Genomic DNA, 144,179 nt, shown 5'->3' on the forward strand with positions numbered 1-144,179 from the left:
CTTATAACATCTGAAGACGTATCCCTTGTAAGGGTTATCACTTTTCCCTTGGAGTGACACCAGTACCATAATACATTAGCTGGCGTGTCAGCCCACACCTTTTCTGCAAAGCATTCAGAAGCAACAATCCACCCACCCACAGTACAAATCCCATCCTGGTCGCCGGGTGAGTTGCTGAGGACTCGCGTCTCAAAGTATCTCATTTCGAAGATCGGTGCTGTGGTAACCGCCATTGGTCCCTGTCAGCCCACCAACACCTTTTCTCAGCACAGCCTCATCACTGCAGTCCACCCGCCCACAGTGTGAATCCCACCCTCGTCGCCAAACGCGTTGCTGCGGACTCTCATCTTGAAGCATCTCGGCTTGTAGATTTGCACTGTGGTCAAATGTGAACCCTCAACGTTGGGGAACGTTGGGCTCAGAGGCGGTCATCTTTCTGAACTGGAATTCTAATGCTCGACTACTGGGAGCGTTTCTTTCTTGAAGGACGTTCACATACCTTCTTGTATTGCTTCATTTTCTGAAACGTTTGGATTTCTCAAATCTGCTGTTTAAGGTTGACACAGTAAACCAGAAAACATTCAATAACCAGCTGAGACAAAGATCTCTGAGGGCTATCTGAAGCACCGAAACCTTCTGTACGTGACTGCATCAGTCTAATTAAATGCCCACTAAACGCTGTGCCCTGCTCCATGTTAGCCCAAATGGTGATTCTTAATGGGCCTGTTTTGTGCTTGTTGTCCCCTTGTGGTCAGTTCTGGTAGGACAGGCTGAGCTGACCGGTGTCTATCAGATTTAGCACATTTCAGAATGTGTGTATAACACCAATCTGCTTTCAGATACTATAAGGACGAGCTTTCTAGCCAAGACAGGCAATGACGAGGTGGCTGAATAATTCAGATAAGTGAGGCTTTCTCTCCGAGTACAGAGAAGCAATCCAGCTACCCTCTAGAGAATAAGTGGAAATGAAACTGAGCAATAAAAAAGCACAGAACTGGCATGAGGATGGCACACAAAGACTTCATTTTTAGAAACTGTCACCCTCGGCGGGCCAGCACTATCACCGGTCCCTTAAACTTCTGTCTGTTCATCCATCCATCATGCTGCTGTTAAAGGCTCATCATGAGGTGGGTTGGTTTTGGATGCCAACTGTTTGCGGGTGAGACATGCCAGTTTAGAGTTTACAGTCATAATAATAATTCTTTACATTTAAATAGGACTTTTCTCCATACTGAAAGTGCTATACGTAGCGAGTTGGGAGCCATTTGGGCCCCCGCTAATGTGTAGCACCCACTTGTATGATGTGACGGCAGCCATTATTGTGCCAGTATGCTCCCCACACATGAGGTGGTGAAGGGAGAAGGACAGCTAGCTAATTAGAGGCAGGTGATAATTAGGGCTCCAGAATGACTATGCCGTGGTGGGCAATTCAACCAGGACATTGGCATACACCCTACTCTTTTTGAAAGATGCCCAGGGATCTTTAATGACCACAACCCTGGTTTTATGTCACATCCGACGGATGACGCAATTTTCACATCGCAGTGCACTGGGGGCATTGAGATCCACTTTCAGACCCCCTGCTGGCCTTACCAACACCCAAGCTTCTCCTACATGGCCTCCCATCCAAGCTGTGGCCAGGCCGACCATAATTAGCTTCAGGTGGATGACCTGCTCTGAAGTTCAGGCGGCATCCTAAAATCTTTTTTTTTGAGAAAACCATAGAGCGAGGTGCCAACTGCTTACAGCTGGCATGAGGGCAGCGTCTCTAACCCCTCTGACACGATTCCAGCCTCCCTTAAAAAGCTGCCAGGCACTAGTATTATATAGCGCCTTTCATGGTAGGTATTACTTCACTAGAGCCCGCGTTCTCATCTCTGACGAGTGACAGTTTTTACTTATTTCATGTTGCGTGTGCGTCGCTGAAATAAATAAATGAAGACATATTGAAATATGAAAAAGCCACAAAATAATATTTAAAAAACATAAAAGTATTTCAGGTTGTTATTCCTTACTTAACTGCGGTGGCCTGGCGCCCTGCCCGGGGTTTGTTTCCTGCCTTGCGCCCTGTGTTGGCTGGGATTGGCTCCAGCAGACCCCCGTGACCCTGTAGTTAGGATATAGGGGTTAGAAAATGGATGAATGGATGGATTCCTTACTTATTATCACATTTCACAGTATTATTATTTGTTTGCATGTTTCTTTAATTTTATCCCTCATTTGGTCTCGGGGCTGGATTAAGACCTTTACAGACCCTAGCACTTAAAAGAGTTTGGTGCCCCCATTTGCGATTCGAATTTTGTTGTATTCCCAAGATTAATATAAATCATTAACCGCTATTATTAGTCTTATTTTTATTTTTACTCTAGTATTTTTTTTCCCATTTACTGTGGTAGCCCCTTTTTGTGGACCCTAGTTCAGCTGCATCATTGGCAGTTTTGCACCAAATGATCCATAGTAAATCCGGCAATGGAAAATGTCTGAGGTGCCCCCCTTCCCTTGATGCCCTAAGCACGTGCTTACTTTGCTTAATGGTTAGTCCATCCCTGATTGGTCTAAACTTTGCTGAAATTTAAAAAAACAACTTTGTGCCCCGTAAACCCCCCACCCCTTCCCCTCTCGCTTGCTTTCCGCGGCTCTCCGTGCTGTCCTCCTCTCCTCAGGTTATTTCCGAGGCGAAGCATTTCAAATTCACACGAACAGAACAACACGCCCCTTTCACCCGACCCCCCCTTCCACTCCCGCTCCACCAACCAACTCCACCCCCCACTAACTCCCACCACCTTCCCGAGCCCAGCCCCCGGAGTTCGAGTCCCCTCCCTGCCGCTGGAGTGTCAGCTCCGAGCCCTCGCCACCGCTCGAGCGCCCGGGACAGCGATCTGAAAAGCTCGCGCGCGATCCGGCGCGGTCGAAGCCTTGTGATTCCGGAGTCAGCTCGAGTGCCGCCCGCGGCAGAGCCAGCAGCAGCAGCAGCAGCATGGTGAACCTGACACAAGAAGACAAGCAGAACATCAGGACGATCTGGGCAGTGGTGTTCCAGGAGCCAGAAGAAAACGGCAAAGCTGTCGTGATCAGGTCGGGCTGTGCGCGTGTGTTTCTGAATGGGTCGCGCGTGACAATCGCTGCTGATCGCCTTCACATCTTCGCCCTCTTGGCATGGCATGCGTGCTAGGGGGCGCGGTGCTGCCCGCCCGCCGCGTATTTGCTTCTTTTTGCTCGAATATTCAGACGTGTATTTCTTCACTTTTAATTGGGTTCTGGGGATTTAAAAAAATATATATATGTGTGTTTTTCCTTATTAATTTTCAGTAAGGCAATGCTTTCTGTTTTCTTTGCCCTCGCCGCGATTGCAAGCCCCAAGGGGTCTTGCTCTCCCTACGCGATGCCACCCCCCTAATGTTTGCCGGTGACGCTTCCAGTGCAGGATCGCAAGGGGTTACTGAAGCTGGAAGAGCTGGAAAATCCGTTCAAGGAGAAACGGCTTTCCGTGACTTTGTGATGAGCCATCTGCGCCTGACAGGCGTTATTCAGCTCGGAGCCGCTTCTCTGCCTTCAAGTGCCTACATTGTAAAGCCCGGGGAAGAAGGCGGCGCTCGAATTCACCTCATTAATGAACGAATCCGGCCTTTAGGTGAAGATGCCGATCACACGCCGAGACACCGAAAGGAGTTTAACCCTCCGGTGCCACCTCGAGTGGACTTTATCGGCAAACGAACAGCTAAACCTTGGCACGCAATCCCGTGACACCCACACCCGTCCTTAATTGTGGTGCGCCGGGAAGTTACGGGGTACTGGGGGGGGTGGTGGTGGGGGTCCATTGTTTATAGACCCCAAACTTTTAAATATCCATCCGTTTTCAGACCTCTGTGTTTAACTGAACATTGCGGTATGCCGAACTTTATACCAGCACCGTCTAAAACAGGAGTAAAACTCGGCCGGGATGCCAGTCAGTCGCAGGTCACACTTCGTACTCACCTCCACTCGATCACTCACGGGGAGTGTCGCAAATTAATCAAAGAAAGAAGGCGCGGACTTCACGGAGACAGCGGAGTCTCCTGTAGCTGTGATGGATTGAGCCGTTACGTATATAGCGCCTTTCATAAGGAGTAGTGTCAGAGCGAATATAGTAATTTATAATTATATATATTTGGAAAGCAGCCATGAAAGTTGGCGACTTGTGATCAGCACACCATAATCCGCGGATATCTACAGAGCTTTTTTATAATAAACGCCATAGGCATCCGTTTAATTCCATTTATTATTCGTTCGTCCTTTTAAATTCCTCGCTATTGATTGTTCTTACGTGTAGGAGAATATTAATAATGCTACCACTAACCAAATGTTATCTATCTATCTATCTATCTATCTATCTATCTATCTATCTATCTATCTATCTATCTATTACATAGCACCTTCCACAAATCTATCCATCTATCTTTTATATAGTGCCTTTCATTTCTATCTATCTATCTATCTATCACGTTTATATTTCTTTCTTATATAGCCCCTTTCACATCCACCTATCTTTTTATTTAGTGTTTTTCTCATTTGCCACTCGGTCTTGTTTCGCCAGTATAAGGAGTTTGTGGACCCCTTCGAATTTTCCCTATTTGGCATTTTTTAAACTGAAATGTCAGCACGTATCAGAAATTCAAACTCAACACGAAACACATAAGACGTTTAACGTTTCAGGTCTTTCTTGACCATACTGGTCCAACATTGGCTCTTATTGTCAAGATCTTCAGGATCAGATGGTTTTGTGAGCCGGGCAGTCCGAGTCAGAGGGTCTGTGCTTTATTTTCTAATATCCTCTTTCTATCGCGTATCCAGCTAAGGGTATCAGAGTCGCCTATCATGTGGCAGCACCTGTTTTTTGCTGGGCTTCTGTGCCAGGTGGAGTCCTAGTCCGTTGCTGGGTACGCTCCCACCCACACCCATGTTTACTGGGCCACTTTATAATGTAAGAAACATTAATGGCCCAGTGGTTGATGTCTGCTCAGATGACACTCCCATAATTGCTAGTCATTTCTGGTTCCTGGTCCTTGGGCGGCACCTTTGGACATTTCTTTATCTGGGTGACATGGTGGCAGTTATATAATATTACTTTATTATGAACAGCATTGCATTTCACGCAGATGACGTTGTTATGGCAATCAAGTATTTTTAGTTGAACTGTATGCTCATTGGCGTAGACTGACAGCACAAACTCACCAATCAATCCGTGCCAGTGTTATATAGCGCCCTAAACAGACCGCACCATTTCAAGGCACGTTACAATGCAAACCTGAGCACCAGTCTAAGTGCCACCATTAAAGCTAAAGGGCAGCGTGGCACAGTTAAGCCACTTGTTAAAAGTTCGTGCCTTGTGTCGTCACGTTAAGTTTTCGCTTGTTTATTCCCCACCAAGCCGCGGGTCTGCGTCTCCACTCGTGGCATCCGCGTGACGAGGTAAGTCAGTGCCGCAGACTCGCTCCTCTCCCAACCCTTCTTCTTTCGGCGCGGCTGACACGGAGAGGGCGGCGTGTTGCAGCTGTGAATCCCGCTTATCTTAGAAATGCGTGCGAGTTGTCAGAATCAGCCGCCATCCTCAGTAGTTGTAGCGACGGATGAAAAACAGCCGCCCGCCCATTCGTTTGTACGTTTGACCCCTTTTTGATTTCGCTGCTGCTGAAGCCCGACGCCTCCCTCCTCTTCGCCGGATTTCATTCAGTTTGTCCGCTTGTGGGATGCAAACGATATAATTGGCATGGTGGTTAGGGGGTCTTTCACAGCTCAAAGATACGCAGGCTGGCTGAGCCGGTGACTCTAAATTGTGTGTGTGTGTTCACCCTGCAATGCACTGGAGCCTGTAGAGGGTTTCTTCCTGCCTTGAGCCTGAAGGCTGCTGGGATAGGCGCCAGCTACCTCCTGACCTTGTCTATAAAAGAATGTTGTTATTTAACAATTGCAATTATTATAATGAGAAACGTGCATTTCCTGTAATGATCCTTTTTAAAGCATGTAGTGATTCTTTCTGGAAGCATTAGTGAACTCTGACATGGCGCTATATTATTGCCTTTCATCTACACAAGTACCTTCTACTAATGATGGTATTCTTTCTTTCTTTCTTTCTTTCTTGTTCTGTTTAGTTTTTGTGCTTGCTTTAGTTTACACTCTCACATCCCTGCTTCCCATCCAGCCATCTTGATGTAACCCAAACACAAACACACGTTCAGTCCACGCACGTCAGGTTTGTGTATGGAGAGTGTGGGCCTCTGAGCGAGGGGCTGCTGCTTTACTTCACAAGTCGCTTTGGTGCGTTTGTCAAGACCAGTTGTTAAGAATTTAAGGACTGCATTGTAATAGAATTGAATAGAACTAAATAGTAAAGTACCTTGATTGTGTATAATATTTCACATCTATCTATCTATTATATAGTGCCTTTCACATGTCACGTCTGTCTGTTTGATATATAGTGTCTGTTTTATCGTTTTATCTTATATCATATATTGTACTTCTGTGTATCCTTCTCACATAGTGTCTTTCATATCTATCTATCTATCTATTATATAGTGTCTTTCATATATCTATCTATCTATCTATCTATCTATCTATCTATAATATAGTGCCTTTCATATCTATCTATCTATCTATCTATATATCTATCTATCTATTATATAGTGCCTTTCATATCTATCTATCTATCTATCTATCTATTATATAGTGCCTTTCATATCTATCTATCTATCTATCTATAATATAGTGCCTTTCATATCTATCTATCTATCTATCTATCTATCTATCTATTATTTAGCACCTTTCACATTATCTATCTATCTATCTATCTATCTTATAGTTCTGCGTATATGTAGCACAGTATATAGTGCCTTTCACGTGATCTGTATTTTGTGTCTATCTTATATGCCTAACTCTGAATCTGTTTTATAGTGTCTTTCGTATCCCTCTTTTTACCTTTTCATTTATTTGTTTTCTTTCACAGGCTGTTCCAAGACCACCCTGAAACCAAAAAATATTTCAACAACTTCCAAGACATCAACACCAAGGAGGAGATGGAGCAAAATGTGCGCATCAGGCTTCATGGAAAGCGAGTGATGGGGGCCCTCAATCAGGTCATTGAAAGCCTGGACAACTGGGAGGCTGTGCCAGGGATCCTCACCCCACTGGCAACAAGGCACAAAAATGTTCACCAAGTAGGGGTCCACAATTTTAAGGTATGTTGGTAGAGAGGCCGTCTCTCTGGTGCCTTCGTGGGGCTTACAGGGTGTTTTTATTTTTAAGGATAGGAAAAAAAGAAAGAATTTAAGAAAGAAAAATAAACATGTCAGGGCAGAAATGGAGAACCAGAATACCTGCAAGTCTCTGCCCAGCCTGCCATGCCTCAAACCTGGAAAGAGAGCCAAGGCAGACTTGCCAACAGTCACCTCAAGGCTGCCAGCCTTCGTCTTTTGTAGCTCCTTTAATGGAAAACGCCCACTTTAAAGTTTTTTCCCCCTCATTTTTGCCCTCGAGCCCTGGCACTTGATGTTTCCAGTTATTTTTCCGGTCCATGTGGTGTCCAAGTCAGGTCCTGAAGTCGAGCACCATGGCATCAGGGTCCTCATGTAGCTTGTCAGGGAGGCAAACCTGGGGTGCCATCGCCACTTAGGGGGTCATGCTGTACAAATTCTGCTATGAATGACAGTTGAGTTTACAGAGGATCGAGAAAGTCTCCGGACCCCTTCACTGTCTGCACACTTGGTTGTGCTGTTGGTTTAATTTGAAATGGATAAACTGGCCATTTTTCCACATTTCCTACAAGTATTCGGCACTTTGCGGATGCCCCATTTTGGCAGCTTTAAGTCTTCTTCGTGAGTCTCTACAAGCTTTGCGCCCCTGGATTTGGGCGGCTCCTCTCGAGCTCCCTTGGATTGGATTTTACTCGGTGCGCCCGGTTACACTACGGTTAAGGTGAGGGTGGCAGAAGGGTTATGTGAACTCAGATAACGATGAACTGCTGAATAAAACATCCATCCATCCATCATCCACCCTGCTATACCCTAACTACAGGGTCATGGGGGGTCTGCTGGAGCCAATCCCAGCCAACACAGGGCGCAAGGCAGGAGACAAACCCCGGACAGGGCGCCAACCCACCGCAGGGCTTGAATACACCAAGTGACACAAACGTGCAAAAGTATTACTAATCACCGACCTTGAGAGAGTTGAAATCGGAATTGTGGAGCTCTGGAGGTCTACAGCTGGACCCTTGTCCCTGACTCCCTGGGACGAGAAGACCCCACTTCTGATATACTGTCGGGCTCGTCTTGATGTCCAGTTATGCATGACAGGGAGCTTTTTCAGGCTCATTCTTATTTTCTAACCCCCCCCCACCAATACGTTTGTGCAGGAAATGACACCCTTATGATAAAGTGTAATGCAACAGGGGTCTTCAGAAATAAAGGGTGTAAGAACTGGAGACCAGAGGCGTGGAAAGGTTTGGGGCAGCCACCCGTTTAATGCGGTTTCCCGGCTGCAAAAGTCTTTGAGGCATTTTCAAACAGTTGTTTACACAACAGAGTCCAAAACAGAACTGCCTGCCTAAGCAAAGGCAGTGAGCTTTATAGCTCAGAGGGCGGAAATGATGTCGTCCTCTGGGCCGGAACTGGAAGTGACATCACCCTTGGGGCCGGAACCGGAAGTGACCTCATTCTTGGGGCGGAACCGGAGGTGGTGTGTCCGTCCTGGAAATGGCGGCTCCTGGTGGGATTTCCCGGGTAAGACCTGCAGAGAACTCAGAAACAGCGTCAGCGTACCCCGCCCCCCCCTGGGCAGATGTATAAACAGTATTGTCTAAGCCCTTCAGCTGCTTCCCATGCACACGTGTGTGACAAGACTCCCCCCTCAGCCCAGACCCGTCGGGTCGGGCGACCTGCACCGAGAGGTCGTGGGCCGGGAGAGGGCATCGGCGTTGGCATGAAGGGACCCCTGTCGATGAACGAGCGTATATTTGTACTGCTGCAGGTCAAGAAACCACCTCGTGACCCGCGGATTCGACTCCCTGTGAAGGGCCATCCACTTTAAAGGCGCATGATCCGTCACCAGAGTGAACACGCGACCCAAGAGGTAGTACCGCAGCTGCGTCACCGCCCATTTGATCGCCAGAGCCTCCTTCTCCACCGCCGCGTACCTGGTCTCCCGGTCCAACAGTTTCCGGCTCAGGTACATAACGGGGTGTTCAACACCGTCGACGCTTTGGCTCAACACGGCTCCCAAGCCTGTGTCCGAAGCGTCCGTCTGGAGGACAAAAGGGAGAGAAGTTAGGGGAGATTAAGATAGGTGCTGAAGTCAGAGCCCTTTTTAAGTCACTGAATGCAGCCCCCGCTTTATCAGACCATACCACCGTATTAGGAGCTCTTTTCTTTGTCAAGTCGGTCAAGGGCGCCTCTCTCGGAGAAGCGAGGCACAAACCGGCGGTAGTACCCGCCAAACCGAGAAAGGATTGGACTTGCCGCTTGGTTTTGGACGGGCCAGGCCATTATGGCTTGCAACTTGGAACACTGTGGCCTCACAGTACCCGCCCACTAGGTAGCCCAAATATTTGGCTTCTCTCAACCCAAGTAACATTTCTTGGGGTTGATGCGGAGCCCGGCCTCTCCCAATGTCCGTAATACTGCTGTGACCTGCTGTATGTGCTCCTTCCAGGTGCTGGAATAGATGACAACGTCATCCAGATAGGCAGCACAGAACGAGTTATGGGGCGGAGCACTTTGTCCACCAGACGCTGAAAAGTCGCAGGCCCGTGTAACCCGAATGGAAGGACACGATACTGCCAGTGTCCGCTAGGAGTGCTAAACGCGGTTTTTTCCTTCGCGGACTCCGTTAAAGGAACCTGCCAGTACCCCTTTGTCATGTCAAGTGTAGTCAAGAATTTGGCTGGTCCCAGTCTCGAGGAGGTCGTCCACGCGAGGCATGGGATAAGCATCAAATCGGAAACTTGGTTGAGCCGACGGAAGTCATTGCAAAACCTCCAACTGCCGTCAGGCTTAGCAATCAAGACGATGGGGCTGGACCAGGGACTACTACTTTCCTCGATCACTCCTAGTGCCAGCATTCGCTTGATTTCCAGTTCCACTTCTACTTTCTTTGCCTCCGGGAGTCTGTAGGGTCGCTCACGGACGATCACCCCCGGGTCAGTCACTATATCTCGCGCAATCAGAGAGGTCCGACCTGGTTGTTCACTTACCACCTCTGGGACCGAGCGGATAGCTGCTTGAGCTCCTGTCTCTGTCTGGGAGATAGCTGTTCGCGAAATTAAGGGCACTTACTTCCGAGAGAGAGCAGGGCTGTCCGGAGGAGGGATCGGGATCCCTCTCCTTCCACGGTTTCAGCAGGTTTACATGATATATTCGCTCAGCTGGTCGGCGATTGGGCTGTTTCACCAAATAGTCGACCAATCCCTTCCTCTCCTTAATTTCGTAGGGGCCTAGCCAATGTGCGAGCAGTTTAGAGTGTGAAGTAGGAACCAATACCATGACGCGATCCCCCGGTTGGAACTCCGGAGAGTCGTGCCACGGTCATACAGGCGGGCCTGTGCTGATTGTGCCTCCTCGATATGACTTTTAGTATAGGTCTTATTACATCAAATCTATCGCGCAATTGGGCGATATACTCCAAAATGTTAGTGGAGGGCTGTGCCTCCCCTTCCCAGCCCTCTTTTAAAATATCTAATAAGCCCCGGGGCTGTCTTCCGTATAGTAATTCAAAGGGAGAGAACCCGTAGAGGCTTGAGGACTTCCGTAGGCAAAGAGGACAAGGGGGAGGAGTTGGTCCCAATTCCTCCCATCCTTGCTGACTACCTTACGTAGCATTTGCTTGAGAGTTTGATTGAATCTCTCCACTAGCCCATCGGTTTGAGGATGATACACGAGGTTTTTAAATGCTTTATTTTCAGTAACTTGGCAGTCTCCTTGAACGTTTCCGAGGTGAAAGGCGTTCCTTGGTCCGTCAGGACTTCTCTAGGAATGCCCACCGTGAAAAGACTCCTACTAGTTCCCGTGCAATATTTTTAGTGGTAGCCGAGCGCAATGGAACGGCTTCAGGGAATCGGGTTGCATAATCCACGAGGACGAGTATATATTTATATCCTCGGGCTGAGGGCTCCAGGGGTCCTACTATATCCACCCCAATCCTGTCAAAGGGAACGTCAATAAGGGGAAGGGGAATCAGAGGAGCACGGTCCTTCCTAGGAATTTGCCGCAGTTGACACTCCGGCAGGAAATGCAAAAGCGGCGAACCTCCTCATTAATCCCCGGCCAAAAAAAACGGAGCTTAATGCGCTCTAATGTTTTATCGGAGCCGAGATGGCCTCCAAGAAGGTGAGAGTGGGCTAACTCGCAAACCTGCCGCCGGTAGGTCCGCGGGACTAGCAACAACTTCCGGACCTTCCCTCATGTTCAGCAACCCGATACAATAATTCATTATCCATGACAAAGTGAGGTCCCTGTGGCATGGGCAAATGCGTGCGTTGGCCGTTAACGAGAACCACTGCATTCTTTATGTGCTTCAGAGAGTCGTCATTCCACTGTTCTCTCTTGAAAGAAGCCGGAGTCGCTCTAAACTGAAAGTGCAACTCAGAGAGCGGGTCGGTCTGACCTCAAGGGGCGGAGAATCCTCCTCGCTGCCGGGCGCTAGTGGATGACGTAGTAGCCCGCGACGGTCCGGGAGTATCTTCGTCACTCTCTTGGCCTACCGCCCCACTCCCTGTCGGCTGATTACACGGTGTGGAAGCAGCTTGAGATGAGTCTTTATCATCTATAACGAGGCCAAAAGCTTTTCGGGAATGCTTTCTAAACTACGCGTTACTGTCAGACCAGTCCCGCCCGAGGATTACGGGAAACGGAGGATCCGGGTGTACCGCTACGTAAGCGCCGAAGGGTTCCTCCGAGACATACGTAACACCGGGCGGTATTGTACGAGCGGATATCTCCGTGTATACATTTTAGACTGGTCTTTTTCTTAATCCATTGTTGCGGTAGAACAAAACGGCGAGCAACGACAGACACGTTACTGCCGGAATCAAACAGCGCTGTTATCATATGTCCATTAATAAGAAGCTCTCCCGTATGTTTATCCGCCAGGGATTGCTAAGGGCACACAAACAACCCGCCATTGTCCCCTACGGTCCGCCTTGTTCCCGACAGGTCGCAAGCCAGACGGCCCGGCGACTTCGAACAGGCTCTGGATTGCGTGGAAGGGACTGCTTTGTAGGACATAACTCCGGGTAGTCCACAGAGCGGCTGTTCTGCCTCCCGGTTTCACAGCCGGCCTCTGGGTTGCAAGAGCTGTAGCAGCTCGTCCATGGAATGGAATTCGCCCCAGGCCGGCTGGGCAAATTCCTGGGGTATCCGCTGTAGCAGCAAAAACAGGCCACTTGCTGCACTATTTGCAAGGGGGCAAATCAAATGGCGTAGCCACTCACCCACCTGTTGCCAGAGAGCCATAGCCTGCTCTGACAGCCCTTTGTTGGGTTAAACTCCCAGTCTATTATATTCTTCACCTGCCGGCCTGGGAACAGCCCATCGTTAACAGGGACCTTGGTCCCGATGGGCGGCTCGGCTTTCCTACCCAGAAGAGCATACTGAGCCACTCGTGTGTTTTCCCCAGAAGCCAGCCCACGCCTGTGGGTCCCCTCTACCTTCTCCACGAGATGGGTTGGTAGCCCCGGGTTATGCTCGTGGAGCAGAGCCTGCACCGCGTCCTTCCTGACCCTCCGGCGCACTCCCCGCCCCGAAACTCGGCCCGGTACTCACCCACCTGGTTCCTTGAAGTCCGTGTCCCGGGTTCTTCGGGGACACCATCCTGCCGACTACGCCACTGTAATAACTGGAGACCAGAGGCGTGAAAAGGTTTGGGGCAGCCACCCGCTTAATGCGGTTTCCCGGCTGCAAAAGTAATTGAGGCATTTTCAAACAGTTGTTCACACAACAGAGTCCAAAACAGAACTGCCTGCCTAAGCAAAGGCAGTGAGCTTTATAGCTCAGAGGGCGGAAATGATGTCGTCCTCTGGGCCGGAACTGGAAGTGACATCACCCTTGGGGCCGGAACCGGAAGTGACCTCATTCTTGGGGCCGGAACCGGAGGTGGTGTGTCCTTCCTGGAAATGGCGGCTCCTGGTGGGATTTCCCGGGTAAGACCTGTAGAGAACTCAGAAAGAGCGTCAGCGTACCCCGCCCCCCCCTGGGCAGATGTATAAACAGTATTGTCTAAGCCCTTCAGCTGCTTCCCATGCACACGTGTGTGACAAGGGTCAGAAGAGCCTGATGCTGTGCGGGTCCCAAGAACTGACCCCCTAGTGGCATTCAAGGGGTCAAAGTTACTCCTTTTGACAAAATTTTGAACCAGTGGGGGGGTCAGTAAAAGTGTCACATGGTGGGCAGCTTTATGACATTTCAAGGCTGATGATCACAAATATGGCCGTAACCGGTGGTCTGAGCCCACCCTGACCATTAAAAATAACACATTTCTGATGTAAGCATGTGGGGTATCATTTTCGACTCATTCAAGGTCAGTTATTATAAATACTTTTGATTTTCGATCCTTTACTAGCCCACCATAGACCACCGTCAGGGGGTATAAAAATGACAAATATCTTTTCCAATGGAGAATCTTTCCAGTTAAGCTCACACTTTAATATTTTTAACTCTCCAACACGACTGCCCTTCTGTATTATGCACTTGCACCTCATGAAGTAAATCTCCACATTTCTCATGAACGCTCTGAAAGATGGCGGCTCAGCCTCATTCACATTTCTGAAAAGAATGAAATGCGTACAATATGTTTTATAGCACATTTAGTGACAAACGTATTTGGACAGCGACACAATTTTCGTCATTCTGGCTCTGAGTGCCACCACAAGGGGTTTGAAACGAAGCAATCGAGATGTGACTGAAGTGTAGACCTGCAGTTTAAATTCAAGGGGTTTAACAAAAACTTTATAGGAATGACAGCCATTTTTATGCAGGGTCCCCCCATTTTCAGGGGCTCAAAAGCATTTGAGCAAACTAACCTAATTAAACTGCTCCAAAACATTGAAAACACATCAGGCCTCAATGGGGAAACAAAATCCTGCTGGCCATCTCTACTGCTATGGACTGATATGGTGATGTGCGAGGAACGAAAGGATGGAAATGAAAAGGATCAACGAACAGAGGGACACCCCGAAAATCAACGTGTGGCAGGCAGGTGAGTCCATTGGGCCAAAATGTCATTGCAGAAACTCCAAATGGTACTCAGTAGTTTGTATGCCATGCCTGACAACGTCCTAATGAGACGACGGATGGTGTCCTGGGGGATCTCCTCCCAGATCTGGACCAGGGCATCACTGAGCTCCTGGACAGGCTGAGGTGTCGGATGGACCGAAACATAATGTCCCACCCAGAGGTGTCAGGCGAGTGAGCGTCTAGTCAATGGTATCAAGTCCTTTGTCCTCTCGCCACCTGAGGCCGGGCATTGTCGGGCACCAGGAAAAACCAGCATACAGTGCATCTGGAAAGTATTCACAGCGCATCACTTTTTCCACATATTCTTATGTTACAGCCTTATTCCAAAATGGATTCAATTCATTTTTTCCTCATTGTTTCTACACACAACACCCCATAATGACAACGTGAAAAAAGTTTACTTGAGGTTTTTGGAAATTTATTAAAAATAAGAAAACTGAGAAATCCCATGTATATAAGTATTCACTGCCTTTGCTCAATACTTTGTTGATGCACCATTGGCAGCAATTCCAGCCTCAAGTCTTTTTGAATGTGATGCCACAAGCTTGGCACTCCTATCCTTGGCCAGTGTCGCCCATTCCTCTTTGCAGCACTTCTCAAGCTCCATCAGGTTGGATGGGAAGCGTCGGTGCACAGCCATTTTAAGATCTCTCCAGAGATGTTCAATCGGATTCAAGTCTGGGCCCCTCAAGGACATTCACAGAGTTGTCCTGAAGCCACTCCTTTGATATCTTGGCTGTGTGCTTAGGGTCGTTGTCCTGCTGAAAGATGAACCGTCGCCCCAGTCTGAGGTCAAGAGCGCTCTGGAGCAGGTTTTCATCCAGGATGTCTCTGTCCATTGCTGCAGTCATCTTCCCTTTATCCTGACTAGTCTCCCAGTTCCTGATGCTGCCACCACCATGCTTCACTGTAGGGATGGTATTGGCCTGGTGATGAGCGGTGCCTGGTTTCCTCCAAACGTGACGCCTGGCATTCACACCAAAGAGTTCAATCTTTGTCTCATCAGACCAGAGAATTTTGTTTCTCATGGTCTGAGAGTCCTTCAGGTGCCTTTTGACGAACTCCAGGTGGGCTGCCATGTGCCTTTTACTAAGGAGTGGCTTCCGTCTGGCCACTCTACCATACAGGCCTGATTGGTGGATTGCTGCAGAGATGGTTGTCCTTCTGGAAGGTTCTCCTCTCTCCACAGAGGACCTCTGGAGCTCTTACAGAGTGACCATCGGGTTCTTGGTCACTTCCCTGACTAAGGCCCTTCTCCCCTGATTGCTCAGTTTAGATGGCCGGCCAGCTCTAGGAAGAGTCCTGGTGGTTTCGAACTTCTTCCACTTACGGATGATGGAGGCCACTGTGCTCATTGGGACCTTCAAAGCAGCAGAAATGTTTTTGTAACCTGTCCCAGATTTGTGCCTTGAGACAATCCTGTCTCGGAGGTCCACAGACAATTCCTTTGACTTCATGCTTGGTTTGTGCTCTGATATGAACTGTCAACTGTGGGACCTTCTATAGACAGATGTGTGCCTTTCCAAATCATGTCCAGTCAACTGAATCTACCACAGGTGGCCTCCAATGAAGCTGCAGAAACATCTCAAGGATGATCAGGGGAAACAGGATGCACCGGAGCTCAATTTGGAGCTTCATGGCAAAGGCTGTGAATACTTATGGACATGTGATTTCTCAGTTCTTTCTTTTTTAATAAATTTGCAAAAACCTCAAGTAAACTTTTTTCACGTTGTCATTATGGGGTGTTGTGTGTAGAATTCTGAGGAAAAAATGAATTGAATCCATTTTGGAATAAGGCTGTAACATAACAAAATGTGGACAAAGTGATGAAGCGCTGTGAATACTTTCCGGATGCACTGTAGGGTCTGACGATGTGTCCGAGGAGTTCATCTCGATACCTAACGGCAGTCAAGGTGCCCACCGTTGTCTCGCCTGTAGAGGTCTGTGAAGTCCTTCCATGGATATGCCGTCCCAGACTGACCATCACTGACCCACCACCACACCGGTCAGGCTGAACGATCTCGCAGGCAGCATAACGTTCTCCATGGCTTCTCCAGACCCTTTCACGTCTGTCAAGTGTGCTCAGGGTGAACCTGCTCTCATCTGTGAAAAGCACAGGGCACCCACCAGTGGTAGACCTACCAATCCTGGTATTCTATGGCAAATGCCAATCGAGAGCCACAGTGCCCACTAGAGGACATTGTCGGGCCCTCAGGCCCCCCTCATGAAGTCTGTTTCTGATTGTTTGGTCAGAGACATTCACACCAGTGGCCTGCTTGCTGGAGGTCATTTTGTAGGCTCTGCCAGTGCTCATCCTGTTCCTTGTTGCCCAAAGGAGCAGATACCAGTGGGTCCTGCTGATGACTTTAATTTTTTTGAACAGTATTTAAAAATAACGATCATTTTCAATACTCGGTCAGTGACTGCCTGAAGTCTGAACTCCGAGTGATGCTTGGCCAGGCCTTTCCTTCAGTTCTTTTCAGGTGCTGCTTGTTCGTTGGACTTTCCGCCTTCAGTAATGCGTGTCCAGTTGGGTTGAGGTCACTTGAAAGACTTGGCCATTGAAGAATATTCAAAGCACTTGGTTGGCTGTCCCAGTATGTTTTGGCTCATCTCGTCTGTACTGTGAAGTGTCGTCCTATCAGTTTTGGATTAATTGTCTGAATCTGAGCAGACAGTACAGCGCCCTCTACACTTCAGAATTCATCCTGCAACTTCTGCCAGCAGTCACATCATCAGTGAACACCAGTGACCGACTTCCATTGGCAGCCACGCATGCCCAGGCCATAACACCGATGATGTGCCATTCATCTGATCATGAGCCGTTTCTTCTCTTTCTGTCACACTGACACCCATCTTAGTTTCATTTGTCCAAAGAAAACTGTCCTAAAACTGGACTGATTTTTAAAACAAATATTTTCTCGAAAAGTCTAATCTGTCCTTTCCTCTGCTTGAGGCTTACCAGTGGTGTGCACCTTGTGATTACTTTCATGAAGTCTTCTCTTGATTGTAGACTTTGTCAATGATAGGTCTTCCTCCCGGAGAGTGGTCTTGGTTTGGTTGAATGTCATGAAGGGGTTCTTCTTCACCAAAGACAGAATTCTGCGATCATCCAGCACAGTTGTCTGCTGTCCATCCATCCATTATCCAACACGCTATATCCTAACTACAGGGTCACAGGGGTCTGCTGGAGCCAATCCCAGCCAACACAGGGCGCAAGGCAGGGTGCCAGTTGTCTGCTGTGGTTTTTCCAAACCTTCTGGTGTTGCTCAGTTCACCAGTGGGTTCCTTCTCTTTAAGAATCTACCAAACGGTTGACTTGACCACTCCTGGTGTTTCTGCTGTCTCTCTAAAGCAGGGGTCTCCAACACGTCACACATGAGCAGGGCCGGATTTTCCTATAGGCTAACTAGGCTTCAGCCTAGGGCCTCAAGATCAAGAGGGGCCTACATTTAAATTGTTAGCAATTTGAACAAACTTAAAAATGGGAGGTGAAAGGGACTCATAAGTGGAATAGCCTAGAGCAGGGGTCCTCAATCCCAGTCCTGGAGAGCCGCAGTGGCTGCAGGTTTTTGTTCTGACCTGGTTGCTTAATTAGAAAGCAATTGTTGCCAATAAAGCACTAACAAGCTATGAAATTAAATTAACTCTGCTATGTCAGGTCATTCTCATATCCTAGATTTTATTTCCCTTTCTATCATGCAAATGATTTGAAGGCTAAAATGGACGAGTAATTCTCAGTCCTTCACTTTTTTCTCTTCATTTTTCTCTCTTCAAGTATTTAATTAAACCCAATAGTGCAGATAAATACACACAGGTGTAAATGTAAAGAAGCTAAATGGAGAAATGCTGCTCTGTCTTGTCATTTGCATGTTAGTGATAATAAGGAGCAATTCAAATAGCTGTTTAAGACAAAATTAAGCAATAAGGGCTCAAAATCACTAAAGTGAAGCAGAAGTGCTACTTTAGCAATTAATGCTTTTTATTAAGCAACTGGGTTGGAGCAAAAACCTGCAGCCACTGCGGCCCTCCAGGGCCGTGATTGAGGACCCCTGGCCTAGGGCCTCTTTTCATCTAAATCCGGCCCTGCTCTTGAGCTACCGGTAGCTCGCAACACCTTTCCAAGTAGCTCACCAAAGGGTTAATGAATCCTACATAAATTTGAAAACTTGATTAGTCAAATTAGAAGCGGGCGATCTTTCCAAAAAATCATATCACGATCCTTTTCACGCAAAATCACGATCCACAATCTGAATTGCTATCTCTCTTTTCAATGTGGCAGACACTTAAGAGCATATCCGGACTCAGACTCATCAAGACCTAAGTACAGTAACACTTTATTTTAAATATCAGACAAAGTTGAACTCAATTGTTCTCTCGTTCGCTTTCTAAGGGAGTTAAGGGACCCGCCCCGAAGTTGGTGAGTGAGTGAGGAAGGCCCCGCCCCTCGGCCCGTTGCGTGTTTCTTGGATTTGCGGAAATAAAACGGTACCACAAGTGAACATAGCGAAATGAGAGAAGTCGCAAAATCAACCGGGATGTTCAAGCAAATTATAGAAAAAAAAAACTATAAAAATGGCTGCCTTTCCTGTAACGGCTCATACGATATTTCTGTTTAACCCTTTGGATTAATGCTGAAAATCTACACTTGCCACCATGTGATGCAGAGAGCCAAAATGATGAAAATTGTACGACTGTCCAAATACTTCTGGACCTGACTGTACTATTTAATTTTTGTCCTAAAACATTTATCCATCAGAGTGAAGTTGTTTCATGCCGCTGTTACAGACAGACAGACGTGGCCAACGCAGTCACTGCTTTCCTCATTAAAAGCGAAGGAGTTGCTGAAGCTCGCGGGACAGAGAGAGGACCTCTAAACTCTTTTGTTTTCTTCCCAGCAGCCAGGAGCGGACTGGGTCTCCAAACCGGCCCGGGCCTCCTTCAGCGAGTGAGATGACGAGGTGACCCACTCGGCCCGTTATTCATTGTCATTTTCCTAAAATTTGTGATGAGTACGCGGCTCGCTACTCGCTATGAGCCTATGATATGAACTCTTGTCTAAACTGTTGCCAAACTTAATCTGTACACTGCTGTTTAGGCACAACTTAAAATTTGACGATATGCTTAGAAATAAAAATTAATGAAAAATAAAAATGTAGTAACACGGCTTACACGTTATTAGAGTACATGTCAAATGTCAGTCTCATGTCCAAGTGCCAGTACCCACTAGTAGCTGCTCATTTACAACGAAATAAGTTATAATGAAAACCTCACGTGACTGAAATTTTACAATAACTTAACGATAAATTATAAATGTTCCATTTTAATATGGAAAGTTCCTATCCTGTGCTTTATAACTTTATTTAATCATACTAATAATCGCGGCTGAAATCCACTAATTATGGCTCACGCCGACGACCAGAGAACAATAAAATGCATTATACATAATCCAAATTATTAGTACCGAAGAATTTAAATACTAGATATGAGATATAATAAATTGCAGTAATGTATATGCTAACTGAAATGTAGCGCTATCGAAACAGAAATCGGCCAAAGGCAGTTTTGAACAAATGTCTCGCTGACAACTAAAACCCCTTGATGACGTAATACGGTATACAGGACTATAGAAATCGCAGTAGCGGACAGATAATGTTTAGTAGTTTAGAAAATTAATTTTAATGTCAAACATACCAGTGTATAAAATCTATTTCATGAAACGGACCAGAGTCCGCGGCCCACCGGACATTGCCAAAATGCCCTAATGGCCAGTCCGTCCCTGCCAGCAGCGGTCATCCAAGCTCCTCAGAATGAACCTGCTCTGATGTCGGCCCCCTCAATCCCCCAGCCCCCCACCGATTCGGCATGCAGTCTCTGATGTGACGTTGCTCGCTAGCTGAGCCGATGCCGTCCACCTCAGGCAACCTTTTTGAGATTTCTGTCTACTTTAATTACGAATGCTCCATCTCTCTTTAATTTTAGGAGCGTCGCATTTAATCAGTTCCACTCTGAGATGAAATCGCCGCCGAGCCGCTATTTGAACAGTTATGGTGGACCCTTTAGCTGTAATTGTATTCGAAATGAGGTGCAGCCGTAACGAGGTAACGGGGCTCGTATTTTCTGTGATGTCAACGGGCAGAAGGAGATTCTCTTGTGTCTGTTTGGCCCGTGAAGTACCCTCCTGTGTGCCGGGGAAACTGGCACAGCACAGCAGGTGTGCTCGTTTCCATATTTGTCATTGGAATTGGCAGCGGCGTAGCTCGAGTTTGTGCCGCTCGGGGCGGGGCGGTGCTTCAATTTGCCGCCCTCCAACATATCTGAATATTATTAAGCTATCCATCCATTCATTATCCCGCCCGCTATATCCTACCTACAGGGTCACGGGGATCTGCTGGAGCCAATCCCAGCCAACAGAGGTCGCAAGGCAGAAAACAAACCGCGGGCAGGGCGCCAGCCCACCGCAGATATTAACCTATTTAAAGAGAAAATTAAAATGACGTATAGAGAAAAATTAAGATACATTTTGCATAGTTATTCATATATAGAGAAACAGCAATGATTTCACATATAATTATTTATAAGTATCAACTAGACAAGAATATAGTATAGACACTGCACTGATAAGCTGTGTTCTGATTATTAGTTTAATATAATTACGCTGGGCGGCACGGTGGCGCAGTGGTAGCGCTGCTGCCTCGCAGTTAGGAGACTCAGGTTCGCTTCCCGGGTCCTTCCCGTGTCTGCGTGGGTTTCCTCCCACAGTCCAAAAACATGCAGGTTAGGTGGATTGGCGATTCTAAATTGGCCCTAGTGTGTGCTTGGTGTGTTTGTGTGTGTCCTGTGGTGGGTTGGCACCCTGCCCAGGATTGGTTCCTGCCTTGTGCCCTGTGTTGGCTGGGATTGGCTCCAGCAGACCCCCGTGACCCTATTCGGATTCAGCGGGTTAGACAATGGATGGATGGATATAATTACACTGCGAAAACCAGAACCAGTATAATGTACAAGTGATAGGTGGGGATGAGCAAGAACGCATTCGGATTGATAACGATATGAAATTATAAATTGTAAATTAGTTTATCTTCCTAGAAATGCTTATTGGTGTAATGTTTTAGTTTATTTTTGTTATTTCCTCATAAATTTCAACTGCTGTGTCTGATGCCGTCACAGAAGGACAGTCTGAAAATTATTGTGGATAAAAATCAGAGACTTTGACTTTTTTCATTCATGAGTTATTTTTTTCGAACCCTGCTGCTTACACACGAATTGTATTGAGCCTTTTAGCCAATAATGCCGCCCCTAAAAAATGTGCCGCCCCCTAGCTACGCCACTGGGTATTGGGTTCATCTTACTCCGCAGGACCCTTAACCTGGAAGTCGCTTCCGGTGGCGCCGTACGATGGCTGAACCCCAAAGTTTCATTTGAAAAGAAATGTCCCCTTAATAAAGCAAATCAGATCAAATGAAATCAAAATCCCATGCGACAGAGTTTCACAGGCGCTTTCTTCTTTCCCTTTAAGAATAATGAAGGGGTGGGAGTTAGCCGGGGGTCCTTGAAGACTCAAATCATATTCATAATCCCCTGGATGGCTCATTTGATTGGACAGAATTGTAACTCTTCTGGGGGCTGCAATTTATTTGACAAGTTAATCTGCTTGTACTTGCAGTTGAAGGTGTGATCAGCCAAGCACCGCTTCCGACCCCAGAGCAGCGCCGTCACGCGCCCACCGGCATCCTCTCAGGACGCAGTTACTTATTTATAAACCTGCCCGGTGCCACAGTGCGGAAGAGTGGTGGCTCTGAGGCTGGGGGGGGGGTCTGCACCTTCAATTCGGAAAAGATGCCAGTTTCGAATCCTGTAAATGCCAGAAGTGATTCCACCTGCAATTTCTCCGTCCGGTGTCTTCCAACTGGCAGGGAGAATTGGTGGCAGGATTGGCACTCCAGCCACTGTAAAAGAAACCTCAAACTCTTCCCCTCCTGTCAGACTCCTGTGGTGCTGAGGTGTCACCCATTGCATTCGGGTCCTAATTTGGGATCCTGAGGTTTCCCTTTAAGAATAATGAAGTGGTGGGAGTTAGCCCGGGGGTCCCTGAAGACTCAAATCATTTTCATAACCCCCTGGATGGCTCCTTTGATTGGACAGAATTTACCTCTCTATTCCAATGTTGCCATGGTAACACAGTCCCTAATATTCTGTCATTTTTGGGCACCTTTTTAAACGGCTTGGACTCTCGGGCAGCTGCAATCACACTTGAGCAACCAGGGTGGGACCACTGAGAGACACAGACACAAAAATCCTAGAAAAGTATAAAAAACAAGTTGTGTGCCAACATCTCGGTCAGGTGCCAAGGGATCATCAATGAGGGGGAAGCAAAAAGGAAAGGCCGTCTACCTAGTCTGTGAGCAGCAGACCCCACAGCAGTCCTACCGCTTCTCCATGTGGTCTCCATGCAGGCCACATGCACTTCTCGTGTCGTTCCACTAATTTCTTCATTCCTTTGCTAGAAGAAGCTTTTCGGCTGCTACTGAATCCACACCTGCACCACTTCCTTAACGTCCTCATCAGACACGAACCTGCAACCACATGGAGGCCCCCCTAAGTGGGCCGAAGATGGGATAGTTTCATGGTGCTACAACAGGGCCATAAGGGGATTGTGGAAGATGAGCTGCTGCATGGGGGGGGGGCACGTTGTGACGGTCCGGGTTGGCTCCACTCTCCCTGGTCACATACGGGAGCCTCTACAACCCGGAAGTGTCGATAAGTCACAGCTGGACAAATGAGGACATATATGCGTAGCAAGGGAGTGGCGCAGATGTGATGAGTGCTTTGATTTAAAAACCAGAAGAACAAACAGTGCTCCATAAATAATCGTCAGTAAACAGTCAATAAATTAAGAATCCGATAAAACCAAGGTGAAGGTAAGGGTTAACAAAATCCCAATAAACAAAGCCAGTAAAACGAGGTCCAAAACCAGAGGCAGTTTTTCCATATAAATATAAATATGAGCCCCAATGCTTCCTTCTTCTGAAAGTGACAACTCGTTAGCTTACCCCACACGGGATCTTCCAGCAAAGGGGACGCCCAACCGATTGGCACAGTCAACCCTAAAGTCCTGGCTCAGGTCCCCATTGCCAGGCATTCTGCATCTACAGGGCACTATGCCAAGCTGCACACACATCTCCCACTGCCAGTCATGGCCGCCTTAATGAATGGGCACAATGGGCACTGCCCAGGGTTGCCCAGGAGCATAGGAGCCCATAATGTGTCTGGTATTGGGTTCATCCTACTCTGCTGGGCCCTCGAGCAAGACCCTTAACCTGAACATTGCACCATGTGGCGCCCTACAATGGCTGGCCCTTCACTTTGACCCCCAAAATTTCATGTCAAAAGACAATTTCCACTTTGGCTGGTGTTAATAAAGCATATCAAATCAAATCAAAAATCTGATGTGCCAGAGTTGACCAGTTGACCACCCTCATTTCAAAGCCACTTTCTTCTTTCCCTTTACGCATAATAAAGTGGTGGGAGTTAACCAGGGGGGTCCTTGAAGACTCAATCATTTGCATAATCCCCTGGATGGCTCATTTAATTGGACAGAACTGTAACTCTTCTGAGGGTTGCGATTTATTTCATTAGTTACTCTGCTTGTGTTTGCACGTGAGTGTTCAATCAGCCAAGCACCGCAAAGAAAACCCGGAGCAGCGCCATCATGTGCCCACCTGCACCCATTCGGAGACTGCACGCTCTCGGGACGCAAATACTTATTTAAAAACCAGCACCGTGCCACTGTGTGGCGGAATGGGGGCTCTGGGGCAGGGCGGGGCGGGGCGGGCGCATCTGCGCCTTCAATTGCAAAGTTTGCCAGTTTTGAATCCCGTTAATGCCAGAAGTGATTCCACTCAGTTGGGACCCTTGAACAAGGCCCTTAACCTGCAATTTCTCCGTCCGGGGTATGAGTGGGCCCTCCAACTGGCACGGAGAGTTGGTGGCAGGATTGGCGCTCCAGCCACGGTAAAAAAAAAAAAACCTCAAACTGTTCCACTCCTCTTGGACTTGTGTGGTGCTGAGGTGTCACCCATTGAACTCAGATGCTAATTTGGGGTCTTGAGGTGGTTCATCGTGGGGGGTGGGGGTGGTGGGCATCATGCGGCAACGCTCTGTGTGCTCCCATCCTCCCTGTCTCTCCTCTTCTGCCCTGCAGGCTCCCTGATTGGATTCAGATGAGACCCTCTGCCCACTCTAGGGTGTGATTAGGGCACCTGCTCTCATTTGCACGTGAGTGCGCGATCAACCAAAGCACCTACATGCTTTCAGGATGTGATAAATTATTTAAAAACCCGTGCAGCGCCACGGGACCACTCATCACAGATGTGACCGCATTCCTCTTCATTTGCTGTGAATTGTAGGCTTCTGTTTCTCTCCAGGCGCCACGGTGGTGCAGTGGTAGCACTGCTGCCTGGCAGTAAGGAGACCAGGGTTGGCTTCCCGGGTCATCCCTGCGTGGTGTTTGCATGTTCTCCGGGGGCTCCCACAGTCCAAAGTCATGCAGGTTAGGTGCATTGGCAATCCTAAATTGTCCCTAGTGTGTGCTTGGTGTGTATGTGGGTGCCCTGTGGTAGGGATTTGTTCCTGCCTTGTGCCCTGTGTTGGCTGGGATTGGCTCCAGCAGACCCCTGTGTTAAGATATAGCGGGCTGGATGATGGATGGATGTTTCTCTCCACTCACAGCACAGTATGTTTGACATGTCACGGATTGCCCTGAAAATGCCCCAGAATAGGATCCCCTTCATGTCCCTAGAGAACATTGTCATGGCTGTCATCTGAACTCATAACCTCATTCAAAATCATATCTATAAATATTTCTTTGGAAGTATAGGTAACTTATCAATATTCATAAGTGGGGCGGAGCCTTCATATAAAACACACAATGGCATGTAAACAAGAGCCAGAAACTGAAACGGTGCCATTGGTTGAACCAATAATAATAATAATAATAATAATACATTTTATTTATATAGCGCCTTTCCCATGCTTATGGCACTTAAGTGATAAGTGATGACAAATAAATTATCAACTGCACCGATCGACCGAATTGCCGCGATACGCCTGGTGACTTCGGTCGCATAAAGCTGCAGCAGGGCGCAGTATCTTGGTGGCAAAAAAGAAAAATGATTGCGAATAAGTGTAAGGACAAGAAAGGCGTTAGCCCCGTAAGCACTGTTTACAATGCAGCAACTGCCAATGTAGGTATGGGGGGTAATGTGGACGTCACTATGGCCTACCATAATGCAATGAGGGGCTTCAATCATGCGGGTCAGGCACTGACGTTCTACCCTCTCATATAAGAAAAGTGCGCAAAGAAAGACGCTTCCGCTACCCCGATTGTGACGTCACGCTGTGCGCTGGTGGCCGTTTCAGAACAAGTCACACGAAGGTCACTCGACAGACCTTTCCTACTCTATTTATGTTGGCGCTTTGGTGTTCACGTGTTTTTTATCGTTGGAAAAAAAAATCAAAGTTTTTGCTTAATTTTTTCCAGGGGGTAAATAAATAGTAAGAGCAGTGGCGTAGCGTGGGCTTTCGTCGCCTGGGGCCGACCGGAAATTTGCCGCCCCTCTATTTAGTTATTCTTAAAAAAATAGACAAAATAAAAAAAGCAGCATTAAATTTTTTTATTGATTAAAAATTTACTTTTCGTATTTTTTTAATAGCAAAATCTTTTATACAATTGTCAATATCAATATGTATGTCATCACTTCGTAATCAATGCGATTACAATAAATCGGTCTGAGATTGATTACTTGCTTACTGTGATCTGATTATTATTACACTATCATCAACCATCACTTGAGACATATACAATAGGGAAACACTACTCAATGAGAACACTCACCTGTTTTAGCCCGGATTCTCACTTTTAATACACTTTGAAAATTCACTTAGGTAGGTTTTATCGCCACTAGATACTGTCGTAGATTGACTCTACAATGCGCTGTAAAAACGTCTGAGAAAATTTCTATTGCACCACCTGCTTCACCTGCCACCCTTTCCGCACCCGCGCGGTCTGCTTGGCTTGAATCAGCGCGGGCGCGATTTGCAGTTTCAAATATACCTATATTTTTTTTAAACTTAAATATCATGGTGATTGCCGCCGCCCCTTTTGATACGCCGCCCGGGGCCATGGCCCCCTCGGCACCCCCCTCGCTACGCCACTGAGTAAGAGATTAAGGGCATTTCTGGAACCCGTAATCTCGAGTTATTGGAAGAAAACGCATCACAGGATCTGAGACGGAGCAGAGATCCATGTTAAGTAATGAGCCCATGCCAGTGCTTCAACCAGAGAGGAGAAGCGAGGAACACAAGGATTCAAGCTCCGTGCCCATTTTAGGGGGCACTGACTGCTGCTAGCAGGTCAAATCCGAATAATGCTCAGCGTGGCATTCTGCTGCCATCTAGTGGACAAAATGAAGTATGTGCTTCTGACAGTAAGACTGCACGTTCACCAGACATCCTCTTTTTAGGCGCCTATCCAGGTGTCCGGGCGCTTTTTACGAAACTGTCACGTTTGTCCGGGCTTTTCATATTGCGGCCCATCCTATAGAGGGGAGGAGGAGGAGGAGGAGGAAGTTGTGACCTTTTTTTTAAATTAAAATGTTTTTAAGTTTTACCTCCCGTTTAATTCTTCCCAAAAACAATCAGATGGACCCACAAAGGCGATGCCGTAGAGCAGTGGTCCTCAAAAGGTGCACAGCGGCACTAAGCACAACGCTTCGTAATAAGTAAGGACCCTCGCCCGGGCCTCACCCAACCAACACACACACACCCTTAAACAGAGAAAGTTTTTTTTTTCGCCCCCTGTCAGGCATGAAGGTACAAACGGAAAAGCCCCCCTGTGAGTGAGAGCTGGCGAGCCTACTAGCAGAACGTATGACTTGATGCCCTGCTATATAATAGATGACTTTCGCAGTGGGTAGCGCTGCTGCCTCACAGTTAGGAGACCCGTCTGGGTTCGCTTCCCGGGTCCTCCCTGCGTGGAGTTTGCATGTTCTCCCCATGTCTGAAAAGTCCAAAGACATACAGGTTAGGTGGATTGGCGATTCTAAATTGTCCCGTGTGTGTACTTGGTGTGTGGGTGTGTGTGCCCTGCAGTGGGCTGTCGCCCTGCCCAGTGTTTGTTTCCTGCCTTGCGCCCTGTGTTGGCTGGGATTGGCTCTGTTGTTAGGATATAGCGGGTTGGATAATGGATGGATGGATTGTCTAAGACAGGTTGAAATCAACATAATCAACATACACCTCATCGTTAAAGTTTTGTAGTGCACGATGCACTGGAATGTTTTATGTAATGCATTTAGTAATAAAATGTCTCTTCCATTCCAACAGGTGGCGCAGCACAAACATTCACACTGGTTTCATGAATCCCATACGAAACAGCATGGTTTGTTTCCTGCCTTGCGCCCATGTTGGCTGGGATTGGCTCCAGTAGACCCCCGTGACCCTGTAGTTAGGATATAGCGGGTTGGATAATGGATGGATGGAAATTCACTTTTTGATGATATTCTAATTTATTGAGATGCACCTCTATTTATGAGAATTTTAAAAGGTGTGCAGGACTTGTTCGCCCCGCCCACCCGATTGCCACTCCGCCCCTGAGCTGAGCTTCATCAGTGGATTCCGAAGATCCGGATTAGGTCTCCATGCTGCCTCCTCTGTTCAAGACTTGACACGTCCTTCCGTCCCGGGATGCGCTTGGTTGCTGTCCCCTGCTCATTTTGTAATTCGGTCAATTAACTTTGAAGCAGCTCTGATGTAACTCGCACTTTCTGCCTTCGCCATTATTTACTTCGTTCCTTTTTTATTTTTTTTTTCTTGTATTTTCATGTTTTAACAGCTTCTCTTTGAAGTCATCCTGAACGTCTTCCAGGAGGCCTTGGGTCCAGCCTTCACCCCTCAGGTTTGCGAGTCCTGGCGCAAAGTCTTTGAATTGATCTTCAGTTTCCTGGAAGCCTTTTACAAGAAGAACGTGGATCCATGAAGCGGTGGGGCGGGGGAGCTAGTCGAAAGGCGTCAGAGAATGACAGGATTCCATGGGCCGTGTCCCACTTGCTTCACTGGGGTTTTCTTGGATCCTGGCTTTTCCCAACACCTCTGCTGACCTTGGAGAAACAGAGTGGAATTTACAGAGTTAGTACAAGTAGTCCTTCCAGAGGAGGAGCGCACTTCAGAACCCCATAGTCCCCTCCTCATGTTGTTGTCAGTGGTCTGTGTGTTCTAGCAATGGTACGTCAAGCGCCGTCACCTAAAGATGCCCAGCTCTTGGCTGAGAGTAGCGCGGCCGAGTGTTTAGTGACCCAGTGTCGTTGACGCTGTAGTAGAATGAAAATTAAAAGGCAGTCATAGTGTGTTAGAAAACCAGAGGTACTTTGATGTCGTCAGCGTCCTAATTGTTTTGGGTGCCAACTTTAAATATTTCCAGAATAAGAAACAAAATGGCATTAATATACTGTATATACTTCTGTAGGCACGGGCGTATGTCACATAGATCTACTAGTCGTCACCAGTGTAAACCTGAATTTTGGATATAACGAGCACTTACTTTTTTGCATTTTCAAGAAAATAAACAAAAAAATAATAAACTTTGTATTTCCTCCGCTCAGATTTTACATTTTTATGTATTAAAACTTTTTTTTTTTTTTTTTACATATTTAAAGGACCTTTTTTTCTTATTTTTTTTTAATCCCATACACTTTTATTTCCTATGTCATTTGAAAGCGAATTCTGCTATACCGATTTGTTCTTGATAAAATTTTCCTTTTGAGTTTTGGTACTTTTTTTTTGTGTGTGTGTGTGTGAAGTGGCTTTGTATTTTAAATGTTGCAAGGCTCAAGGCGCCATGTGTGCAATGTCCGCGCTGGTTCCACGCTGACCTTTTTTCACGGGCTCCTCCTGGGCACCTCCAATTCTTGCTGCCGTCTTGTATGAGCCAAGTTCTTTATTAACATTTTTATGATCAGTTATTTTGAAATTATGTTCAAAGTATTTTTGTAGTTCAAGATTAGTTTATATATTAAGAACAGGGCCACATCAGTGCTTCCCAAACTCGCAGAGATGGGAAAATAATGCCGAAGCTTTGAAGCTTGTATCAGTCAACCTGTAGCGTAAGCGTGGCGAAACACCGCAGTCACGTGTCCCGTGACGTTCGAAGCTTCGAACGTCATCAGTGCTTCACAACGCGCTTTATTGGTTTGACCTCTTTGGCGCTAAATTAACAGGTAGCCAATAAAAATACATCATTCTCATTCAACAATGTTAGGTTGCGAGGAGAGAGAGAGATTTGGAAAGGTTTGGTGACAGATGGCGACTAACAGCGAAAAACGGCGCTATAAATGGACAATGAACGCAGAATAAAATAAACACAGACTTCTGATATTTTACTGGTGACATGAGGTTGAAACAGTGAGTGCTGCTTCACTTACTCACTTGAGAATTTGCCTTGACCTCAGTTAACCACCAGATGTCGCTGTTCCTACTGGGGCTGAGGCTTTAAAGCTTCGAATCTTTTTCGGCACGAATAGAAAGAAAGCCTCAAAGCTTAATGAGGCTTCATTTCCCCATCACTACAAACTCGATCCTGGTGCTAATAAATCTTTGAGGTACAATATTCCCCCAGGCTAAAGCGGTATCTTTCGAAAAGAATTTCCTCCGGGAGCAATAAAGGATCTTGCCGATCTCCGCAAAACCCGCTTTATATGAAATTCACTTCTTATAATTTGCGCACCGATATCAATTGGTCGCACATTCATGAACTGCGAACTGAATGAATTCCATGTACGGACATTGATTAAGTGTGTGAACTAATCCTTGTTTACATCATCGAGCAAACCTGCGATTTAGATGTGCTGCTGTGACAACAACATCCAGCAAGAGTTTCGAAAAACCGACAGATCCAGGATCATGCCTGATTGTCAACAATTACATCCGGCATAACGAGTAATCCACTTACGAAAAATACCCCCCAGGTGTTCTAATTGTTTCATTAATCCATTATTTACTGACGCTAAAGTAGTTGCAGCCTTTGATTATTCCGTGTTGTTTGCCTGGGTGTCTGCTCTGCTCGTTTTTAATTGTCATTAATAAGATACAACGAAGCACAGAGAAAGGGCAAAAAATAATGAAATAAAAAAAAGAGATCAGTTGTTAGATTATTATCGCCGATTGTGAAGCTGGTTGAAACAAAACCTGCAGCCACAGTGGGTCCCCAGGACCGAGTTTGGGAAGCACCGGGCCAGATAATTATTCAGTTTTAATGGGATGTTGTTACTTTAAGAAGGGGTGCAGGTAGCGGGAGTTGTGGGAACTTGGAAGTTATTGTAAGTTTGTGCGTGGATTGATAGGGCTGTGGACACACACGGCTTTCTTACTGTGTCTGTCATGAGTTTCACTTATAACTGTAGGACTATATAATTGATTTACACAACAACGGTGTGGGTTAATATGAAACACAAAGGACTGGGCATGCGTAGCTGCATGTTCTCATACCACTGACCCTAATGTTAAGCGAGAGAGACCCTAAAATTGGTGCCTGAGGGTAATTTTACACTCTCAAAACTCACTAAAAAAGAGTTTGTGGACTTTTAAAGGTTTTTGGGGGGTGGAAAACAAGGAATACCTCTCCTTAAAGCCTTGTTCACATTTTGGGATTCACCTGGGCTCTTGTCAGGCGCTATGTGATGCGTGAGATCAGTCATACACTTCCACACAGTACCACAGTTCACAAAAATTCCACTGCCAAATTTCTTCAGACTCTGCATATAAATACTTGGACACGTAGCCTGTCATACCCAAGTGCCAGAATTCTGAGATGTTGTAAAGCAGAAAGGATAAGGCCATAGAAATATAACAGAACTAGTTGTGCTCTGTGTTGAAGACGGAATGAAATCAATGTCATCAACATAGACTTCAGCCGCAATGTTTGCAGTGTACTTTCTATTGGAAGGTATTTTGTAATGCATGTAGTAAGAAAATGCATTGTATTTGTCATTCCAACAGATGGCACATCACAAATATCTATAGTAAAAAAGTAATTGTATTCATCATTCTAACAGATGGTGCATCACAAAAATCTGTCATAATAAAATTAATTTAATTCATCATTTCAACAGATGGTGCATCACAAACATCTGCTGTAATAAAATTAATTGCATTCATCATTCCAACAGATGGTGCACCACAAACATCTATAGTAATAAAATTAATTGCATTCATCATTCCAACAGATGGTGCACCACAAACATCTGTCGTAATAAAATTCATTTAATTCATCATTTCAACAGATGGTGCATCACAAACATCTGTTATAATAAAATTAATTGCATTCATCATTCCAACAGATGGTGCATCACAAACATCTGTTATAATAAAATTTATTGCATTCATCATTCCAACAGATGGCGCATCACAAGCATCTGCTGTGGTTGCTGTCATAGGCTCAGGTTTGACATACAGCATGGATACACATAGACTTTTGTTTTAACTGCAATAGACAACATGGGTTGGATGGCACCCTGGCAGGAATGGATGGTTACTTCCCTGGCCTGCAGGACCTTTTTAATAGAAGGATGCGGGTGGAAGGGCATCCCGATCTGGTTGGTTAGAACATTAGAACAATCTAGACAAGAAAATGCCGTTCAACCCAACAAAGCTCTCCTGTCCACTTAACTCCTCCTAATTAACATCAGGTTGTGCTTTGAGGGTCCCTAAAATTCTGCTGTCCACCACACTTCTTGGTTGCTCATTCCACGTCTCTGTGGTGCTCTGTGCCAAGACAAATTTCCTATTGTTTGTGTGAAATTCACCCTTCACAAGTTTCCAACTCTGTCCCTGTGTTCTTGATGAAGTCATTTTAAAGTCACCGTCTCATGATTTTAAGCTCTTCAGTCAGGTGTCCTCTTGATTTCAGGGGTCAGTGGTTCCTTTCCTGGTGGGGATGGACAGGGGGAGACTGCTTCCTCAGTACACTGGGTGGCGACATCCCTCTGACGTGCCTCCTGTTCAGACACCTGCAGTGCTGCATGGAGGTTGTAATTAAGGTGGGCAGCCCTATTAGAGTCCTCCATTGCCACTAGAGGGTACTACTGGAGGCTGACTCTCCTGTCACCTGACCCAGAAGTGCTTTCTGCAGGCAAACTGACAGCCCTGGCAGTACCCCCAGGTCCAGCATAAAGGGAGCTGCTGCACTTCGCCCAGGGAGTGGGAGTCAGGAGGAGTGTGGATGAGCCTCCGAGGAAGGAGGAGAGAAAACTGCTACTGTATTGTACAACTATGAACAAGCATCCGGACATCGCTGAAGGTGTTATAAAATAAAGATCTTGTTTTTGAACCCGTATATACAGTGGTGTGAAAAACTATTTGCCCCCTTACTGATTTCTTATTCTTTTGCATGTTTGTCACACAAAATGTTTCTGATCATCAAACACATTTAACCATTAGTCAAATATAACACAAGTAAACACAAAATGCAGTTTTTAAATGATGGTTTTTATTATTTAGGGAGAAAAAAAAATCCAAACCTACATGGCCCTGTGTGAAAAGTAATTGCCCCCTGAACCTAATAACTGGTTGGGCCACCCTTAGCCGCAATAACTGCAATCAAGCGTTTGCGATAACTTGCAATGAGTCTCTTACAGCGCTCTGGAGGAATTTCGGCCCACTCATCTTTGCAGAATTGTTGTAATTCAGCTTTATTTGAGGGTTTTCTAGCATGAAGCGCCTTTTTAAGTTCATGCCATAGCATCTCAATTGGATTCAGGTCAGGACTTTGACTAGGCCACTGCAAAGTCTTCATTTTGTTTTTCTTCAGCCATTCAGAGGTGGATTTGCTGGTGTCTTTTGGTCATTGTCCTGTTGCAGCACCCAAGATCGCTTCAGCTTGAGTTGACCAACAGATGGCCGGACATTCTCCTTCAGGATTTTTTGGTAGACAGTAGAATTCATGGTTCCATCTATCACAGCAAGCCTTCCAGGTCCTGAAGCAGCAAAACAACCCCAGACCATCACACTACCACCACCATATTTTACTGTTGGTATGATGTTCTTTTTCTGAAATGCTGTGTTCCTTTTACGCCAGATGTAACGGACATTTGCATTCCAAAAAGTTCAACTATTGTCTCATCAGTCCACAAGGTATTTTCCCAAAAGTCTTGGCAATCATTGAGATGTTTCTTAGCAAAATTGAGACGAGCCCTAATGTTCTTTTTGCTTAACAGTGGTTTGCGTCTTGGAAATCTGCCATGCAGGCCGTTTTTGCCCAGTCTCTTTCTTATGGTGGAGTCGTGAACACTGACCTTAATTGAGGCAAGTGAGGCCTGCAGTTCTTTAGACGTTGTCCTGGGGTCTTTTGTGACCTCTCGGATGAGTCGTCTCTGCGCTCTTGGGGTAATTTTGGTCGGCCGGCCACTCCTGGGAAGGTTCACCACTGTTCCATGTTTTTGCCATTTGTGGATAATGGCTCTCACTGTGGTTCGCTGGAGTCCCAAAGCTTTAGAAATGGCTTTATAACCTTTACCAGACTGATAGATCTCAATTACTTCTGTTCTCATTTGTTCCTGAATTTCTTTGGATCTTGGCATGATGTCTAGCTTTTGAGGTGCTTTTGGTCTACTTCTCTGTGTCAGGCAGCTCCTATTGAAGTGATTTCTTGATTGAAACAGGTGTGGCAGTAATCAGGAAATTGAACTCAGGTGTGATACACCACAGTTAGGTGATTTTTGAACAAGGGGGCAATTACTTTTTCACACAGGGCCATGTAGGTTTGGATTTTTTTTCTCCCTAAATAATAAAAACCATCATTTAAAAACTGCATTTTGTGTTTACTTGTGTTATATTTGACTAATGGTTAAATGTGTTTGATGATCAGAAACATTTTGTGTGACAAACATGCAAAAGAATAAGAAATCAGGAAGGGGGCAAATAGTTTTTCACACCACTGTACTTGTGTCTCGGGGGGTTTGTGGCACTCAGTGGCACCCCCTACTGGTTACAAACCATATGTTAGTTTCCTACTTTTCTCTTTTATTAATATTCATGTGAGAAAATATGCTTGAAAAGAAACAAAATCATTTATATTTTTTTATTGTGTGTGTGTGTGTGCCCTGCGGTGGACTGGCACCCTGCCCGGGGTTTGTTTCCTGTCTTGTGCCCTGTGTTGGCTGAGATTGGCACCAGCAGACCCCCGTGACCCTGTGTTAGGATAGCGGGTTGGATAATGGATGGACTATGTGGCCATTGTTACTTTGACTCTGTTGTCACTATGATGATCATCCTCTTCTTGGGTCCCAGGACGATATTGATTTTCTAATTTGGGGCCTCGGATTAAAAATTTTAAGAATCTCCCACCCTAATCCACAAGTGGCCAAAGCCTACTTTCAGTGCCTTAACACGACCCACCATAAAGTTTGGGACAAAGAGCCATTTCTCCTTGAGTTCCCCCTTCTGTGCCACAATTTAAAATCACACAATTCTGACTTTGTGATTAAAGTGCCCATGGCAGCCCATTTCAGGGGATTTGCAGACACCCCACCATTTCAGGGCACAATAATAAACTGCTCAAATAAATAAAAGGAGCACTTTGAAAACACATCAGATCTCAACGGGGAAAAAAAATCCTGCTGGCTCTCTCTACTGCTATGGACTGATATGGTGTGAGGAACGAAAGGATGGAAATGAAAAGGATCAACCAGCAGAGGGACACCCCGAAAATCAAACGGAAAAAAGGATGGGGCAGGAAGGCGAGTCCATTGGGCCGAAACGTCATTGCAGCAACTCCAAATGGTACTCAGTAGTTTGTATGCACTCCCCACCCCATGCCTGACAACGTCCTAATGAGACGACGGATGGTGTCCTGGGGGATCTCCTCCCAGATCTGGACCAGGGCATCACTGAGCTCCTGCACAGGCTGAGGCGTTGGATGGACTGAAACACAATGTCCCACCCAGAGGTGTCCTATTGGGTTGAGGTCAGGCGAGTGAGCGTGACAGTCAATGGGATCAATTCCTTCATCTTCTCGCCACCTGCGGCCGGAGATTGTCGTGCACCAGGAGGAACCAGCGTAGGGTCTGACAATGGGTCCAAGGATTTCATCCCAATACCTAATGCCAGTCAAGGTGCCCAATGTTGTCTAGCCTGTAGAGGTCTGTGTGTCCCCCCATGGATATGCCCACCCAGACTGACCATCATAGACCACCCTCCAAACCGGTCAGGCTGAACAATGTCACAGGCAGCATAACGTTCTCCACAGCTTCTCCAGACCCATTCACGTCTGTCAAGTGTGCTCAGGGTGAACCTGCTCTCATCTGTGAAAAGCACAGGGCGCCCGCCAGTAGTGGACCTCCCAATTCTGGTATTCTATGGCAAATGCCAATCAAGCTTCACGGTGCCCTCTAGAGGACATTGTCAGGCCCTCTGGCCCCCCTCATGAAGTCTGTTTCTGATTGTTTGGTCAGAGACTTTCACACCAGTGGCCTGCCTGCCTGCTGGAGGTCATTTTGTAGGCTCTGCCAGTGCTCATCCTGTCCCTGCTTGGCCAAAGGAGCAGATACCAGTGGGTCCTGCTGTTGGGTTAAGAACTTTCTACAAGGGGCCCTGTCCAGCTCTCCTAGAGGAACTGCCGGTCTGTCTCCTGGAATCTCCTCCATGCCCTTGAGACTGTGCTGGGAGACACAGCAATGCCATGTATTGATGTGCCTACCATGCTGGAGAAGTTGGACTACCTGTGCCAGCTCTGGAGGGTCCAGGTTTGGCCTCATGCTACCAGTAGTGACACTGACCGTAGTCAAATGCAAAACAAGTGACAAAACAGATGAGGAGAGAAAAATGTCAGTGGCCGCCCTCCACCTGTACAGCCATTCATTCCTGTTTTGGGGTCATCTCACTGTTGCCCCCTCTAGTGCACCAAAGCAGCTGAAACTGATGAACAAGTCCCTCTGCTGCTTCACTGACCAGATCAACAGCTCACAAGTGTCACTGACTTGATGCTCTACTCGGATTCAAAAGAGGTCCTTTACTTTTTTGGAGCAATATATTTGGCAGGTGTGTTGGTGACACCTTAGGTGGGTTTCATGGCTTCATAAGATACCAGGGCTTGCTTCTCTTTGGAGTCAACATGAAGACAAGAGCTCATTGCTGGTCTCCTCAGAACAGGTGACCATAATACATCCATCCATCCATTATCCAACCTGCTATATCCTAACTACAGGGTCACGGGGGTCAGCTGGAGCCAATCCCAGGGTGCAAGGCAGAAACAAACCCCGGGCAGGGTGCCAGTCCACCACAGGGCACACACACTAGATCGCCAATGCACCTAACCTGCATGTCTTTGGGAGGAAACCCACACAGACACGGGGAGAACATGCAAACTCCATGCAGGGAGGACGCGGGAAGTGAACCCGGGTCCCCTAACTGCAAGGCGGCAGCACTACCCACTGCGCCACCGTGCTGCCGACCATAATACAATTCCAACAAAAAGACACCAACATCAGTGCTGGGTGACCTGAAATGTCTGCAGCTCCCCTTAAAACGAAAGTCTCTCAATGTGCACTTTAATCTCAAAGTTGGAAATTGTCTGACACTGCGGAGCAGAAGGGGGTACATCAGTGGCTCTTTGTGCCAAACATTATGGAGGGCACCGTAGGTTAGCATTGAGCAGAAGGCAGGAACAGAGAAGCTGGATGGAGCAGCAGTCCATCGCTCATTGACAGCTGGACACAAATGGACAATTCTGGACTGGCCAAGCCAGTCACCTGATTTCAATCCAAGTGAGCAGGCCTTCCATATGCTGAAGAGAAAACTTAAAGGGGACGAGACCCCCGAAACAAGCAGAAGCTGAAGATGGTTGCATTAGAGGCTTGGCAGAGCATCACCAGAGAAGACTCTCAGCACCTGCTGATGTCTATGAATGGCAGAATGTGACAAAGTCCTAACTATGACCTGTGTCCCTGAAATGGGGACCGTGTAGACAAACTGTTGTGTGACCGAAATGTCTGCAAATCCCCTTACATGAAAGTCAGCAGTGTGCCCTTTAACACGACATCTCAACTGTTTGATTTGTAATTGTAGACTGTGGAGCGGAGGGGAAAATCAAAGAGAAAATGTGTCATTGTGCCAAACATTATGGGGGGGCCACTGTAACACGGTGAAGTTCTTAGAACAGGTGTCCATAATTCAATTCCAACAGAAAGACACAAACATCAGTGTTGGCAGGAACAGGGAACCTGGATGGAGCAGCAGTCCATCGCTCATTGACAGCTGGACACGAAAGGCACTATAAAACAGATAGAGGGGCACACCTTGTCATTCTGGGGTGTTGAGTTTTGGTTGATGAGGGGCAAAGTTAAAAAAAAAAAAGAATCAATTTTAGCAGAAGGCTGCAATGTCATGAAGTGAAGGGGTCCGAGTACACTTTGAAGGCGCTATATATACACGTTCATCATGCAGACCTATACCAGCACCTTTTGAAAACTTGATTTACACACACAAAGAATTGTCCTTCACTTTAATATTTATCTATATTAAGAGTGAGGTGTTTATACCAACAAGAATTCAAGGTGGTACCAAGGCATTATTGGCATCATGAGGGTCACCATTGCTGTTTGTTTATATACCCCCGAAAAAGCTAAAGTTTCATTTTAAAGTGAAGTTTCCCTTTTTTTTTTGCTTAATTACTTAAATGCCTCAAACCCCGAAGAGATGCGCTGCTACTGTAAGCCTTATACTGTAAAGAAATTTAAATCACAAGAGTTCACTTTTATTATTTTATGAATTACCACCAGCAGCAGTAGCAGCAGAAGAAGAAAACAGAACAACAGACTTAAGATTTGTGTTAAGAATAAACTTTTATTTATTACAACTCCTCTGTATAGACTGTGACACACAGGCAGTTCTGAAAATCACGGGCAGCACGTTACACAGGCGGACCTGAGACCAGGAGGCCATGAGATGGAATGAAAGTGGCGGCCCGAGGTCTTCAGCGGGCTTAATGGTACTGTCGGGTGAGGGCAGCGCAAACCACAGCCATAAACTTCTGCCAGGCGGCGTGGATCTCGGGGGTGAAGGCAGCGCCCATCTTGTTGGCCAGGACCACAATCAGAGTGTCACCCAGGAGCTGCAACAGAAGAAAAAAGAAACAGCAAATTAGAGATCAGTGGAACAGCGACCTTTTTATTTCATCCTCTTCTGTTCAGAAGTTAATTTCAAAATGGAGTAAAGTCCTTTCCTGGATTAAGTTTAAGTCGTTCTGCAGCTCCTTAGCGCAGGACGTGAATGATGCACAGATCAATAAGTAAAATATACAAAGAAATATCAACACGTACCCTGAAGTTCTCGGGGTCGACGTGGAGCTTCTCGGAGTGCAGCTCGCTCAGGGCGGTGTAGGTCTGCTTGATGCTGTCCAGGTTATCGATGGCCTTGCCGAGAGCCCCGAGCACCTTCTTGCCGTGAGCAGCCACCTTAGGGTTTCCACTGATGGCAGCCACATTGGACATGTTACCGAAGCTGCTGAAATACCTCTGGGTCCAGGGGTACACAACCAGCAACCTGTGGAAGAAGAAGAAGAAGAAAAAAAAATCATCATCATACAATAAATGAATAAACAGCAACTTTAATATCGAGTTCAAGGAGCAACCGAAGTGATTTAAAGAGCGCCGGACTCGAACACGAGCCTCGCTTAAGTCTGGGAGCTAACGCGCCGTTCTGCTCAATGGATGAGAAGGGCGAAAAGGTGGTCAAGAGATCCCACCAAAGTTCATTCTTCAGGACCGTTAACATATAAATCAACAGTCTCCATTAATAAGAGTAATTAAAAAATGACTAAGACAGCTAAACATTTGCTTAATAAATTATTTTACCAGACACTCTGAACAAAGTGTCTTTGTAAATTCTGCAATATTAACATAGAGTCCCTTTACCTGACCAGGGTTTCCGTGCCAGCGCTGTCATGGTCGACCTTGCCCCAGGTACCGGTGATAGCAGCACGCTCTTCAGGGGTCCAGTGCACCATTTTGGATTTTTTTTTGGAGGTTGGCGGTTACAACGGCAAGAGAAAGGAAGGCAGACTTCGGTATCTCTGCTGCGTTCAGACCGGGGTTATATGAGCAAGGCAGCGGCTCCACCCACTGGGAGCAGCCAATGAGAGTGAAGACGCGGGCCTCCGCGAGGGGCCACAGGGACTTGAGGACCTCAGCTTAGTTAGTCCACCCATATCCGCTGATGGCGACTTAGTTGTCACTATGACAGTGGAATTCTCATTTAATCATCATCGTCATTATCATCATCATCCTAATACTACATTCCCAATACTTGTCATGTTCAACGTCCCGGAGAATAATAATAATAATAATGGTTGTCACGTTCAGGGTCCCAGAAATGGTTGTCACGTTCAGGGTCCCAGAGAATATATAATAGAAATAATAATAATTTCCAAAACTTGTCATGTTCAACGTCCCAGAAAATAATAATAATAATAATAATAATAATAATAATAATAATAATAATAATAATAATAATGGTTGTCACGTTCAGGGTCCCAGAGAATATATAATAGCAATAATAACAATAATACATTCCTAGCACATGTCTGGTTCAAGGTTCCAGAGAATAATACTATTATTATAATTATTATTACATTTTCCAATACTTGTCAGATTCAAGGTCCCAGAGAATAATGCTAATAATAATATTAATAATGATAATACATTTTCTAACAATTGCCAGATTCAAGATCCTAGATATTATTATTATTATTAATAATTTTCCAACACATGCCTGGTTCAACGTCCCAGACAATAATACTAATTTGAATAATAATAATAATACATTTTTCAACAAGGTGCCAGAGAGTACATTATCATCATCATCATCATCATCATAATAATAATAATAATAATAATAATAATAATAATAATAATACATTTTCCAATACATGCAAGGGTCAATGTCCCAGAGAATAATAATAATAATAATAAAACAAACAATAACAATAAATTTTCAAGCACTTGTAAGGATCAACGTCCCAGAGAGTAATACTACTACTAATATTAATAATAATAATACATTTTCCGATACTTGCCAGGTTTAAGATCCAGGATAATAATAATAATAATAATAATAATAATAATAATAATAATAATAATAATACATTTTCTAACACCAGGGTCCTGGAGAATACAAAATAATAATTTTAATAATACATTTTCCAACAGTGGTCAGGTTCAGGGTCCTGGAGAATACAAGATAATGATAATAATGAATGATATTAGCAACAAAAGCAGCATTATACTGCGCACGTGTTCTTTCTAATAGCACGTTAATGATTTAATTTTCATCAAATGAAAAGCTTTAGAAGGACAATGAAGATCCATCTTTAGGCCACCTCGTGTGTTCAGCTCAGTTTCTGTTATTTTATTTTCGTTTGTTATTTCTAAATGTGTTGGCTGCCATTACCAGTTTTTAAAGGTGACTGCTGATATTCTTTTGGCTCTTGTCGATGTTTTTAGGGCACAGTTTAGTGTTATGTTGTGAAAAACAATTGTTTTACTGGGATTTGCTTTCCGAATAGAAAAGCAAAAGCGAAGTGTGAAGTTGAGCTCCATCAATCACTGGGTTGAAATGTAAAATTAACTGAACAAACAGGGAATGAAAAAAAAAACAAAGGCAAAAGAGCATCGGGGTGCACGTAGTGTGAATCGGAGAACGAGGCGTGAAAGGCGAGAAGCTGCGAGGGTCACAAAGAAGTCAGTGAACTCCCAAGTTGTTTATTGCACTTAAGTGTGCGACATTACTGCGCTATGAATGTTGTGCATTGCATCATTTTGATTGATTTTTGCCCTTTGCATACGACGTGCCCAGGTTGCGTATACTGTATGTGAAACGTAAAAGGTGCCAGAGCGGCTCTTCATTACAGCGATGCCATAGGGGAGCCATCTGAACCATGAAGGTTCCATAATGGACTTTTATTTATTTCAGTCCACAAAGGGCTCCATGAATAGATGACAGCAGATTAATGAAATCTCTAAGGGTCCCCGATTTTAAAACGCCACTGCTGCGCTCACTGACACGGGCTGTAAGTTCAGGTTTTCTTGATCTGATGTGCCCGGTATCCTTTAGTGTGTTTTGCCCTCATATTAAGAACTTCTTCGTAGCCCCGTGAAACATTTTCATATACAGAGAACCCTTTCCAGGATTAAATGTTTTCTTTGCCAAGTACTGGAACCACAGAACCCAGTAAAGTGCCATTGGGATGTTTAAGAGTGTAAGAGGAGTGGATGTGAGAAGGTGAATACTTGAACAGTACGCTTTGTTAAATAATTAAATAAAAGGGTTCAGAAAAAAGATTTTTTATGCTCCTCCTAAATCGTGACAGCCTCTGTCCCTTTACTCGAATTAATTTATTGGGGATGTGCCAATTCAATCCAGTTCAAATATTTGTGAGATAATTTCGTGTTACACAGCAGCTGGGCGGCGTCTCCTCTGCTTTGCCTGGGAGCGATAAGCGCGCCGTCCCACCTCGTGTTCCAAATATGTCGCCTCTCCGTCTTGTCACATTTCAATGCCAAACCGTGTCCCTTTAGTTCAAAGAACAAAACGCGCATCACCCCGTCCCGTTGTCTTTAATTAAGTAGTCCTTAAGTAATCTTCGTTAAACGGTCGGTTGTGGAAAGCGACCGCAATCATTTATTTAGAGCGCCAATAATTAGGGTGACTTGTGTGGTGTGGCACTTCCTACGAGTCCCGCGACCCTGTTCAGGACTTAGCGGGTGGGGAAAATAACATGACATGACACTTGTTAGGATAAATTATAAATATGATGGAGAGCCTACATTAAATATATTTGTATAAACTTACTGGGTGTCAGACATTAAGGCATGCAATGGGCACACACTAGAATAAGGAGTAGGCATATATATGGAGTAGTTATATAATGGAGATGTCCACACACACTAACACGGAGAACAACATCTCCTATACACGTGCGCTCAAAAGCAACTGACAGCACGGGTAGCACTGCTGCCCCACAGTTCCAGAATCCTGGCATTTCCTTGGGCACTGTCTGCATGGAGTCTAGTGGGTTCATTATTATACGGGCATCCTTCAGCACTTTAAAAACATGCAGGGTAGATGAACTGGTGACCATAAATGAGCTCTTTTGAATGCCAGCAGTGCACATGAGTGTCCTCTCTACAGACTGGCACTCTTTCCAGTGTTGCGTCCTGCTTTGGTGCCAGTGTTGTCAGGAGAGACACCTGCTCCCGGTGATCCTGAAAGGGATTAAACAAGTCCCATGATGAATGAATTATAAAATCAGCACAAGTTAACATTTATTCTGTAAAGTACAAAATGTGCCCTACTTCATAGCATTCATGTGGTGTATATATGAGTGCCAACATTGTGCACTAAATGCATTTTGACTGGCATGACTTCTGTTTGCTCTGGGCATGTTTCTGTGGCCATGCTGTATATTTCTATGTCTGCGCAGAGTGCCCCTTAAAGCTGGGCGAGCACACAGTATATAAATCCACAAATGACTAAAGGGTCTTATAGGACCCTGGATATGTGAGGTGGCACCACTAACCACTGTGCCATGTTGTCACCCTGAAAGCAGCCATGCAAAGTTTTTTTTTCTTTCTTTCTTTCAAAACACTAACAAAAAATGACAAAATGATTATCAACAATATATTAACTAAATGCAGTTTCTGTCTATCCATCCATTTTAAGAACTCATATTTTACCAACTGGAATCAGTCCTGACTGAGATCGAGTCAATGGCAGGGGTCAAGCGCACACAAATGCACTGTGCCAGGGGCCCTTTAACTTTAACTGTATGACCCTGGGGTGTGGAAGGAAAGCAACCAAACTATGCGAAAATAGTTTACCATCCATCCATGTTCTGAGCCCATTGTATCAGGCACAGGAGCCCATGCCAGTTACCGTCGGGCACAAGGCAGGGACAATCCCCGGACAGGACATCCTGGTAAACTCACAAACACACACATCAGGGGACAACTTAACAACACCGGTTCATGTAAGTTGAATGTCGTTGGACTTTCGGGGGAAACCCACACGGACACAAGGAGAACATTCAGACTCCACATGGGGGGCACCCCTGATGGCAGCAGTGCTAGTTAATTATTTTTCATGATCTAACACTCTCAGAATTGCTTTATCCAAATCTAATGTTTCAGGGGTGCCAGGTCCTGTTCTGGCAGCATAGGACCCAAGGCAGGATTTGGCCAGTCTATTTCAGGGCTCATATCCCATGCTGGGGGCCAGTTTTGAGCCACTAATTAAGCTGAACCACACAAACACAGAGAGAAGATGCACAATTCACGGAGACAGCAAGGGGACAAAGGATCTGAACCAAGGATGCTGGATCTGCAAGGCAGCAGCACTCATTACTGGGCTGTCCTGTCAGTTGAGTGTGCTTTAATAACAAAACAGAACACAACAGTACATGATCCAACCGGCTTAATCCAGCTCAGGGTCACAGGCAGCCAGAGCCAGTACTGGCAGCTCTGGGCACAAGGCAGGAGTCAGCACTAAATGGGGTGGCAGTCTATTTCAGGGCTCATGCACATGCTGGTGCCACTAAATAATATGAACCACACACACACAGTGAGAAGACAGTAAGATGGCACAGGATTTGAACCCAGGATGCTGGATCTGCAAGGCAACAGCTCTTATTACTTTGCTGTCCTGCCAGGTGAAGCTGAGTGTGTGTTAATAACAAAACAGAAAAGGACAAAAGAGGATCCAAACGACTTAATCCAGTTCAGGGTCACAGGCAACCAGAGCCTGTACTGGTAGCACTGGGCACAAGGCAGGAGTCAGCCTTAGATGGGGTGCCAGCCTATTTCAGGGCTCATGCCCACACTGGGAACAATTTTAAGTCACTGATTACCTTAATCAGAGGTTATTTTGCAGATGTGGGATGAAAAACACACACAAATACAAGAGAAAGAGGCAAACTCCACCTAAGCAATTAAAGAGCACAGGATTTGGACCAAGGACAGGGCATTGGATTGGTGAGACAGCAGCTCTAATCACTGAGCCACCCTTAATCTTTAATAATCTAGAGTTGCCACACCAATTCACAGGCAGGTCTTGGAGTCATGCCATACAACACCAGGCATGATGAAGGAAACCGCTGTGGATGGGGCAGCAGTCTTCAGGGTGGTCCAGATCTAATTATGCAATTTTCATTACGCTATAACTAATTAAGTTTATTACATAGAAAATCACCCGAAAAATCCAGGACTATCGAGAAGTGTGCGAACGGACGACATGAAGAATTGTCTTCACGCCGAACTGAAATCGTCCCCGCATAAATCAAAGTCATCCAGACGATCTGGATCTGCATAATTAGATTTGGACCACCCTGTATGAATGGGCCCACTCGCACCCACTTTAGAGTCACCAGTTAAGCCATTTTGTTCCTGTTTTATAGGGGTATGCCCAGACTCTAAATATACATTGTTATGGTCCAGGATGCTGGATCTGTGGGGCAGCGAGAGCTAACCAGCGTGCTATCAGGTTAACTGAGTGCTCTTTAATAACAGAATAGATCAGAACAGAACAACCGGCTTAATCCAGTTTAAGGTCACAGGCAACCAGAGCATGGACTGGTAGCACTGGGCACAAGGCAGGAGTCAGCCCAAGATGGGGTGCCAGTCTACTTCAGGGCTAATGCCCATACTGGAGCCAGTTCTGAGCCACTAATTAAGCTGGACCACACAAACAAAGAGAGACGAGGCACATTCCACGTAGACAGTAAAATGGCACAGGATTTGAGCCCAGGATGTTGGATCTGTGAGGCTGAAGCTCCAGTCACTGTGCCACCCTAATTGTTAAATCACAAGGAATTATCAAACTAACTTAATTCAATTCTAGGTGACAGGGTGCCAGAGCCTGTCCCAGTAGTGTCGAGTGCCAGGCAGGAGTCAGGCCTAGATGGGATGCCAGCCTATTTCAGAGCTCATGCCCACACTGGGGAAAATTGTGAGCCACTAATTACCTTAACCTGAGCTTATTTTGCAGATAAGCAAGCACCATCACCTTAGGAGAAGACTGAGAAGGTCTGCTAACATCTCTGGCTGTTGAAGGGGCTCTGCTTGGTCTGCTAACGTCTCTGGCTTTGATTCTGCCATGCTTCTTGAGCCAGGTTGTATTGGAGTCCTGCCATTTCCCTCTTGCCCCCAACAATAAATCCTTCATATTACTGGTTCTTTAATGGCACTTTACTGGGTTGTGTGGTTCCTTGTTGAACTGTTGCTTGACAAAGAAGCGTCTCGGGCAACAGGGCTCTTTACAGTTGGTTCTTTGCAGGGCAGGATTTACGTATAAGCTACACAAGCTATAGCTTAGGGCCCCCCAAAACAAATCATATTTGGCACTTACATAGAATATCTGGACTTATAAAGGGCCCCATGTCTCAAATAGCTTAGGGCCTTATCAAGTCTAAATCCAGCCCTGGTTCTTTGTGAAGGTCTAGCAGGCGACCTCCCAGGACACAACAGATTGGGAAGAACCTGAGCTTGGCCTGTGTGATTGTGTAGTGGGAGTCACTTTAAATTCACGATCCCCTTGGTTTTAAACAAACTTATTCAGGGTGACATAAACTCTGTTAAAGATCGAAATAAGCTAAAGATCTCTCTGGAAGTTTCATGTAGAGGGCTGTTGAAGGACCCAAAATGCTTCCTCTTACTATTAGGAAGTTCTTCTTCACACAAAGGACCAAAGACACATGGAATAAGTAGCCAAGTAGTGTGGTGGACAGCAGACTTCAGTTACCTTCAAAACTTGACTTGATGTCAATGGCATAGACTGGCGAGCTTTGTTGGGCTGAACGTTCTCGTCGTTGGCATTGCTCTGAAGGGTCCCTCTGGCACCTTCATGTTTGAGAGTGTACCTCCAGGACATGGCAGTCGCTGTAGTAGCCTTCCTTCAGTCTCTCCTGAGAGTCAGAAGAAAGATCTACTTTAAAAGTCAGAAGAAACCACCCAATCTCTTATGAAACGTCCATTACCGGCCACACAAAGGCAGATTATGTGTTCGTTTTTTCTCCCGTTTGTGCAGTTGTGAATTTCAGAATTTGCCATGGATCGTATAAAATCGCAGGGCATTGGGGTAGACAATGAGAACCCCTCCAAGTCAGCTATCTAACTGAACAGCCACTATTGACAGGTTTCTTTATTTGCGCCTGGCAGCCATTAGAGCTGCGCTAAGGGGTTTGCACTGCGGTGCCCGCTACCACTGGCATCAATAAACTCCGTGGGGGTCTACAAAGCTGGGCACACATATTTTGCTAATCGATTAGGACCACTTAAACTGGGCTCACAGGAAGTGAGAAGTCTAAACGAACACCATCGCCCGATTCCTGTCTGCCTGTCGGCCCTTATAGCTGAAGCTGCCAGCGCTAAGGGTTTGCTCTGCGGTGCCCGTTTTTATTGGCACCAAAACCTCATTCATTTAGTGATGGTCTACAAAGCAGGGCACACATGTTGTGGTGATAGATTCGTGCCCCCCAAACTGGATTCACTGGAGGTCTAATCGGACACCATCGACCGATTCCTTCCATCTTTCCTTCCATGCGCCCGTCCGTCCGGAGCGCTCGCGATTTGCTGCTGTGCTCTGCGGAGTTTCGTTCCGCTTCATATTTAATTTAATTTCATTTCATTGACTTTTGGTCTTTAATGTACAAAGCAGACCCTTAGATGTGCGCCCTCCGTGTTACATGCAGTTCAGTTTTTTTCGGGCGGGCCCCTCTCATGAATGCCACTGGCTGATAGGAGTCGCGCACCCCTCTGGACGGCCGATACCGACCCCCCGGACACGCACACAGCCCCTTAGGGCGGACAGCTGCGCCGCCCTGATCTGCAAGGACCAGAAGACATGGCCGGCTGGCCAGCCCGATAAGGAGGCACCCGCTCATGGGGGCGAATTTGCTGAATTAGAACAAGGCGACTTGCTCGGAACTTTGATTCGCCCTCCCCATGAATCTTCCATTTACAAATTTATCTAAATAACGCAGCCGATTAAACATATTGGCGTGCCAAGAGTGCCTGCTTTCGAGACTCGCCCCGCACTCTGCACTTGATTTCATTTATTAAACGAGACAGATTTCAGTTGGCACCGGGTACAGGGCGGCTAAGGGGGGCCATCCGTACTGAAGGAGGGGCGCTGGGGGAAAAGCGGCAACTGTGAGCAGTTTCAGGCTAAGGGGGCACATTTGACATCCACATGTTGTATATGTGGGTCAGTATTTAATGTGGTTATATAGCGCCTTTCAAGTTAACGGATAGGGCAAAGAATACGGGAGAAGGAAAACAGCGCATGGTGTGGCATACTGTGTATGGTGTGACAACTTTATGTCACAAGACAGGCAAGCGGTGTTTTCATGGCGCCGTTTCAAAGAGTAAGAAAGCCCCCTTGGTCACAGCGAGTGTGCCATTATTTACTTAATTAGCAGTCACAAATATCTCCTCAGTTACAGGTGGCGACACTAACAAAAATGAAAAAGGCAGGTTTGCGTTAGAATTGGCATCCTCTGTGCCCACAGACATGAAAGTGGCGCGACTTAAAAAGACTTCAGAAAAAGAGAAAGAATCGCAAAAAAAAAGCGCGTGCACGCGGCGCTCGGAGACTTGGTGTTGTTAAATGGATTTTAAGTTTTGCTGTTGCTCGTCTCTTAAATGCTCTCCATGTAATGAATGCCATTTAGTATTTAATCATGAAAAGTTTGGTTTGAAGGCCTTTTTATCGCTCTATAACATGCGATATTCAATAATATAGTGCCTTTCATATCTGCTATTCATGTCTTACATTCTATCAGCGAAATTGAATTTATCTATAAAAGATTTGGTTTTAATCCCTTTTAATTTATTTATAATTCAGCACATTTCACTAATATAGTGCCTTTCACATCTGCTGTTCGTGTCTGCAATGCTAGCCATGAAACGAATGCCATTTACTATTTAGTTATAAAAGGCTGTTTTAAAGACTTTTGGCCTATCTATAATATAGCGCCTTTCACTAATACAATGACTTTCATAAGTTTAAATTTAAATTATAAAACGTTTGGTCTTAACCCCCTTTTTATCTGCCTCCCAAACTCTCTATAATACCGTTCTTTTCAATAATATAGTGCCTTTCAAATTTGCAATTCATGATGTAAATGCTATCAGCGAAATGGATGCACTTAATTATAAAAGGATTGTTTTTAAACTCTTTTTAAAATCTATTTATAATATAGAACGTTTAGCTAATATAGTGCCTTTCATATCTTAAGCATTATCCATGAAATGGATTACATTTCATTATAAAGGCCTGGTTTTAAACCCGTTTTTGTCTAATAGAGCGCTTTTCATCAATATAGGACCCCTTAAATCTGCTATTCATGCCTTAAATGGCATCAGCAGAGATACCGTTAAATTACAAAACGTTTGGTGTTAAACCCTTTTTTATCTAACTATAGTATAGTGCTTTTCAATAATATAGTGCCTTTCAAATCTGCTATTCATGTCTTCAAAGCTACCTGCAAAATGGATGCCATTTAATTATTAAAGGCTTGGTTTAAACCCATTGAATCTATTTATAATATAGCACTTTTATATAATATAGTGCCTTTTATATTTCGTGTCCATTCATTAAATAGAGAGACAGACAGACAGACAGATAGATAGATAGATAGATAGATAGATAGATAGATAGATAGATAGATAGATAGATAGATAGATAGATCTTTATTGCTCCCCAGGAGGAAATTTGGCTTTTTGCAGAAGCTCATTAAATAAATAAATAAATAAATGCTTTTCGTAAAATGGATGCCATTTAGTATTTATTTGCAAAAGATGGGTTTTAAATCCTTCCTGTCTACCTATAATAGAGCGTTTTTCGCTAATTTACTGCTTTTCATAAGATTCCATTTAATTATGAAACGTTTGGTCTTATATCTGTTTTTATCTAACTACATATAATGTAGCGCTTTTCACTAATATAACGCCTTTCATATCTGATGTTCATGTGTTAAACGCTATCCATGAAATGGATGCCTTGGGTTTTAAACACTTTTTTTTTTTTTTACCTATTTTTAATATAGAGCTTTTTAAAATCAAATAGCGACTTTCATATCTGCTGGTCATGTCTTAAATGCTATCAGTGAAATGTTTTGCTTTAAAATCTTTGTTATCTATCTATAATACTGTATAGCGCTTTGCAGCAATATATTGTCTTTCATATATCTATCGTATAGTGAATAATAAAGTGGTTATCATATCCTTATACAGTTGTCAGCTTTACTTTGAAGTTATCAAACAATATTTCATTTCAAATTTCAAACACGTAGATGTCCCTCTTCTGATATTTTCTGTAATTGTACTTGCGCTGTAAGTAACCACCATCGGCGTTTAATTTAAATATACATTCACTTAAAAGAAGTACAAGAAAGACGAAAATAAACTCTGGAAGTGTCAGAAAGGGCCGATCTTGTGTGAAATGTTTGCCTGTTTGTTTTTTGTCCCCTCGCTTGCCGTGCACTCAGGTTTCGTGTTCGCCGACTTTCCTCGATGGGCTCCTGCCAGCTCTTCGAATGCGGCCTCGCGCTCCTTCACTTCGTATTTGCTATAAACTGGTGCGCTTTTAAAAGCGACGGTCCATAAATGGCACTTTACTGGGTTGTGTGGTTCCTCGTGGAATCCTTTCTTGACAAATAAGCATTTCATTCTGTGAGGGATTCTTTGCGTGAGAATGTGGGCTTTGAAATGTTTCCTATAATATGAGGACAAAAAACAGAAAACTTTAACGTCTAGTAGGTGAGCAGCACAAGTACAACACATCAAGAAAAGCTGCACAATTACACGGGAAGATGGTATGCAGCAAGAGCCCTTTTAAAATACAGAACCCATTTCTGTTTTAAATAAATCTGTTACCAGCTATTCATGGCTGGAGCCTGCAAATAAAGGCTCTAAGGATCATTCGTCATGGTTTATTTTGGCAACGTAAATGATTCCCTTATGGCCACTTGGGCCCTTTAACTTTTAAGAGTCTGTTTTATGCGTCTCTTTACTGTAGTTATATAATCAGCAAATGTTAAATATTTAAACAACAGACTTCTCGGATCCTTGTAATTCGTACCTGTTTATTTCGGAATAATCTTTTTAATAGTAACACAGTGTGTGAATAACGGCGCATGACGAGGCGCACGGGGTCGTACTCCTGCACACGTGCATAGCTGATGCCGCGGGTGGCTCTCCTCTGTTTTTGAACAAGCGGGCTCTCAAATGGAATAGACGGTTATCCATCCATACATACACTCGTCCGTCCAGCCGTCCATTTATCTATCCATTTACCTATCCGTCCGTCCGTCCTCCTCTCCAACCCAATGTCTCGTCGCCGGTGCCTACAGTACCAGCCCGCGATTAAACCGCAAACGCGTCCCGTGCAGGGTTTGTTCCAGCCTTAATACCTGTGCCGCTACCTGAATTTTCCGCTCCCCTCTACTCTATAAGAAAGGCTTATGATATACTTTGACTGATCTTGATCGATCCACTTTTAACCCCAGCTCAGCGTGGCGGGCATCCAGTGCCCTTCTTGGTAGCATTGGGTACTAAAACTGGACTGGCACTCATAACTAAGTCCACACTTAAACCCAACGGTCAAGTTTACGTTTTTTTTCAGTTATTAAGCTTTCAAAGATTTCATTTTGTGTATGTGTATCGTCTTTTAAGTGTCGAAAACGATTAACAGTGGGTTTTAATCTCTCCCGGCGACCCGTCCAGGGTTTATTTCTGCCTCATAACGTCCGACATAGGAGAAGGGCTCACTCCACATCATTCACCTTAATAAACGGACAAACATCTGTGACTCTGTGTATCTGTGTGTCCGTCCTGTTGCTCGTTTGTGTCATTGCAACAGGTGGCGCATCACAAACATTTGTGGTAGTGGATTTTATTTTATGATGGTGCAGTGGGTAGTGCTGCTGCCTCGCAGTTAGGAGACCCGGGTTTGCTTCCCGGGTCCTCCCTGTGTGGGGTTGGCATGTTCTCCCCGTGTCTGCTTTGGTTTCCTCCCAGTCCAAAGACATGCAGGTCAGGTGCATTTCTAAATTGTGCTTGGTGTATGTGTGCCCTGTGGTGGGCTGGCACCCTGCCCAGGGTTTTTTTCCTGCCTTGCGCCCTGTGTTGGCTGGGATTGGCTCCAGCAGACCCTTGTGACCCTGTAATTAGGATATAGCGGGTTGGATAATGGATGGAAAGATGGATTTTATTGTTACTTGCGCTGCAAACTTTCATGCCGAGGTCTATGTTGGTTTCTTAGATTTCGACCCGTCTTAGACATGGCCCAGCATTTAGATTGACGGGCAAATCCAGGAGGTCTTGGTTTGAATTAGCAAATGTGAAACATTAAAGCGGCTGATTTCTCAAAGCCACCCATATCTATATCTGTTATGTACCTCGTTTTAATCTTTGAAGTAACAGTCTTATGGTAACGAGGCCCGTGATTAATTGTGAAAGCGTCCCGTACAAGGTTTGTTCCGGGCTTAAGACCAGGGGTGTCTTTAAAGTTCAGGGTCTTACAGCCCTCGCGCACAGTCTTTCCCGAGTTACTCTGCTAAAAAAATCAAACTTCTCCATTGAATTTTGACGATCGTCTACGTAAAGTCAAACGTGTGGGTGTGTTTCGGGGATTTGGGAATGGAGGTGTCTTTGTCACCTTTTGCACAATGATCAGCTGCTGAATAAAACAGGATAGACATAAAGATGAAAGACGTAACCATATCAGTCTTGTACATCACTGACAAAAAGACCAGGGGCTGGGCGCAATATTTTAGGGGGCTACAGCCTCTGATGTCCCCCATAATGCCACTGCTGAAAACTAATGCTGCAGGGTAAACTTCCCACTTCCTTCCATTGCATATGAAGAGCTCACAAAATAAATTAACAAGATACCCAGGGAATCATTTTTTATCTCCTGGTCTGTGTGGTAGGTAGTTGGTGGCCACCCAAATCTGGAGTGGATGCCAGTCCTTTGCAAGGCACACTCAGGCATACCTCCACGCTTTCGCACAGGTGTCCCTACATGTACGATTTCTACTGGCATATATAGATTGACATCGTCACTCAATCCAATTCAGGGTTGCTGGCAGCTGAATGATGCTAAATTGCCCCCAGACAAAGCTGTGTGTCCACCCTGGTGGACACTAGTGCACTGCCCTGGTGTTGTTCCTGCATTGTGCTCGATGATTGCTGGGCTCCAGCTGCCTAATTTGATAAAAAGATAAGCGTCTGAGTATCTGTGTGCCCATCCAGTTGCTATGAATATACATTGCATTTGTAATTCCAACAGATGGTGCATCACTAACATTAACACTGCTTTTACGAATCCCATACCTAATGGCATATAACAGAGACATAGACATTGCATTTGTTGTTCCAACAGATGGCACGCCACAAACATTTGTATTATAAAAATGCATTGCATTTTGATTCCAACAGGTAGTGCATCACAAACATTAATACTGCTTTTACAAATCCCATACCTAATGGCATATAACAGAGACATATGCATTGCATTTGTTATTCCAACAGATGGCACATCACAAACATTTCTAGTAATGCATTTTATTAGTAGAATATGCTTGTGATGTTCCATCTGTTAAAATGACAAATGCAAGGCATCTTTATACTACATGCATTAGCACTGCAAACATTAACTGTCATAACTGGGTAGCTCAGCTAGTTTATATATTCAGTATATCTAAAAGAATAAGTGTCTGTGTGTGTCTCTGTGTGTGTGTGTGTGCCTCTGTATCTTTGTGCCCATCTCGTTACTATGTCTCTTATATTCAACTTGTAAACACAGTGCTAATGTTTACGATGCGCCATGTGCTGGAATGACAAACAATGGATTGTATTGCGTTACAAAATACAGGGTTCTGCACTGACTATTTAGATTTTTGCCCACCTCAGATGAGCAGTACAACCAGTCCTGAATATGAAAATGGACGGACAGATGAACAACCTCGCATTTAGGATACAATTAGGATGCAATTTCCGTAAGCATATATTAAGAACAGCTTTAACGGAAGGGTGTTTTTCTGCTTGTTGCTGTTTACAAGTCGCTTACTTATCGTTTAATATGTATACATTTTAATACTAAAAATAGCATTTAACTGTCTAAATATCAATCTGCCATCTAGCATTGAATCATTAATTACTCGAGGATATGATAAAAGTCTCCATCCTGTGTCTGGAACTCCGTTTAGGTTTGCAAAGTTCATAAATTACTAATATAGTAGTGGGAATGCTGTAAAAAATTAGGAATTCAATCAGAATAGCATTGAAGGCTGTAACACAAAGGCAACAATCTCTTTATCATCGACATATCCAGATAAGATACAGTGCCATTTTTTAAGCATTCTTCTTCTTATTTGTTCTTAATCAAAGGCACTATAAAATGGTGAGAGTGGCGTCAAGGAAAAATGCAGTCTCTTGTATTTGTATTGCCGTTGCCAGCTTTTGCTTTACAGCAGAAGTAAAAGTGGCGGCCCACGCTGGGCAGGTGCGATTTAAACTGCGATTGTTCAACTGAGAAGTTTAGGCGCCTGCTTCAGGCAAGTGTCTTGATCTCCCCCGAACGCTTTCATTATTGGCCCAGTTAACCAATAAAAGGTGTCATTTTGCTTCACTTCTCATTGCATCTATCGACTTACTAACTACTACAGATTGTTAAACGTAATTCGTGCAGTACACGTAAAATCCTCTAGAGGGCACTCCTAAACCAGAAAAACGCGTCTCCGTGGCCATTAGCGTGTGGCTGCGCTAAGACTCAGCGAAGGGGAGTCCGCCACCCAGATCTGCAGCGCTTGTCTTTGCGGGGGTCCTTACTCTGTTTTCCTATCTGGTTTGCATCGACTTTGGAATACTATTTAAAGGCGCAATGGCCGCGGAAGGGAAAGCTATCTGTTCACCCACAGTTTTCCAAAGTCATTTCGTGTTAAGGTCACATAGGATGCAAGACGATAATATAAAAGGTTTTGTTACTTTTCGTCAACATTACAGTTAACCACCAGGGGTCACTGCCAGCTTTCCCAGAACCTGAAATCCGGAGATTTTCCAAATCCACTTATTCCATAAAGCGTCGGGGGGCACCAGACTGGAAACCAGCCCTGGACAGACTGGCAGTTTACCACTGGCACACTCGGACGCCGGCATTTAGGGACTGAGGGACAACTAAAGAATCGTCAATTCACCTAACTTTTATGAATTTAAGATGAAGATCAGTGTTTCCCAAATTCGGTCCTGGGGACCCCCTGTGACTGCAGGTTTTTGTTCCAACCACATTCCTAATCACTGACAACCCCAGATAACACTGAGCTCATTTAATTAGCTGGTATTTTTTTTCCTTTTATTCGACATTTCGAAAAGCATAACAGCATGATTTTAACATTTATAAGACATTTATAAATATTTTTGCTTTTGCAAAAACACATTTGTATTATGAAAATGCATTGCATTTGTAATTCCAACAGAGGGAGCATCACAAAAATTAACACTGCTTTTACGAATCCCATACCTAATGGCACATACCAGAGACATATGCATTGCATTTGTCATTCCAACAGATGGCACATCACAAACATTTGTAGTAATGCATTTTATTAGTAGAATATGCTTGTGATCTTCCATCTGTTAAAATGACAAATGCAAGGCATCTTTATACTACATGCATTAGCACTGCAAACATTAACTGTCATAACTGGGTAGCTCAGCTAGTTTATATATTCAGTATATCTAAAAGAATAAGTGTCTGTGTGTGTCTCTGTGTGTGTGTGTGTGCCTCTGTATCTTTGTGCCCATCTCGGTACTATGTCTCTTATATTCCATTTGACACTTTATGGAATAAGTGGATTTGGAAAATCCCCGGATTTCAGGTTCTGGGAAAGCTGGCAGTGACCCCTGGTGGTTAACTGTAATGTTGACGAATTATTTAAATGCTTAACTCTCTTTTGGTGATTTCATTATACTTTGCCCTTTATCTGTGCAGTTTATCCCCCTTCATTGTATCTTAATAATGACAATTTAAAAGGAGCAGAGCAGACACCCGGCAAACAACACCAAATAATCAAAGGCTGCAACTACTTTAGAGTCAATTCGTATAATTAGTGAATAATGGATAAATAAAACAATTAGAACACCTTGAAAAGTAGAATGAAAATCAAGATGAAAACACTGTTAAAAAGGAAAAAAAATACATTATTCCTATATAACTGCTTGGTACATTGTATTTATTTATTTTTTTAGCAAACTTATTTTTTAATTTCTGTATTGTTCCCTAAACACAGAACTTGGGAAATATCAGTTCACTTAATTAGCCCAGGAGTCCAATTAAAAACAGAAGCTGATTGGAACAAAAACCTGCGGCCACAGGGGGTCCACCAGGGCTGAGTTTGGGAAAACTCTGCTGTAGATGAAAAGCTGGAATTGCTGGACAAAATCCAAATGGACAAACAGAGAGCCCACATTGTGCGCATTCAGAGCCCTTCACTTTATTGTGTTGTAGATTGCATTTGAAACAACAACAACATTTATTTCTATAGCAAATTTTCATACAAATGGTGGAGTCTCAAAGTGCTTCACAGGATGAAGACAGAGAAACAAAGACAAAATATATTAAAAAATAAAATTAGGCAATATGAATTAACATCTAATAATAGGAAGGTCCAATGGCCAGGGAGGAAAAATATGCAAAAAAAAAAAAAACTCTGAAAAGAACAGAAGAGAAAGTAGGAGTTAGTAACAGATTATGGAGCCACCATGAATGATAATGATAATGAAATGTATATTCAGAGCATCAGGATTAAACTAAAATGATGCTCTGAGAAAGCCATGTTAAAATAATGCGTTTTCAGCAGTTTTTTTAAAATACTCCACCATATTAGCCTGGTGACTTTCTATCAGCCAGCTGTTCCAGATTTGAGGTGCATAACAGCAGAAGGCCGCCTGCCCGCCTCACCACTTCTTTTAAGTTTAGCTCTTGGAATTCTAAGCAGACCCTCATTTGAAGATCTAAGGTTACGATTTGTGTCAGGTGAGAGACATTCTGAGATATAAGATGGAGAAGATGATTTAAGGCTTTCTAAACCATAGGCAGAATTTTAAAGTCAATTCTAAATGGCACAGGTAACCAGTGTAGTGACGCTAAGACTGGGGTGATGTGCTCGGATTTTCTTTTCCCTGTTAAGATTCCGGTGGCAGGCGGCATGGTGGCGCAGTGGTAGCGCTGCTGCCTCTCAGTTAGGAGCCAGTCACACATTTATGTGCCTTTCTATACCATGGCCAGTCAACTCCATTTTCCATAGGTGGACACCAATCAAGTTCTAGAAACATCTCAGGGAGGATTAAAGCAAACAGGTTTGTTGGGTGCTGCGTGTGGCAACAAAGCTGTAAAATCAGCACATGCTCTCAGTCTAGTGGGGGAGCACATGAGCACCATTTGGTGGGCCACAGCAAAGGCGCTGAATACATCTAGGAATGAGAGAGAATACTATTTGCAGACCTTTCTGTACTGTTTCCATCCATCCATCCATCCATCCATTATTCAACCCACTATATCCTAACTACAGGGTCACGGGGGTCTGCCGGAGTCAATCCCAGCCAACATAGGGCTCAAGGCAGGAAACAAACCCTGGGCAGGGCGTCAGGCCACTGCAGTGGCTGAACATGAAGAGTTTAAAAATAATGTTTAGGTTGATCTCATCAAACATAATACTTCTGGGGGATTTCAATATACATTTGGATAATATCAATGCCCCTATTATTAGAGACGTTACATCCTGCCTTGAGAGGTTTGGATTCCAGCAGCATACTGATGTTCCCACTCATTCCAAAGGACATATCTTGGACTTGATCTGCTGTTCTGGAGTTACCGCGCTTGATTGTCCTGCAGATAAACTCCCCATAACTGATCATTTTCTTATTTCATTTAATGTTAAACTTGCACTTTCCAACACTAAGCTTTCCCGTCTCACGTCTTTCTGTAATATCAAGAATATTAACTTAGACTCTCTTTCCTCTGGTATTGATTCCCTTATGGATATTCATAATGTATCCACTCCTGAAGAACTGGTCTCACACTATAACACTGGACTTCATGGTATTCATAACTCTGTCGCTCTAGATCTGTTTCATTCTCCTTTTCTGCTCCCCCGGTTCACACCTGAACTTTGGCTTTTGAACTTTAACGGTTATATAAAAAAACTCGACTCTTTGTTCACAAAAACCATATACTTTATTACAAGGACTGTATGACCCAAACTAAATCTAACTATTATCCATCCATCCATTATCCAACACACACACCAGGGACAATTTAGGATCACCAATGTACCTGACCTGCACGTCTTTGGACTGTGGGAGGAAACCCAGGCAGACACGGGGAGAACACGCAAACTCCACGCAGGGAGGACCCGGGAAGCGAACCCACAGGTCTCCTTGCAGCAGCGCCACCCGCTGCGCCACCGTACCACCCTCTAACTGTTATACTCACATTATTTTTTCCAATGAAGGCAACACCAAGTCATTATTTCCCTCCTTCCCCTTGCTAATATCTTTCGTAAATCTAACATTAGCCTCCACTGTTATGCTGATGACCCCCAGCTCTATCTCACCAGCTAACCCACTTTTTCCTTTCCACTCTCCTCACTTATTGACTGCATAGCAGAAATGAAATCCTGGTTTTCTTCAAATTTTCTTAAATTAAATAACAAGAGACAAAACGGAGGTTCTCCTCATTGGTAGAAAGTCAACATTATCCAAAACTGATCATTTTTCATTTGTTATTGATAATTCCCCACGGGTGTCATCCTTGACAGTGCTTTGTCCTTTCAGTCTCCCGGTCTTCGTATTTCCACCTGCGTAACATTAACCGTATTCTCCCCACACCACTGCTATCCTTGTTCGTAGCCTCGTCACTTCTCGTCTCGATTATCGCAATTCCCTTTTCTTTCTCACAGATCTCTTTATAAGCTTCAACTGGTCCAGCATCATTACTTAGAACCCCCTGTGGCAGAGGACCGGAAGAGGGCGTACACCCACCTCAGACCACGCAGGGGCGACCACCCTGGTTGCTATGGGGACCACGGGTACAGAACTTTGAAGGTCAACCCTGTAGGGGCCCGTGGTCACCACCAGAGGGAGCCCCAGTGCCTTGGAGACCCTGGACCTCAGCACTTCCGCCACACCTGAGAGGGGTCGTGGAGCAGAGCAGGGACACCACTGGAGCGTGTTGGTGGAAGATTTACCGGGAAACACCTGGAGCACATCCGGGGGATTATAAAAGGGGCTGCCTCCCTTCATTCAGGGCTGGAGTCGGGTGAGGAGAGGACGAGAGCTTGGAGAAGAAATGAGGCCTGGACTTTGGGGTAAAGTGGGTTGTGTGGCTCTTTTTATTGACTTTGTAAATACTGTAAATAAACGTGTGGTGGTTGTTAAACATGTCTGCCTGTCTGTGTCCGTGGCTCGTTCCACACCCACCCCTCTATTCACCAGATCACTCCCGTTGGGCAGCAGCGTCACTGGCTTCCAGTTCAGTTCCGAATTCAATTCAAAATTCTCCTTCTAACTTTTAAGGCTCTCCACAACCTCACCCCTCCATTTCTGTCTGACCTCCTCCATGTTGCCACCCTCTCCTGTACCCTTAGATCCTCTTCCTCCATCCACCATGCTGTCCCCTTCGCCTGTCTTACCACATTCAGTCGCTCTGCTCCCCAGCTTTGGAACTCGCTACCGTCTGAGCTTAGAAATACTGAATCATTTTTCACTTTTCAAATCTAAACTTAAAACTCATTTGTTTAAGACTGCCTTTTCTCTTTGATTAGATAGATAGATAGACAGATAGATAGATAGATAGATAGATAGATAGATAGATAGATAGATAGATAGATAGATAGATAGATAGATAGATAGATAGATAGATAGATAGATAGATAGATAGATAGATAGATAGATATATATGGATAGATAGATAGATAGATAGATAGATAGATAGATAGCACTATATAATAGATAGATAGATAGATAGATAGATAGATAGATGAAAGGCACTATATAACTGATAGATAGATAGATAGATAGATAGATAGATAGATAGATAGATAGATAGATAGATTAATGGATAGATAGATAGATAGATTAATGGATAGATATATAGATAGATAGATAGATAGATAGATAGATAGATGTGAAAGGCACTATATAATAGATAGATAGATAGATAGATAGATAGATAGATAGATAGATAGATAGATACTTTATTAATCCCATGGGGAAATTCACAATGATTACAATTGCTGTATCTGATTTGAACTTTTGTATTTTGCTTTTGTTTATAATCTGTGTTTTGTTCGGTGTCCTTGAGTGTTTAGAAAGGCGCCTACAAATAAATAAAATGTATTATTAAGTGTTCACTTTGTCACTCTGGGTTATGGACATAATGGCAAATTTATCCACTTCAGATGAAATCTACATTATGATAAAGTGTACGGAAAGTGAAGGGGTCCGAAGAGTTTCCTAGTCCACTGCATATAACAAATTGTTGCCTTAGAAAGTCAAATAGGATTATCAAAGATCTCGGGCCGTCCGGCTTGGGGCCTTTTCTCACGCCAACTGGCTCAGCGACAGCATCATGGAGTTATTGAATGGACAGGCGACATCACAGTCCTTATGAGTATTAATTATATACGGTATGCGGGATGTGTGGCATGGTGGTTAAGGTTGTGGACTGCAAACCCTGAGGCTTGGCGTTCATATCCCACAACTGACACTGTGTGACCCTGAGCAAGTCACGTCACCTGCTTGTGGTCTAAGTGAAAATGTTGCAATGAGAAGTCAAGCAAAATGACGCCTTGTATTGGCTTACTAAAAAGATTACAATATGCAAGCTTGGGAGCCCCTTCTTCAGGCAAGATGTAGCCAATGTAATGATGTGATGATATAATAATGGTGTAATCATAATGTGATGATATAATAATTAAGTTAGGGAATAATGATGTAATCAGCTCAGGTCAGGTCAGGTTGGGGAGCCTGCACTGGTAAAGCGAATTGCCGCACCCACCACACGACGAAACAGTTCAGGATCCTCGTTGGCAACCCCCCCAGGCAGACATGCGGCCCCGTCCCACCCTCCAGAAATGACTCTCTATCTGCTGTAGCCAGACGTTATGTGGCATCCCCTTGGCCTCGTCCAGCCACTCGGGTCCAAAACAATGAGGGTCCTACGAGCTGGATCACCCTCGGGTAATAACGCCACATGGCCGCAGTGCCGTAACTGACGCTCCCTCACAATGCAGGTCATGTGCCTCATTCGGAACTCCATGAGCAACACAAAGTCAAATCAGTGGCACCCAAGGATTCTCCGAAGTGACACACATGAAGGAGTCCAGTCTTCGTCTCAGGTCACTGGATGGCGTCCATGTCTCTCAGCCTTATAGCAAGACAGGAAGCCCCAGGACTCTAAAGGCTTGGACCTTCATCCTTTTTGCAGCACCACACAGCCCTTTCCAGTGACCTCATGACCACCCCGCGCCCTCCCAATCCGTCTACTGACTTCATAGGACGAGTCACCGGAGACAGGAATGTCACTGCTGAGGTAAGTAAACCTCTCGACGAGGTCGACACTCTCTCTCCGCAGACAGACACACTGCCTATGGCCGTGCCCAAGAGGTCATTAAAGGCCCGGATTGTTGGTTTTTATCAGGACACTTGGAAGCCCAGACCCTCAGACTCCTCACTCAGTCTCTCGAGAGCCGCGATCAGAGCCTCCATCGACTCCGCGAAGATCACAGCATCGTCAGCAAAGTCAAGGTCCGTGAATCTTAACTCTTCACCAACAGATGCCCCGCAGTCACTGGACCCCACGACCTGCCCAATACCCAGTCCAGACAAGCATTGTAATGATGTAATGATGTGATGATGATGTGATGTTGTGATGTAACAGTCAGATGTAATTATGCATCTTGTCTGAAGAAGGGGCCTGAACTTCCTGAAAAGCCTGCATGCTGTAATCAACTCAGTCAGCCAATAAAAGGTGTCATTTTGCTTGACTCCTCATTGCATCCCTAATGGCTAACACGGCTCAACACCCTACGACTATCTCAGATGTTCTCAGTGGGCTTGGATAAAAGCATCAGCAAAATAAGTCCATCTAGTATATACAGTACATAAGGTATACAGTGTGCTTTATTTTGTGGTGTTTGTGTCTTTTTGTTGGAATTGCATTATGGCCACCTGTCCTGAGGAGAGGGCGTCACGGTGGCACAGCGGGTATTGCTGCTACCTTGCAGTTAGGAGTCCCAGGTTTGCTTTCTGGGTCCTCCCTACTTGGAGTTTGCATGTTCTCCCCGTGTCAGTGTGGGTTTGCTCCGGGTACTCAGTCCAAAGGTGCATTGGCGATCCTAAATTGTCCCTAGTGTGTGGTGTGCGCACCCTGCGGTGGACTGGCACCCTGCCTGGGGTTTGTTTCCTGCCTTGCACTCTGTGTTGGCTGGGATTGGCTCCAGCAGACCCCCCGTGACCCTCTAATTGGGATATAGTGGGTTGGATAATGGATAGATGGATGTTCTGAGGAGACCAGCAATAAGAACTTCACCGTGTTACAGTGGCCCCCCATAAGGTTTGGCACAATGACACATTTTCTCTTTGATTTTTCCCCTCCGCTTCACAGTCTACAATTACAAATCAAACAGTTCAGACGTCGTGACTAAAGTGCACACTGCAGACTTTCATGTAAGGTGATTTGCAGACATTTTGGGTCACACAACACTTTGTCAACACGGTCCCCCCATTTCAGGGGCACAGCAATGGCAGGTCATGTTTAGGACTTTGTCACATATCCCCTCATTTGTGATGACTGCTTGAAGTCTGCCATTCATAGACATTAGCAGGGGCTGAGAGTCTTCTCTGGTGATCCTCTGCCAAGCCTCTAATCCAACCATCTTCAGCTTCTGCTTGTTTCGGGGGGCTCATCCCCTTCAGTTTTCTCTTCAGCATATGGAAGGCCTGCTCACTTGGACTAAAAACAGGCGACTGGCTTGGTCATTCTGAAATTTTCCATTTTTGGCTCTTTATCTTGTTGTAGGATGAAGCGCCGTCCACAGAGTTTGGAGGTCTTAACTAGAATTTGAGCATATCAGATGTTTCTACACACCTGCCCTCAGCAGTTCCATCATCAATGAAGAGAAGTGTGCCAGGAACTGTGGCAGCCGTACATGCCCAAGCTATGACATCCCCAGCACCGCCATGTTTAACAGATGAGGTGGTCTGCTTTGGCTCCTGGGCAGTTCCTTCCCCTCTCCATCACTCTGATGAGGTTCATCTTTGTCTCTTCTGTCCACAAGACCTTGTCCCAGAATTCCTCAGGCTATTTGAAATCCTTTTTCACCAACTGTTATCTGGTGGTCCTGTTCTTGTGGTCTCCCTCTGGCAGTGTGGCCTCAGTGTTTCTATTTGTGAAGTCTACTACAGATACAGTGGTGTGAAAAACTATTTGCCCCCTTCCTGATTTCTTATTCTTTTGCATGTTTGTCACACAAAATGTTTCTGATCATCAAACACATTTAACCATTAGTCAAATATAACACAAGTAAACACAAAATGCAGTTTTTAAATGATGGTTTTATTATTTAGGGAGAAAAAAAAATCCAAACCTACATGGCCCTGTGTGAAAAAGTAATTGCCCCCTTGTTCAAAAATCACCTAACTGTGGTGTATCACACCTGAGTTCAATTTCCTGATTACTGCCACACCTGTTTCAATCAAGAAATCACTTCAATAGGAGCTGCCTGACACAGAGAAGTAGACCAAAAGCACCTCAAAAGCTAGACATCATGCCAAGATCCAAAGAAATTCAGGAACAAATGAGAACAGAAGTAATTGAGATCTATCAGTCTGGTAAAGGTTATAAAGCCATTTCTAAAGCTTTGGGACTCCAGCGAACCACAGTGAGAGCCATTATCCACAAATGGCAAAAACATGGAACAGTGGTGAACCTTCCCAGGAGTGGCCGGCCGACCAAAATTACCCCAAGAGCGCAGAGACGACTCATCCGAGAGGTCACAAAGACCCCAGGACAACGTCTAAAGAACTGCAGGCCTCACTTGCCTCAATTAAGGTCAGTGTTCACGACTCCACCATAAGAAAGAGACTGGGCAAAAACGGCCTGCATGGCAGATTTCCAAGACGCAAACCACTGTTAAGCAAAAGAACATTAGGGCTCGTCTCAATTTTGCTAAGAAACATCTCAATGATTGCCAAGACTTTTGGGAAAATACCTTGTGGACTGATGAGACAAAAGTTGAACTTTTGGAAGGCAAATGTCCCGTTACATCTGGCGTAAAAGGAACACAGCATTTCAGAAAAGAACATCATACCAACAGTAAAATATGGTGGTGGTAGTGTGATGGTCTGGGGTTGTTTTGCTGCTTCAGGACCTGGAAGGCTTGCTGTGATAGATGGAACCATGAATTCTACTGTCTACCAAAAATCCTGAAGGAGAATGTCCGCCATCTGTTCGTCAACTCAAGCTGAAGCGATCTTGGGTGCTGCAACAGGACAATGACCCAAAACACACCAGCAAATCCACCTCTGAATGGCTGAAGAAAAACAAAATGAAGACTTTGGAGTGGCCTAGTCAAAGTCCTGACCTGAATCCAATTGAGATGCTATGGCATGACCTTAAAAAGGCGGTTCATGCTAGAAAACCCTCAAATAAAGCTGAATTACAACAATTCTGCAAAGATGAGTGGGCCAAAATTCCTCCAGAGCGCTGTAAGAGACTCATTGCAAGTTATCGCAAACGCTTGATGGCAGTTATTGCTGCTAAGGGTGGCCCAACCAGTTATTAGGTTCAGGGGGCAATTACTTTTTCACACAGGGCCATGTAGGTTTGGATTTTTTTTTTCTCCCTAAATAATAAAAACCATCATTTAAAAACTGCATTTTGTGTTTACTTGTGTTATATTTGACTAATGGTTAAATGTGTTTGATGATCAGAAACATTTTGTGTGACAAACATGCAAAAGAATAAGAAATCAGGAAGGGGGCAAATAGTTTTTCACATCACTGTAGTCATCTCTGATACACACATCGGCCCCCTGAAGACTGTTTCTGATCTATCAGATAGGCCAGTATTGGGGGCTTTTTCTTGACCACAGTGAGGATTCTTCTTTCCTCAGCAGTGGAGGTCTTTCTTGGCCCACCAGTCCCGTTGTAATTACTGAGCCCACCAGTGTGTTCTTTCTTCTTCATGACATTCCAGACAGTTGATTTTGGTCATTCTAAGGTTTTCCCCGATGTCGCCAATGGTTGTATCCTCATTTTTCAGCCTCATAATGGCTACTTTGACTTTCATTGGCACAGCTCTTGTCCTCCTGTTTACTCCAAAGGGTAGAAGGAAACCGAGGTATCTTAGGAAGCCATGAAACCCACCTGAGGAGTCACAAACACCTGTGATGCCAAAGATTATGGTGCTATGAAATGGGGGGGAACTGTGTAGAAAAAGTGGGGTGTCTGCGAATCCCCTGAAATGAAAGGCTGCCATCCATCCATCCATTATCCAACCCTCTATATCCTAACTACAGGGTCACAGGGGGTCTGCTGGAGCCAATCCCAGCCAACACAGGGTGCAAGGCAGGAAACAAATCCCAGGCAGGGTGCCAGTCCACTGCAGGGCACACACCAGGGACAATTTAGGATCACTAATGGACCTAACCTGCATGTCTTTGGACTGTGGGAAGAAACCCACACAGACACGGGGAGAACATGCAAACTCCACGCAGGGAGGACCCGGGAAGCGAACCCACAGGTCTCCTTACTGCGAGGCAGCAGTATTACCCACTGCGCCACCGTGAAAGGCTGCCATGGGCACTTTAATCACAATGTCAGAATTGTGTGATTTTACATTGTGGCGCAGAAGAGGCACTCAAGGAGAAATGGCTTTGTCCCAAACGTTATTATGCGCCGAAAGTAGGCTTTGGCCACTTGTGACTCAGACTTGGATTAGGGTGGGGGATTTAAAAATTTTTAATCTGAAGACCCAAATTAGAAAATCAGTGCCATACTGGGACCCAAGAAGAGGATGATCATCGAAGAGTCAAATGTGCTGTATGTGTACACAACTAACTTGGACTTTGACAATTTACTTGGTGTTCTGCTTTTTCCAAGAATCACCAGCCTTCACCATCCCATCCATCCAATGTTGATTTAAAATAAGAAATTCTGCAGTCATTTCGTTATTTTTCCAATTAAAAAAAAAAAAACAACAAAATTGTCAAAAAGAGTTTGAAGTGAGTGGCTTTGTGTCGAGGACCCAAAGCAGAATGACACATTTTACTGGCTAACTAAAAAGATTACAATATGCAAGCTTTCGAGGCAACTCAGACCATTAGCCAATAAAAAGGTGTCATTTTGCTTGGGGTCTCATTACATCCATAATGGCTAACACGGTACAACACCCTTGTGCTACGTTGGAGACCCCTGACATTCACACAATGCTCTCTAACCTGCTTCATCCATCCACATCTGGGTGCAGCGCAGGAAACAGTCCTGGAGGGGGCAGCAGTCCAAAGCAGAGCCCACTCACTCATCCAGGAGCCAATCAGAAGGCAGCTATTCATTAACACACACATCTTTGTGGTGCGGGGGACAACTTGAGCACCTGGAGGAACATCTGTGTGGGCACAGGGAGAATGTGTGCCAGTTCTGCACGGGCAAAGACTGAGTGCATGATTTGAACCCAGGACAGTGAATCCAAGTTGGGCTGTGCCACCCATGAAAGGCACTATAAAGCAGAAAGCTTTTACATTCTTCTCACATTGTGAGTTGTATATTTCTGATCATATTGATTTATTGTTTGCTATGTAAGCATGTGAGGGAGGGCAAAATCAGTCTGGCAAATCTTAGCTTTTCAGCTGGAATGCTTTTATTATATTTTTAATTTATAGCAGGTAATCATAAATACAGAAGCTATTGGGCAAATGACAATTTTTGAAGTAAAGGCCTGAGGTGCAGAAATGAGAGTGGGGCAGGACAGCCTCACATACCTTTTAATATTTAAAGACAAAAGAAATTCAGTGCTTAAATGATGTTTATTAAGTTCTCAAATTCATACAAAAAATACAAAAAATAAACAAAAATGAAAAGAAGGAACACATTGGGCAACACCCAGTGGCAGGCTTTCATATTTACAGAGCATTTAAAACAGAATTAGGTGACTTGTCGGAAGCCTCGTCCAGTGGAGTGGTGATGTTTTACTGGGTCGGGATGCCCAGGACCACCTGCAACGAAGGCAGCCATCAGTAGTACTGCTTGCTGAGGGCAGCGTTGACCACACAGACCAGCTTCTCGAAGGCCGCCTGGACGTTAGCGGTGAACTCCTGGCCGAAGGTTTTGGCTAAGACGATAATCAGAGTCCCTCCGAGAAGCTGCAAAGGAAAAGAGAAGGGGAGAGCAGAGATTAGTCGTGGAAAACAGGACAATGAAAGACACTATATAGAAAACAAAATAAGAAGTGTCCTTAATTAAGGCTTGCACCCAGGGCTGCCAGGATAGGCTCCACGTCCCACTAACCCAGAAGTGCAGTTGAGGTCTAATTAGGTGGCAGCGAGTGACAAACAGAAGCGCTATATGACCCACTGATGCTTTGCAAATCTCATTAAATTCCAAACAAAGCAGGAATTGCAGGGTCTGACTAACAAAAAGGGGTCCTAAAGTTCTAACCACAACACAGGACTAATGAAATTCTTAGAAAGGACCACCAGAATCCACACTAAACGCTCATCTTCAGGGGGTCGCTGCCTGTAAAATGAAAATTCAAAGCTACTCAGAGATGAGCACTTACTTTGAAGTTTTCGGGGTCCACCTGCAGCGTCTCAGAGTGCAGCTTGCTCAGGTCCTCGTAGGTGCCTTTAATGTTATCCAAGTGATGGATCGCCTCTCCCAGGGCGGCCATCACCTTCTTGCCGTGGGCGCGGACCCTGGGGTTACCAGTGATGGCGGTAGAAGAGGAGAGGTTCCCGAAAGATGCAAAGTACCTCTGGGTCCAGGGGTAAACGTACAGCATCCTAAAGAAGTGGAGAAAAAGCACCTTCAGTTAGCCACATGGAGGGAGGGGACGAGTCACTCAAAACCGATGACATCACACAAGCAGGACTTCACCTGATAAGCCCCTCTGGGCTCATTTACCAGAGGGGCACCAGATAAGCACAAGCGTGCAGACACACACACACACACACAGAAGAGCAATGAGTTTCATGAAGCAGCCAAAACAGAAAGAACTAAGAATGTATACTTTGACTTTCTCATTGTGTTTAAAAGGAATTTTTTTGTTTAATTTTATATTTTTATTTCTAATATGTATTTCAATAATCATAATGGTAATAACAGTATATTTCTATTCACTTCAAGTATGGGCATAACATTTATTATCAAAGTAAAGCTGTAAACATTAACCTTGCCAGGGCCTCTTGTCCGGCTTCCTCCTGATTCACTTTGGCCCAGGTGGAAGTGATGATCTCACGTTCTTCTTTGGTCCAGTGCACCATTTTTGGAAGAGGCTGAAGGCTGTCTGTCTGTATGTCTGTCTGTTCTCAAGAGATGAGGAGCACCGAGCACAAGACTGCAGTGTGGACTGCTTAGCTGCTGGGGTTTTTATACAGTGGCTGGAGAGCCCCGCCCACAGCTGACCCTTCACAGCAGACTGGCCAACACCCCATTGGAGGCCTCACCTCAGCACACACCAATGGGTGTAAGTGATCTTAGGCACAAGAGGTGGTCAGCTTTCAAGAGTTTACTGAAGGGCAAAAGTCTATGAAGGGGAACATGCACTGTCTGAACTGGTATCCATAGGTCTGAAGCCTTATTATTATTATTAATGAACAGAAGTGGCCTCAAATGTTTAGTTATACTGGTGTTCAATTCTCTGAGGCCTTGTCTTATTTCTTTTACTAGCCTCCACATATTTTAATGGCCCAAAGCCTTTCAATTATGCCGGTGAAGCCGTTCAGTCCACTGGCCTCCACTGGCCTAAAGCTGTTTATTACATTTTTTGGCCTTGAGTGATGCCCTTTATGTTATTGGTCTCCTTTGGCATGAAACCCAATGTTACGCTCCCCTGTTGGTGTTGTGAATCTCTTAAATATGCTGGTTTCCAGTGTTCTGAGGCTCTTTATTATACTGGTGTCCACTGTTATGAAGCCATTTCTTTTACCAGCTGATTTTAGGCCTCGAGGATGTTTTATAACTGTCCTAAACTGGTCAATGGTATTAAATTATAATGGGGTCCACAGACCCCCAAGTCGTTTATTACCCTGGGCTCCACTGCCTTGAAGTCACGTATTTTAATGACTTTAGTGCCCCATTACAACTTACTGCACTGTTCTCGACTGACTGACTTGCTGCCATCAATTAACAAAGAGCCTTGAAGCCATTTATTAAACTGTTCTCAGCCTCCAGTGGCTTGAAGTCTTTTATTCCACTGGCCTTAACTGACTCACTGGCCGGACACCATTTAATATTTCTGATGTCCTCCATTCTGCAACCACGGTGTGCTTAAAACCTTTTATTTATGCTGGCATCCGCCAAACCTGAAGCCATTCAGCCTAATGGACCCCACTGGCCTAAAGCTGTTTGTTACATTTTTGCCCATTCCTTTTATTGGTCTCCCTTCAGCTTGCAGCCATTGACAGTAATGGCCCGATGCCACGTGTCAATATGCCCCAGTGGCCCAAAGCCTTTTATTATGATGGCACCCACCAACTTAAAGCCATTCAGTCTGCTGGCCTCCACTGGCCTAAAGCTGTTTGTTACACTTTTGCCCATTCCTTCTATTGGTCTCCTTTGGCACGACGTCCTGTGTTACGTTCTCCTCCAGCGTCCTGAATCTCTTTAACTCCAGTATTCTGAAGCCGTTTATCATACTGGGGTCCACTGGTATGAAGCCATTTCTGTTATGAGCCGACATTTAGTTTAAAGGCCTCCACTGGAATGCAGGATATTTATTTTAACTGGGCAATACTGGTCAGAGGCAGTGTACTATATTGGGGTCCATAGACCCCCAAGGTATTTATTACACTGGCCTCCACTGCCTTGAAACCATTTATTTACCTGAATTCTTTTATGCCACTGGATTGACTCCATCGATTGCTCGGACTTCCCCTGGCTTGCAGTCTTTTGCTATCATGGTGGCCTGAAGCCATCTGTTAACTGCCTTGGTGGGCCTGATGCCATTCATTTTACCAGCTTCCACTGGCCTGATGTATTTTATTATGCTGGCCTGGGTTGACCGTTGATCTTACTGGTCCTGCTTAGCCCAATCCACTGGCCTAAGGCCGTTTAGAACACTGGTTGCCCGCAGGCTTGACTTTGTTTGTTCTTATTGGCTTGAAGTCTTTTATTCAGTGGCCTGAGGCCATTTTTAACATCCTTCAGCTTGCAGCCATTGACAGTAATGGCCCGATGCCACGTGTCAATATGCCCCAGTGGCCCAAAGCCTTTTATTATGATGGCACCCACCGCCTTAAAGCCATTCAGCCTACTGGCCTCCACTGGCCTAAAGCTGTTTATTACATTTTTGCCTGGCGTGATGCCCTTCATTTTATTGGTCTCCTTTGGCATGACGTTCTGTGTTCTCCTCCAGTGTCCTGAATCTGTTTAACTCTGCTGGCATCCAGTATTCTGAGGCCATTTATTATACTGGTGTCCACTGGTATGAAGCCATTTCTTTTACAAGCCTCCACCAACCTGACACCATTTACTGTTATGGTCTCCTCTGGAATGCAGGGTAGTTTTGGCTCTCCTAAACTGGTCAAAGACAGTATATTATATTGGGGGGGGTCTATAGACCCCAAGTCATTTATTACACTGGCTTCTGCTGATCCATCGCCATTTACTGTACTGGGCTTAACTCCTTGTTTCTCAATCGCCAGGTCACAACCCACTTTTGGGTCATGTGCTGCCATTGGTGGGCCGCGAGTTGCTGTCGTGTAAGTCGTTACTTGCTTGGTGGTGGGTTGCAAAGTGAGTTTGTGGCGATCGCCCTTCCACTTTAATGACTGCAGGCAGCGTGGTGTCGTGGTGAAGGCTTTGGGCTTCAACCCCTGAGATTGTGGGTTCAAATCCCACTACTGACACCAGTGTGACCCTGAGCAAGTCACTTCACCTGCCTGTGCTCCACCTGGAAAAGCAAAAGAAATGAAATCAATTGTATTGTAAATGTTGTAATTCGCCTTCGATAAATAAGTACATGTAAGCGATTGCGCTCCATTCACCAAGGTCTGACAATGGCGCCTGATTTGCTGAGAGGGGACACCCAATTTGGTGGGTTGAGAAGTCCCATATATTGGAGGAAAATGGGTCACGGCACCAAAAAGGTTGAGAAGCCATTAATCAACAAACAGCCGTTAGTTTTACCTTTCCTGGATTCCGCTGGCTTGAAGTCTTTCATTCCAGTGGTCATGACTGACACACCGGCCTGACGCCATTGATCATTTTGACTTTTCCTGGCCTGCAAGCCATTCACTTTCACAGCCTGAAGCCATCTGTTAACTGCCTCGGCCTGATGTTATTTCATGATTGGCTTAAAGTCACTGGTTTTACTGGTCGTCCTTAGCCTGAAATTATCAACTGGTCTGAAGTCATTTACAATCCCGGTGCCCGCAGACTTGGCATCATCAGTGCTCCTTTTATTATGGCCCAAAGAAACTCCAGTGTCCTCCTGCCTTCCACCAGTCTGGAACTATTTATTATGTTGTTTGTCCCAGTTGGCATGATGCCCTTTATTTTATTGGTTGTTTTTGTTCTTTGTTATAATTTTTTTGAGCTTTAGTGAAAGCTAAGTTTCCCTTTGTAGTAATGCATTTTATGACTCAGAATATTTGTGATGTGCCATCTGTTGGAATGACAAATAAAATGCATATGCCATTTTGTACAGGATTCATAAAAACAGTGTTATGGTTTGTGATGCACCATCTGTTGGAATGAAAAATGCAATACATTGGTCTCTGGTACACAGTATGCCTTTTCGTGCAGGATTCATAAAGGCAGTGTTAATGCTGTGATGTGGCATCTGTTATATGCCATTTCACATGGGATGCATAAAAGCAGTTTTATGGTTTGTACTGCACCATCTGTTGGATTTGCAAGTGTAATTCATTGTGTTACTACAAATGTTTGTGACGCCCCATCTGTTGAAATGACAAATACAATGCATATGTTTCTGTTATATGCCATTTTGTATGGGATTCATAAAACCAGTTTTAATTAAGGTTTGTGATGCACCATCTGTTGAAATGACAAATGTAATGTATATGTCTCTGTTATGTGCCATTTTGTATCTGATTCATAAAACCAGTTTTAAGGTTTGTGCTGCGCCATCTGTTGGAATGACAAATTTAATTAATTTCTTTACTACAAATGTTTGTGACGCCCCATCTGTTGAAATGACAAATACAATGTATATGTTACTACTGTTTGTGATGCACATTTTGTATAGGAATCATAAAACCAGTGTATAATGTTTCTGTTATGTGCCATCTGTTGGAATGACAAATTTAATTAATTTCTTTACTACAAATGTTTGTGACGCCCCATCTGTTGAAATGACAAATACAATGCATATGTCTCTGTTTTATGCCATTTTGTACAGGTTTCATAAAAGCGCAGTTAATGTCTGTGATGTGGAATCTGTTATTCCTCTTTGTTACTAGAAAATGCTTGTGCTGCACTATCTGTTGACATGCTGTTTCATATAGGATTCATGAAACCAATGTGAATGTTTGTGTTGCGCCACCTGTTGGAATGGAAGAGACATTTTATTACTAAATGCATTACATAAAACATTCCAGTAGATCGTGCACTGCAAACGTTAATGATGAGGTGTATGTTGGTTTCAACCTCTCTTAGACAATCCATCCATCCATTATCCAACCCTCTACCTCCTAACTACAGGGTCACAGGGGTCTGTTGGAGCCAATCCCAGCCAACACAGGGCACAAGGCAGGAAACAAACCCAGCCCACCGCAGGACACACACACACACATCCACATGCCAAGCACACACTAGGGACAATTTAGGATCGCCAATCCACCTGACCTGCATGTCTTTGGGCTGTGGGAGGAAACCCACGCAGACACGGGGAGAACATGCAAACTCCGCGCAGGGAGGACCTGGGATGTGAACCCACAGGTATCGTAACTGCCAGGCAGCAGTGCTACCCACTGCGCCACCGTAAAAGGCTTCCATGGGCACTTTAATCACAAACAAACTCCACGCAGGGAGGACCTTGGAAGTGAACCTGGGTCTCCTAACTGCAAGGCAGCAGCGCTACCCACTGCGCCACCGTGCTGCCTGTCTTAGACAATCAATAGCACTATAAAACAAAATTATTAAAAACAGTGGCGGCAAAAGTAGGAAATATATTGGAAAGGTGTCATTGTTTTAAGATATTTATGTAAGGGTGCAGATGATGACGAAGATGAATCTTTTCAAGTCTGGGTGCAGAGCTGCTTCAGATTTCTGTCCTTTCTGCAGAATTCTTGCTGGTTTCTTTGGGAACTCAGATGTCTCGTCTTGGTGTCAGTCTTCTCTCTTCCTCATCGTCTTTGCTTTCTGTTCACTGTCTGTGCTCAGAAGGCACCCTACTTTTAAAAGGCCTTTCTTCCGGTAGATTTAATAATCACTACATGAATAACCACCAATCATAAAGCACTTTGCATTAGATCAGTGCTCTGTTTTCCAGGCTGGTTACCTTTCTAATCCTAATAATCCGGGCTAATAAAATTCCAAAAAGTTGTCTGGTAACAATTTTAATTTAAAGAATGATCTAAGTCAGTGTTTCTCAGCCATTTTGATGACGTGACCCACATAAGTGTGTCTTCACCGCCCACCAGCATGGGCGAGTCAAGCGCGATTAGAGTGGTGGTGGTGGTTTGGGGGTCTCCATTGGTGAGTCAAGTGCGATTGTTAGAGCGGGGGGGGATTAAGTGCGATCGTCAGAGGGGCCCACTTCGTGACTCACCCCGACACTCTACCGATATAAACACTAGCAACTCGCCACCCACAGAGGGCAGCCTGTGACCCAATGGTGGGTCACGACCCAGTGGGTTCAAGAGACCCTAGGATTGCAAAATGCGTTAGGGTTCAAATCAGTAAAGATAAAGAGATGAATACGTTCATTGCAGTCATTTAAAAGATTCCCATCATCTCTGAAATGATTGTTAGAGACCAGAGTTCAAGGATTTGCAGTCCATCTTACTCTATGGAGGCTTGGTTATGAAAAAAGCTGCAGGTTTGCTAATTATTGGCTTGTTCATCAACGTCAACATTGACCCTGAATAGAAGTGTGATGAAGATGAAGAAGATGAAGAGGAAGAAGTGTCATGAAATCCCATTTGAACCACAAACTTATTTTTGAATTGCAAAGTCCAGTATTTCATTAAAATAATCACATGGCGCATTTCGGACCACCATACACAATAAGTCATGAATGATTTCAGACGACTTCGATTTCATGATAAGAGCCCCCAATGCCACCTCGCCTGCTGGTCAGTAGAGGAGTAGCCGACTAAACCTCTGATAAGACCCCAAGCCCTGAGACACATGGCCTCCCCACCCCACGCCAGAGATAATCAGGGTCCTGAAGTCAGACACCCCCTGATAACGCGGCCACCAGGCGAGGTCAGCTGTCCAGATGTCCTATCACACCGAGCAGGGCGACGCGCAAAGGCAAAAAAAAAAAAAATGAGCTTGGCTTGACTTGAAGCCCACAAGCAGGGGGGCAGCCCACCGTGGCCAGCATCTGACTGGTGAAGAAGTAAAGCAGCAGGAGAAACTGAATGGGGAAAAATAGAAGTTGATACTGACCTTAGAATGGCAGATGTTAGATTTGAATGGAGCAGTGAGGGCAGCCTGATGGCACAACGCTCTGCCACCTCAAAGATCTGCAGCCCTGACTTTAAACCCCACACCTTGTAGTTTTCTGTGCGTCCGGTGGGTTTCTCTCAATGTGCTGTGGCGTATCTCCCACCCGTAACCCCCAAGTTGAGTCAATTGGCAACTCCAAACCGGTCCTTCCATGGGTGCTTTCTGAAATGGGCCCCAGTGCCCAGTGTGGATGGCATAGGCTCCAGTGCCCTGCGCTCCTCAATTGGATGTGAGGTGAGGTGACTGACGTACTGAGCACAAATAGACCAGGCAGGATTGAGGATCCTTTAACATTCATAACATTCACAACTAGAAAAGACCCTCAAGTTTGTTGTTCTTTGTTTTTTTACTTTTTCTTGCCAAATATGGTAAATAGATAGATAGATAGATAGATAGATAGATAGATAGATAGATAGATAGACATGAAAGGCACTATACAATAGATAGATAGATAGATAGATAGATAGATAGATAGATAGATAGATAGATAGATAGATAGATAGATAGATAGATAGATAGATAGATAGATAGATAGATAGACATGAAAGGCACTATACAATAGATAGATAGATAGATAGATAGATAGATAGATAGATAGATAGATAGACAGATAGATAGATAGATAGATAGACATGAAAGGCACTATACAATAGATAGATAGATAGATAGATAGATAGATAGATAGATAGATACTTTATTAATCCCAAGGGGAAATTCACAATAGATGGCACGTTAAATCATTATTCATTTAAAAAGAGGGCACTATATTAAAAAAGATATAAATTGAATGAGTGATGTATTGCTTAACCCAGAACAGTCAGGTCAGGTCAGGGAGCTGGTATAGCATGTTGACGCACCCACCACATGACGGAAGGGATTCGGGTTGGCAACCCCTCAGGCAGACAGGTGGTCCAGTCCCACCCATCTATCTGCTGCAGCCAGGTGTTATGTGGGTGTCCCCTTGGCCTGGTCCAGCCACTCGGGTCCTGAACAATGAGGGTCCTGTGAGCTGGATCACCCTCGGGTAAGAGCGTCACATGACCGCAGTGCCGTAACTGAGGCCCCCTCACAATGCAGGTCATGTGCCACATTCGGGACTCCATGAGCAACACAAAGTCGAGCGACTCGGCCAATTCCAGGGCTATAGGGGATTAGTTATGAGGAAAGATTAAAAGAGCTGAGCCTTTACAGTTTAAGGAAAAGAAGATTAAGAGGAGACCTGACTGAAGTGTGCAAAATCATGAATGGAATTAGTCCAGTGGATCGAGACGGTGACTTTAAAATGAGTTTATCAAGAACACGGGGACACAGTTGGGAATGTAAGAGTAAATATCGCACAAACATTAGGAAGTAAATGTAAAGTTCTACACGTAGGGAAGTAGAAATGTGAGGTTTGAATACACAAATGGAGCTCTGAAAATCAGAAGTAGGCCTTATGAGAAGAACTTAGGAGTCACAATGGACTTGACACCAACAACTGCCAGTCAGTGTTCAGAGGCCATTAGGAAGGCTAACAGAATGTCATGTTATATAGCGCCTTGATGTGTGGAGTACAAGTCACAGGAGGTTCTACTAAGGCTTTATAACACATTGGTGAGGCCTCATCTAGAATTCTGAGTGACGTTTTGGTCTCCATAAAGACACAGCAGCACTAGAGAAAGTCCAGAGAAGAAACGACAAGGCCAATTCCAGGACTATAGGGGATTAGTTCTGAGGAAAGATTCAAAGAGCTGAGCCTAACGCTTGCATAAGGTTTTGGTCTTGTTAGGTTTGAATATACAATGTGGGGTCTGAAAGTCAAACGTACACCTCATGAGAAGGACTAAGTAGTCGTAGTGGACTCGACACCAACAACTGCCAGACAGGGTTCAGAGGCCATTAAGAAGGCTAACAGAATGTCAGGTTATATAGCGCCTTGATGTGTGGAGTACAAGTCACAGGAGGTGATGCTTAGGCTTTATAACACACTGGTGAGGCCTCATCTGGATTACTGGGTGCAGTTTTGCTCTCCATAAAGACACAGCAGCACAAGAGAAAGTCCAGAGAAGAAACGACTCGGCCAATTCCAGGACTACAGGGGATTAGTTATGAGGTAAGATTAAAAGAGCTCAGCCTTTACAGTTTAAGGAAAAGAAGATTAAGAGGAGACCTGACTGAAGTGTGCAAAATCATGAAGGGAATTAGTCCAGTGGATCGAGACGGTGACTTCAAAATGAGTTCATCAAGAACACGGGGACACAGTTGGGACCTTAAGAGTAAATTTCACACAAACATTAGGAATTAAATGTAAAGAATTACACGTAGGAAGTAGAAATGTGAGGTTTGAATACACAAATGGAGCTCTGAAAATCAGAAGTAGGCCTTATGAGAAGAACTTAGGAGTCACAGTGGACTCGACACCAACAACTGCTAGACAGGGTTCAGAGGCCATTAAGAAGGCTAACAGAATGTCAGGTTATATAGCACCTTGATGTGTGGAGTACAAGTCACAGGAGGTGACGCTCAGGCTTTAAAACACAGTGGTGAGACCTCATCTGGAGTCCTGGGTGCCATTTTGGTCTCCATAAAGACACAGCAGCACTAGAGATGTGGATAGGAATATAAAGAACAAGCTGGTGACGTTTGCAGATGATACCCAAGCTTGGCAGACTGGCAGATAATCAAGAATCCATTGAATCATTCCAGGGGTCTTGGACAGCAGATACACTTGGGTAGATTTGTGGCAGATGAAATTTAATGTCAGTAAATGTAAAGAATTACACGTAGGAAGTAGAAACGTGAGGTTTGAATACACAATGGGAGCTCTGAAAATGAAAAGTGCGCCTCACGAGAAGAGCTTAGGAGTTACAGTGGACTCGACACCAACAACTACCAGACAGGATTCAGAAGCCATGAAGAAAGCTAACTAGAATGTCAGGTTATATAGCGCCTTGATGTGTGGAGTACAAGTCACAGGAGGTGACGCTCAGGCTTTATAACACACTGGTGAGGCCTCTTCTGGAGTACTGAGTGACGTTTTGGTCTCCATAAAGACATAGCAGCACTAGAGAAAGTCCAGAGAAGAAACGACTCGGCCAATTCCAGGACTATAGGGGATTAGTTCTGAGGAAAGATTCAAAGAGCTGAGCCTAACGCTTGCATAAGGTTTTGGTCTTGTTAGGTTTGAATATACAATGTGGGGTCTGAAAGTCAAAAGTACACCTCATGAGAAGGACTAAGTAGTCGTAGTGGACTCGACACCAACAACTGCCAGACAGGGTTCAGAGGCCATTAAGAAGGCTAACTAGAATGTCAGGTTATATAGCGCCTTGATGTGTGGAGTACAAGTCACAGGAGGTGACGCTCAGGCTTTATAACACACTGGTGAGGCCTCCTCTGGAGTCCTATGTGCAGTTTTGGTCTCCATAAAGACATAACAGCACTAGAGAAGGTCCAGAGGAGAGCGACTAGGCTGATTCCAGGGCTACAGGGGATTAGTTATGAGGTAAGATTCAAATAGCTGAGCCTTTACAGCTTAAGGAAAAGAAGATTAAGAGGAGACCTGACAGAAGTGTTTAAAATCATGAAGGGAATTAGTCCAGTGGATCAAGACGTTGACTTTAAAATCAGTTCATCAAGAACACGTGGACACAGTTAAAAACTTCTTAAGGGGAAATGTCGCACAAACATTAAGAAGTTTTTCTTTACATAAAGAACGATAGACACTTGGAATAAGCGACCAAGTAGTGTGGTAGACAGTAAGACGTTAGGGACTTTCAAAACTCGACTTGATGTCATGTAGGAAGAAATAAGTGGACAGGACTGGCGAGCTTTGTTGGGCTGAATGGCCTGCTCTCGTCCAGAGTGTTCTGATGTTCTAAAGTCAGACCAGCGGTGCCCAGGGATTCTCCAAATACACTCATGAAGGGGTCCAGTCTTCGTCTCAGGTCACTGGATGGTGTCCATGTCTCGCAAACTGGAAGCACCAGGGCTCTAAAGACTTGGACCTTCGTCCTTTTGCTGAGATATCAGGGGCGCCACACACCCCTTTCTAGTGACCTCATGACCCCTCCATGCTCTCCCAATCCATCTACTGACTTCATAGGAAGAGTCACCAGACACATGAATGTCACTGCTGAGGTCAGTAAACCTCTCGACGAGGTCGACACACACCTGATGGCCGTGCCCAAGAGGTCATTAAAAGCCTGGATCTTTGGTTTTTATCAGGTCACTCAGACCCCTCACTCAGTCTCTCGAGACCCCCGATCAGAGCCTCCATTGACTCCATGAAGGTCACAGATCTATGAATCTTTTGTCACCAACAGATGCCCCACAGCCGCTGGACCCCACGACCTGCCCACCACCCAGCCCATGTGATCATTGAACAGAGTAGGAGCAGAACACACCGCCGACGGACCCCCAGAATCAACTGGGAAAAACGCAGAGGTTCTGCCTCCACTCTGCACAACACTCGCAGTACCAGCGTACAGGCCGGCCATGATATCCAGCAACCTCGAGGGGATCCCGCAAAGTCTCAGGACGTCCCACAATGTTGTACATGGCAACCTGATGAACTGAGTCGAACGCTTTACGAAAATCGAGAAACGCTGCAAAGAAACTCTGCCGATATTGGCGTTTGCGCTCCACGAGAACCCTCAGTGCCAGGATGCGGTCGATGGTAGACTTCTTAGGCGTAAAAGCAGGCTGCTCCGGTCACTGGTAGGTGAGTGAGTGGCCACGGGTCCTAATGAGGACAACCTTAGCAAGGACCGTACCAGACCTGAAGGACCTAAACCGGGTCGCTGGCCTCACCAACACCTCTTCCAGCAGAAGCCCATTCTGTTCCTAGGTGGTCTCCCTTCCAAGTACTCGTCGGGCCCAAACCTGCTGAGCTTCTAGGCTGCGGACCTCTGCCATACTCCATTGGATTAAGCAGGGAGGAGGATGGCATGTCATGTGATTAGGAATTAAAGAATAATTTGAGTTTCATGAGAGGTGAACGGCCTGCACATGGATGTTTGAGGCCTAAGCCTGTGATTAAAAAGAGCGAACAAAACGAAAGCGGCATGACACCCCCAAGTACTGTATTTTCTAGGCAGGGTGACATTTAAGAAGTCGGTGTCCTGATCCGTCAGATGTAAGTCGAAACATCACTTTTTTTTTTTAAATATAGCGCCTTTTCGATCCTTTTGGTGGGCAAGGGTTGGTTTTTGTCACGCTGACCTGCGCTCCTCTGCGTGTCACTGCGCTGGCGTCCCTTCCGGGTTTTGTTCCCACCTTGCGCCCACTGAAGCCATTTTGCGCTGTTACGTATTTTAAAATGGACTCTCTCTCTGTAATTGGGCAGAGAAAGCCATCCGAGGAAGTCGTTTGTGACTCTCGGAATAAGAAACGTTTAGGGTTAGACACAAATATTGCGACGTCACCACACTCGGCCGTCTTCAGTGAGCCCGTCCCCGTCCCTTCTCATTTCTTCTAAGACACCCATCCATTTATCGAACCCACACATTTCATTACAGGTTTCTAGGGAAGCCCACCTCCTAGGATGGGATGCCAGTCCTCTGCTGGGCACACATATTGGGCTGCTTTGGAGTCACCATTCAACCTAACATGCGCCTGTGCTGGACTGTGAGTCGAAACCAAAATGATCCGCTTCAGGCACAACGGGAGCAGCCGCCATGTTCAGATTTGAACCCGGGTTAACACAAAATATCATTCTCAGATTTACTTAAAGCAGCCTGGGGTCGTTGTAGGGCTGGGTGAGTCCTGACATCTCTCTGGCCAAGGCAGGACGCCAGTCCATCACAGAGACGCCTAGCAGGGGCAGACTGGCCATTAGGGCATTTGGGCAATGCCCGGTGGGCCACGGGCTCTGGTCTGGTCAGGGGCCAGCTGTTTCATTAAATAAATTGTATGTATTGGTATGTTTGACATTAAAATTAATTTTCTAAACTACTAAACATTATCTGTCCGGTACTGCGATTTCCGTAGTCCTCTAATAAACCGTATTACGTCATCAAGTTGTTTTAGTTGTCAGTACTCAACGTTGCAGCGAGAAACTGCCTTTGGCCGATTTCTGTTTCAATACCGTGTCAGTAGTATTCACTATAGCTCCCCTCTTAGTGATCCCAGTCCATATTCGAGGCTGGCGTGTGGAGGCAGTAGTAGGTACAGGTAGCCATTTCACACAAATGCAGAAAAGCTGGTGGAACAAAATAGCCAGACAGAATCAAAAACTCCTGGCTACCTCGACCATTCATTTATCATGGCCGATAGGACTGAGCACCGGGCCCTGGGTAACGTCCCGCTGAAGTATTTACTCCATAATGTGGCTTGGAGGATGCAAACCAATATCATGGAGGATGCACCGAAACATCCTTTCCCCTCTCAGTAGTTATGGAAACATGACCACCAGGCGGGATCCTCCCAGCAATGGGTCGTCCTCAAAAGTGCCTGAAGGGCTATTCACCGCCACCCTCTCAGCCACATTATAAAGTGACGGAACAGTCCAGAAGGCCAACCCGACTGGCCAGTTATGTAGGCTGCTACAACATTTCGGTTAGCGTATACATTATTGCAATTTATTTTATCTCATAGTATTTCAGTTCTTCAGTACTAATACAGTGGTGTGAAAAACTATTTGCCCCCTTCCTGATTTCTTATTCTTTTGCATGTTTGTCACACAAAATGTTTCTGATCATCAAACACATTTAACCATTAGTCAAATATAACACAAGTAAACACAAAATGCAGTTTTTAAATGATGGTTTTTATTATTTAGGGAGAAACAAAATCCAAACCTACATGGCCCTGTGTGAAAAAGTAATTGCCCCTTGTTAAAATCACCTAACTGTGGTGTATCACACCTGAGTTCAATTTCCTGATTACTGCCACACCTGTTTCAATCAAGAAATCACTTCAATAGGAGCTGCCTGACACAGAGAAGTAGACCAAAAGCACCTCAAAAGCTAGACATCATGCCAAGATCCAAAGAAATTCAGGAACAAATGAGAACAGAAGTAATTGAGATCTATCAGTCTGGTAAAGGTTATAAAGCCATTTCTAAAGCTTTGGGACTCCAGCGAACCACAGTGAGAGCCATTATCCACAAATGGCAAAAACATGGAACAGTGGTGAACCTTCCCAGGAGTGGCCGGCCGACCAAAATTACCCCAAGAGCGCAGAGACGACTCATCCGAGAGGTCACAAAAGACCCCAGGACAACGTCTAAAGAACTGCAGGCCTCACTTGCCTCAATTAAGGTCAGTGTTCACGACTCCACCATAAGAAAGAGACTGGGCAAAAACGGCCTGCATGGCAGATTTCCAAGACGCAAACCACTGTTAAGCAAAAGAACATTAGGGCTCGTCTCAATTTTGCTAAGAAACATCTCAATGATTGCCAAGACTTTTGGGAAAATACCTTGTGGACTGATGAGACAAAAGTTGAACTTTTGGAAGGCAAATGTCCCGTTACATCTGGCGTAAAAGGAACACAGCATTTCAGAAAAGAACATCATACCAACAGTAAAATATGGTGGTGGTAGTGTGATGGTCTGGGGTTGTTTTGCTGCTTCAGGACCTGGAAGGCTTGCTGTGATAGATGGAACCATGAATTCTACTGTCTACCAAAAAATCCTGAAGGAGAATGTCCGGCCATCTGTTCGTCAACTCAAGCTGAAGCGATCTTGGGTGCTGCAACAGGACAATGACCCAAAACACACCAGCAAATCCACCTCTGAATGGCTGAAGAAAAACAAAATGAAGACTTTGGAGTGGCCTAGTCAAAGTCCTGACCTGAATCCAATTGAGATGCTATGGCATGACCTTAAAAAGGCGGTTCATGCTAGAAAACCCTCAAATAAAGCTGAATTACAACAATTCTGCAAAGATGAGTGGGCCAAAATTCCTCCATAGCGCCGTAAAAGACTCATTGCAAGTTATCGCAAACGCTTGATTGCAGTTATTGCTGCTAAGGGTGGCCCAACCAGTTATTAGGTTCAGGGGGCAATTACTTTTTCACACAGGGCCATGTAGGTTTGGATTTTTTCTCCCTAAATAATAAAAACCATCATTTAAAAACTGCATTTTGTGTTTACTTGTGTTATATTTGACTAATGGTTAAATGTGTTTGATGATCAGAAACATTTTGTGTGACAAACATGCAAAAGAATAAGAAATCAGGAAGGGGGCAAATAGTTTTTAACACCACTGTAATTAGTTTAGCCGGTCAGTTATTGTCCAACCTGCTATATCTGCTGGAGCCAATCCCTGCCAGCACAGGGCGCAAGGCAGGAAGGCCAGCCCACCTCAGGAAACACACACACCAAGCACACACTAGGGACAATTTAGGATCTCCAATGCACCTAACCTGCATGTCTCCGGACCGTGGGAGGAAACCCACGCAGACACGGGGAGGACATGCAAACTCCATGCTGTTAGTGAACCCAGGCCTCCTTACAGCGAGGCAGCAGCTCTACCACTGCGCCACCATGCTGCCCAAAATTAGTTTAGATTATGTATAATGCATTTTATTGTTTTTTTTGTCGTCGGCATGAGCGATAATTGGTGCTTTTCAGCTGCGATTATTTGTATGATGAAATATAGTTTATCGTTAAGTTAATGGAACATTTCAATCACGTGAGGTTTTCATTATAACTTACTCCATTGTAAATAGGCAGCTACTAGCCTACTGGGTACTGACACTTGACATGTACTCTAACGTGTACGACGTGTTACTACATTTTAATTTTTCATTCAATTTTTTTTCTAAGCACGTCGTCAAGTTTTAAGTTGTGCCTAAACAACAGTATACAGGTTAAGTTTGGCAACAGTTTAGACAAGAGTTCATATAATAGGCTCATAGCGAGTAGCGAGCCGCGTACTCATCACAAATTGTAAGAAAATCACAATGACTAACAGGCCGAGTGGGTCACCTTGTCACTCACTCGCTGAAGGAGGCCCGGGCCGGTTTTGAGACCCAGTCCGCTCCAGAGTGCACCTCATCTACACGTCTTTGAGGATGTGGTAGGAAAAACGGAGCGGTCAGAAAAAAAAAAAAAGAATCCCAGCAGGCCAAGCAAACTGCACACGGACCCCGGACTGTACATGGGATTTGAACCCAGGACTCGGACGGGAGTGTGTCTTTCGCCAAACTGTCCAAAACAGAGGCGACATCCGACCGGGAAACCAAAGCGTCCCGGCAGCAAGAAAACGTTAATGTGTCTCCCTCCAGTGGTAAACCGTAGAATTGCATATTTCAAGCTCAACGAAGATCCAAAGATTCTGAAACCCGTTTAGTCCAATCTGCAGAAAATCGCCCGTGATGATCGAACTGTTAATGTGCTAAAAAAAAAAAAAATAAAGATCATTATATTAAGTGTTAAATTTAGCTCTGGGTAATTTGTTGCGTGTACAAAATAACACGTAAGATCCCCTGCTCCTGCCAACAAATCTAGGAAATGACACCAGACATGAAAGAAAAAATTAACTTTTTCAATCAACCGATGTATTTTCCATAAAATGTTACAACTTTAATATAATTTCAGCTTTCACAGAGTTATGATTTAAAATGAAGACATAAAGTGGGGAGAATACCAGTGAGCCCACAGAACTCACACATTTTAATTTTTATAGCGCCTTTTCTGGCCTACCCCGCCTTAAGGGCACATCACCCTGGTTTTCCCAGAGTTGGAAGGTGACGCGCTTTACTGAGGGACCCTCAATAAGTAATTTGCCTGTGATCTCACGGGCTTCAATCTTCAGTGATGTGGCGTACAGTTCAGCACAGTAGCCACTAGAGGGCAACACTTAAACAAGTCTGACGCCCCCAGTGGGATTAGAGGGACTGTGCTGACTCTAAAAGTGTCCTCATCTTCATAGATCTATACTGTGCTTTGGCACAGTCAATCACCCTCTTGGACCTTGGCATCACTCACACTGCCCTCTGGTGGTCTGAGTCCTATCTCTTAGGCAGATCCTACCACATGTAGTGATGTGGAGAGACGCCAGGGGTGCACCAGACAAACACCAGGGTGCCCCAGTGATCAGTGCTGGGCCCTCTCCGCTCCTCTTCTATTTTATACTTCTCCTCACTGGGTCCTAACATCCAGTTCCAAGGGTTCTCCTACCACTTATATACTGATGATAGGCAGCTGGACCTGCCATTCCCATCTAGAGGACCACACAGTACCAGCTGGAATGCTTGCCTGTCTCTCTGGTATTGCAGCCTGAATGAGGAAACACCATCTCCAGCTCAACCTGGCAAAGATGGAACTTCTTGTTATTCCAGCTCATCTAACTATTTAGCACCCCAACTCTGTTCAGCCGCCAAGTTGATATGCAAGCTTGGGGCGGTGATCAATGACCAGCTGTCGTTCACGGACCATGCTACAATGGTCTTTTGATTTTGCAGATTCACTTTATGCAACATCTGTAAGATCAGACCGTATCTGATGGGGTATGCAGCACAATCCCATGGTTCAGGCCTTGGTCTCGTCACATCTGGATTACTGCAGCACTCTGTTGGCAGGAGTACCAGCATGTGTCACCAAGTCACTACAGAAGATTCAAAATGCAGCAGCACATCTGGTGGGAAACCTGCTGAGGTGGGCACATGTGACTGCTCTCTTCAGGATACTCCACTGGCTCCATGTAGTGGCATGTATTAAGTTCAGATTAATGTCTTCATGTAGATATGGAGATGCTTGTGAGGTCCTGCGCTTCTTCTCAGCCTCACCCCTTTACCTGAATGGCTGCTGTCACATCATCCAAGTGGACACTGCACACTGGTGGTGACTGAAGTGGCCATCCACTGTCTATGTAAAGTCCTGTGAGGGTCTAGAAAAGCTCTCATTCTATCCTTTATATAGCACCTTCCAAATCTATCTGTCTATCTAGCTATCTATCCATCCATCCATTATCCAACCCGCTATATCCTAACTACAGGGTCACGGGGGTCTGCTGGAGCCTATCTATCTATCTATCTATCTATCTATCTATCTATCTATCTATCTATCTATCTATATAGTGCCTTTCATGTATCTATCTATGATATAGTACCTTTTATCTATCTATCTATCTATCTATCTATCTATCTATCTATCTATCTATCTATCTATCTATCTATCTATCTATCTATTATATAGTGCCTTTCATGTATCTATCTATGATATAGTACCTTTTATCTATCTATCTATCTATTATATAGTGCCTTTCATGTATCTATCTATGATATAGTACCTTTTATCTATCTATCTATCTATGCGGCTGACTTGGCTCCCTCTAGTGTTGGCACAAGGAAACAGAATCCCTGTCCCCGTACACATGCGCAGAGTTATCTTTGAGCATGAGGGGTCGCAGGAGGCGTTTCGTTTCCCTGCAGCATATTGTGAAAGGCATGAACCAAATCTGGACGGGAGACCATGTTAAACAATTAAATTATGTATTTATTTATCTTTTGGCTGGTTTCATTCCTTGGCGGGCTTTCTTTTTCTCTTATTCGAATTAATTCATCCATCCCGCTATACGGGGGTCTGCTGGAGTTAACACACCGCAGGGCACACACACACACCAAGCACAATTTAGAATCGGCAATCCACCTAACCTGCATGTCTTTGGTCTGTGGGAGGACACCCACACGGGGAGAACATGCAAACTCCACGCAGGGAGGACCCGTGAAGTGAACACACAGGTCTCCTAACTGTGAGACAGCAGCGCTACCGACTGCGCCACCGTGCCGCCTGAATTATAAGTTATACTTGGTTTAGACTTTCTTAGCAATATCTTTCTTCATTTACTGTTTTCTGCAAAGTTTGATCTCTTCAATTATATCCAAATGCCGACAACACTGAATGCTAAAGGGGGGCAAACACTATCGTGTCTCATTCGTCTGCTATGCACCATTGGTCGTTGCTTATTGTCAGAGAACAAAGAAAAACAAAGGCCAGATAACACATTTAAACAATTAGATTAATTAAAATTAACACCGACTCACTAATTTTGGGGTAAAATCTGCAGGCGCCGGTGGGGTCTGCTCGGTCTGAAGTTGAGACCCGCCGACTTGGCCCGGTCTTTAGCCTTTGTTTCTCTTTGGCTCCCTCTAGTGGTGTTACGAGGAAACAGAACTGAACCCCCTCCATCCGTCCATGCCGTCCATTTTCAAACCCCCTTATCCTGAGCAGGGTCGCTCGGACGCCGTAGACTAACCCAGCAAGCGTCGGGCGCAAGGCAGGAACAAACTACGAACAGGACGCCAGTCTCTACACGTATTAACAAATTCAATTTGAAGAGTTACCGGGATCTCCTTCCACTCCATTATTGGTTCCACAGCCTTTTTCCTCAGTTCAGGGTCGCGGGGGCCGGTGCAGCATCTTCCTCGAGGCAGGGACTACTTAGTTAACTCATTAGCCTCTTTAGTTTTCATTTATCCTTAGTTTTATTGATCTTTGTATATTGAATTGTTTATTTAGTATTGTATCGCATTACTGTGTTAAATAAGCGGATTAAACACAAATAAGAGTCATTTTTTCAACCACTAGGTGGCAGGATCGACCAGCATTTAAATAAGGTTGAGTTGCCTTGCATTGCACCGAGCCTTTTAGAACAGCAGGGGGCGCGCGTGTTCTTCTGAAATGCATTTGCCTCGCAGCGGCGCGCACGTTTTCAAAAAACAAAAACACAGTAACAGAAAAATCAAATAAATAAATAAATAAATTAATTAATTAAAAAAATGGAAGCCCAGCTCTTCCTGACATATACCGGGTTTTGACTTAACTTCCTAAGCTATTGCTGTTCGGGTTGGTGGTGAGCAGCAGCCTATTCAGTCTGCGTCTCCCTGTCCGAGATGCCTCCACGTGCAAAGCCGCAGCTCCCTACTGTACGTCGAGAACATGTCGGCCTTAGTCCTGGACGGGACGCCACTCACACAGGCAAAGATCACGTCGGGATTTGATATTTACATGGATTTGCTATAACAGGCGGGGGTAACATCAGTCTGGGGGACTTACATAAGAGCGAATGTTACAGGACAAGGTGACAAAACTGATCATAAAAGTGAAGATCTCGGAATAAAACACGAGCGAGTTAAAATTCCTAGGTAATAAAACCGCTATCATGAGTTTGAGAGAAATTCACCAAACAGGATTGAGTCATCATACGCTTCTTAAACACATCGAGGGTCCGGGAGCCAGAAATTCGGATGGAGGTGGGCAGCTCGCTCCACCAGCCAAGAAGTACACATGGGCAGAGTCTGGACTGAGATGTGACCCCAGGTTGAGGTGACAGAACATCAGTAGACCTGAATGATTGAGGAGGAGTACAGAGCCTCCTCACAAGTGTCTCCATATGTATAGAGTGCCTTGCAAAAGTATGGTGGTGTTTGCCTTGTTTTGTCGCATTGTAATCTGGAATTAAAATGGATTCTCATTTGGATTTTATGTAACGGACTTAACAACAGAGTCCATATTATTGATGAGGATTGAAAATAAAATAGCCTTAAAAAAGTAAAAACTGAAAAGTTGTCAGTGCACTTGTATTCATCCTCCTATGCTGTGCTAAGATTTGGTCCAACCAATTAACTTCAGAAGTCCCATCATTAGACGATGAGGGTCCACCTGTGTGTCTTCAAAGGGTCATGTGATCTGTCACATGATGCCCTGTTCTGAAACACCACTAAGCAAGTACCATGAAGACCAAAGAGCACTCTAAAGAGGCCAGAGACAAAATTGTGGAGCAGTCGAGATCAGGATGGGGTTACTTTGAATATCCCACAGACCACCATTAAACTCCTGGTAACAAAATGGAGACAATATGGCACCACTACTAAGGCCGTCCACCAAGACTCACAAACCAGGCAAGGAAGGCATTCATCAAAGATTCAACAAAGACCCCTAGGAGAACACTGAAGGAGCTGCAAAGATCCACAGAGGAGATGGAAGTATCCATCCATAGGACCACTTTAAGCCGTACGCTCCACAGAGTGGAAGAGCTGCCAGCAAAAAGCTGTTGCTTAAACAAAAAAAAAAAATCAGAAAAGACATTTGGAGCTTGCCAACAGCGTGTGATGGACTCCTCAAATTCATGAAAGAAGGTTCTCTGGTCAGGTGAGACTAACATGGAACTTTCTGGCCATCATGGGAAACGGCACAAGTGGCACAAACCCAACGCTTCCCGTCACCTCGAGAACAACATGGCTGCAGGGACAGGAAAACTGATCAGGAAAGAAGGACAGATGGATGGCACTAAATGCTGGGCACTTCCCGAGGAAAACCTCCTTCAGTGTGCCAAACTATTTGAGACTGGGGTGAAGGTTCACCTTCCAGGAGGACAAGGAATGACCCTCAACATCCTGCTAAAGCGACACTGCAGTTCAGAGGGAAACGGCCAGACCTCAATGCAAAGGAGAATCGTTGGCATGACTTTGAAGACGGCTGGGCAACCAACACAACCCATCCGACTTGAAGGAGTTGGAATAGTTTGGCCTTTGAGGAATGGCCGATCATCCCAGTGGTGAGACATGTCAAGCTAATGGAGATGTTCCACAAGAGACTTGCAGCTGGAATTGCAGCCAAAGGGGGGCCCTACACAGTATTGACTTGGAGGGTTAATACTTATGCACACTTCTTCGGACTTCATCATTGTTTGTGTCACAATAACCCAGCCACGGGAGATGCACAAACCAGTGTGTGCCTTCATGGTGGTCCCAGGCCTGGATAAATGATGAGGGTTACGTCAGGATGGGCATCTGGTGTAAAATTTTGCCAGATCAATACGAGGACAACAATACAGATTTCCATACCGGATCAGTCGAGGCCCGGGTTAACTGGGGCGAATTAGGCTACTATTGGCCAAAGAAGAAGGGAGGGACGTGTCCGAAGGAAGGGGGAGAAAAGGAAGGTTAGAAGAATGGAAGTGAGGGTATGAAGTTTGCCAATATGACTGGTAAATGGAGAGAGTTAGCCGATACCATGGAGAGAAGGAAGGTTGGTATTTTGTGCATGCAAGAGACAAGATGGAAGGGGAGTAAGGCCAGGTGGGTCAGAGGTGGGTTCAAATTGTTCTACCACGATGTGGATGGTAGGAGAAATGGGGTGGGGGTCTTCCTGAAGAAACAATAAGTCAAGAGTGTTTTGGAAGTGAAAAGAGTGTCGGACAGAGTGAAGATTATGAATCTGGAAATTGAAGGTTTGAGGATGAATGTTGTTAGTGCATATGCCCATAAGCTGGGAGTGAGATGGATGAGACAGAAGATTTCAGGAGTGAGTTGGATGAAGTGTTGGAGAGAGAGCGGTGATTGGACTGGATTTTAATGGATATGTTGGCGAAGGGAACAGTGGGGATGAGGAGGTGATGGGTAGGTATGGCGTCAAGGAGAGGAATGCAGAAGGCCAGATGGTAGTGGATGTTGTGAAAAGGTTGAGCTGTGGCTGTGGTGGATACGTTAATTTTAAGAAGAGCGGGGAACACAGGGTGACAAACAAGAGTGGAGGAAAATGCACACAGGTGGATTATACGTACCTTATGCAGGAGGGCCAGGTGAAAAGGGATTGGAGACTGCAAAGTGGTGGCAGGGGAACGCGCAGTTAGGCCACATAGGATGGTGGTGGTCTGTAGGATGGCATTGGAAATCAAGAAGAGGAGGGGAGTGAGGGCACAACCAAGGATCAAATGGTGGAAGTTGAAAACAGAAGACTGCAAGGTGGAGTTCAGGGAGGATTTAAGATGGGCACTGAATGGCAGTGAAGGGCCACTACAGTGGAGGTGGTAAGGGTGAAAGAAAGAAGGGTGCTTGGTGTGACATCTGGACAGAGGAAGGAGGAAAAGAAAACCTGCTGGTAGAATGGGGAAGTGCAGGAGAGCATACATGTAGAGTATACCAGGAAGAGAGAAAGGGAAGGTCTGCAGGACGGTAGTGAGACCAGCTATGTTACATGGGCTGACGAAAAAGCAGGAGACAAAGCTGGAGGTGGCAGCGTTTAAGATGTTAAGATCTGGGGGTGAGGAGGAAGGACAGGATTAGAAATGACGACATTAGAGGGTCAGCTCAGGTTGGACAGTTTGGAGACAAGTCAGAGAGGCGAGATTGGGTTGGTTTGGACATGTGCAGAGGAGAGATGCTGGGTATAATGAGAGAAGGGTGCCAAGGATAGATCTGCCAGGTAAGAGGAGAAGAGGAAGGTTATGGATGTGGTGACAGAGGATATGCAGGTGGTGGGTGTAATGGAGCAAGACACAGAGATATGGAAACAGATGATCCTCTGTGGTGACCCCTAATGGGAGCAGCCGAAAGAAGAAGAAGAAGAAGAAGAAGAAGAAGAAGAAGAAGAAGAAGATCGTTTGTGTCACAATAAAAATATTTTGCATCTTCAAAGTGGTAAGCATGATATGAAAATCAAAAGGTGCTAGAAAAAAAACAAACATTTTAATTCCAAGTTGAAGTGCAGTAATTTGTGACAAACACAGAGAGGGATGAATACTTTTGCAAGCCGCCCCGTTGATCGATCTGCCCTGTGGGACATCCTGAGGGTCCGCGTGATCCCCTTGAGGTTGCTGGATATCATGGCCGGCCTGTACACCGGGACTGGGAGTGCTGTGCAGAATGGAGGCAGGACCTCTGTGTTTTCCCAGTTGATTCTGGGGTTCGTCAGGTGTGTGTTCTTGTTCCTACTCTGTTCAATGCTTGTATGGACTGTGTGATAGATAGATAGATAGATAGATAGATAGATAGATAGATAGATAGATAGATATGAAAGGCACTATATGATAGATAGATAGATAGATAGATAGATAGATAGATAGATAGATAGATAGATAGATAGATAGATAGATAGATATGAAAGGCACTATATAATAGATAGATAGATAGATAGATAGATAGATAGATAGATAGATAGATAGATAGATAGATAGATAGATAGATAGATAGATAGATAGATAGATAGATACTTTATTAATCCCAAGGGGAAATTCACATAATCCAGCAGCACTATACTGATACAAAAAAACAATATTAAATTAAATAGTAATAAAAATGAAAAAATGTATGGTGGGCAAGGACCAAGGGGTCCAGCAGCTGTGTGGCATCTGTTGGTGAAGAAAGATTCACGGATCTTGACTTTGTTGATGATGCTGTGATCTTCGTGGAGTCAATGGAGGCTCTGATCGGGGCTCTCGAGAGACTGAGTGAGGGGGTCTGAGTGTCTGGGCTTGCAAGGGTCCTGATAAAAACCAACAGCCAGGCCTTTAATGACCTCATGGGCACGTCCATCAGCAGTGTGTCTGCCTGCAGAGAGAGTGTCGACCTCGTCATTGAGAGGTTTACTTACCTTGGCAGTGCCATTCATGTCTCTGGTGACTCTTCCTATGAAGTCAGTAGACAGATTGGGAGGGCATGGGGGGTCATGAGGTCGCTGGAAAGGAGTGTGTGGTGCCCCCGATATCTATGCAAAAGGATGAAGGTCCAAGTCTTTAGAGTCCTGGTGCTTCCTGTCTTGCTATATGGTTGTGAGACATGGACGCTATCCAGTGACCTGAGATGAAGACTGGACTCCTTCATGTGCGTCTCTATGGAGAATCCTTGAGTCCCGCTGGTTTAATTTTGTGTTGCTCATGGAGTCTCAAATGAGGCACATGACCTGCATTGTGCGGGAGCGTCAGTTACGGCACTACGGTCATGTGGCCCATTTCCCCGAGGGTGATCCAGCTCGTAAGATCCTCATTGTTGGGGACCCAAGTGGCTGGACCAGGCCAAGGGGTCGCCCACGTAACACCTGGCTGTGGCAGATGGAGGGTCACTTCCGGAGGGACTGGACCGCATGTCTGCTTGGGGGGTTACCAACTGGGATCCTGAGCTGTTTCGATGTGTAGTGGGTGTGGCAGCGTGCTGTACCAGTGCATGCTCCCCAACTTGAATGACTTGACTATATAGATACAAACCCATTGACTAATCTGTAAGCAAACATCAAAGATCTGACCTTAATAATTGCATTAATAATGGAGATGAGTCCAGGAAAGTCATGGACGACTCAGTCTTGTGGTGTAGGGACAACAACCTGCAACTCAACGTCAGCAAAACATATGAGCTGGTGGTGGACTTCCGACATGCCAAGAAGCCTCTGTGACCACCCATCATTCAGGGGGAGGATGTGCAAGTGGTGCAGAGCTACAAGTGCCAGCAAACTGGACTGATCTGACCACACAGTGGTACTGGACAAGAAGGGCCAGAGGGGACTGGACTTACTGAGGAGGCTCCGGTCTTCTGATGTGTGCAGCAATAGTAGCCAGTGCGGTGTTGCACTGTATGTCTGTATGTCTGTCCTGAGAGTCTGTATTTATTTTAGGTTTCTGCTGCTGTATGCATTTGGATTTCCTCAAGGGATGAATAAAGTTGATCTTATCTTATCCTACCTCGTGTTACATATGTGCGGCTGTAGGGAGACATTGGGAGTGATTTGAAGAGGGGAGTGACTTGTGCCCACCTTGGCTGCATTTTGAATCATCCGCAGCGGCTTTTTGACACTTGCTGATGGTCCTGCAGTATAGAAAAGTACAGCCGTGCGGACGTAAGGCGATTTGAACCCACGCTTGCCTCTGGAGCTATGAAGTAGCAGCCTTAACTAATGAGCCCGCACGCTGCCGTGCAGCTTATGCTGTTCCCAGTCACGCTCGTGCCGGTAAAACGGAGGCGCAGGTGCGCTCATCCCCGTGCTTCGGGTACAGCCATGGTGTTGACTTGGATGGTCGCAGGGAGTCGGAACCCGATATGACTGTTCGGGGTGGTGGCGAGCAGCGGTCTGTTCAGTCAGTATCACTTGTTTGGTAGCGGACCTTTTGAGATGTTTAAAAGTCACTTGAAAGGGATCATTAATACTACACTACAAGAAAGTGTCTGATAAAACAGGCGCAGATAGGAAGCGACGAATCTGAGCGTCTGTCTAGTTAATGGGCTGCAATTGATCGTCTCCACATTTTGAAATGAAACGGCCGCCGTCAGAGGTGCGCTGCGCATTGACAAGATGGCGTCGCTGGTGTGACTTTCTGAACATGATTACAACGAATAATAATAATAATCATTTATTTATTTAAGTTTTGGGTTTTTGTATTAATCCCCGATGGGAAATGTCCCTGAAGCAATTTTTGTAACAACAATAAGGGGCGGCACAGTGGCGCAGTGAGTAGCGCTGCTGCCTCGCAGTTATTGGGGTTCTCCCCATGTCTGCGTGGGTTTCCACCGGGTGCTCCAGTTACCTCCCACAGTCCAAAAACATGCAGGTTAGGTGGATTGGCGATTCTAAATTGTCCCGTGTGTGTGTGTGTGTGTGTGTGTGTGCCCTGTGGTGGGCTGGCGCCCTGCCTGGGGTTTGTTCCTTGCCTTGCACCCTATGTTGGCTGGGATTGACTCCGGCAGACCCCCGTGGCCCTGTAGTTAGGATATAGCATAATGGATAATAATAATTTTAGCTCTTTTCCAGTTTCCCAAAATCAAGTAGCTACTGAGCTGGCAAATGCGTAACAAAACACATTTTTTCAGTCCAATAAAGGTCATTTTGAAAAAGTTTAGTAAAAATTAAAAAAAAAAAAAAAAAAGTCATTACACATGCAGAATAAAAAGCAATAAAGGAAAAAAAAAATGTTTCTTCTACAAACTTAGCCATTTCTTGTTAAACTTCAATTACTTTCTACACTTAGATATTCCATTATTTCTCTAAGGCAAACTTACCTGGACTTATTGCATTCAGTCCCTTCTTTTAGGACGGCACATTCAATGTGGTCAAGGGGCGTTTGGGGGTGGCAAGTGGGGCGACCACTCCAGGCCCCGTGCCTAAGGGGGCCCCGCTTTTGAGGTCCACGTGTCCTGTTCGAGCAGATTTGTCAAGTTGTATTCTCCAGTATTCTTTTTATTCTGGGGGACCAGTAAAGGCGTAAGGTGCCAGCATCTGGGTATCCGCTAATACCTGGCACATGTAATATGATTGCTGGTGCAATGAATAGTGCAGGTCATATGAAACACTGAGGATTCAGCTTTGCCAGCAAGCTAGAACTCACGTACAGCACCGTCACTCTGCCAAATCCAGTTGACCTCAAAATAAATGAATCACCCAGTAGTTCACCCAGGCCACTGAGACATGATGTTTGCTAGTCGCATCTTGGCATCACATATGACTTATGTGTTAATGGAAAGTAACGATAGCTTAAAAAAAAAGCAGATTCATTCTCGTATTGCAATGTGAGTGCAGTCAGGTGATCCAGTTACGTTAGGAGAGCCAGACACGGGTGCAAATTGCTGTTTTATGTTGGAAAAATATGTGATGTTTTAAGAATGCACCATATGTGCCCTGAGATCAGTGACGTACGGTGAGGTTCATGGCTGGTGAGGCACGGACTCCTTCAGAGTCACATTTACAAATATGTGAACCCAACAGAGCAGCTCATCACTATTCAGTTGGCAGCCTGCACACTGACTACTGGTTATGTTTCATATCTCATCAGCATTCTTTACACACATCGGTAAGGCCCGTATTTGGCTAAGAAAGAACGGCGAGAGAGAGTGGAGAGAGCGCATTTGCTCCTCAGCCTCCATGTGTTCTAAATTTGCCGTTGCAATTCCACAATTCATACTCAATATTCAATACAACTGAAAGTTTTGAGTGGTGTACAAAAAATAACGGATTTCAATTTGACCTTAATTGAAATACTTACTTGATTTTAAAAGCTTTTAATTCTGATGCTTTAATCAATTTTAATGCAGACTGTTCAACAAAAGGATAACAAGAAAAACGAAGGAATATTTTTTTAGTTTTTAAATATTGGATTGTTTTTTTACTTAGTCTAAACCCTAAAATTGAAAACCCTTTATGGTCTTAAGCTTTATTTGTAAGTGAAGTCGATTCTCCTATCCTTCGCCAAAACTTTCTCCGCCAATTTCTTGTAAAAGTCCTCCTTATTTTTCTTTAGTTTTAAAAATATTAATCTTCCAGTTTGGCAGTCAGTCGGAAAGAAAAAATAAAAATAAATGGGGCGCTACAGTGCACGGGACGGTCTGATATTGCTAACTTCTTCGTGCCTCTGCGTATTGAAGAACAGCAGCAACGAGCACCTGTTTGGCTCACATGTGCCCCCTTCAGGGAGGCACGGTACTGTCTGCCTCACCTTGTGCCTTTTCACTGCGGTTTTATGTCAGATCAGCAAGACAAAATATGTCACACACATACATTAAAGATCTTAGCCAGACTGTGGGAAGTCGGGGTGTATAATAAACGGGTCTGCAAACCTTATATTGGTGACAAACAGAGAGACAGCAATGGGCACGAGCCAATGTATCAACCGCTTGTGTGCAGGAGAGCGCAGTCCGAGGTGAGGTGAGGCTCGTCGCTGCCACACCTCACGTTTCCCCCCATGTATTTAAAAATTAAATGCTCCAATTCAGCGATTTTGACTATAAAAATGATCAAAATTATTGGAATCATACAAAAAAAAACTAATTTATAGCACAGACCAGTGGAAAAATTTATTTTTTACGTTATCATTGTTAGTTTTTTTTTTTACTTTTCATGATGGCTGCCTCCCCTGACCGCACGCCCTTGTTGCCCCATCTTCTAATTAACATTTTCTTTATGTATGAATTTGATGGGCAGGGATTTGCATTAATTAAAGTCGGCCTGAGCCATTGCCTTGAAGTTTATTTCAAAGCCATGCAGTTCAGTTCACAGAGGGAAACCGCCAGAGAGACAGGCAGAGACATGCGAAAGTCGCACAGTCTGGCTATTTTAAATATGGCCACAGTCTACAGAAGACATAAATGGTGAGGACAGGTGAAGCTGTTATAAATAACACAGACTGCCCCTATGGCAGTTGCCATATGTAAATATGAGAGTGTTTACAATGATGAGGGTCCATCACAAAGTCAGAAGCTTCCTCCATGCAGCCAAACACTCCTGCTGGATGCAGGACTTCCCCACCTGTGATGACTGTACTGTTCCTTTGCTTCTCTCAGGCCCCGATATGTATGTAGAAATGATTATACTGTACATTGTATTTTAATAGGAGTGTCAGTTGTCTTGTAAAGCATGTTAAACACATATATCTCTGTTTGCACCATATTTCTCTCATCTGGTTTTTTCCGCCATGAACACAAAAGGGATGGGCATTGGCTCCAGTCTGTTCTGCATCACGAAAGGACACATCCTAAACGAAAAAGAGCGCCCCCTGCTGGAGACACCAAGGCGCAGGCGTTTGTGCAGACCATATCAGGATTTCATATCATATGTTGCTGCATTCCGTTTCCACCTCACAAGCCCCTTCCAGGACCTGCAGGAGAGAAGCGCCCACACAGCCTGACGCTGCCACCACCGTCCTTCACATTGGGGATGGTGTAGGCTGCCAACTCTCTTTTGCTGGAAATGAGGACATGTGGGTCGAAAACTGAGGGCTTTTAAGGACACTTTTCCCTATGATGCCATAATACGCCTTTATACTGTGGTATCGCTGCTGCCTTGCAGTTAGGAGACCCGGGTTCGCTTCCTGGGTCCTCCCTGCGTGGAGTTTGCATGTTCTTCTCGTGTCTGCGTGGGTTTCCTCCCACAGTCCAAAGACATGCAGGTTAGGTGGACTGGCGATTCAAAATTGTGCTTGGTGTGTGTGTGCCCTGTGGTGGGCTGGCACCCTGCCCAGGGTTTTTTTCCTGCCTTGTGCCCTGTGTTGGCTGGGATTGGCTCCAGCGGGCCCCCGTGACCCTGTGTTCAGATTCAGCAGGTTGGGAAATGGATGGATGGATGGCCACAGGCACTGGCAAACTAATAACCCATTAAATATCTTGAATATGTCAAAACTCTCAGCTTCATTCCCTCCATTCTTATTTGGATAGCATAACTGTCGTAAACCTGTAAAAAATGATAAACATGTATGGTAAATTCACTTCTAGTAAAATAAAAATAATGTTACTCTTTTCAAGTTAGTTTAATTGCATTTCTTTTATATTTTTCCACAGAAGCTGTTTTTCTCAGTAAATCTGGGTTCTTGGATAAATATGAACAGAAATCTTTACATAACGGGTGGCGCAGTGGGTAGCGCTGCCGCCTCGCAGTTAGGAGACCCGAGTTTGCTTCCTGGTGTGGAGCTCAGGGTAGAACAATGCAATTAAATGGAGTGCAACTCAAGGGTGCTGATGTCTGCGGAGGCCCTACAGAGGACACAGGACAATGTGGCCCATTATTTTGGGACAGTAGCTCACAGCTCCAGGGACCCACAGTCAGTTTTGGTTTCTGTGCCCAAACTCTTCAAATCTATTTGGTATGTTCTCCCCTGGGCGGCACGGTGGCGCAGTGGTAGCGCTGCTGCCTCGCAGTTAGGAGACCCGGGTTCGCTTCCTGGGTCCTCCCTGCGTGGAGTTTGCATGTTCTCCCCGTGTCTGCGTGGGTTTCCTCAGGGTACTCCGGTTTCCTCCCACAATCCAAAGACATGCAGGTTAGGTGGATTGGTGATTCTAAATTGGCCCTAGTGTGTGCTTGGTGTGTGGGTGTGTTTGTGTGTGTCCTGCGGTGGGTTGGCACCCTGCCCAGGATTGGTTCCTGCCTTGTGCCCTGTGTTGGCTGGGATTGGCTCCAGCAGACCCCCGTGACCATGTATTCAGATTCAGCGGGTTAGAAAATGGATGGATGTTCTCCCCTGGGCGGCACGGTGGCACAGTGGTAGCGCTGCTGCCTCGCAGTAAGGAGACCCGGGTTCTCCCCATGTCTGTGTGGGTTTCCTCAGGGTGCTCCGGTTTCCTCCCACAATCCAAAGACACACACGTTACGTGCATTGGCAATCCTACATTGTCCCTAGTGTGTGTGCCCTGTGGTGGGCTGGCACCCTGCCCAGCATTTGTTTCCTGCCTTGTGCCCTGTGCTGGCTGGGATTGGCTCCAGCAGACCCCCGTGACCCTGTAGTTAGGATATAGCGGGTTGGATAATGGATGGATCTTTACATAGCATGCTACTGAAATTAAATCTTGGGAGCATCAGTCCCTTCATTGAGTCTGTTCTGCCTTTTCGAGGGCAAAGGGGCTCGCTGTTTGTGGTCTGTGAACTCGCACTTTATTTTATGTAAATGAAAGAATTATGCAGATATTAAATTACTTGAAGAAGTGACTTATTCCTTGATCAATGGATAACTAAAAATATACTGCGTTTATTTGACAGAATAAATGTGTGATTTTTTTTAATTAATTGAAACTTCATTCATTTTCAATTATAAATCCATTTTAGAATAACGGATGATAATAATATTTTCCATTAAAACATTTCAAAGCAGTACTTACTCGCACTTAAATATGGCAGACTGTACCTGGATGTATGAAATTTCTTGTTTAACCGAGCTGCCAAAGAAGAATCGAAAATAAGATCTCAGAGAGAAAACGTGAAATTGTAGTTTCGATTTTGCATAAATTCACTTAGTTACGGTGAATTAAGATTACAAATAATTCATGAAAGGAACAATATTTATAATGAACTGTCTACTCGCCATGAAGATAAAGCGGAATTCTAAAGATTAATTGAAAAAGCCAAGTTGGACAGATATTGACTACACTGAAAAAAAGGGCACGTCAGATTAAAATTAAAAAAATATACATATATGTACATCGGTTGCACATAATAAAATTGTTTTTATCAAAAATATTTAAATTTTGCTTAATGTTGTTTCAATTTTGCTTAATGAAACAACATATTTTTATATAAAGTGAATGAAACTTTTTAAACCATCCATCCATTATCCAACCCGCTATATCCCAACTACAGGGTCACAGGGATCTGCTGGAGCCAATGCCAGCCAACACCGGGCACAAGGCAGGAAACAAAACCCGGGCAGGGTGCCAGCCCACTGCAGGGCACACACACCCACACACCAAGCACATACTAGGGACAATTTAGGATCACCAATGCACCGAACCTGCATGTCTTTGGACTGTGGGAGGAAACCCACGCAGACACGGGGAGAACATGCAAACTCCACGCAGGGAGGACCCAGGAAGCGAACCCAGGTCTCCCACTGCGCCGCCCAAACTTTTTAATTCTATTTTTAATTAAGTATATTATGTTAAATGAACATGACTCATGTCAATAAAGCATAATATTAAACTGAGCTATAACCTTTTTAGGTTGTCAATTACACTTGTTCCAGCATCGTTGTATAGTTCATGTTCAAAGTGGGTGGCACAGTGGCGCGGTGGTAGCACTGCTGCCTCACAGTAAGGAGACCTGAGTTCACTTCCCTGCCTAGAGTTTGCGTGTTCTCCCCGTGTCTGCGTCGGTTTCCTCCTACAGTCCAAAGACATGCGGGTTAGGCACATCGGCAATCCTAAACTTTCCCGTGTGTGTCCTGTGGTGGGCTGGCACCCTGCCCTGGGTTTGTCCCTGCCTTGTGCAAGATTGGCTCCAGCCGGCTGGATAATGGCTGACTGTTCAAAGTTATTAATAAGAAACAAACAAGTTTGCTTATACAACAAAACTAGTTTTATTTGGTAAAAACAATACAAACCAATAAAAATACAAAAGATTAGTATTTAAAAGTTGAAATGTATAGCTGTAGAAGAACACAAGTTCATTTGCTGTGCCAGAATGCCATGACCAGTGTATAAAAAATATGAACACAAAATGCACCTTGAGCATTATATTACAAAATACATTTATTTAAATTTATGTAACTGTATATTATAGAATAAATGTTAAAAATGAGTAAAATATAAAGTGCAAAAATTGCTGTTTGCCACCTTCTTTCACAAAATATATTTTTTATTATTATTTTCAAACGAGCAAAGTCGGCAACTGCATTGTATTGTATTCAAGTGTATTATTTATTTGTCTGTATTAATAGTATTTATTTGGTTGAGCAAAGTTATGATAATACTTATGAACAGCAACGCTGAAAGTAGTTGACCCGTAAGTAGTTGGACGGTTGGGAGACAAAGTCAAGAGAGGCGAGATTGCGCTGCTTTGGACATGCGCAGAGGAGAGATGATGGGTATATTGGGAGAAGGATGCTAAGAATAGAGCTGACAGGGAAGAGGAGAAGAGGAAGGCCTAAGAGAAGGTTTATGGATGTGGTGAGAGGGGACATGCAGGTGACGGGGGTGACCGAACAAGATGACCAGGACAGAAAGATATGGAAAAATATGATTCGCTGTGGCGACCCCTAACGGGAGCAGCCGAAAGAAGAAGAAGAAGAACGTTATACCTGTGCTAAGCGAGTACATCTGGACAACGTAATAGTACTTTTACTGACTTGTGACGGTAGTTAGTGAGCATATAGAACATTAAAAGAGAATACAAGGAAAACACGTCTGTGATTAAGTGTTTTACTTGAATATCTAAATATTTCTCGTGTGTGCGTGTTTTTTACTTTTATTTCACTAATCTTTTGCTCTTAACCGGCGATAGTAACTCAAACCCACAACATGTTGCTCCTTTAAACGTCACGTGGCTTTACCGCCACGTTAGCCAACCTCCGCTGACGACGAATCCGCTTGGTGCTTATTAATTTCCGGTAAGGACTAAATATAACGATTTTGACTTCTACCTAAATGACTGAAATGAGTATGTTGTACATCCCACAAGAATCAATAAATGAAACATGATCGAGTTATGTTCAAAAGTGCAACATAAACAATACATGTAATAGAAATTACAAACATTTTTGTAAATGTAACAAACTGCCATTTCCCTTTTTTCAGTGTCGATGACTCATTCATTTACAATTATAAATCCATTTTGGAATAACGGGTGGTAATAATATATTTTCCATTAAAATATTTCAAAACAGTACTTAGGCACGGGCGGCACGGTGGCGCAGACCTGGGTGGAGTTTGCATGTTCTCCCCGTGTCTGCGTGGATTTCCTCCGGCTACTCCGGTTTCCTCCCACGGTCCAAAGACATGCAGGTTAGGAGCATTGGCGATCCTAAATTGTCCCCTGTGTATGCTTGTTTTGGGTGTGTGTGTCCTGCAGTGGGCTGGCGCCTTGCCCGCGATTTGTTCCTGCCTTGCGCCCTGTGTTGGCTGGGATTGGCTCCAGCAGACCCACATGACCCTGTGTTAGAATAGCGGGTTGGATAATGACTGACTGAATTCTTACACACACTTAAATATGGCAGACTCTACCTGGATGTGTGAAATTTCTTGTTAAACCCAGCTGCTGAAGAAGAATCGAAAATAAGATCTCACACAGAAAACGTGAAATTATAATTTCCATTTTGTATAAATTCACTTAGTTATGGTGAATTAGGATTGCAGAAAATTAGGGAAAGGAACATCATTTATAATTAACTGTCTGCTCGCCATGAAGATAAAGCTGAATTCACACACACACACACACGGGATAATTTAGGAGCGCCAATCCACCTAACCTGCATGTCTTTGGACTGTGAGAGGAAATCCAGGCAGACACGGAGAGAACATTGAAACTCCACGCAGGGAAGACCAAGGGAGTGAACCCAGGTCTCCTAACTACGAGGCTGCAGCGCTACCCACTGCGTCACCATGCCGCCTGATTTTAAATTATTATTACAAAAGGTCAAGTAGTGTGTGTGTGTGTGTGTGTGCGCCCTGTGGTGGGCTGGCACCCTGCCTGGGGTTTGTTTCCTGCCTTGCACCCTGTGTTGGCTGGGATTGGCTCCAGCAGACCCCCGTAACCCTGTAGTTAGGATATAGTGGGTTGGATACTGGATGGATGGATGGATGGAAAGGTCAAGTAGTTCTCTGTTTTGACTATTTGCTTTATATCCACATATTCTTTGAATTTTATGTATTTTACTCTTTATTTAATCTTTTTTTTTTGTTCTAAACCCTTATTATATTATATATTTATTTTAATTTGGTTTTTATTCCCCTTCAAAGTCCTTTATTTATAATCAATTTGCTTTATAGCCTCATTGTCTTTTAATTTTGTATATCTTACTTTTTTATTTAATCTTTTTCTTGTTATAAATCCTTATTATGTTATACATTTATTTTTAATGTGGTTCTTATTCTCCTTTAAACCCCCGCATTTATAATCAATTTGCTTTACATCCATTTCTATTCTGTTGTCTTTTCATTTTGTATATTTTACTTTTTAATGTAATCTTTTATTGTATTATATATTTATTTTAATTGGTTGTTATGGGATAATCAGTTGGCTTTATATCCATGTCTGTTTTTAATACTTTAAATATTACATTTTTCTATTTTTTAAATATTTTTTGTTTGTAAATCCTTATTATTTATTATGAGTTTCATTTTTGATTTTGGTTACGGTTCTCCTCTGAAATTGTACAATTTAACATTTCTTTGCTTATTTTTTTGTCTCCCTACAGTTTCTTTTATTTTCTAATTATTTATAATTGAATTATTATATTTACATTGTCTGCGGTGGGTTGGCACCTTGCCCGGGATTGGTTCCTGCCTTGTGCCCTGTGTTGGCTGGGATTGGCTCCAGCAGACCCCCGTGACCCTGTATTCGCATTCAGCGGGTTAGAAAATGGATGGATGGATGGATATTTACATTGTTTTATTTATTATTAATTTGACAGCCTCCCTGTCGTATTTGTGCTTCTTTAACGTATAATTCTTTTCTGTTCTCCATTTGTTCAGGTTTGTATTTCAGGTAGTTGCTTTCCCAACGTGATGTGGTTCTGTGCCCAGAATGCAGTTTAAAAGCCTGTCGTCACTGATTGTCCCCAGATACCCGTCGTGCTCCACCGTCTCCACTGTCTCCCCTTGCATTAAAGTCGAGACACTGGATGAAGGGGAGCACCTGAGATCCACCACCACGTCTTTGGTCTTGCAGATGTTAAGATGTAAAAAGAAACGACCCCAGCAATGGACCACCTCCTCAAGAACAGGTCCGTGGCCGCCCCTCCTTATCTTGTGACAGAGCCGCCTGTCCATCTCAGGATATGTCTGTCCTCGTGTGAACTCCTGCAGTTCTTTGTGCAGAAGATAAACAGAAGAGGTGACAGGCAGCAGCCTCGAGGTGTCCCCACGGGTGACTTCAGGCTATGGGAACAACAGCCGTGGGCTCTCATTCTCTGTGCTCTGTTAGTTTAAAAAGTCCACAATCCACCCCAGCACGTTAGGGTCCAAGCAGAATGGACCAGTCAGTTTACCAACTAAAATTGTATTAAGAGCTGGTGAGACATCCATAAACAGCAATCTTGAATTTATTTTTGGTCCTTCCATGAGCTCATGCACTCCTAAAAGTAACTGGTCTTAAAGGACACTTTACTGAGTTGTGGGGTTCCTCACATTCTGGTAAAGGTCTGGTAAAAGTTACTTCTTTGGGCTTTGAAATGGTCTTTAATTTATATCGGGCTGCCTAGCAGGACACCAAGAGTTCAAGAAAATGTGTGTGTTAAGGTATGAAGAACCCATTGGTTATCTACTTTATGGAGCCCATTGTGGGTCTGAATAAAGAAAAGGTCTTTCAGGAACCTTCACATGGGTGGCTCTTTTGGAAACCAAAAATGGTTGCCCTGAAAAACCCACCTGGCACCTGTAGAGCACAATAAGGAGAGTTGTTGTGGTGTCCTCCATGCCCCTCTCTGCTCTGTTGGCCCCAGGCTGGTCCGGTAGGTGACGTTTCATGGCGTGAGAAGTTAAAGCCACCAATGCTTTTGCTCGGGTTGTTTTTGCTAATGGAGTTACATTTGCTTGTTTCCATAAACTGGGCACCATCAAAGAGATGGTGTGAAATGCTGGACTGAGTTGCTCTGCTCAGAAGTTCTGCCCGGACCCCATCATTTATTTTGGATTTTAGTTTGTTTTAAAGACCATTGTGACAACATTCTGGTCAAAGACACGATTTATAGATTTACACATTTGTGTTTTTTTAACCCTTGTAGAGCGGCTTGTTCTTTACACCTAAGAGAAGTAGAAATGAAAGAACCGGACCCAAGTTTTCAAAGAATGCATACTTTTTATTTATTTTTCCCCTGCCAGTCACAACTACATGAGGATGGTCAGAAGTAAAGATAAAGGAATTTGCTGCTGGTGCCCGCTCTCCTCATTCTCTGCTGCCAAGCATCTTAGTGGTATCTCTTGCTGAGGGCAGAGGAGATCACTTCCAGAGCCTTATGCCAGGCACCCTGGACAGATGGGGTGATTTCTCCAGGGAAGTGTTGGGCCAAAGCAATTTCTATGCAGTTGCCCAGGAGCTGAAATGGAAGAAGAACAAGAAGAAGAAAAAAGAGTCAGTGTAATCGGAAGAACAAAGCAGAAGGTGACATCTTGGCTTGGGGCAGTTTGCTTGAAGCTGAAATTAAATGATTGCCTCCTTGTGGCTCACTGCCAGGACAGTTACATCAATTAAACACTAGGGGCGCCCATGTATGAGCAAAGATGACCGGTAGTTGAAAGAGGACAATCGAGATGGCCGGACAGTGCAGGTGACCTAACAAATGGTTCAATGGTATCAAGAGACACAGAGGGGCTGCGACATCTTCAGTCCTTTCTACCACGGGGTGTGCGCACCTGTCCAGCATCCCGTGTCCACCTGCAGCATCACCAATTTAAACACACACGCCATTTCAGTTCGTTCTTAGTTGAGTGGCACCTATTTGACTCACCTTGAAGTTGTGGGGGTCCACATGGAGGGTGTCAGAGTGCAGTTTGCTCAGAGCTGAGAAGTGCTGGTCCACATGAGCCAGATCGTGAACGGCCTGGTCGACGGCGCCCAACACAGTCTTGCCATGTTGGCGGACACTGGCGTTACCAGCGATGGCAGCGGCGTTGCCGAGGTTTCCAAATTTCTTGAAATACCTCTGAGTCCAGGGGTAGACCACCAGGAGCCTGCGAGAAAAGAAAAGAAGAGCGACTTAACATACGGGACAGCGCGAGCAGTTCTTCTATCTTAACGAAGAAAGAAAGAAAGAAAGAAAGAAAGAAAGAAAGAAAGAAAGAAACGACTCAGAATTTCCAACAAGAACATCCTACGAATGAGGAAGGAAGAAAACCTCTTTAATACCTGACCAGAGCCTCGTGCCCAATCTCCTCCTGGTTCACGTGCCCCCAGGTGGTAGCGATGGCGTTCAGCTCAGTATCTTCCCAATGAACCATTGTGTCGGTTGGGTTTGCTTTCGATGTTAGGCAAGAAGTTTTCTTCGGGGAAACAAAAACTGGTCTTGTGAGGAGCAGACAGAAGCGGGCCGCTTTTATAGACCCCCCTACAGCCCCGCCCGTGCCAATTCACCCAGATAGTCGCTGGCGAGATGACAGGGCGAGGGAGGGAGGGACGACCGAGTGCCGAGGGGTGGGAGTGAGGCTGGGCGGGCACCTGGCACGGACCACCGGTATGACCCCCCCCCACCCCCATGGCCCAAAAGATTAGGCTCCGAGACGAGTGGAAAAATACCTGCGCGCTTCGCCCGTATGCTTGTATTGCCTTCAGTTTCAGTTATTCCTCTTAGCTCACATTGCTAAAAACGCCATAAAAAAGTTCAAGACTGTGTGTGCAACCCCCGGGCTAACTGTGTGGAATAATAATAATAATAATAATAATAATAATAATAATAATAATAATAATAATTAATGTCACTCAATGCTGGCGCTCACCTGTACCTGCATGGGCAAACACGGACATAAACCACCATAAACAAACACCTCCAAGGGGCAGGTAGACAGCTCAAGTCCAGCCAGTCACCTCACCTGCATGCCAGTGCCCACGCACGGACACAAGCAGGGAGAAAAACACAAGGAAAAGGCGCTATATTGAAGGAAGATGTTGCTTGTTTGGCCTTGGCATTTCCAGTCCACCTCACCTGAGCTGCAGGATCTCAAATCGCGGTGGCACTCGCATGAAAATGCACGATATTATTATTATTATTATTATTATTATTATTATTATTATTATTACAAACACTGCAGTAGTTACACATCTCAGGGTGTTGGGCAAGCAGGCATCAGTCACAGGAGCCAAGCGCGCACGGGTTGCGGTTTAAACCTGCGGGTTTCACTCGTCCTTCAAGTAAACTGCACTTTGAGTTTCACTGCACGCAATCTGAACAATCACATCGAAAAGAAACATCCGAGAGGCTCTCTTGTAGTGGTCTGAACGAGTCAGGTTTCTTGTTTTGCACAATGACAATCGTTTTCATTCTCAGGATTTTGAGTTTGATATTCTAACCTTTCGGAACGTCTTTGAAAGCCCATGGCGGCCCGCTGTGTGAAAGTCGCTATATGAATTAAACAAAATGAATTAATTGGTTCTAACCTCACATATCAAAACACAATAAGGATCCTCTTTATAGATCACTCTTGACATTAGCGCAAGGAGAAGCACGTCTAAAGGGCGAAACGCTAATAACGCCATGACATCACCTTGGAATGGGATGAAGAGGTTTGAGAATACAACAACAACAACAACAACAATAATAATAATAATAATAATAATAATAATAATAATAATAATAATAATAATAATAATAATAATCTGACGTTCTATTTGTATTATTACGATTAGAACCATCCACTTTCTCTAACCCGCTTATCCATAACTATATGATAAAAGTAACATTCAGTAATAAGGTTTTTGACAACACTAATAATTGTTAAAATGAATTATTATTGATAATAATGTTGTATTAACTAACCACATTAATAGTAATTTTTGAGAATGTTATTTTCGTCCTATAATTGTACAACCCTGAGAATGTTATTTTTCTCAAATAATTAAATAACATCCTTAAACCTTATTATTATTATAGCTGTTATTAACAGGAATAAATAATAATAAGGTTTGAGAATATTATTTTTGTCACATAACTAAAGAAAATTCTCAAACCGTTGCTTTTGTGGTATAATTACATGACATTTGAAATTATAATTTTTGTCAACATATTAGAGTAATATTTTTGCATTCTCAAACATTACTATTAATGTATTAATGTATTGTTGTTGTTGTTATTAGTTAACAACACTACATAATAGTAAGGTTTGAGAATTATTATGTTATTATTAAAGAATTTCTCCATTATTATTATTATTATTATTATTATTATTATTATTATTATTATTATTATTATTATTACATGTAGTAGTGGTGGTAGTAGTAGTAGAAATTAACAACGCTTAGTTTAGGGAATAATACCTTTGCTGTATAATTAAATAACATTCTTAAACTTTATTATTATTATTATTATTATTATTATTGTATTATTATTATATGTAGTAGTGGTAGTAGTAGTAATAATTTACAACAGTATATAATTGTAAGGTTTGAGAATTCTGTTTTTATCAATAATCACAAAACATATAAGAAAGTTATTTTTGTTATACAGTTAAAGAACATTCTCAATTATTATTATTATTATTATTATTATTAGTAGTAGTAGTAGTAGCAGTAGAAATTAACAACGCTTAGTTTAGGTAATAATACCTTTGCTGTATAATTAAATAACATTCTTAAATTTTATTATTATTATTATTATTATTATTATTAAAAGTAGTAGTAATAGTAGTAGTGTGGTAGTAGTAGAAATTAAGAACGCTTAGGCTAGGGAGTAATTTTGCTGTATAATTAAATAAAATTCTTACACCTTATGATTATTAGTTGATAGCGCTATAAGTTTAAGAATGTTATTTTTTATTTTAATGCTAATCTCGATCCTGCTCTGAATAATGGGTTAGGAGTACGGATGGATGTCTTGATAGATGTATGGATGGCATCCATCTTCATCCTACTAATGCTAAAGTCTGAGAAGTTTACTTTAATTGAATATTTATATTCCGTTTCTTGCTATTATTATTTACTTATTTATGTATTTATTTTTTAAACCACAATAATAATAATAATTTTATAAATCCCACAAACGTCAATGGAATTTAAGAGTGATGTTTTAGTCATGCCTATCCTATCGTGTTGTTTCTGATTTAATAAATCCGTGGAAGGTGCCCAGGGTCAGGTGAGCCGCTCTGCCGTTCATTTTTTATTTCAGTTTTTTTTTTTTGTTTAACTTTCACGGAGATCACGGCAGTGTGGAGCACAGAGCAGCTGCACGCCGTCCGCGTGTCTCGTTATGAGATTTGACGTGAAAGGCGCTATACACTCGTAGTATGTCTGCTGTAAGGCGGCTTTGAAGGGTCTCAACGCGCACATTGCCTTTGTGTTTTGGTGACGACCCTCACACTCCTGACTTTTGTTTCCATTTTCGTGGCCTGACTGCGCTGTGGATATTTGAGCATTTCCTTTTATTTTAACATTTGTCTGAAGAAATAAAGCAAAACTAACAGTAAACTCCACGCCCTTCCGCTCCCCAGTTTTGGTTGCGTATCCCCTCCAGATTTTAAATCACAAAAGACCTCACGCTTGTGATTTGTCAGCCTTTTAAACTAAAGATGTCAACTGCAGACACAATATGTATTGTGTTATTTATGACTAAGGATTTTATTTTATCCATTTTATAGATCTGCTTAAGCATGAATTAAATATGGGAAAAGTAATAAGAAGGAAGCCACATGTTTAAAAAAAAAAGCAAAACAAAACAAAACTAAACTAAAGTTTAATGCATCCCTACATTTTTCGTGCCGCAAAGCGTCGATGGGTGATTATTTAATTCTTTATAAAGTTAGCTTTGCATTTTTTCTTATCTTGAAGTGCCGACGAGCAGAAGTGCGGATATGCGAAATGATGTTCTTTCATTTTTTGATTACCGAGAAGCGGAGCCGCACCCGCGTGCAGGGAGTCTGCTCGCCAATTTCTTTAATATCAGGTTTTATTGCTAATGTATGGCCGGGCAGATAACTGAGGAGCGAACGAACGGTCCAAGATAAACGGACGTCTTTGGGGCACCTCTTGACGCAGGACGCTTGGTGTTTTATTACATTTTTAAGAATGGCATCCCTAAAGCGAACCTATCGGTATGAACGTGTTGTAAACTGGGTGACTAAATCGAGACCCCCAGTCTAAGGGTCCCCCGCCCTCCAGTGCTCGGAGATGAACCGGCTGCCCGTCCAGGTCTGATTCCTGCCTTGTGCGTGAAGCTGCCGAGACTGGCACCGGTGCCCTCTAAACCCGAGCTGAAGAAGTGGGCTAGAAAGTACATGGATGGAGGGTCTTTTAGTAACGGGCAATAATTACATCACATAGAGCCTTTGAGTAGTTAACAGCAATCAAAAATTCGACTTAAACACAATTCATGTACTAGTTACTCTCTTCTGTTTTTTTTTTCTTCAGTTTACCTAATATGTTTGTGAATTGCTGAGCTCAAATACTCATCTCTACTGTCGTTTCAAATGACCACACGTTCTATCTGTGACAAAGTGCAGGGACACCAAAAGGTCCAAGGGCCACAAACTTCAACCAGACACCAATGTCCTCCGTTAAAAATATTAATGAAATTGAAAGAACGTGTTTGATTTTATACCCATAAAAATGAAAAAACAGAATAAACTGCAGCAGAGCCTTGACAGATGGACGTGAAAGGCACTATATAGATATGAAATACTGTATGATACATACATAGATGTAGTACTACTGAGCAAGAGAGAAAAGAATGTGAAGTAAAATGTAATACATTACAACATGGCTTGAATAGAGACAAGAGTTTTATGGCCAGATATGAGGATTGTTTACATCTCTCAGAGTGACTCAGACAACCTGTCGACAGATCCACATTGTTTTGGAAAACGCATTAGAAACTTCCAAAGACTTTGTTGGACAGTCATCCAAAGATCTTGACCATGCATTGTTCTTCTCTCTCTTGTTAAATTAACCCCAGCCTGAATGAATCTATTAATTGTTTTACATTTAAGGTTTCTCATTTAAAGATTTGCCAATGTTGTTTCTTGTCCTAGTGTGTGGATATAAACACAGGGAAGTCCAGTTTCTGTATTCCATCTCGCCTGAAGAAGGGGCCTGAGTTGCCTCGAAAGCTTGCATATTGTAATCTTTTTAGTTAGCCAATAAAAGGGGTCATTTTGCTTGGCTTTTCTCTACATACACTATGTGAAACACTGTATAATAACTACAAAGATAGGTAAATGTGAAAGGCACTATATAGATGCAAAATATTGTGTGATAGCTACAGAAATGTGAAAGGTGCTATATAGATATGAAAGAAGTGAATGGCACTATATAGATGTGAAGTATTGTATGGTAATGACGTACTGTATATAAATGTAAAAGGCACTAAATAAATGCAAAAAATTGTGTGATAGCTAGAGAGGTGAGAAAAATGCTATATACATATGGATTACTATATGATACATAGATAGATGTGAAATGCACTATGCAAAGTTTTCTATGGTAATGGCATAGATAAATGTAAAAGGCACTAATAGAAGCAAAATATTGTGTGATAGGTAGGGAGATGTGAAAGGCAACATATATATATATATATATATATATATATATATATATATATATATATATATATATATATATATATATATATATATATATATATATACCTACATGACATAAATTTGAAATGCACTATATAGATGTGAAGAATTTGTGTGATAGATACAAAAAGATGTGAAAGGCACTATATAGTTGTGAAAAAATTTGTGTGATAACTAGAGAGATGTGAAAGACAGTATATAGATATGAAATACTATATGATACATAGATAAATGTAAAAGGCACTAACAGATGCAAAATATTGCGTAATAGGGGCCTGAGGGAGCGTAATAGGGAGATGTGAAAAGCGCTATATATATATGTATATATATATATGGATAACTATATGACACATAAATTTGAAATGCACTATATAGATGTGAAGAATTTGTATAATAGATACAAAAAAAGTGAAAGGCACTATATAGTTGTTAAAAATTGTGTGATAACTAGAGAGATGTGAAATACAGTATATAAATATGAAATACTATATGATACATAGATAAATGTGAAAGGCACTATATAGATGTGAAGTATTGTATTGTAATGGCATAGATAAATGTAAAAGGCACTAACAGATGCAAAATATTGTGTGATAGGTAGGGAGATGTGAAAGGCGCTATATATATATATATATATATATGGATTACTATATGACACATAAATTTGAAATGCACTATATAAATGTGAAGAATTTGTATGATAGAAACAAAAAGATGTGAAAGGCACTATATAGTTGTGAAAAAATTTGTGTGATAACTAGAGAGATGTGAAAGACAGTATATAGATATGAAATACTATATGATACATAGATAAATGTGAAAGGCACTATATAGTTATAAAATATTGTATGATAGATAGACGTGAAAGGCACTATATACATGTGTAATGCTGTATAATAGTTACAAAGATGGACAGGCAGTTTGGCGTTAGTGTTTACATCTTCAGACGCTGAGGTTGTGGGTTCAAATCCTGCTACTGACACTGTGTGACCCCGAGTAAGTCACTTTGCCTTCCTGTCCCGTTATTTTTATTTCACACATTCCGTTTAACTCCGATCAAACAGACTCATCGCTCCGCACGAAGTCCTAGATTGCATGTGAACCCATAACGCGGCAGCACAATTAACGTAACATACAAACACCCACATCATATTCGGGGTTTAAAGAACCAACCCGGGGCGCGGGGCCATCACACGACCTGCGCGCACAGACAAACAAAATGAACTCCTGGTGCCAAAGTAACCCGTAAAAGTATGGAAAGAGTGGGTCCGTATGTACACCTAAAGTGGTAACTCGACCCTGGCAATGTTACTGTGTACCATGGGGGTCTTGTGGAATGTGGAATCGGCCTGAGGCGATAACCCTAACACCTCAAAGTGGGCGACACACGCTGAGTGTTTACACAAGTTTGTGTCTGTGTTTAGCCATTTGGAAAAGAAAATGCTTGTATTTCACCTGAGAACTCAGTGAAAGGCGCTATACAAAAATAATTTGAATAGAATTGAATTGTAAAGTTACCCTAACCAGAGCTCGCACGGTGCTCTGTATTTCACTGTTGATTGTCATTTTTTAGGTTTAGCGCATCGACCTGTCATATAAATAAGTTCATTATTATTGATATTAGCATTTTTCCTCTCTTCTGACTTTTTCATCGGGGTCTAATGTGTCAATAACGCCATCTTATAGATCTTAGGATGTCATGAAGGCCATTTTAGCGTCTACTCCGCTCAAACCGACGAGCTGCGGGGAAATTCGGGCCGTTTCTTAGACCTCAATGTCCATGGAATTCAGGGTTCAACCCTATAAGGACGAGGCTGCATGCAGTGAATCGGGATTTTAGAACACTTCTTCAGTTCTTCTTTGTTACAAACCTCAGGACGATAGGCGCCAATGGCATAAAAGACTCGTAGTAATAAAATGAATAAGCGAGTCAGAGGGGCGCCATAGAGGGGGGAACCCGTTTTTGGTTCATTAAAGAACCGTCCATATGAAAATTGCAGAAAGAGTTTTTATTGATGACTTTAGATCTGTTACAGGCTGATGTGATAACATAAATGCTCCTGAGTGTTAAAAGACAGCAAAGTACAGGTAATCTTCACTTGTCACTTCTTGGTGGGTCGCCACATTACACCTTTCTCAATTGCCCACCTGTTAGGGACCTTCAAAACCTAAAAAAAAAAAAACCAAGTTCAAATGCGGAGAACCCATCCCAGAATTAAACGAGTCTTCGGCAAGCAAGACTTCAAGCAGTAAAGTGTCACCACAGACTGTCACTTTTAAAGTCGTGTTCCGACTTTACAGCGCATAGTCACTTTTTTATAGCTCAAATGTAATATACAGATTTAGAATGAAGGGGTACAATGTAAAGTGTGTTTTAGTTTTCGCAGACCTTATTATGCCCCCATTTTTTTTTTTGTTGTTTTTTTCGGTGTGTGTGTTTCGACTGCGCAGCATTTTGGTTGCGCGTGTTGAGACCTCCGATAATGAACACCAGGGGCAGGTCATGTGAGGTGAAGTTTGAGCTCCGATTCACACAATCCATGGACGCTGACACTTCACTCCCGACTGTCTTTGATAAACTTTCTTTTAAAGTTTTTACCCAGTAGCTTATATAACACTAAACACATTAATTTTATTTTTTCGCCAAGCGCAAACCCGAAGTGGTCATTTCAGGGTGAATGTTATAAACCCAGCGTGCATTTTTTTTAATGCAGTACACATATTTTATTTTTTATATTTGCAATACACACTTAGAAAGGAGACCAAAGATAGATGTGCGAGTTGAGCAAACAGGTTTTATTGTTCCAAAATTTAGTTTGAAATCACCATTACGGTAACAATGAGAAGGAACACAGTTGGTCAGAGTTTTCGGAAGGCTCTTCCACCTTGTGAGGCTTATCTGTACTTCTCAGCCAGAGCCAGAGCGACCTGATCCAGAAACTTGTCGAAGGACAGGTGAACCTCAGGAGTGAAGTCACTAGGGAAGTTCCTGGCCAGGGTCACAAGGATGTTGTGGGACAGGATCTGAAAGAAGAAAGAGCACACGGACAAATGTTAGGAAGCGAAAGGAATTCACTTGAACTGACTGCCTTGATGGCAAAAAAAAAAGGAGAGAAAGCAGACTTGAGGGATGAAGAGAACAGCAGACCCGCAAGGGACCCGGTGGTGCCGGAGCAGGCGTAAGAATTAGAGGGCTGCGCTCACCTTAAAGTTAGCAGGATCAACTTTCAGTTTTGTGGCGTGCAGGTCGCTCAGTTTGCTCAGAGCCCCGTGAATGTCAGAGATGTGATCGACAGCATCATTGATGGCGTCGAAGATCTTTTTGCCATGGACGGCAGCGTTTGGGGAGTCCTGAGGGCTTTCACCCCAGTGAGCAAAGTAAGTTTTGGTTTGAGGGCTGGCGCAGAACATCCTGTGAAAAAGTGGATACAAAAAAAAAAATTAAACGCTATTAAAAAAAAGCACTTTTCGTACCCTGACTGTCTAGAACTGAGCCAAAAAATAAGAAAGCAATTGTACTTTCGCAAAAAAACAAAATGAATAAGTTGAAATAATGTATTAAAAAAAAGAAAAGTTGATGCATCTCTAAACTTATATTTAGATGAAAGAAGTCGTAAAGATTTAAAAAAAGCAAATACCTTTGGAGAGACTCTTTGCCGAGGCTTTCGGCTTTGCCCTTGGCCTTGCTCCAGAGGCCCTTCACATGGCTGGCATCGGCGGAACTGAGAGACATCTTGTTTGGTTAAGGTTGTCTTTTCTGGATGCTTTTGGCTGCTCAGAATGAAAGCTGATGTGGAAAAGGTGAATGGGGCTTCCTTTTATTGAACCAAGTGTAGACACCCCCTGGACGGCGTCTCTCCTCCCTGCAATGTGATTGGCTGAGATAAAGGCGACCCCACCCGTGGACACCTGCCAGACTGACGGCGCTGTGTACTGGCGGGGAGGGGGTGTGACGGGCGGTCGAAGGGTGTGTGTGTGTGTGTATGGGGGGATTGCGTGTGGGGGGTGCGTGTCGAGGAGGCGCAGGTCGGACAGCGAGCAGGATTGAGCACCGGCTGAAAAAATATTATATAGCGCCAAAAGAAAAGTTACGTAAAATAAACAGAGAAGTACATCAAAATGAGAGGGGCCTCTAATGTAATTTACTGTAGTGAAACAAATGCTATTTTCCGATTTCCCAATATTTTATGGATATGATGATGATGATGATGATGAAGATTATCATTATTATCAAGAGAGTGAGATAGGAAGGTGGTCGTTAATAATTCAAGAATTAATGCAACAATCTCATTCATTCATTTATTTTCGGTCTCAGTTTATTCACTTCAGGGTCTCCAAAGGATTGAATATCCCGACCGCATCTGGCATAAGGAAGGGTGCAGCAGCCCTGGACAGTGCGTCAGCCTATCGCAGTGAAATTGATTTATTAACGTATGATTATTTAGTTCTTATTTTTACATGATTGCACTTTATTTTTCACAAAGCTACCTCGGTACAGCTACAGGTGAAGACTAAAATGTCTCACTTCCCCTTTTCCTTCCATTCGTCGCCTGTCTAAATCGGCAGATCACTCTCGCAAAAATCAAGGAGCCAAAGTGACCCTCCAGAGTGACGCCGTATAGGGGACCCGTTTTAATTCCCAAAAGTTCCATCCACAGTAAGGTTCCAGCAAGAACCTTTTATTCATTTAGATCCGTGAGCACGAACAGGTGACAATAGATTTGTGAAATGCCAATGGCTTGCTGATTTTAGAGGGACTCTCACAGCACGTTCACGTTGTTTGTCTCGATCTGTTAGTTCGTCTACCGTCCATTAAAGATTTCTGCTTTGCACATGTAGGATAGCAGACCCCACCACCTATACTTCACATCACATTAGGAACCTTTTCAAAGCCCAACAAGTTAATTTCACATGCAAAGCACCCTTCATGTATAATAAAACGGTTCTTATTTAAGCGATGGATCTGTGAGGAGCCACGCAATGCAGTAAAGTGCCATTTTAGAGGCAGGATTATCGAGTAAAGCATCGCTACGTCTCTCTCTGTGTGTATAGCACCTTTTACAGCTGCGATTTACAAATTTACCGGCTTTAGACCGTCAGAAGATAACCGAGTATAACATCACACGGGTCGAAGGGCTTATACACCGGAATGTGGCGGTTCGGATGTGCCGATTGTCGGTTTCGTTAATTCTTGCTGTAGCTTTACACGTCGGCACAAAGAATTAAACATTTATCATCCTGCGCTGACAAACCCGGCAACTGTAAAATAAAAGTAAAACTCGTCTAATTTACTGAGAAAAATGTAACAATCACATTTAATTATTCAAAAGCGGGTATGACTGTTTATATAATCACACGAATATATCTTTATACGTACCCACTTACTGTGCATTCAGTATCGAAGTATATAAAAATACCTAAATATGTGTATATAAATGTATACATACTGTAAATATATACACATGGACAACACACATATCCATCTTGTATACATGCACATACATGCTGTATTACATAGTAATTATGCATATCTCTATACCTATAAGTGTATATACTGTAGACACACATATATCCTTTCTTCATACATAGAGTATACTGTACCTACTTACTGTATATATACTGTAACTTTTTAAACTATACCTGTATGAATATAAATGTATATATACTATATATATATAAATTTGGATATGCACACACATAAATCCATCCTGTATACATAAACTGTACATATACGTATTGTATCTCTACATTAACTATGTGTATAGCTACATCTATAAGTACATAAATGTATGTATACTACATACACACACATATCCGTCCTATACTCTGCCCACTTATGTATGCCTTTATATTAACGTATATATACCGTATAACAACCAATAAATACTGTCTACTATATATATATATATATATATATATATATATATATATATATATATATATATATATATACTATATAGAGTATGCATATATCCATCCATCCATTATCCAGCCGCTATATTCTAACTACAGGGTCACTGGGGTCTTCTGGAGCCAATCCCAGCCAACACAGGGTGCAAGGCAGGAAACAAGCCCGAGGGTGATGTGTGATATATATATATATATATATATATATATATATATATATATGTATATATATGTATATATATATGTATATACTGTGGTGAGTGCCTGGGGCTGCTACCCAGCCGGGACACCCAGGAGGACCGGAGGAGGTTTAGCTCCTCCTCCAGACTATGAGGGGGTGACCATCCTGGTAACTTTGGGGGCCATGGGTACACAGCTTTGAAGCTCAGCCCTGTAGGGGCCCGTGGTCACTGCCAGGGGGCACCCCAGTGCCTTTGGAGCCCTGGACCTCAGCACTTCTGCCACACCTGGAAGTGCTGGGGGGAAGACGATTGGGGACACCTGGAGTGCTTCCGGTTGCACAGCCAGCACCTCTCCCAGACTGGGGCGTGCCGGCTGAAGATTGTCGGGAGGCACCTGGAGCACATCCGGGTGACTATAAAAAGTGCCGCCTCCATCTGTTCGGGGGCTGGAGTCGGGAGAGAAGGAGACGAGGTCTTGGAGGAGGCAAGGAGGCGGCCTGAAGAGAGTGAGGCATTTGGTTATTGGCCTGGACTTTTGGGGACTTTGGGGGTTGTGGTGCACTTATAATTGTAAATAATGTATAATAAACGTGTTGTGGGTGAGTTGAATATGTCCGCCTGTCTGTGTCCGGGTCATATTCCACAACATATATATATATATATATATATATATATATATATATATATAAACCACACTAATAGCAGCTACATTGTATGATAGGGGTTGTGTATAATTTTCACCAATTTCAGAAGTTATTCACATTATTACAAGTACACAATACTACTGATACTGTAATTATTGTAATATAACATAGGCATAATATACTGTAAATAATATTAAACATACAAGCTCAGAATTTCTAAACTTGTAAAGCTTAAGCTAACAAATTAGTAATTAGGTGAAGCCCCAGCCTCGGAGTATTTTTGCTCCTTAAATTTTATCAGGACTCATAATGGGCACACGAACGACCCGTCTAAATGTATTCATAATGGCAATGCCCTGTGCTTGCAAAATAAAGGAAGAAACCGAAAAATCTGCGTCAAATAAAGATCAAGAACAAACTTCCTGAGAGGGAAACAGAACTAAGTCAAAAGCAAAGCTGCCAACTTGCGCCTAAAGAAAATAAAGAAAGACGCAGGTTCAGCATAAAAGAGAATAATTGGTGCATCCTGGGTATTTGGAAGACCACCCATTAAAGACTCCTGTAGCTGGTCTTACGTTTCGACCGAGAGTCAATAGCGCATGATATCGTTATAAAACAATATGTTAGGGCTAATGGGAGATGGGCAGTTGGATTGAATTGTTTGTAAGTCAGGAGCTGTGATGGTTAAAAAGACCAAACTTTGCCCCCCTACACTCCAAAAAATAAAGATGCTGGTGTGATTCTTCTGGCTGATACTATAGGGAAAAATTTTTGGTTCTTAAAAGAGCCATCCATATGAAAGTTCCGGAAAGATCCTTTATTTATTTAGGTCCATAAGAGGTAACATAATGAACAGATGATGACAGATTTGTGAAATACCGGAGGGTTGCTGACTTTAAATGGATTCTTCCTGCATACAACAACACGGGCTGCGTTTTTCATTTTCAGGTTTTCTTGATCTGTTGATGATTCTTCAATGGCCTTCTATGTTGTGTGGTTCCTCGTAGCTCCATTGCTTGTCACAGCACCTTTTCCTTCTGGGTCGGGGTCTTTGCATATAATGTTGGTTCTTTGTACCTTGAAAAACTTCCTAATATGTAGGGAAAAAAAAAATCTTTAATGCGTGGTGGGCTGCAGGACACTGACAGATTAAGGAAACCTGAACTTAGCCTGTGGTAGTGGACGTGCGCAGCGAGACCAGCTGGCATTTCACGGATCTGCTACTATCTTTTCGTGGTTCTTCACTGCACAGAGCATTTTCAGATGGATTCTTTCTGGAACATTCCTGTGGATGGGTCATTTATGGAGCCAGGAATCGCTTCCCTTATGGAATTGGAATCACTTTGACATCTTGATTTTTAAGTGTGTGGGTATTTTTGTAAAAATTGATCTATTTGTATGGAATGATTACAATAAAATCAATTAAAAAAAGAGTCTGGGTATTCTACTGTGCATCAAACATTTCTGCTTTCTCCATTTATTAAGAAACTATTTTAAAACCCCCATAAAAGCAACTTCATATCCAAAGATAGATATAAACGACTCTTTACCCAGCAATGGTTCTTTGAAAAGCCTGCTTTAGTAAAGAGATTAACAGTCTGAGCTGTGCTGTCAAAAATTACAAAGGTTTCTCTAATAACCAATTAGCATTCAAACAGGAATTATTAAGGACGAGCTAAGAGTGTTTATGATTAGGACACTGAAGGAAAGGCAGCTGAAAATGACGCTCTATAGTCACAGGACAGTGGCTCTCTAGCTAGGGGGCGGGCCCCCCTGGGGGGGCGCAAAGTGACAAAAAGGGGGGACGCGAAGATGTGAAAAAAAGAAAACAAGAATCAAAAATATGAAAAAAAAAACATCTGTTGAAACCAAAACAAATTAACTGAAACTACATTCTGATACTAGAAAAATAAATATTGAGTTAGATAAATTGCGATAAAAGTTAAGTAGGTATAATAAAATATGCATCTACATTTCAAAAAAATGTTAGGGGGGGGCGCGATTAAAATAAGTAAAGGCTGAGAAACGCTGTCATAGGGCAATAATACATTTAATAATAATAATACTAATTAATAATGTCTTGGCTGTTTTTTAAAATTAATTAAAATCAATTTCATGGTATCTTGATAAAGAGTATCAGTTTCTATGAAAAACACAAACATTTCTGGCTGATTCCAAACATTTGAAAGCTAGTGAACAGTATATACTGTATGTATATTTATATATATTTGTTTGTGAACAGGTGGCATGGTGGCGCAGTGGGTGCTGCGCTGCTGCCTCACAGTTAGGAGACCCGGGTTCGCTTCCCGGGTCCTCCCTGCATGGAGTTTGCATGTTCTCCCCGTGTCTTTGTGGGTTTCCTCCCACTGTCCTAAATTGTCCCTAGTGTGTGCTTGGTGTGTGTGTTGTTTCCTGCCTTGTGCCCTGTGTTGGCTGGGATTGGCTCCAGCAGACCCCCATGACCCTGTAGTTAGGATATAGTGGGTTGGATAATGGATGGATGGATGTTTATGTACAGGTGGCGCAGTGGGTAGCACTGGTGCCTCACAGTTAGGAGACCCGGGTTCACTTCCCGGGTCCTCCCTGCATGGAGTTTGCATGTTCTCCCGTGTCTGTGTGGGTTTCCTCCCACAGTCCAAAGACATGCATGATAGGTGCATTGGAGACTTTAAATTGTGGGTGTGTGGGTGTGTGTGTGCCCTGCGGTGGGCTGGCACCCTGCCCAGGGTTTGTTTCCTGCCTTGTGCCCTGTGTTGGCTGGGATTGGCTCCAGCAGACCCCGTGACCCTGTAGTTAGGATATAGTGGGTTGGATAATGGATGGATAGATGCTTATGTACAGGTGGCACGGTGGCGCAGTGGGTAGCACTGGTGCCTCACAGTTAGGAGACCCGGGTTCACTTCCCGGGTCCTCCCTGCATGGAGTTTGCATGTTCTCCCCATGTCTGCGTGGGTTTCCTCCCACAGTCCAAAGACATGCATGTTAGGTGCATTGGAGATTTTAAATTGTGTGTGTGTGTGCCCTGCGGTGGGCTGGCACCCTGCCCAGGGTTTGTTTCCTGCCTTGTGCCCTGTGTTGGCTGGGATTGGCTCCAGCAGACCCCGTGACCCTGTAGTTAGGATATAGCGGATTTATGTGCAGTATATCATGCATTTATCATATATGTATATGCTCATGTACAGTGCATTCAGAAAGTCTTCAGACCCCGTCACTTTCTGCACATATTTATGTTTTGGCCCACCAATAACCCGTCATCACAAAGTGAGCACACGTTTGCAGGAAGGGATGCAAATTGTATTAAAAACCAAAAACTGAAATCTCTCATTTCTAGAAGTATTCAGACCCTCTTGCTGTAGATCCTCCAAATTGTGCTCCGGTGCCACCTGTTTGTTTTAATTCTCCTTGAGATGTTCTGAGAACTTCATTGGAGTCCACCTGTGGCAAACTGAATTGACTGGACATTGTTTAGAGCAGCACATGCGCATCCGTGTATATTAAAATTCACACTGCTTGTCAGGATAAAAACCAACCTGGGACCCTCTGTAGGCCTCCACGATCAAGTTGTGCTGATGCATAGATCAGGGCAAGGGGATCAAACCGTTTCTAAAGCTTTGAGTGTTCCCAGGAGCACAGGGCCCTCAAGAACTGTGATATGGAAGAAGTTTGGAACCATCAGGATTTTCCTTAGAGTTTGCCGTCTGTCCACACTGAGTAACTGGGAAAGAAGTCAGGGAGGTGACCAGAAACCCAATGGTCAGTCTAACAGAGTTTCTGAAGTTCTCTGCTGTGATGGGAAGGATGGCCATCTCAGTAGCACTCTGCTAATCAGTTGTTTATGGTAGAGGAGCCAGACAGAAGTGTCTTTTGGGAGCTGAGGAAACCAATTCTCTGGTCTGAGAAGTCAAAACTTGAACTCTTTGGGGAAAACTCCAAGTACAGTGTCGGTGACGGCTGGGCACTGCTCATCACCTGCCTTATCCCATCCCTACAGTGAGGCACGGTGGTGGCAGCAGCATACTATGTGGGTGTGCAGGGACAGGGAGACTGGTCAGTGTTGAGGAAAGGATAAATGCAGCCAAAGTACAGAGAGGCACTTGAAGAAAACCAGTAAAAGGGTAGACACCACCTCAGGATGAGGCGACAGCTCACCTCTCAGCATGGCAATGACCCAACGCATACAGCCAAGATAATGGTAGAGTGGATCTGGACAAGCCTCTGAAGATCCTTGAGCGCCTCAGACTTAAAACCCCATAGCGACTTGAAGATGGCAGGACATTTCTCCTTGAGTCCAATGGAGCTTGAGAGGATTTGCCAAGAAAACTGGGCGTGCAAAGCTTGTAGAGACTTACTGAGAAGACCGAAAGCTGGAATTGCTGCCAAAGGAGCTTCTACAAAGGATTGGATTAAGGGTCTGACTGCTTCTAGGGAGGAGAGACTACAGCTTTTGATTCTGATTACATTTGCAAACCTTTCCGAAAAACGTGCTAACTATGGATAGTCGAGAGTAGATTAAGGGATGATAATGGCAAATGTATCTATTTAAAATAAAGAACACAGTATGTGCAAAAAGTGAAAGGGTCTGAATACTTTCTGAATCCAATGTACATCCATCCATCCATTATCCAACCCGCTATATCCTAACTACAGGGTCACGGGGGCCTGCTGGAGCCAATCCCAGCCAACACAGGGCACAAGGCAGGAAACCAACCATGCTGTTTCATTTGGGATTCATGAAACCAGTGTGAATGTTTGTGCTGCGCCACCTGTTGGAAAGGAAGAGACGTTTTATTGCTAAACGCATTACATAAGACATTCCAGTGCATCGTGCACTACAAAATGTTAATGATGAGGTGGATGTTGATTTCAACCTGTCTTAGACAATCCATCCATCTATTATCCAACCCGCTATATCCTAACTACAGAGTCACAGGGGCCTGCTGGAGCCAATACCAGCCAAAACAGGAAACAAACCCCAGGCAGGGCACCAGCCCACTACAGGGCACACACACCAATTTAGAATCGCCAATGCACCTAACCTGCATGTCTTTGGACTGTGGGAGGAAACTCACAGACATGGGGACAACTTGCAAACTCCATGCAGGGTGGACCCCGGGAAGCAAACCTGGGTCTCCTAACTGTGAGGCAGCAGCGCTACACACTGCGCCACCGTTACGCCCTCCAGTGTACATATGTTCTTTAATGCAGCTTAGACTGTCTGGCATATTTTTTGATTATCATAATAAGTGCCACAGCATAAAAGTTATCTATATGAAATTAAATGGATCTTTGTCAAGCGAAGCCACAAAATCTAGTGGCATATTAGAATCATTAATTTAAAGCGTTCATATATACATATATATATAAATTATACACACATATCAGTACACTATATGCTTTGTGAAACTCTGACAATTTTCTTTTTCTTTTTCCTCTCTGAGCGCCGAAGTGATGGTTGATATTTTTTAACAGAATAAAAGACGCCTTGTTCGCGATATAAAGGGCTTAACAAATTATTAAAACCTTATCAGTAAGGCGGCACCGTCCACATTCGTGGGATAAGTTGGGCCGACCCCACCCGTGGATACATGCCAGATTTGAATTAATTGACTGATAATGAGTTCGCGAATTTGAGGACAGCAGAAAGAAAGGAACTTGATGATCTCTGCCCTTATAATTTATAGCTGTATAGAATTTCTTTATGTCCAAATCCTCTTCCCGATGTTTACTTGACACGATTAATCCATCGTAGTGGTCTCCTATATTGCGCATCATCCACAGGGGTTGGATAAAGGGAACGGGTCCTGAGGTGGTGGGGTGGTGTATTATTTTAATTTTAATTAAAGGATTTTTATGTTTTTTTTTTAACAAAGTAACTTAACGTACTGATGTATGATCTGAAAAGTAGTTTTGTTTAAAATCGTAGTTGTTTTCTTTTGCAACGATCCGTGAAGTAATTTAAAGGCGGAGTGGGTGTCACTGGCCTCCCTTGCTGCGGCGTTGAATTTTACTTAAAATAATGTAGGACGGCCGTGATGGACTGATGATCCGTCCACGGTTGTCATGTCCTTCTCTCTGCATCCTTCGTCTTTTTGCCTGCCCAAATGGAATTAAAGTTCATGAACAATGCAAAATGAACTCTTGTTAAGGGTGGGGCTGAGGGGATAAAAAAAGAAGAACGAAGTCAATAAATGTAATCAAAAATTGAGAATTTAATATGCTGAGTGAAATAGGGTGGTGGCGCTGAATAAAACCTGCACTGCACTTTCTTGGAATAATGTGGTGGACAGAACAGAACTTCATAGGGACTCTCACAACTCGACTTGATGTTACCGGAAAAATTAGGCGGATAGTTTTGGCGAGCTGAAAGGTGATTTTCTAACGTTCTGGTGTTCTCCTTTCTCTCCAAGTGAGGGGGATTCGGAATGCAATCGGAAAAAGAAGACGATGTAAATGACCGGAATCTCACTAATTATAGGATCTGAAGTCTCTTTAAAAGTACACTTTCACACTTCCATCCACGAACTTCTGCAAACTTTAAATGTCCCCTTTGGGAACAAAAAAGTATAATCTATATGTGTATGTATGCATGTACGTATTTATTTATTATATAGTGCCTTTCATATCTATCTATCTATCTATCTATCTATCTATCTATCTATCTATCTATCTATCTATCTATCTATCTATCTACACGTTAGTCCATCGATCCATCGTCGAAACATCGTGTCGGGCGCGGGACAGGAATCAATCCCGTCCACTACAAAAAACATTCTCGTATAAATAAGTCAGATTAATTGTATTTTTTCGTTGTAATTAAGCTGCAACTCTCTAACGTTTGGGAAATGATTTTAAACCGATAAAAGAGTCTTTACATTCAGTGTTTTATCGATTGTTTCAACTTGCAAGCAAATAGTATGCAGAAACGATAATTTATTAAACTCTATACCTGCAAAAATATTGTTTGAAATATGAAAATGGTGCACTATTCGTGCTTTCGCAGAAATGTTTCATCCATTTCATTTAGTTGTATCTTGTATTATGCCAAATCCTAACACTAAAAACATTTGCTGTATTTTAATGAATGAATGTTATTTAATTGCTTATCGATCCTTTAAATTCGGTTTTTAAAGGACTGGTCTTTAATGTTGAGGCGCAGTTTTATTACTTCATAATATGTGCATTCAAATAACGATTACATTATGGTGATACAAATCAGTCACTTTGGTGACTTTTCGGTTTCTGTCGATGTGTTTTATTACGGTCACACTATTATATTCAATAAATATATTCTGTTTTATTTTATTTTATCTGTCCACTCTGGCCAACTGACTTTATCATCGGATCGCCATTTCAGTAAAAAGCAATTCTATATATTTAAGCACTCTGTTTCTCTTCATTATGTATTATGTAAGAGTGCGTTATTTATTTTTGGTATCCTATCACGGTATATCCCGCAGTGTTAAATTTGCCCTTACAGCTGTTTAAGTAACTCTTAAAAGTGTACAGTTATGGAAAGAGCTGACCCAAATGGACACTAAAAGTGCTACTTTAAGTGATTTGACATTTCATCCTTATAATCCTTTTTAATTTTATTTATTTATTTTTTTGCATGTTACTACTTCATTGACATCTGTTAAAGCACTTTTAGCTTTGTGCTCTGTGTTGTTGTTGATTGAATCTGAATTGCTTGCTCTATTCATTTGTTGTCAAATCGGAATTATTGTCTTGTGCACACAGGGGCTCCAGTTTAATCCAAAATGCACACAAATACACAACGCGCTTTTATTCCTTCATTTATTTATTCTCTGCGGAGGGCTGGCGCCATGCCCGGGGTTTGTTTCCTGCCTTGCGTCCTGTGTTGGCTGGGATTGGCTCCAGCAGACCCCCGTGACCCTATATAGCGGGTTGAATAATGGATGGTTGGATTTATTTATTTATTCTGCGCTCTGTGATGTCGCGTCGTCCCGAACCTGCAGTCGGAGTTCTGACTTCCTACGACTGCTGTTTACAAAGGGTGCTCAAACGGGTTGAAATGTAACTCTTATATAATAAACGGGCAGAGCAAAATGACCAAATTTAAATGGGCACTTAAGTGTTACTCCACCTTGGCTGATGGACGAGACGCTTGGCCGAGGACGACGTGCTGTCTTAAAGATGCCGGCACTTGAAGTGAACCTTACTGGGGTCCTTGTAGAGCCATTGCTAGACAAAGAATCGTTTCATTCTGTGAGACGTGCTTTAGAATATGAAAAAAGTTCATAAGAAGTTGATAAAGCAGAAATCTTTAACGTATAGAAGGTGGACCAAACAGGAGACTGTCAGATCAAGAAAACCCCGAACTTACGCGTTATGCCTCTCGAGTCCTTTAATAGGCAGTGGTCGTCTATTATAATTTATTATCTGTGGAACCTGTGATATGAGTCTAAAGAAATAAAAGATTCTTTATGGAACCTTTATATGGGTGGTTCGTTTGGAAACCAAAAATGATTGTCCTGTGGCATCGCTCTGATGTTCCACTTTGCCACTTAGGTTTAATAAGAGCGTACAATAAAACTCCTACTTTCGTGTCTACTCCGAACAGCTGACAGAAGCAAGAAAAATAAAACAAAAATGATGCCTAGCATGTAACATATATTGATACTATATATGTAAAAATGTGCGTTTAGTCAAAAATTGACCGAATATGGGAATATACAGTATATATGTACGCACACACTCGCATTTTAGATTTATACGCGCTGTTTGTTATGTAAAGAGGTTTGAATTCTTATGTTGACTCTTTAACAGCCTTAAGCGCGTCTCACCGTTTTGTCGGTGAAATTGGCAGCCTTTCCTTTAACCATTAAATGAAGGCAAAATGTTTTACAGTGCAGTGCACATTCCGACACACATCCCTGACCAAGACCAAGAAACGCTTTCTCTAATTTAAAGATGACTGATTGCATTTTACAAGAACGAGCGCTATAACTTGTGGCACGGTGGCGCAGTCGTCAGCCCTGCTGGTTGCCAGCTATGTCAGCCTCAGATGTCTGCCTTTTGTTTTTGTTTTGTTATTTTTCCCCATCTTCTAATAAACCACTTACTACTATTAATGGCACCAAATGGTACTACTAATTTGCGCCCTATAGGCCAAGCTTATTTCGCCGACCGACTGTTCGGTCCCCCCTTATGACCTGCGCCCTTAATGGTGCCCTCAGCCCTTATGGCACATCGTTCTGCATTTATTTTAAACTGGCTTGCTTTTAAAGATTTTGAAACCTTGATTTCTTTTTCCGGGCGGCACGGTGGCGCAGTGGTAGCGCTGCTGCCTCGCAGTTAGGGGACCCGGGTTCGCTTCCCGTGTCTGCGTGGGTTTCCTCCGGGCGCTCCGGTTTCCTCCCACAATCCAAAGACATGCAGGTTAGGTGGATTGGCGATTCTAAATTGGCCCTAGTGTGTTTGTGTGTGTCCTGCGGTGGGTTGGCACCCTGCCCTGGATTGGTTCCTGCCTTGTGCCCTGTGTTGGCTGGGATTGGCTCCAGCAGACCCCCGTGACCCTGTGTTTGGATTCAGCGGGTTAGAAGATGGATAGATGGATTTCTTTTTCCTTAACCAGCAGCCGAACAATAATGAGATGCAAAAAGAGCCTACAGATAACTTGACGCCATTTGCACCGGTTTATCTATCACAGAATATCTGCTTCAAAAATGTTTGAAAAAAGGAAAAGGTCTAAGAAATGTTGATCTATACTCTTAAAAATAAAAATGCCAAAGTAAGTTCCTCAGAACGATGCCATAACGAAAAAATGTTTACTTTCTTAAAGAAACGATCAACAAGAAAACACCAGAAAGACCCTACGATGCACTGGGTAACCGGATTATCCAGGATGCAGGCAAAAACTTTGTGAAATGGGTTCATTTTTTTTTAAGGGGACTCTCGTTGTGTACAATGACACGTTCGTATTTTCCTCATCTAATACACCCTTCCCTTACTAAAGATGTCTGTTTGAAGAAAGAGGACCTAATCACGGAAAGAAATGGTTCTTTGCCGCATGCATTGGGAACCTCACAACTAGGTAAAAAAGCCATTAAAGAACTTAAGAGCTACAAAAGACATTCTGGTGCTTTCAAGAAAAAGCAGTTTTCTGCGGTGGGCTGGCGCCCTGCCCGGGGTTTGTTTCCTGCCTTGCGCCCTGTGTTGGCTGGGAATGGCTCCAGCAGACCCCGTGACCCTGTAGTTAGGATATAGCGGATTGGATAATGGCTGGATAATGAGCAGGTTTGAATATGTCAGAATGACAGTACTGCAGGCACAGAATTAAATAACCGGTTTCATTATAGGAGTATAGGCGGTGTGGCGTATAGCAGTTAGGATTTCAAATCCTGTGCTCGTGGGTTCAAATCCCGCTACTGGTCCCGTGTGACCGCGCAATCACTTCACTTGTGGAAAAAAAAAAAAAGAAATGTAATATTTTAAGTCCTGCGGTGGGTTGGCACCCTGCCCAGGATTGGTTCCTGCCTTGTGCCCTGTGTTGGCTGGGATTGGCTCCAGCAGACCCCCGTAACCCCGTATTTGGATTCAGCGGGTTAGAAAATGGATGGATGGATGGAATATTTTAAGTCGCCAGAAAATCAGAAATAATAAGTGGCGTAAGATTAGGAAACTTTTGGCTTCGAGACCCCTGTGAGCTCACTTTGCATTTCATTATTATTTGTCTGCTGGTTATAGGGAAATACATTAAGGGCTGTGAATCTTTAACTATTCTAAAATGGCAAGCACGTAACACTCTTAAACATGAAGGCGCCAGAGAGGGTCTTCAGAGCGATGCCACATGGGGAACCATTTTTGGTTCCGGAAAGGCCCATCAATGTGAAGGTTTCAGAAAAACCCTTCATTTATTTAGATCTGTGACAGGCGCCATACAGAAAATATCTTTAAATAAATAGTAACAGATTTGTGATATACTAATGGGTCGTGTTTTTAAAGGGGCTTCTCACTGCATATACGTCCAGCCTACCACCACCCATTAAAGATTCCAGCTGTTTTCCACATTACTAGGAAGCTTTTTAAAGCACAACGAATCAACTTCATATACTGAGAACTCATCTCAGAACCGGACAAGCAATAGTTGGAGGAACCACACAACCCAATCAAGAACCATAAAGTGCCATTAAAGAACCAGGACTTTTAAGAGTGTATTGGGTTGAGTGGCACCTTGCAGAACCAGTGTGTGATAAAGAACATAAAGAACATATGAAAGGTTATTTAGTTACGAAATTCCTTCTGCAGGCTTTGAAAAGGTTCCTAATAGGAGGACAAAACAGACACCTTTAATTAAACGATCTCTATATAGGTTACAAACATATCGTGAAAACCTGAATTTGGCTCGTGTTGTATATGCAGAAAGAGTCCGTTTAAAACATGGAACCCATGCATTTGTATTTTTATAAATCTGCTATTATTTATTCATGGTTATTTATGGAGCCTGTGACATATCTAAATAATTAAAAAAATATTTCTGGAACGTTCATGTAGATGTGGCGAAAACGGCTCCCCTATAGCAATTGCTCTGAAGAACCGCTGTGACTCCTCGATTGTGCATTCGATTAGCAGAAGCAATTGGTCACTATTGAAGAAAGTGGCTGGAAGGAAAACCTGCGACCCTCCAGGGTCCGAAAGTGACAACCCTGCTCTACGGAGCCAGTGGCTTGGGGGCGATTGCCACAGTGCCCGGTGCCCGTCCGTGCGGACTTTGCCCGTTCTCGCCGTGCACGCGCGGGGTACCTATGTGCTCAAGACGTTCCTGCTTCCTATAGATTTGAAAATCGCCACATGCTGTTCAACGTCGTTACGACTGCATGAACGTTAGATTTATAATATGGAGAATGAAGACTTAAGCGTTAATAATTGGCAGGACACACTTAAAAAAGTATTGCGTGCTTAATATCGTGTTGATTTGGATTCCAAAGCGCCTTACGATGTTGCTCTGTGAAAGGCGCTATAGATCTTTGGCTTTTTGAACTGAGACTTTAAGACTCGACTTGTCTCCGAATTTTTATTTTCATTGTACATTGAGACCTCGCGAAAAGCCAACAATACAAACCCCCCAAAACCCCCTATACCCCGCCCCCACCACACCACCAAACGTACTTTATTCATAAGAAAGACAAGGCTGTCATCTTTTAGAGATCTTTATTGTTCACACATTTCTCACACTCATTTTAACGGAAAACTTCAAAGGAAGCAAGAAGCCAAGGCCGACTTGTGTCACACACGGGTAGTTCGGCTGGCTGGCAGGCCGGCCACACAGCGGGGCCAGTGCGCTCAGTGGTACTTCTTGCTGAGGGCGGAGCAGATCACATCGAGGAGTTTCTGCCAAGAAGCCTGGACGCTGGCATTAAATTCACCAGGGAAGTGCTTGGCCAGAACGATGGACAGGCAGTTGCTCAGGAGCTGTAAGGGAAAGAGAAAGTCAGTGCGTTTACAGTGGCCCAAGTTAAAAAAGGGACAATGACTAACACCCTGGTAACACTCCTTATCAGTACTTTCTGTCCATGCAGACTAAACATTCCTGTGGAGCTGTCATTGATTGTTACCGCATATACAGTAAGTGAGAGCAATGCATTTATTATTCATTTTTTAATCAATTAAAATAGTCTATCACGGGCGCATTTGGTGAAGAACAGGAACTCACGCTGGGCACCAATGTGTCGCAGGCAAGCAGGACACACTCGAAAGAAAGAAAGAAAGAAAGAAAGAAAGAAAGAAAGAAAGAAAGAAAGAAAGAAAGAAAGAAAGAAGAATGTTTTGCGACAAGCTTAGGGTTAAATAACTTAACTCACTTAATTAGGTGATAAGCTTAATACGTTTTAGGCCTTCCTCACATATCCCGTTGTACATCTATCTTTTAAATCATACAGCGTGGAATATGTGGCTGGTTTTTTCATATGCATATAGTTTCTTTTTCTTTCAGCTTAACTAAAGTTTTAATTTTCCCTTGGTTACAAATCAAGTATTTCTAATCCAGTTTAATTAATGTAATTAGCTGCTTTGTTCTGGAGCTGGTGCCTGTCCGGCTGGCAGCAATGAGGATGCCAGTCGCATCGCAGAACACAAACTCACAGAAGGCGGCTACACCCGGGTAACAAAACTACCAGGAAAACGGTAGACGGTGACGTTAAACTAAGGTACACACCAGACGCGAGGCGACACACACTACACCCTCCGTGCCACTCTTATAGTGTTAACTTTTAACCGATTCTTCCCGGCATCGCCATCTTGTGGACTGCTTACCCTGAAGTTATGGGGATCGACGTGAAGGGTGTCAGAGTGCAGGATACTCAGTTTGGTGTAAGTATCAGCGACGTGGTCCAAGTTATGGATGGCCAGGTCCACTGCCCCCAATACGGTTTTGCCATGATTGCGGACGTGTGCGTTTCCAGCAATAGCGCTGGCGCTACCAAGGTTCCCGAATTTTTTAAAGTACCTCTGGGTCCAGGGATAGACAACCAGCAGCCTGTATTAAAGGGAGGTATAAAAAACAAAATGAGTTAATAAAAATTTCACTGTAGTTTCATTCTGAATAGTGAAATGAACTGCCAATAAAATATGTGGCACCAATTTTTAAGTGCAGTTTAAATTATTGGCGCATGAAAAGCAACAATAATAGTTTAGTAAGTCTGAAGGTATCAATCTGCCTTCTCTGAATGCCATGCACGGCGCTATATACCTGGTTAAAGCTTCATGTCCGGCCTGCTCCTGTTTGACGTGGCTCCAGACGGTAGAGATGTGTTTGCGCTCAGTGTCGGTCCAACGCACCATCGTTTGGTTTGGCTTGGCTACGCTTTTCTGCCTTAATTATTATTATTATGATAATTTTTTTTCTCGAACTGAACGTAAGGACCCGTTTGATTCTTCCACTTTTATAGCCGCCTTTCAGTCCCGCCCGATTTTAACTCCCAAAGTGACTGGTTAGGATGCGGGTGGGGTGTGTGTGTGTGTGTGTGTGGGTGGCTGGGGAGGGGGGGATTGATTAGAGAGCGATCTGCCTACGTGCAAATATTAAGGCGTGTCTTTTTAAATCGGACTTGCACACATTAATTAATGAATTAATCTAGCAATTAATTTATTGATCGAGTCATTGATAAATGTGTTTTTGTTTTCCACGCTATTTTAAATGTGCTTATAAATATATTTTGATACACTCCTGTCTTTACAAGCTTCTGGGCTGTGCATTTCACTTTATTCTTTAATGCCATTTTTATTTTATTTTCGAGAAGAGATACCACTCAAACAAATAATAATAATTTAACAGAGATTTATTTACTTTGAAATCAATACAGACAAAACAAAAGAAAAGAAAAAATACAAAGAAAAAAAAGCAAAACAAGATTTAAACTTTAACTAAGGTGCACTCCACCTAAATGACGTGTGAGAATTAATTCGACCCGTTTAGTTTTTAGCAATTAGTGCTATTCGAACTGCAGTAATCACCTGAATTATAATTGCGTATGTATTGTTTCTTTCTTGCTCTTACTTACAAACACCAAATAAAAACTTTATGAGTTTATTACTCATGTTCAACTAAAAATGCATACATACGACCTTTGGTCTCTATCATTTTACGTCTCGCTTCCCAGTTATCAAAAATAAAGGTGCTAAAGTGGCTCTTCATAGGGGAACCTTGGGGTTTCCGAAAGAATCTTTTATATATATAGATTCGTAATACTTGAATAGATGAGAATATATTTGCGATATATATATAAGTGACCTTCCGAATTTTAAAGGACATGCTAAGTTCAAGTTTTCTTGATCTGTTATCATCCTGTTTATACGATACATTAAATATTTCTTCTTTATAGACACCAAAGAGCAGTTTCATCTCCAAATGAAAATGTTCTTTGTCAGATACTGGAAACCATACAACCTTTTAAAGTGTCATTTTAGAACCGTTAATTTAAAGGCGCAGCTTTACAGTACTTAAGTGCTGATTCGGCATTGGTCGTTCAGCTGTGACCGTTTTATTAAAAATAGTTACGTTTAGAACCCTTTGAGGACCTTTTATTTACAGGATTCAAACTGTGACCAGGACGCCACTGCGACCCCTAGAATAGAGACAATAAAATCACGTTGTGCATTTGTCTTTATCCATCAGGCTCGTTTTGGACAATAGGGAATAATTGGAGATCCTGAAGATAAAAATGCGAAGAGCGAAATAAATGAACAGACCAGAGCTCATGAATTGGACTGCAAAAGAGTCGGCGGGCTATCCACACAACAAGTTGATGCCTTTATTTATTTTTTACAAATTTCATTCAAAGAAAGTAACGTATTGATCATATTTGCTGACCTTATACAAACATTATAGAAAATCTCCCTTGAAAAACAGAGAATTAAAAAATTAATAAACAGAATAATAGATGATCAACAAAACCTAACAAAACAAGAATCAAACCCTCGAGAGAAGCCGAGGACTGCCAAGACGGGGAGAAAAATATTTTTTTCCCCTGTATGAATGTTCAATCATTTTTTTAAAATAAAGCTTGCTTTGTTTTTTATTTTTTATTTTTTAAAGCATTGGTCAGATCCTAGAGGCGATTTCCAGTTTCAAATAAAATTGAGCGTCACACCCACTCAGTTATAAAAGGTGGACTGGGATTCTTCCAGTCAAGCAAGATAAAAGCCTATACGGGCTACTAGTGTAGAGTCGCCACCAAATCTATCTATCTATCTATCTATCTATCTATCTATCTATCTATCTATCTATCTATCTATCTATCTATCTATCTATCTATCTATCTTTTTACATTAATGCTAATAACATATTCTATCTATCTATCTATCTATCTATCTATCTATCTATCTATCTATCTATCTATCTATCTATCTATCTATCTATCTATCTATTTATTTTTTTACATTAAGACTAATAACATGTTCTATCTATCTATGTTTTTATATTAATGCTAATAACATATTCTATCTAACTATCTATCTATATTCACATATTCTATCTATCTATCTATCTATCTATCTATCTATCTATCTATCTATCTATCTATTGCGAAAAGCATTTTTCAGGAGCTTGTCTGCGAATTGCCTAGAATTTCGTGTCAGTCATCCAGTGAATCAATCATGGACATGCAGATTTATGTAAATGTTTGTATGCATTTATTGTAAGAATATGGTGGGGAGAGGCGGTGGCGCAGTGTTTAGTCCTGCTGTCCTGTAGCCCCAGCAGTCTTCCTTTCACACCCCAAAGTTTTGCATTAAGTGAACTGTCCATTCTGAATGGCCTCATATGAATGTCTATGTGTGTGTCACACAGGTTGACTCCTGCTGCCTGCTTTATGCGACCCGGGCAGCTAGCGACTTCCCTTGACCCTAAGACGGGCAGTCGGGGTAAAAAATGAATAAAAGGGTTACAAAAAGAGCAGTGAATTATTCAAACTGCTGTGGCTGAACTAAAGACTGTCGTGTCTTCGAATCCCAATTCTGTCACTTTCGGTGTGTCGTTTACACTTTCCACCTTTAGGTTTTCCGTTGTTCCAGATTCACAAGACATGCAGCTTACATTTAGTGACCGTTGCGAATGAGTATGAATACAAAATTCATGTGCCCAGCAGAGAACTGCCGACCCGTCCAGGGTTGGTTCCTGCCTCGACCCTCGAAGCTACTTATGTAATCTTTGACACTCACTCCGCGATCCTCAGTTGGATTTAACCGTTTCAGCAAATGGATTGATGTTATTAAAGTGGTAAATGCCTGTTTAAAATGTTAAGTTTAACCAATTTTATAAATCACAGTTTAAATTATAATAACAAGAGGTTTGTTTTAAGGTACCACGGCCTGCACTAAACACATGGTTTCCATTTATATGTGAGTCGCAAACGTAGGTGACTGCTCGAATGTGTGCGCTGTAATTAATATATATATATATCTATACTAATAAAAGGCAAAGCCTCACTGACTGACTCACTGACTGACTGACTGACTGACTGACTCACTGACTGACTGACTGACTGACTGACTGACTGACTCACTGACTGACTGACTGACTGACTGACTGACTGACTGACTGACTCACTGACTCACTGACTGACTGACTGACCGACTGACTCACTGACTGACTGACTGACTGACTGACTGACTCACTGACTGACTCACTGACTGACTCACTGACTCACTGACTGACTGACTCACTGACTCACTGACTGACTCACTGACTCACTGACTCACTCACTGACTGACTGACTGACTGACTGACTCACTGAATGACTGACTCACTCATCACTAATTCTCCAACTTCCCATGTAGGTAGAAGGCTGAAATTTGGCAGCTCATTCCTTACAGCTTCCTTACAAAAGTTAAGCAGGTTTAATTTCGAAATTCTACGTGTAATGGTGATAACTGGAACCTATTTTTCTCCATATACTGTAATGGACATTAGCTTGATGGCCGTGGGGGGCGGAGCTGCGTGTGACATCATCACGCCTCCCACGTAATCACGTGAACTGACTGTGACCGCAGTACGAGTGATGACTTGCATGCATGAAACCAAAACGCATTATACAATTGACAAGGTAGGAAAAGAATAAGCTCCGAGGTGAGCACCACAGCTAACGCCGTCTTTCGAAGCAACTTCATCACGCTGCCACCAAATACTCACAGAATAATCCACAAGTTAATCCACACGCTGTCTCTAGAGTTTCTCCACACTCAATGTATTCCTCGCGTCCCCTTTACACCCTCTGATCTCCCATTTCAATTCAGATGCCTCCAATTTCCAGTAAGGCTCTGCTGCGCGATGACAAGTAATAAGTCTCAGGGACAGACCCTACAAAACGATGCCATTGATTTCAGGCAAGATTGCTTTTCTCCTGGACAAAACTATACGTTGCATTCTCAAGAGTGACCTCGCGCAGCTTCGTCATATTACAACCGGAGTGCGGAAGTGACAACGGGGTATACAAAGAGAACTATGATAATCGTAATAAACGAACAATAAAACAGCGGAGAACCCGTGGATTAAATAAAAAGGCAGCTTCCTTGGCAAAGCAAGCAAAAAGGATGGCTTTATATGTCGTTCGTTTATAAAACAGCGGAGAAGCTGAGTAAAGGCTGCTTCACAAAAAACCAGCGGAGCGTCTTATATGAGCAGGCAGTCAGCTAAATAGGGAATCAATAAATATCTCTAATCGTAATAAACGAACAAAAAATAGCATACAAGCCGCGGATTAAATAAAAGAACAGTAAAGTAAGTCTCAAATAGCTACACAATAACTATAAGAGTCGTAATAAACGAACAATAAAACAGTACAGAACCGCAAAGCAAGGAGAAACGACGGCCTTATATGGCGTTTGTTTATAAAGCAGCGGAGAGGCTGTGTGAAGGCAGGTACACAAAAAACAGCAGAGCGCCACACTCTGAATGTATTCCTGGCATCCCAGTTATACCCCCTGATCTCCCGTTTCAATTGAAATGCCTCAAATTTCCAGTAAGGCTCTGCTTCGCAATGACAATTAAGAAGTCTCAGGGACACACACTACAAAAGGTTGCCATTGATTTGACGCAACATTGCTTTCCTCCTGGACAAAACTAGACATTGCATGCTCAAGAGTAATCTCAGTGCGCAGCTTGGTCATATTACAACCGGAGTGCTGAACTGACAACGTGGCATACAAAGAGATCCTTAACAGATAGTTATTGGGATATTTTCCCTCAGTTTAAAAAGGTTATCTTTTCTTCTTAATAAAAATTTAAAAGCAGTTCTACGTCGCTGCGAAGCGCGGGGATTTTGCTATATACAGTATATATATGTAGATATGTAGATCATATATGTACACTCACCTAAAGGATTATTAGGAACACCTGTTCAGTTTCTCATTAATGCGATTATCTAATCAACCAATCACATGGCAGTTACTTCAATGCATTTAGGGGTGTGGTCCTGGTCAAGACAATCTCCTGAACTCCAAACTGAATGTCAGAATGGCAAAGAAAGGTGATTTAAGCAATTTGGAGCGTGGCATGGTTGTTGGTGCCAGACGGGCCGGTCTGAGTATTTCACAATCTGCTCAGTTACTGGGATTTTCACGCACAACCATTTCTAGGGTTTACAAAGAATGGTGTGAAAAGGGAAAAACATCCAGTATGCGGCAGTCCTGTGGGCGAAAATGCCTTGTTGATGCTAGAGGTCAGAGGAGAATGAATGGGCCGACTGATTCAAGCTGATAGAAGAGCAACTTTGACTGAAATAACCACTCGTTACAACCGAGGTATGCAGCAAAGCATTTGTGAAGCCACAACACGCACAACCTTGAAGCGGATGGGCTACAACAGCAGAAGACCCCACCGGGTACCACTCATCTCCACTACAAATAGGAAAAAGAGGCTACAATTTGCACGAGCTCACCAAAATTGGACAGTTGAAAACTGGAAAAATGTTGCCTGGTCTGATGAGTCTTGATTTCTGTTGAGACATTCAAATGGTAGAGTCATAATTTGGCGTAAACAGAATGAGAACATGGATCCATCATGCCTTGTTACCACTGTGCAAGGCTGCTGGTGGTGGTGTAACGGTGTGGGGGATGTTTTCTTGGCATACTTTAGGTCCCTTAGTGCCAATTGGGCATCGTTTAAATGCCACGGGCTACCTGAGCATTGTTTCTGACCATGTCCATCCCTTCATGACCACCATGTACCCATCCTCTGATGGCTACTTCCAGCAGGATAATGCACCATGTCACAAAGCTCGAATCATTTCAAACTGGTTTCTTGAACATGCCAATGAGTTCACTGTACTAAAATGGCCCCCACAGTCACCAGATCTCAACCCAATAGAACATCTTTGGGATGTGGTGGAACGGGAGCTTCGTGCCCTGGATGTGCATCCCACAAATCTCCATCAACTGCAAGATGCTATCCTATCAATATGGGCCAACATTTCTAAAGAATGCTTTCAGCACCTTGTTGAATCAATGCCACGTAGAATTAAGGCAGTTCTGAAGGCGAAAGGGGGTCAAACACCATATTAGTATGGTGGTCCTAATAATCCTTTAGGTGAGTGTATGTATGTATGTGTATATATATATAGATATGTGTATATGTAGATATGTTTATAGTGTGTGTGTCTGTGTGTGTATATATATAGATATGACAGCAACACTCATAACAGTGACAAAACGATTACATTGACAATCATGTTACGTTATTTTTAAAATGTTTCCTTTTCTTTTTCATTACTTCTTTAACACAATACTTCTCCGCTGCGAAGCGCGGGTATTTTGCTAGTACTGTAGACAGACGCGCATTCGCTGTGTTGCCCAGTCGACACTATAAGCCAGCGCGTCCGCCCTACTGCGATTGGCAAAAGTGCCATTTAAACTAATACAGGTAGACGTGGAAACCGGGTTTTCTGATGAAAAACAATAACGTTTGAAACAGTATCATTTCCATACAACAGATTTTGGCGAATCGTTTACGTTCAATTATTTATATCAATTTATACAATAATAATGGCGATTATTAAATAATAATAATTATTATTATTATTAAATAATTCCTCCCATATAAGTAACATTTCTCGGACTGCCTTCTTCCATCTCCGAAACATTTCTAGACTTCGTCCTGTTCTTACGCAGCACAGCACTGAAGTATCGGTTAATGCCCGAGTCACCTCACGTATGGATTACTGATATGCTATTCTATCTGTCATCCCACAAAAACGGATCCATCGCTTACTATTTATTCAAAGTTTTTGCTGCCAGGATAATAACCTGCTGTTCTAAATCCACTGAACATCTCACACCGATTCTCTCTCAATGTCACTGCCTCCCTGTTCACTACAGAATACGACACACAATCCCGCTCTGAACATTTCAAGCTCTCCACACCTCACTGATCTCCTCCAGACTGGCACTCCTCTCACTCACTCAGATGCTCATCTGCAGCTCGACTTTCTGTGCCACACGTCAGACTCAGTGCTATGGCAGCTCGAGTGTCTCTCCTGGTGCTCCTCAACTCTTGAATTCTCTTCCCTCTCATATCCGTCGGCTCGATTCAATAACTCATTTTAAAACTGCCCTCAAAACTTATCTTTTCCATACCAGTTGTGTATTTTGCACTGTTACTGCCAGCTATCTTTGTTTGTTTGCTAATTATTGCTTTTTGATTTATCATTCTCTTGTTTTAATTGTACTAATGTTGTTTAATTTTATTGTGAGGTGACCTTGAGTGCTAAGATTATAAAACGGGATTTTCTAATGGCCAAATATAACCAAAATGATTGTTCAGCCTTACCTATGAAATGTAATCTGGATCTGGTTTGGAGTGTACAGCTCTTTGTACAATCCCAAGCAGCATATTATCCATTACTTCATTTAACAGCAGTGCCACTCGCAATATGGCGGCGACGTTGACGTACAATGCTGCTGGTCACGTGGCGTCTAGTAATTCTCTGTCTATGGAGCCGACGGTTCTGTTCCTCTCTCTCTCTCTCTCTCTGCGGGATTGTGGGTAATCGTGTCCTGAGGCTAGGGATCTGCACTGGTAATCGGAAGGTTGCCGGTTTGAATCCTGTAAATGCCAAAAGGGACTCTGCTCTGTTGGGCCCTTCACCAAGGCCTTTAATCTGCAATTGCTGAGCGCTTTGAGTAGTGAGAAAAGCGTTATATAAATGCAAAAAATTATAATTCTCGGTCTCAGTTGGCGTGCCTCACTCATATAGTCAACATCTGTACGTGCGTATACTGTTTACTATAGCATGGTGACCCCGTGTGTGTGTGTGCTGTGACGTGTGTGTGTCTCCGTCTTGAATTCTCAAACACGAGGCTGTCTCAGTGCGTTAGCAACATTAGCTTTACTCAGCTTGAAACAGGAACAGTGCGGTTATTTATTGTAGCGGGATCTGCTGTACACAAACACAGCAGTCAGGCAGGGTCGGTGCCAGGCTAGTGGCCAAGGAACACTGTGCCCTGCGCATTTATAATGTTCCTTGCATCACCCATCGACAGCAGGCGCTCTTTTCGGATTCACTTTTGTGGCGAACTACTACAGCGCTGGGAGCCTGCGGTTGCTTCGGGACGCTCTTCTGTGTTGTCATCTCATTCAAATTCCAAAGGAGTTTAGAAACCTTACAGTGCATAAAACATTTATTTTTATTTTGTGTCCAAGTGTAGTGAATCTCAGGCAAAAAAAAAAAAAAAACTGTCATTGGAGAGGCTCCTCGTTAAAGTCGTAAAAAAAAAAAGAAAAAGATTTCATGAACCAACAGAGAGCAGGGATTCCGTTAGTTCGAGTGAAAGTCGTTATACACAAAAACCCTCCTCCTCCTCCTCTTCCTCTCGTCTCCCTCAAACCAACCACGATTCTTTTCAAAGGTAAAGTGCAAGTTGATTTGTTTTATGTATTTTTATTTTATATTTTGTACTAATCATAATGTGGCACAGTGGTAGCACTGCTGCCTCGCACTGAGGAGTCCTGGGTTTGCTTCCCGGGTCCTCCCGGCGTGGAGTTTGTTATGTTCTCCCCGTGTCTGCGTGGGTTTCCTCCCACAGTCCAAAGACATGCAGGTCAGGTGCTTTGTGTGTGTGTGTGTGTGTGCCCTGAAGTGGGCTGGCACCCTGCCCAGGGTTTGTTCCTGCCTTGCACCCTGTGTTGGCTCCAGCAGAACCCCATGACACTGTGTTCGCATATAGCGGGTTGAAAATGACTGCCAGACTGTACAGTGCAAGTGCTTTCATTATGTAGTGTCTGTGTTGTGTTTCATGTGTTGTATTATACAGTATATTGTATGCATTGCATTATGTGTTTTCATTATATAGTCTACTGTATATGTTTTATGTGTTTTATTACTTGTTGTTTACATTTTGCTACATAGTGTATGTGTTTTCATTATATAGTTTTATAGTATTATATGTTTTGTTTCATAGGTGGCGCAGTGGGTAGCACTACTGCCTTGCAGTTAGGAGACCCGGGTTCGCTTCCCAGTTGCTCTGGTTTCCTCCCACAGTCCAAAGACATGCAGGTCAGGTGCACTGGCGATCCTAAATTGTGCTTGGTGTGTGCCCTGCCCGGGGTTTGTTCCTGCCTTGTGCCCTGTGTTGGCTTGGATTGGCTCCAGCAGACCCCTTTGTTAGGATATAGTGGGTTGGAAAATGACTGACGGACTATACAGTGCAAGTGTTTTCATTACGTAGTGTCTGTTTTGTTTCATTTGTATTATATATTGTATGCACTGCATTATGTGTTTCTTTTTAGTGTACTGTATGCGTTTTCTTTACAAAGTGTGCATGTTTACATTATATAGGGTATGTGCTTAGTTTGATGTGTTTCATTATATAGCCTACTGTATATGTTTTATGTGTTTTATTACTTATTGTTTGCATTTTGATATATAGTATATGCGTTTTGCTATATAGTGCAAGTGCTTTCATTATTAGAACAATCTAGACAAGAACAGGCCATTCAGCCCAACAAAGCTCGCCAGTCCTGTTCACTTGTTTCCTCCAAGAAAACATCAAGTCGAGTTTTGAAAGTTCCCTAACGTCTAACTGTCTACCACACTACTTGGTCGCTTATTCCAAGTGTCTATCGTTCTTTGTGTAAAGAAAAACTTCTTAATGTTTGTGCGATATTTACCCTTAACAAGTTTCCAACTGTGTCCCCGTGTTCTTGATGAACTCACTTTAAAATACAAGTCTCGATCCACTGGACTAATTCCCTTCAGAATTTTAAACACTTCAGTCATGTCACCTCTTAATCTTCTTTTGCTTAAACTGTAAAGGCTCAGCTCCTTTAATCTTTCCTCATATTTCATCCCCTGTAGCCCTGAATCAGCCTCGTCGCTCTTCTCTGGACCTTCTCTTGTGCTGCTATGTCCTTTTTGTAGCCTGGAGACCAAAACTGCACACAGGACTCCAGATGAGGCCTCACCAGTGGGTTATAAAGGTTGAGCAGAACCTCCTGTGACTTGTACTCCATACATCAAGGCGCTATATAACCTGACATTCTGTTAGCCTTCTTAATGGCTTCTGAACACTGTATAGTATATACTATATTATATGATATAGTGTAGTATATATAGTATATAGTATACTATATTATGTAGTGTCTGTGTTTTGTTTCATGTGTTGTATTATATATTGTATGCATTGCAGTATGTGTTTTCATTATATAGTCTACTGTACATGTTTTATGTGTTTTATTACTTGTTGTTTACATTTTGCTACATAGTGTATGTGTTTACATTATATAGTTTTATAGTATTATATGTTTTGTTTCATAGGCAGCATGGTGGTGCAGTGGGTAGCACTGCTGCCTTGCAGTTAGGAGACCCGGGTTCGCTTCCCAGTTGCTCCAGTTTCCTCCCACAGTCCAAAGACATGCAGGTCAGGTGCACTGGCGATCCTAAATTGTGCTTGGTGTGTGCCCTGCCCGGGGTTTGTTCCTGCCTTGTGCCCTGTGTTGGCTTGGATTGGCTCCAGCAGACCCCTTTGTTAGGATATAGCGGGTTGGAAAATGACTGACGGACTATACAGTGCAAGTGTTTTCATCATATAGTGTCTGTGTTTTGTTTTATGTGTTGTATTATATATTGTATGCATTGCATTATGTGTTTCATTATAGAGTGTGTGTGTTTTGTTATATATGTTTTTAATTATATATTTAATACTGTATATGTTTTATGTGTTTTATTACTTATTGTTTGCATTTTGCTACATAGTGTATGTGTTTTCATTATATAGTTTTATAGTATATATGTTTTGTTTCATAGGTGGCACGGTGGTGCAGTGGGTAGCGCTGCTGCCTCGCAGTTAGGAGACCTGTGGGTTCGCTTCCCGGGTCCTCCCTGCGTGGAGTTTGCATGTTCTCCCCGTGTCCGCGTGGGTTTCCTCCCAAAGACATGCAGGTTAGGTGCATTGGCGATTCTAAATTGGCCCTAATGTGTGCTTGGTGTGTGGGTGTGTTTGTGTGTGTCCTGTGGTGGGTTGGCACCCTGCCCGGGATTGGTTCCTGCTTTGTGCCCTGTGTTGGCTGGGATTGGCTCCAGCAGACCCCCGTGACCCTGTGTTCAGATTCAGTGGGTTGGAAAATGGATGGATAGTATTATATGTTTTGTTTCATAGGTGGCACGGTGGCGCAGTGGGTAGCACTGCTGCCTTGCAGTTAGGAGACCCGAGTTCGCTTCCCAGTTGCTCTGGTTTCCTCCCACAGTCCAAAGACATACAGGTCAGGTGCACTGGCAATCCTAAATTGTGCTTGGTGTGTGCCCTGCCCGGGGTTTGTTCCTGCCTTGTGCCCTGTGTTGGCTTGGATTGGCTCCAGCAGACCCCTTTGTTAGGATATAGCGGGTTGGAAAATGACTGACGGACTATACAGTGCAAGTGTTTTCATCATATAGTGTCTGTGTTTTGTTTCATGTGTTGTATTATATATTGTATGCATTGCATTATGTGTTTCATTATAGAGTGTGTGTGTTTTGTTATATATGTTTTTAATTATATATTTAATACTGTATATGTTTTATGTGTTTTATTACTTATTGTTTACATTTTGCTATATAGTATATGTGTTTTCATTATATAGTTTTATAGTATATATGTTTTGTTTCATAGGTGGCACGGTGGCGCAGTGGGTAGCGCTGCTGCCTCGCAGTTAGGAGACCCGGGTTCCTCCCACAGTCCAAAGACATGCAGGTTAGGTGCATTGGCGATTGTACATTGTCCCTAGTGGGTGGGTGTGTGGGTGTGTGTGCCCTGCGGTGGACTGGCGCCCTGCCCGGGGATTTGTTCCTGCCTTGTGCCCTGTGTTGGCTCCAGCAGACCCCCATGACCCTGTGTTAGGATATAGTGGGTTGGATACTGACCGATTGACTGAATGACATTTTTCTATTAATATTTTTGGGTTGTAGAATTTCCATCATTTCTTATGGAGAAATTCACTTTGATATACGAGTGCTTTGGATTATAAGCACATTTCCGGAATGAATTACGCTCACAAACTACCTTTCAAAATAGGGCTTAAGAAATGGTAAAGAAATTGAAAACTATGGTGCCTTTCTAGAGTTCTAAGCTATCATTTTGTTCCCCTTTAAACAGCATATTCAATATTATAACATTAGGAACATCACTGAAAGGTGGAAAATCTGGAGCACAACGGAGGAAATTACGGAAGAGAAGAGAGTGACATGACGAGTAAGAGAGGAACGAGAGAAATGCCTTTTTATTTAAAAAAAGAAAAAAAAAAAAAAGCAGCCGTAAAGAAACAAAGCAGCTGAAAATAAAGGGGACGACACCATGAGGTTAGCTGCTCATCTTCATCCTTTATCTGTACTTCTCGGCCAGGACAGCAGACAGTGCAGACAGGTACTTGTCCCAGGCTGCATGGGCCTCTGGGGAAAATTCGTCACCCTTCCAACAGGACAGTGTCACCAGGATGCAGTGAGAGAGAAGCTGAAAGAAACAGAGAATTTGATATACAGTAGAGTATCCAAGTCATGTCCGGCCTACGTTCAGTGTTGATGTCACTGTGAATTCTTACTGTATACATGGTGTGTACATGATGGGAGCTCCTTTATGTGTGAATGCAGAACAAAGAAGTGTCACAAAGCAGGCTTTTTATCTTTAATTAATAAAGTAACACACACACACACACACACAAGGGATAACTGTGGGGGAACATGAAATTAAAAAATGAAACACACAAGAAACAAACCCCACTGCCTTTCTGGGCCGCTGTTGACAGAATGTCAGACCCCGCATTGCCACGTCCAGCACATTTTACAACATTTAGACTCTCCTGGGGTATATGACAGGATGTCAGTTGTTTTGAGTTGTTCCTCAGCATTTAACACAATTCTTTGAAAGTTTCTCTGT

At 43.7% G+C, this 144,179-nt stretch overlaps 7 protein-coding genes across 7 annotated transcripts in view; 1 reads left to right on the top strand and 6 right to left on the bottom strand.

Moving 5' to 3' along the window:
• Positions 1-2,811: 2,811 nt before the first annotated feature.
• Positions 2,812-28,908, top strand: LOC120542922 (cytoglobin-1-like). Its single transcript, XM_039775653.1, has 3 exons — positions 2,812-3,075; positions 6,980-7,211; positions 28,144-28,908. Exons 1-3 carry the CDS (start codon positions 2,978-2,980, stop codon positions 28,285-28,287), a joined length of 474 nt encoding a protein of 157 aa, XP_039631587.1. The 5' UTR covers positions 2,812-2,977; the 3' UTR covers positions 28,288-28,908.
• A 9,029-nt stretch (positions 28,909-37,937) lies between these two features.
• On the bottom strand, positions 37,938-39,347 carry LOC120542893 (hemoglobin subunit epsilon-like). Its single transcript, XM_039775610.1, has 3 exons — positions 39,212-39,347; positions 38,618-38,840; positions 37,938-38,409 (listed from the first exon to the last, which is right to left on the bottom strand). Exons 1-3 carry the CDS (start codon positions 39,301-39,303, stop codon positions 38,281-38,283), a joined length of 444 nt encoding a protein of 147 aa, XP_039631544.1. The 5' UTR covers positions 39,304-39,347; the 3' UTR covers positions 37,938-38,280.
• Positions 39,348-66,416: 27,069 nt separating this feature from the next.
• LOC120542719 (hemoglobin subunit epsilon-like) lies at positions 66,417-67,990 on the bottom strand. The gene is made up of 3 exons (XM_039775352.1): positions 67,799-67,990; positions 67,188-67,410; positions 66,417-66,771 (listed from the first exon to the last, which is right to left on the bottom strand). Exons 1-3 carry the CDS (start codon positions 67,888-67,890, stop codon positions 66,643-66,645), a joined length of 444 nt encoding a protein of 147 aa, XP_039631286.1. The 5' UTR covers positions 67,891-67,990; the 3' UTR covers positions 66,417-66,642.
• A 36,163-nt stretch (positions 67,991-104,153) lies between these two features.
• LOC120542386 (hemoglobin cathodic subunit beta-like) lies at positions 104,154-105,395 on the bottom strand. Its single transcript, XM_039774823.1, has 3 exons — positions 105,216-105,395; positions 104,818-105,040; positions 104,154-104,406 (listed from the first exon to the last, which is right to left on the bottom strand). Exons 1-3 carry the CDS (start codon positions 105,305-105,307, stop codon positions 104,278-104,280), a joined length of 444 nt encoding a protein of 147 aa, XP_039630757.1. The 5' UTR covers positions 105,308-105,395; the 3' UTR covers positions 104,154-104,277.
• A 7,970-nt stretch (positions 105,396-113,365) lies between these two features.
• LOC120542574 (hemoglobin subunit alpha-like) lies at positions 113,366-114,393 on the bottom strand. Its single transcript, XM_039775128.1, has 3 exons — positions 114,229-114,393; positions 113,795-114,002; positions 113,366-113,614 (listed from the first exon to the last, which is right to left on the bottom strand). The coding sequence occupies exons 1-3, from the start codon at positions 114,321-114,323 to the stop codon at positions 113,486-113,488; spliced, it is 432 nt and encodes a 143-aa protein (XP_039631062.1). The 5' UTR covers positions 114,324-114,393; the 3' UTR covers positions 113,366-113,485.
• A 15,084-nt stretch (positions 114,394-129,477) lies between these two features.
• On the bottom strand, positions 129,478-131,212 carry LOC120542444 (hemoglobin subunit epsilon-like). Its single transcript, XM_039774930.1, has 3 exons — positions 131,032-131,212; positions 130,596-130,818; positions 129,478-129,755 (listed from the first exon to the last, which is right to left on the bottom strand). Exons 1-3 carry the CDS (start codon positions 131,121-131,123, stop codon positions 129,627-129,629), a joined length of 444 nt encoding a protein of 147 aa, XP_039630864.1. The 5' UTR covers positions 131,124-131,212; the 3' UTR covers positions 129,478-129,626.
• A 12,295-nt stretch (positions 131,213-143,507) lies between these two features.
• LOC120542964 (hemoglobin subunit alpha-D-like) overlaps positions 143,508-144,179 on the bottom strand; it is a 25,603-nt gene continuing 24,931 nt past the window's right edge. The window contains exon 3 of the mRNA XM_039775737.1: positions 143,508-143,756. Within this exon, the coding sequence (XP_039631671.1) occupies positions 143,628-143,756 (129 nt within the window). The 3' untranslated portion in view covers positions 143,508-143,627. The remainder of the gene's footprint in view (positions 143,757-144,179) is intronic.

This window comes from Polypterus senegalus, chromosome 13, assembly GCF_016835505.1.
Source record: "Polypterus senegalus isolate Bchr_013 chromosome 13, ASM1683550v1, whole genome shotgun sequence".
NCBI lineage: Eukaryota > Metazoa > Chordata > Cladistia > Polypteriformes > Polypteridae > Polypterus > Polypterus senegalus.

What these genes read in the sequence shown, in the direction of transcription:
- LOC120542922 (XM_039775653.1), top strand. Translation starts at nt 2,978, where the DNA reads ATGGTGAACCTGACACAAGAAGACAAGCAGAACATCAGGACGATCTGG. An exon ending in GGCAAAGCTGTCGTGATCAG is followed by an intron (nt 3,076 to 6,979) that starts GTCGGGCTGTGC and finishes TTTCTTTCACAG; the next exon opens with GCTGTTCCAAGACCACCCTG. An exon ending in TAGGGGTCCACAATTTTAAG is followed by an intron (nt 7,212 to 28,143) that starts GTATGTTGGTAG and finishes ATGTTTTAACAG; the next exon opens with CTTCTCTTTGAAGTCATCCT.
- LOC120542386 (XM_039774823.1), bottom strand. Translation starts at nt 105,307, where the DNA reads ATGGTTCATTGGGAAGATACTGAGCTGAACGCCATCGCTACCACCTGG. An exon ending in GGGCACGAGGCTCTGGTCAG is followed by an intron (nt 105,041 to 105,215) that starts GTATTAAAGAGG and finishes CTTTTCTCGCAG; the next exon opens with GCTCCTGGTGGTCTACCCCT. An exon ending in TGGACCCCCACAACTTCAAG is followed by an intron (nt 104,407 to 104,817) that starts GTGAGTCAAATA and finishes CTTCCATTTCAG; the next exon opens with CTCCTGGGCAACTGCATAGA.
- LOC120542574 (XM_039775128.1), bottom strand. Translation starts at nt 114,323, where the DNA reads ATGTCTCTCAGTTCCGCCGATGCCAGCCATGTGAAGGGCCTCTGGAGC. An exon ending in GGCAAAGAGTCTCTCCAAAG is followed by an intron (nt 114,003 to 114,228) that starts GTATTTGCTTTT and finishes ACTTTTTCACAG; the next exon opens with GATGTTCTGCGCCAGCCCTC. An exon ending in TTGATCCTGCTAACTTTAAG is followed by an intron (nt 113,615 to 113,794) that starts GTGAGCGCAGCC and finishes TTCTTCTTTCAG; the next exon opens with ATCCTGTCCCACAACATCCT.
- LOC120542719 (XM_039775352.1), bottom strand. Translation starts at nt 67,890, where the DNA reads ATGGTGCACTGGACCAAAGAAGAACGTGAGATCATCACTTCCACCTGG. An exon ending in GGACAAGAGGCCCTGGCAAG is followed by an intron (nt 67,411 to 67,798) that starts GTTAATGTTTAC and finishes CCACTTCTTTAG; the next exon opens with GATGCTGTACGTTTACCCCT. An exon ending in TGGACCCCGAAAACTTCAAA is followed by an intron (nt 66,772 to 67,187) that starts GTAAGTGCTCAT and finishes TTTCCTTTGCAG; the next exon opens with CTTCTCGGAGGGACTCTGAT.
- LOC120542893 (XM_039775610.1), bottom strand. Translation starts at nt 39,303, where the DNA reads ATGGTGCACTGGACCCCTGAAGAGCGTGCTGCTATCACCGGTACCTGG. An exon ending in GGCACGGAAACCCTGGTCAG is followed by an intron (nt 38,841 to 39,211) that starts GTAAAGGGACTC and finishes CTTCTTCCACAG; the next exon opens with GTTGCTGGTTGTGTACCCCT. An exon ending in TCGACCCCGAGAACTTCAGG is followed by an intron (nt 38,410 to 38,617) that starts GTACGTGTTGAT and finishes CTTCTGTTGCAG; the next exon opens with CTCCTGGGTGACACTCTGAT.
- LOC120542444 (XM_039774930.1), bottom strand. Translation starts at nt 131,123, where the DNA reads ATGGTGCGTTGGACCGACACTGAGCGCAAACACATCTCTACCGTCTGG. An exon ending in GGACATGAAGCTTTAACCAG is followed by an intron (nt 130,819 to 131,031) that starts GTATATAGCGCC and finishes CCTTTAATACAG; the next exon opens with GCTGCTGGTTGTCTATCCCT. An exon ending in TCGATCCCCATAACTTCAGG is followed by an intron (nt 129,756 to 130,595) that starts GTAAGCAGTCCA and finishes TTTCCCTTACAG; the next exon opens with CTCCTGAGCAACTGCCTGTC.